The sequence below is a fragment of the Stegodyphus dumicola genome, chromosome 1, assembly GCF_044657685.1.
Source record: "Stegodyphus dumicola isolate Sdum_Otavi_A_Nest chromosome 1, ASM4465768v1".
NCBI lineage: Eukaryota > Metazoa > Arthropoda > Arachnida > Araneae > Eresidae > Stegodyphus > Stegodyphus dumicola.
In genome coordinates, this window is record NC_140768.1 from 91,394,025 (window position 1) to 91,538,203 (window position 144,179).

The 144,179-nt window shown below is 34.2% G+C and overlaps 1 long non-coding RNA gene and 1 other non-coding gene across 2 annotated transcripts; one reads left to right on the forward strand and one right to left on the reverse strand.

Moving 5' to 3' along the window:
* Positions 1–30,981: 30,981 nt before the first annotated feature.
* On the forward strand, positions 30,982–75,818 carry LOC118191446 (uncharacterized). Its single transcript, XR_004758597.2, has 3 exons — positions 30,982–31,249; positions 68,885–69,192; positions 75,640–75,818. It is a non-coding gene; the product is annotated as an uncharacterized LOC118191446 (long non-coding RNA).
* A 7,367-nt stretch (positions 75,819–83,185) lies between these two features.
* Positions 83,186–83,258, reverse strand: TRNAA-CGC (transfer RNA alanine (anticodon CGC)). Its single transcript has one exon. It is a non-coding gene; the product is annotated as a tRNA-Ala (tRNA).
* Between the last annotated feature and the right edge of the window lie 60,921 nt (positions 83,259–144,179).

Here is a 144,179-nt window from a genome sequence, read left to right on the forward strand (position 1 = left end):
TAAGAATTAATGCGGTAAATTCCAACTAATGATACAAATAATATTTTCGCATGACGAAACTGTATTGGGAAGTCAATCGGATTATTTTTCTGAAGATATTCATAACAAATCACAGAAAGGTTTCTGTCATAATACGATTGAAGTAAATCTAATTTTACGCTCTGCGGAATTTTGCGCAAGTCTCATGATTCTCATTATGGGTGTTAGTTCATTTTTCTTTCGCTCAGAAGTGTTTGTTTAAAACTTAGTAGTTATTCCATGCGATACTTTTGAAATATAATTTGGAGCGTTCTAACAGCTCTTTCTTCCACTAAGTGTTATCAAATTAATGTTTAAGTAGATTTTTATACCATCGGTCTGACAAAAGAAGTAAATATATCGTAAAAAATCTACTTATGATTGTGCTTATCTAATAAATAATATTAAAATAAATAAATGTTGAGAGTTAGAATTCCTAATACTGTTTTTCCAGAATCACTCATATTTTTAGAGCAGTGTATACATTTGCAATTCATTTTTATCAAATTAAAAGTCTGTGTTTATAAAATAAGGATATTTTTTCGATCAATTATTTACCAGTCAGTGCTTAAAACTGGAAGATTATACGAAAATAATTTATTTGTTTTGGTTTTTAGAATTTTTGTAATAACTCAAGTATTTCAATTATTGTTTGAACGGAAATATTTTTTTTTAACAATTCGTTTCAGCGAAAATCGATTAGCAGTTGTTTGTTATGTAGCGCAAAAAATATATTAAACAACTCTGTTTTCTTTTAGATTTCATGATATGGAAACACCGAAGAAAATTAGAATAAGTATGATGTTTAAATGCATATTTCTTAGCATATTTTGGCTCTTTTATACTTCCTTGTACGAAGTACTGTTCTCGCGGAAATTTTCGGGTATCGTATTTACACAAAAATATCCATTTCGACCGCTCTGGAATTAATTTGAACGATTTTATTGCGCGATATCTGTACGTACGGGCAGAATAAAGGACTGTTTTCTTCAAAAACGGACTGTAGAATAGATTCAGAAGGGAATTTTTTGTGGCATCTGTACGTACTTATGCATGCATGTATGTATAGTATGTATGTATCGTGTATGTAGGTGAAGAACAGTGAAATTTTTTATGTGGGACTACTATAACATCTAGTTGTGCTCCTTTCGTTTTTGTTGCAGTTGGCGCAACAAACACATATACATATATATCTATTAATAATTAATTGCAGTATGCTTATCTACTTCGGTGTTTAAAAAGGTAAAAGGAAAAGGTAAAAAAATATTAATGTAACGTAAAATTATTTTAAAAGAAATCATATTAGATGTGGGAGAGTTCAGTGTAATCTTTCGCTATTAAAAGATTTTGAAGTGGTGAGAGAATCAAAGGAAGATTTTTTTTTTTTATAGTCTGCGGACCAAGAAAATCTAAATTGAACGGGAGTGCTTGCAGGTGGCAAGAATTCTATACTCTCTTTAGCAAGATTATGGATATTAGAATGATAAAACTCTCAGAGTGAAAACTGATAATTTTATAATTATTTCTGACTAAACGTCAAGGAAAAGGAAATACGAGGACTGAAAGTCAAAAGTCTTCACTTAAATGGCTGCTTTCAGACTTTGAAAAGAAATGTGCCTTTTTAATAAGACAGAAGTATATTCAGTAAAATTTATAGTTTAAATACAAAACGGGCAAATCTATAATTTTAACTTGACATTATTTCTTACCTTCTTTTCCGTTTCAGATAAGCTTATCGTAACTTATTAGTTTAAAGATTAAATTTAATATTTAACACAGGCTTTTTAACAGAAAAATTAATAAATTGTGAATGAAGTTTTATTTCCTTTAAGTACTTGTGTAAACAAAATTATTTTAAGTAGCCAGTTCCTATAAAAATATTTTGATTGTATTTATTTGATTGAGTTACCTATAACCTATTTTCAAATTTAATGTAACTGTAAAACAACGTGCAATCGAGGAAAGTTTTCCATTTGTCTACTCTTGATTGAACGCATTTCTGGAAACAAATTTGGAAGAAGAAGAAAAATATTGTAAATTTATCTCAATGGAAGAGTAGTATACAAATTTTTAAAATCACGACAGTTAATAGCCTTTATTTCGAGCTTTTTACTTGAAGAAATAACTGGAAACATTCCAAAAAAAATTTATAACATTCCAACAAAAGTTATGATACTTTTAACTGAATTAAATACAAATAATTAAACTTTTGAAGTCGCAGTTCAAATAAGTAGTCAACATTTATAATTTCTGGTCCCATTAGCTTTAAATCTGAATTTAAGCGGTGTCTTATGGACTTTGAGGTGATATTTTTTTATATATATACATATACCTGACTCGGCGAGCTGTGTATTTCCATTCTTATATTTTGCTAAATTGTGCATTTTTTACTTTAAAAGCGATTGAATTATATTCTTCTTATGTTCCGGTTAAGGTTCATATGCTTCTAGTTAATCTGCATGAAATAGTTGTAGAATTCGCAACAGTGTGAGTGGAGAATAGGCCTAACGTGGCGACTTTTTGTTTATATTTGAAACTCTTAGTACTATAGTGAATTAAGTCAGTTATTGCACCAGCGTCTGTGTCTTTTGGCACAGTGGGGGCCGAAAGATAAATTAATTTTGTTTGTACTGAAAATTCTGTCTTTTTTTAACTGTCTTAACTGTATTTGATGTTTTAGGTTTTTCTGTATATTACAAATTTTAATGAAGATGTTTTGTATTTTACGTATTTTTGCCTTGCCGCACAGTGAAAAATGAATTGATTGAATGAGAAAGATATCTCTAATGCAATTCGAGGAAATACGTTTAAATGAAATACAGCACAAAATGTTTATAGGCCATACAACGAAGTCATGTGTCCACATGTTGTATTTTTACTTACTTTATTTTGAAAGAATTGAGAGGGCACCATTAGTTTGATATCCGAGGACACGGTTAAAGTAAGAGCATAACGGACGAAATGTGCTCCTGAAAAAAACTACTGTAATTGTGACAATATTATTCATTTAAATGTAACCTGCATTATAATAAGATTACAAAATAACATAAACGTTGCAATACCTATATAATATATCTTCATTTCTACTTCCTTCTATCTTGAATCGTATTGTAGTCCAGAGCCACTCTTTATCGGCTCCGATTTTTCACTGCAAGTAGAACTGTGCTATCTGCTCAAGCTTGCAAGTTGTTATCATCACCGTTATTATCCTCTTAGTAAACGTCCAGCTTGTCTTCCATCGTAAAATGATTTTCAGAATTATAAAGAACACTAGATATCCCTGTTTTCACGAAATTCTTTACTACATATGCTTCATAAACCACAGCCTATGCACCCAAAACTCTCGAGCAAATCCATTATTAACATAAAAACAATCACAAAGGTGGACGAATTCATTTAAGAATTTAAGGGAGCTTGCTTTCTGTATGTCTGTGGCTTTCTGAATGAAGGACTATTACGGGGTGTTATACATTTTCAGAATCTTGCGCCAAAAAGCCAGGGGCAAGAAATTCCATTATTTAATGGCATTCACATAGTGGCATTGTTAGGAGTGTTTGACTGCCGACTGGAAAAGAAATTAAAATGAAGCGCCCTAAATGTTTTTAGGTGTCAAGGTTCCCAAAAGGCCACGCAGACGGTATAATGGATAGAGGAACTTGACCGCGATACCGAAGGGCCTGGTTTCGAATCCCGGAGAAGGCATGGTTGTAACTGTCCGTCCCTTCATAGCAGGCAATAGTGACCCACCTATTAGATGCCTCCATAATAAAGAGACCACCACATCTGGCCTAAGTATAGATTAATGGACTCTGTTACAACGGTAGCTGTTCACAATCTGCTGTTGGAAAAAAAAAATGTTCCCAAAAGTAATCCATATATTTTTGTATGAGCTTATAATTGTTTACGATTATCATATCGTTATGATTTTTCACGTTTCCCATACAAAGGAGGTCACTTTTTTGGGGATCTAAGAATCCAGTTTGGCTCCGGCTTTGAATAAGTTCGCGCCTGTGCAATAGAGATTGTTTTATCTTTTGGAAGAAAAAGTGGAAATCTGGTCCCTAAAGGGGACGAAAATCCTGTTTTGTGGTAGTCTGTGTTTTTGTGAGAAGTGAAGGAAAATTCCAGTACGGAACACTTTGAAACACTTTCCACTTTTGCTCTGAGTTGGATGAGGTGAAGTGGTTTGTCTTCTAGCAGTAGTTACGGCGGGGAGCTGCAATTATGCTGCCCGGCGCGTGCCTCACTTAAATGAGGAGAATAGGATTTTGTGTGGTGAACTTCTGAATTAATGAAAGAATTTTGAAATATTTCAGGACATTTTGCTCGGCTCGGCTCGTCTTGATGGAGGTTGCATTTGCCGTGAGCTGCAATTATGCTCCCGGCCTGGTTTTCAACTTAAAACTCGAAAAATGGGATTTCGAGGCTACCATCGAAAAGGGTGAAGAATTCTAAAATATTCTACACTGTGGACTATACATTTTTACTTCATGCTGTATTGTCCTGTCACGAAGGGGCCTTCTTCTTTCAATCTTTAATCAGTGAGCTTTTAGGCTCTGTTCCTGTTGCGTCCATGGACAGTTCGTGAGTTGACGTCGGTTCATTCCCGTTTGAATTATGTCTGGAGGTTTTCCACTGCGGTTGGAATGGAAATAGAATCAGCATAAGCCCCAACGAACCAAAGACCGTTTTCACAAGCATGCCAGCTATGAGGAAGTAGCCGCCAGCAGCAACGTGATATCGTAGTGGACATTACTGTGTCTTTCCTGTGAATTTTACTTGATTTTGCGACCTCGTCATGACAAGAAGATTTGTATAGTTCCTGGATTGAATTACGTTGTGGAAAGCCACCTGCCTCTTAATATTAGGCCTAGCAACGAATCTCCAGTTGGCACGTAGGAATGGAAGATCTTAAGTCTTTTTGTAAAATTTCTTTGAGCGATAGAAGGACAAAAGATTTGATTGACATACTGTTATTAAAATTAGTATAAATAATAATTTAGGATAAATTATACACTCAGCAGGCTTTAATTATTACATTTTTGAAATCTCTCCTTATTCATTTATCCTTGGAAGTTACGTAAATTTTGGCTGTAAGCTACTCATAATTAATAATGCAAAATTTTATGAAATAATTATTCGTCCAACTGTTAAATTCTTATTTAACACCAGAGAGGGGATGTGTAATATTCTGCTCTCATCTACAGCAATAGCTTGCGCTGAATGGTACTGAATATGTTGTATTTGCAAACTGGCACCAAACATTTAAAGTTAAATTCCTTATGAAAGTATAATAAGAAATTTACGAGAAATAATGATGTGGAATTGAATTACAATCTTTGGAGACTTAATAAACTAAGTATTAATGGGATTTCATTACGTTTCATTTGCACCTTGCATTTTTTCTTTGTCTGATCTTTACCTGAGCACGGTCCCGAATTTAATGAAAATGGCAACGCAATGACTTTGCCTATAATTACGATCACAATAATGTTTAATTTGTTAGCACTTATATGATTACTTTAGTGTTAACTATTTGGTTAAATTTTAATTAGCTAATTGAATTTAGTCACGGATTCACCAGATAATATTGTAGGCGCCAAAACTTATAATATTACATTGGTGCCGTTAATTTTAGTTACGGTGTCACTTGTCAGTTCTGTGTCGATGTTTTATCCAGGTACCGTAGCAAAACTGAATAGGAGAATTTGAGGATACTGTCGTATCCACCGTACGTGCTCAAGTCGTGTAAGTGGTTATCATGACCAGTTGGAAAACTGGAATATTAATGATTGAGTTCTTGGAGAGAACGCAGTTAACCTTTCGTGTTTTAAAGTCCGAAGTTAAGTTCTCTACAACTCTCATTTATAGTTAGCCGAAGGGTAATATTTCAGTAAGCTGAAATTTCAGATAGAGATTTGAGCTTACGTTTATGTTAAACAATATGAGAGCTATTTGTTTAATCGATAATGACAAGTCACTTCGGTGTTTCAAAACAAGCTGGCTTATATTCACATAACGCGAGGGGAAACAGAAGTATAAAAGTAGCTTGAAACTATTGTTCTTTTTACTATATTATAAGAAAAATACACGAAAATGTTTTCTTCTACGCTTACAATATGATTAGCGTGGTATACTATGCGCACAAGTCTATAATTAAATCGCTGGTATTATGTTTCCCTTGTCAAATGCGCTCTCTTTCTGATGTGAGATCTCAGTCTGTTTTTATTTTAAAATGGAAATAATTTTTATGCTTGAGCTGGAAGACTGAAATTTCTCCGCTTTTACACTGCAGTCTAGTACGTCTTCTATTAATTGCAAAATCTCTCGTCTGAACATCAACGTATGTTTCAATCTGAGATTGGGGCGATATAACTAAAATAAAAAACATAATTAAAGCAACAATACTAATTATGCTATCTCTTTAAAAAATATTTATACTAGATTTCCTGCAATACTGAATTAACGACAGCTATTTCTGACAGGATCGAGAAACTTTACTGAAATGATTGATGACATTCTCCTTTTAACCCTAAAGATTCAGAGAAATTTCATAAAAGAAAATAATTATTTGTATTTGCTTTACAAATTCGTTTTATTAAACAATCACCAGAGGACACTTAGAGCTAATTTAATACGGAAGGAACAGTAAATAGTCTCGAGATGTTCTTTAATATTAACCAAATGCGTTATCAGATGTAACTCGTAAACAATGTGAGTTGCAAGGAAAAATTGTCAGCTGTCTCATTGAATGACAGCTGATGAGTAAAACATCAATAAAATCACAGATCATAAATCTTCAAAAATACTTTTAGAATAAGGAAGCTTGGTATTTTGCATAACCGGGATATAGAATATTAACATAGCTTGGAAACAGTCGGTGTAATGATAAATGCAATGAAACAGTTTGGTATTTTGCGTAATCGAGATACATAATATTAATATAGCTTGGAAATAGTTGGTGCAATGAAACAGTTTGATATTTTGCATAACCGAGATATAGAATATTAATATAGCTTGGAAACAGTTGGTACAATGATGAATGCAATGAAACAGTTTGTTATTTTGCATAACGGAGATACAGAACATTAATATGGCTTGGAAACAGTTGGAGCAATGATGAATGTTTTAGGGCAACTAGGAATCAGATCTGTTTTGGGAGAAATGTTGCATGTTATGCATGTTTACTAAAAGACAAAGCTTAGGTCAATAAATCATCTAAATTTCTCGAAAAAAAGTTTGTTTTTCACTACAATCTAATGTTAACTCATTCTTTTACTGCAAAGAAATCCCTCGCCTATTATACAATAAAAAGCAATATCTCTTTCTTCTTCATGATTCTAAAATTTCATCTATTGTGGATAAAAGTATCAAGCTGAGATGGCTTTAAAAATGAAGGTCCTTCAGAGGTAAGTGGAATCTTCATCCATTTAAAAGGCTCCGCCTACTTATATATCATGTCTGGGGAAGAGAATAATCTTAATTTATCGGGAATGCCCTGCGCTTTGCATGGAAAGAGGAATATTTATGATAATTCTCCAGTTCAGTTTACGCGCTATTAATAGCCGCATTATGAAAAGCGAAATTGGCGCCTCCTTTGGAGAGGGTTGTGAATCACCTCTTTCATCGTCTGTAAAGGCTGTGGATTAAATCCATTTCTTCAATTCCATTCTTTCTCAAGAATATAAACACAGAATTTGTCAAATTGATTCACAATCTTTCGACAAAACATTAAACACCAATTCTTTCCTTTAGTGGTTTCGTTATTTTGCAATTTAGTCATTAGACGGCTTCATTTTCTGCCACACATCAAACTTCATGCTGTAGTACATAAATACTGTTACGTTATAAGGTATTGCCTCCTTAATTTCAGCATGATTTCGTGGTGTAATGGTAGCACACTTGTCGCGTATTCACGAAGTCCAGGTTCGAGTCCGAGATAAAGCATTGCACAATTTTTCACGTCTTCTGCTTCAAAATAACCTAATGGTTATACACCGTTTTCATTTGTATTTATTGATTTTACTGTCCAGTGTTTAAGTAAACGACCGCAGTTTTGAGGAATGTTATGTACCTGTATAATTTATGCACATATCCGCATACGTAATGAACACACAGTGTCCAAGAAAGACGTGATGAAGATGATAATGAAGAAGTTCTTCATTCAAATTTCACGTTACATCCATTCTCACAGTGCCAGCTGCTTGGGTTTTAAAAGGCAATGTGTTACGTTTCGAATCAATCGGATTGAAAGTTTCTGTGCAATGTCTCCTTCTTTAGTCGAGCGTGCGTTACTGGTCAAATTCTTTTACCTGAACCAGTGCAATGCGTCAGCTGCTCTTCGTGCTTTTAGAACGTACAAAAAAATGCGTAAATATAACGGTCCTGTGTCAGTTAATGGGCTAAAAGCAATGATTGCGACGTTTGAGAAAACAGGTTCTCTGAAGATTCAGTCAGGCAGAGGACGAAAACCTGTACAACAGGATACAATCGAAGCAGTTCCACGGCGATTGTCGACAGAAGACCAGACAATATTGCTGCCACCTCTAGCGCTCGTGGAGTAGCTCGGAATATGGATATACCTTACAGTACGGTATGTAAAATCTTACGAAAGATTATCAACTTCTATCCGTACAAGATCAGCTGTGTATAGGAGTTACTGTACTCCGACCATGATTAGCGATTGACTTTTGCTCTCACCTTTCTTGCCAGAATGGAGGTGGATGATGCTTGGCTGTGGAAAATCTTATGGGGAGACGAGGCTCACTTTTACCTGAATGGAACTGTGAATACCTAGAACTGCCGAATTTGGGATGACAAATTACCACATGCAGTCACAGCAATTCCCTTACGTTCACGAAAGGTAACTGTTTGGTGTGGGTTAACAGCGGAATTTATCGTAGGTTCATTCTTCTGTGAGAACATTACCCCGACAGGACCGGAAACCTGATCTGTTACCGGAGAGAAATATCGCCACATGTTGAACAGCTTTGTCATTCGGGCACTTCAACAAAGACAATGCCTGGGGGAAATCATTTTCATGCAAGATGGAGCCCCTCCACACGTTGCTGTACGGGTGCAACAGATGCTACGACAGAAATTCACAACAGAAAGAGTCATTAGCCGCTACTTTCCAACTGCATGGCCACCTCGGTCACCTGATCTTACCCCATGCGACTTCTGGCTGTGGGGTTACCTTAAGTCCAAGGTCTATCAAGGAGTGGTCCAGGACCTGACTACGTTGAAGGATAACATATCACGGACTGTACGGGAGATTCCTGCAGACATGTTACTTTCTGCTGTTGGGCATACTGTGCACAGAACGCAATATATAGTCCACAACAACGGCAGCTGCATTGAACCTCATTTGAATGCAAAATAAAAGGTAATTTCCGTATTGATTTCCATTTGTTAACACTCTGTTTTCTATTACACAGCGCCAAATATTCCCCTAGCGGTGACTTTTGGAACTAATTTGTTTTTTCGGGAAATCCTTCGTTCCCCGTCTTGTATAATCTTCCTACAAAGTGTGGCGTCATTCTCGCAAATATATCGCGCACCAGAATACTGTGAGCACTGTCAGTTTAATTATGGCCACCTGATATATCTATATACCTTATTATTATTCTAAATTATATATATATTATCATCAACCTATATATCTCATGATTATTTTAAATATAACAATTTCATTTAATTGGACATTTTTGTAGTCTTTTTATAATATAAGATATACTCCCTTTGCTTACATTCGCATTTTCATGTTTTATTTACACATTTTTTTACATGTTTTCATCGCATTATTGATTTGATACTTGCGTATTGTTCTAACGGTTTTTTTTAAATAATGTTTTTTCATTTTATATGAATGTTCCAGTAATTTGTAATTGATTTACATCGTGTAGGGGAATCCTTGACATACATATGAGTTAGCTAAATTTGGGGAGTTGAATATTTAAGTATAGTAATTTTGAATTTACATATTTATTGCAAAGACGAAACACGATATCTGAGTATTTGGAAAGAGTGTGAAGTAAGCTAATACCCCCCCTGAAGAGTCAATAATATTTCTGTATCCTTTCAGTTGGTCATTATTCGTTAACTTTTTTTTATAATTTTTATTTGTCATTTCTGTATCTCAATTTATATACTTCTTCGCTATACTATTAGCTAGTACAAGACATTTTATCCATCTTTAGTTTCTCTTTTACATACTTCAAATTCTTTTCAAATAATTTTAACCTTTTGATTTTTATAAAATCAATTTTTCTTTCTCTTTCCTATTACGACTTTGTAGACTGTAATTTATTAGTGTTCGAGTTGTAATCCTTTGTTTTCTTTATTGGCATGCTTAATTTTTACTTTATTGGAATTTTAATAGGCGTATTGCCCCTTTCATTCATTGGATTATGTTTATCGACCTATCTCTCTCTCTATGTGTGTATGTGTGTGCAATAGATTGAAGAGATGAGTTGTAATTGACATCAGATGGTGCATTACGTAGATGTAACTTCGCAAGACTCTGCTGCGTAGATGAAAGCACTGCACTTACAGGAAGAACATAGCCGTCGATTCAACATAACTTTATAACTGGATAACACAATTCATTAGACGCAATATCTGATTCACATACTATCAAGTGTGCAATATGCACCCGGCATTTTTGAAAGTTTCGCTTATCTTAAGACAATGGATCATAGACAAAAGCGAGCAGCGACGCGTGTTAGAGCGAAGCAAAGAGGAAGTGAGCGCATTCAGAAGGAAGCATTTCCGAAAGAGTCAGAAAATTGCAATTTCAATTGAAATTTTTAATCTACTTGGGCGAAAGGTACCTACATTACTGAGTTACATAAGACAGTATGGTGCAGACTGATTTTGAAGTGACGCAATTTAGAAACTGTTTCTATTTTTAGGAGACAAAAAGTGAAATATTCAAATTGAAATGAAGATTATAAGGGCATTACTGCCTTTTAAATTTAGAAAATTGCTTCACATATTTTTATCTCTCTCTATACTAAATCAATGTATTTATATTAGATTGTAGTTTTGCATGGGTAGTAAGAAGAGCTCGAAAAAAATATTTTTCGGCGGGAAGACTAGAGCGGAGCGAGCTTGACCCCTTTCGATTTCTTTCTGTGGATGTTTTCGAAGAACAGTTTGGTTTGGATTTTTGGCGCAAATCTGATTTCTGGTAATACTGTACGAAATGCGTGATGCTCTCAGGTAAATGTTATAGATACAAAATTTGCATGCAAGTCTAACAAAAAAAAAAAAAAAAAAAACGGAAAAGCGCATATAGTTAATGCGATATAAAATCCATATAAGGTGAGCTATTAATGAAGTGAAAACAACGTTACCACTGGAAATAATGAAACAACAAAATAAATGAAATATTTGTAAAAGATTATGTAACTTTTGCATTTTTAAAAGTTGAAAGGGGTAATTGTGGGTCTCAAACTCAATTAAAACTCTCACAGAATTATCTGAGTTTAAACAATAGAGATGACGAAAATAAATGACGAAAAGATAATTACAATCAGGACAAACATTTAAATCCCGTTTTAAAGTCAAACCACATGTAACACAGATCATGTCATGGCATTTAGCGCAGATTAGTTTACTGTCCTCATTCATTAGATGCTGATGAATTAACCTACAATGACTGATTAACAAGCTAGTTGACATTTTTCCTGCCTCTTCCATTTGTGAAGGAAAGAGTGTATCGAATATCTGCGGCCAATGAGGGAACTAACTATCTAACTATGGCAAACTAAGCGAAAGCTGTCTGCTTGAGTGCGGAAATTATTTCGTGGAGGGTTTCATTGCATATCCATGTTACAATCGGGAAAATGGCGAAAACAACGATGTTGCCAGCTCGTTTACCACAATTCGAAAGCCAGGACGTAGGACATCTCAAATTCCGGAAGTAGAACTTTACTTGAAGCTCATCAAAATTTTTAATGAAAAACTATTTAAAAATATTATCAAAAATTTTTCAATTTTAGCTCGTTGAAAATGATAGACTTTACTTGAAGCTGAGATTTTCGTGAAAATATATCTATCTCATGATATAATCCAAAATTTCTGAAATTTTGTATTTAAACCCCGTATAGATTAAAAACGACATATTAGATTTTGACTTTATTTGATAAACCGGAAGTAATTCTTTACTTGAAACTATTAACAGATTTTTGTGAAAAAAATGTATAATCACTATTTAAAAAAAAAATGGCAGAGAAGTTTGGGACATTGTTCACCTTATTCGTTTATCTTACTTAATTTAACGAGTAATTAATATTAAGTGTTGCTTCATTAACATTAGTAACAGAAAACATTTATACAAATTAATTACATATAGAGATATGATCACACATACTTCTTTTTCGTTTCACCTGTATTTTATATGTACCTCTATTCACCTGTATGTACATCAGATCGAAATTTGCCTTGTAAAAGTTGAAGAAATGTTTCATTTCTAGACGCACATTTATCCCACTTAACTTTTGTCTTAAATGTGCAATTAACGCTATTAATTTAAGGGACGCATCTGCATCAAAATTTTGTAAGAAGCAATGATTTTTTCTTCCACTGGTGATTAAATTTTAACTCGCACTGACAAATATGGAAATATCACACCATTACTGGCTGCCAATTTATGTACTACATTTTTAGGAATAATTTATTTTATTGAATTAAATCCCATTACAATTTAAAATACGAAATTGGCGAAAGGTAATTTTTGGCCACATCATTTTTTCTTGTTGCTTTTAACTTTATTACATGAAAGATTAGAAAGAATCAGCATTCGAGAGATTAGACAGACTGAAAAGAATTCAGTATTATTTTCCACTTTAATTTACTTCGATAGCTTCTCCTCATTTCTGGGGTTTCTTTTTTTTTCTTTTTTTCTTTTATTTTCCAATTTCAAAGAATGAGCTCAGTTACCGAGAATTAGTCTTTTCATTATTAGTCTTTTCATTCAAAAATATCCGAAGCGTGGTAGATTGCGGATAATAGAGCGAATAAAAAAAAGAATGCAACTAATTACAAAGATGCGCTACCTGTATTTTAAGTCAAGAAGGTGAAGATTATTTAGACTTGAATTAAATCCAGTCGCGTAAAAAGAAATAGATATCCTTTTAAAATATTCAATGCCGGAAACATTTCGCTTTTGTTCAACAAGTAATCTCCAGTTCTGTTACATAAAAATGTTGCAATCAACTGTAACCGGTCTTTCAATATGTCACGATGAACCGGTATCTGTCGTTCGTAAAGATAGAACATTTTATTAAGTTGATTATACTGAATGCTTGGTTGGTATCATTCATTGTTAAGTTACGTATGTTGGAAAAATGGATATTCTTTCTCAATAAGAAATTTCAGGAAATTTTTATCTCAAAATGGGAAATTTTCTTTTCCTAGTTATTATTTTCATGGAAATAAATACAATCTGATTAAAATACATAATTTTTATAGTCCCTTTTCTTTAACATGGTTTCAATTATTCTTAACCTTTACTACATTTAGATTTTGATTTAGCTTCTTCAATCATATTACATGTTTCGCTCCCACTTTTATATAAATTTAAAATTTACACGACGTAGTTCAGTAGAGTGATTCCCAAAGTGGTTCCTATGGACTCCCAGCGGTCCTTATGACTACTTAGACATCTGTTCTGTGGCATTAAAATTAATTTAGAGGTTAGAGAATAATGCCGGAGAATCCACGAAAGGTTTATATAAAAAATAATAATTCTGACACTTTGACATTATTATGAAGAATAAAATAAATAGCAATGAAAAATAAAAATAAAAGCCTGAGAAAAATAAAACAAATTATAACAGTATGAGTGAGCCAAATAAAAAGCGCAGACAGTATAATGCCGAATATTTAAAATATGGTTTTACTCTATTACTGGGATATAAGTACTTTACCTACCTACGTGCCTTCTATTCAATAAAGCTTTGTTAAAAGAATCAATGAAGACAAACAAGGAACATTTAACAAAAGCTCATAGCGACAAAAAATAGAGATTTACTTTTTTAAAACTGTCAAAGAAAAATATATGACAACACCATTATTGAGACAGTATTTGTGCGATATGATGATGCACTGCGTGCATCTTAAAACATTTCTTTACTGATTGCAAAATCGGAAACCTGCTCACCATTGGCGAAGAACGTATTCTACCACATGTAAATGAAGTAATATGCACGTACGGCATAAATCAGCTTTCAGTATTATTATAAAGGTGCTATCACACATCTATTTGTTTCGGACGAACAAATCTTTTAAATAATTTTTCAACCTGCTTTACCACTGAAAGCAAAACACAGGATTTTGTTTCTTTTTTTTTTGCAAAAAAATGTTACTTGTTCTGTTACAACAACTAACCAGCTATCAGCATCGAATCTCCGATCATCAACAATCATATGTAATGGAGAACTAGTTTCTCTTTCACATAGTAACTCCTAAGTTATCCGTAGTGATTGGCTGTTTTATATCAAGCGGCAAAGCAGAAAACTTGTGCTATACAGTTGTTCTTCCGAAATATTTTGAATGTTTGACATGACCCCAAAACAAATTCCGCTGAATGTTAGTAAAAACAAAAGGATTGACGAAATGGCTCACTGCGTAAACAATTCTTAATGTGAGATTTTAAAAGCATCTTAATTCTCTATTGAGCTTGACGACTGAACTTTGCCAGGAAACAAATCTCACATAAATTTAGTTTTAGCTTATATGAGATTTGTAAAAGAAGAACAAATTTCACATGAATTGTTATTTGTCAAATGTTTGGAAACTGATACAAATGATGAAGCATTGTTTAAGAATTTCTGGACATAAAAGAAAATTTTTGGATGTAAAGCCCTTTAGAATATCCCCCTCGCTACAACTGATGGTGTTCCGGGAGTGGAAGGACGATATTGAGGCTTTTTGACATGTTTAAAGAAGATATACCAAATGCATTGTGACATTCGTCGACAACATTTAGTCACCAAAAATTTTAGTCAACGCTTGTATGGCTTAATAGATTATGTCGTTAGAGCAGCTAACAAAATCAAAAGGATTGCGGAAAAATGAGTATTTGTATTTGTTCAACTTTGTTTGGAAAATGATGAAGATTATAATCGTTTACCACTTAATATCAAAATTCGTTGTTTATCTAAAAGTGCATGCTTGGATTGATTTTATGCACTCTTGGATTCAGTATTAAAATTCCTGGAAATTAAAGACAATTAATTAATGCTCAATTTAATTAATTGAAAAACGACGTTTTTAAATGAATTTTATAATTTCAAGACTAACTTATTTGCCAAATTTAGTGAAATTTGTTAGAAGCTGTAAGTTGATCAACTGAATTTAATCAAAGCTTAAATTAAAATATCTGCGTTTGTACCAAAACGTTTTCTGTACAAAAAAAACGTGGGAAGAGGAGAATGACCTCAATTTCAATTTCTTTGACAACTCACGTACGAGAGGAAAATTTGTTTGCTTGTCCTCAACACTAAACGGCTCTTCATTCTGACCTCAGCCAAAGATTTTAAGACATTCTTCACTTACTTATTCCTGATTGGGTATTGAACCCTATTGCAAGTAGACACCAAATTCAAATGAATCCAATGTTTGAATAAGGATACCACAAATTCTGGTTACTAAAATAGATACGAATTTCATAGTCTGCATTGTGGATTACTGGCGGAGCTGTTTATGGCTTTCCCGTAACTTCCTATCTAGTAGGACGTGGATTTAATGCAGTTATGAACCTCATAACGAAAATAAAAAACCTACTGGAAATTAGTGCTCATGGAGACATACGAATGTTACAATCATAGAGCCCAACATAAACGATCTCCAATCAGGATTCACGCATCTCACTGAAAAAAAAAAACTGTTTTTGTATTTTAAAATAAATGTTTTAATTTCAGTAAATACTATTTTAAACATAAAAATATTTATTCATATTTATTTACAATTCAAGACTTCAAGTTAAATTTGTAATTTTTCTATTATGCAAAAATGTATAGTTATTCACTTGGAGGTTCACGGTCAAGTTTTTACTGTAAGAAGGGGGTTCATGGAGACAGTGGTTTATGGTCAGGTTTGTGCTGTAAAAAGGGATAAAGTAAGTTTCGAAAGTATTGGCTTAAAAATAGAAGTTTAACTTTAATTACAGCCCATCTTTCTGTCTTGCTAAGAACTTGTACTTCTTGCTGAACCTCTTGAGGGCCAAAGCCAGATAAGTAGTTATGCTTTTAGTAAGTTTGATACAACAGATGAGTTGCTGTGTACATCAACTGGATACTTAGTTTTGACTTTAATATTTGCTTTGTATGGAATTCAACTTCAGAGCTTCTGTATAGACTATATATCTCTGCTTGCAAAAAATTCAGCAACAATGTTTATTTTCTCAGAAATCTTATTTTTAGTCAACGCTTGTATGGCTTAATAGATTATGTCGTTAGAGCAGCTAACAAAATCAAAAGGATTGCGGAAAAATGAGTATTTGTATTTGTTCAACTTTGTTTGGAAAATGATGAAGATTATAATCGTTTACCACTTAATATCAAAATTCGTTGTTTATCTAAAAGTGCATGCTTGGATTGATTTTATGCACTCTTGGATTCAGTATTAAAATTCCAGGAAATTAAAGACAATTAATTGAGGCTCAATTTAATTAATTGAAAAACGACGTTTTTAAATGAATTATAAATAAAAATAATTGTAGAATTATAAATAAAAATAATTGCACAATAAAAATAATTGTAGAGGGTATTAATATTTTACTGGTGTAAGAATTTTAGATAATCAATTTTTCCTTCGCCTAGATTCGAGCCACTGATATTTACACTGTTAGGTAGATGTGATCAATTATATCTGAATGATTATAAATTCATGAAATAAGTCAAATATAAATTCCAAACAAAAACTAATTAAATTAAAATAATATAAGATTGTTAAATCTTTTCATATATCAAAAATAAACAAATAAGTATTAACTGTGTCCCGGTCGGAAACTTCCAGTTACTAGCTGGACGTACTAACAATGTAGGCTACAAGATTATGCATGGACGAGATGCGAGAATTTCTTAAGATAATCATGAATATTAAAGAAGGTGATTGAGGAAAGACACAAGATCTGGTTCATCATAATTAAGAAGTTTTCGGCGTCATCCTTTTAGTTTTATGTTCACTATCAAGAAAATTAATTTTAGGTACGTGAAATGGAAAACATAAACTGCAATCTTGCCAGCAAAGTGAAGACGTGGATCTTTACGTTGGCAATTGGATTTGATAACCATTTATATCACGAAAGTACTTATGGAAAGATTCGATAATTCTTTACAAAATAACACCTTCATCGAGATGGTTTGTCTCTTAATCGATGAGCTCATGAAATCTTAATCATCGTCATATCTTAGACGTCGTAAAAACATCCTACCGCAACCATCAGCAATCCACATATTTAAAATGTTTCCTATTATTATACACGAGTTTTAGTCCTTTACAGAATTAGAAGATTCGCTTCACATTGCTTGCAACACTTAGTTGTAGCTTCTAACCAGCGATGATTCTGAAGAAATTTTCAAGCCTTTAGTACAGTCTGCATATCCACAGGAATCAGATTTATTTTAGTATTTAATGCAGATCATCTCTAAACGACGAATACCAACTTAAAAACTACGTCAAATTTTAAAGATTCAACGGTAATTTTTCGAAATAACTTCCCCACATAACTACATTTCTTCGGATTCAAACAAGATACGATGGTTAATTACTCCATGTCTGCAAGTTTAAACAAAATGTGATGATTTAATTATCCTTTGAAAATGTGAGTAGATCAAGAATATTTCTAAAGATGTTTGAGTCTGCTCATTTCATTAATTTATTATTTCAAAGTTCAATTTAGATTGCGCAGAAGTTAATTTCTTCCCTGAAAATTTTGGGGATCCTAATTAATTGATGGCAGTTGCTCCGATAAACGTGTCGTTTAACGCTCAATAATTGAATGAATTCTGTACATATCTTAACAAACGTGCTTCAAATATATTCTTGAAACTAGTCAAATTTTAGTTTGTATAGTTAACAGGGAACCCATTTAACAAATATGGAGGCAATATTAATCAGAATTAATTCAAGGAGAGCCAGACGAATATTTCTAAACTCTTTAGCCACTTTCAATCTGTTTGAGTAAATTGGGTGATTATGTAGGATGACATTGAGTAACTTTTGCTCAATAAGCAAATTTACATTCCGTTCCGATAGATCTCATCAATCTGATATTATTAAATAATGAAGACTATGTATGTAAGGTATAAAATTTGTAACTAAAAATTTATCAACATTAATTTGGCAATAGTCCTTTTTATTTTTCATTTTAATTTAACAGTCTCCCCCTTTCTGTTTATAATAGTATATTATTTTTTATAATAACTTTTCTGGACTGCGTCTTCAAATTTGATGCTTGCTTATGTAATCCTGCTACATCGTGACAGCTTGTATTCAATGTCAGACCTCGAATTAAATCACATAAATTGTGTTTATAAATATCACCTGATGCTAATACTCACCCTTTCGCCTTCGTCGCCTTGTTTGGTGCTAGCCACGCATTTTGCCGCTCCGCTTCGCCCACTATTTGAAAGATATTGTAAGATAAACAAAATTGTCGAGTGCATCATGCGCCCGAAAATGATGTGAGATTAAGATTATATACTGCAAGAATTAAAATAGAAAATAAAATTATGTCAAAGAAAAAACATTATGCTCAAATTATGTCAAGAAATAAAATTATGTGTCTTAGTACCTGCATTAACAGCTGCAATTTTGTTTTTCTACCGCATTCCATTTATATGTCAGCCACATGTATAACCAGCTCGGCCATAATTAAAAATAATCGGTGTGTTATCTCCACAACATGCATCCTAAATTTATTACAATTAATAGAGGCAATCTACAACATTATTATAGTACGTATGCATGTGTGTTTATTCCTCGCACTGAGGAAAATGACAGTACCTAGAAAAGCCTCCAAATGTTGATCACACGTTGGTCTGCATCCGCATAGGCTCACTTTGAAGCCCGAATTTTTAATTATAAATTTCGTTTTTTAAAATTATTTTAAGATTTTGCAAACTCAATGGTATTTTGATCAACAGAATCAGCGGTTTAAATTATTGGGTTCCACTCGGCAGAACGAAAGATAGTGATGTTTCAAATTTAAATGTTCAAACTGAGGCGGTTTAAAGGAAATGTGTTGGCACTGCCGGAAATAAAATATTTTTATTTTTGACACGCCAGTGCGTTATCGTTCGGAAAAGGCTTAATATTTTTTGTTTTCAAATTTATAATGTACTACGCGAACAAAGAGCAATAAAAGCTCTTTTTCATCTATATTTCAATTACAATCATTATATTGTTGCGTCCGTGCGGGTTCGTTACGAAATGAATGCACAAGTCCGATGAAAAATGAACAAAAAAATTTATTATTATCACAAAATGCTTGAATTCCCTCAGATATTCTTTCAGTTTTACAATATCTCACAGTAGTTATCTTTTAACTACTCAAACGTTCAAGAGAACTTAGTTGAAAACAGCTAGAGAAAGCTAATCCGCGAATTCGCTACAGTCAACAAGAGCAGTTTTCTAAACAACAACAAACTAAGTAACTACCACGAACTGAGAGGTTTTCCTCCTTTTATAAGATTTTAAAATCGCGCGCGAGAATTTTCTAGTACTTTCTCGAAATCAAAAAGAGATGTTTATTAAAGGTTAAAATGCACGCGCTCTTGTATTTTCAATTTTACGGCTTAGCTTTCTTTTAATATTCGTCACGCGCTGCACTGCGTGGGAAATAAAACCATTTAATTTACAAGTCTACTAACATTAGCTGTTTAAATACCAAATTCGTAACACTATATTTTTCTTCGTTTTTCAATACGTAATAAGTATATTGTCCATTAGTTTTAAGGATACTAGTATTTCATGCACTTAACGAAACGGGTTCTCTCGTCACTTAGCAATAATGCAGAATTTTATTTTTTTTATCACAGTAATACAACTGAACCCCGCTCTAGCGAACTCGGCTTAAAACAAACCTCCCGATGAAATGATATAACGAACGAATCTTAAGCCTCGTTCAATTTTCTAAGCACTTGATATTAATTTATACTGCTATAGCGAATCTCTAAAAGTATAAAATCAGATATAACGAACTGCATTAAAACATTCTATAGAAATTTTTTGTTTTTTATATTTTTACCAAAATTCCTACAAGTTTAAATGAAAACATTTGTACCCTTCAAAATCATTCCTATTTGGGACGCTAGGATCTACACTGCTGGGCATTAAAACTGCAACACCATGAAGGAAGGAAAGCAAATTAAAAAAAAAAAAAAAAAAAAAAAAAAAAAAAAAAAAAAACCTGATGTGTACACTACGTGACTTACTTGTAGGGAATATAAAATTTCACGCATTTTTTTTTTCTTCATTTCATTTAAACGTATGGAAGTCAATTAAATCTTCTTTGTCGATAGCCCATAAACCAAAATAGAATAAATGCGCTTTTTAAAATTCACTATATTTATTTACCATAGCGATTATTCTGGCGCTAGGTACACTTAGAGTTACATCTCATTCATTTTATAACTCATAATGCAAAAAAAATGCTATCATCTGAAGAATTATCTAATTGTTGCCACATGTTCTATTCAAATACTATAATAAATCTAGAACGATGTACAAAAGAAATTAAACAAATAATAATAAACAGTTTTTAAGTACTATTCAGCGCTACTTACGTAATGCGCATGCGCTACTCGTAAACATTCTCTTCTTTCCGAAACAGACTGCCGCAGTACTTTATGCTAATATGAAATATTTATTTCCTCGAATTTCACTACATATATAGCATTTCTCATTCAATTAATTCACTTCTCACTTCGCGACAAGGCAAAAATAATAAAAACAAAAAATATCTTCGTTAAAAATTTAAATATATAGAAAAAGATAAAACACCAAATTCAAAAAATTAAAAAAGAATTTTTACAATTAAAATTACAGTTTCTACGCAAAAACAAGCAATTAGGCCAGCGTGCAATAAGACACATTTTTCAGTGCACAAAACTGAGAGTTTACTTTTGGTCTCACTCTGCAAAAAAGACACTGACGGCGAAGAAACTGAATTTGTTGTGGATAGTATGCTGAGTCAATATATGGGGTTATTTAAAAACTTAAATGATAATTCCAGAATGGATAAAGCATAATTTAATTAGCAATAATAAAAGAAGACGTATCTTTGTTATTGCGAAACTTAGTTTCTCTAGATTGGCGACAAATCCAGTATTCTGCTAAGTTTCAAATGTAAACAAACATGGCTGGTATGGCAAAAAAAATAGGCTTAGCAGCACATAAACAATTTTTAAATTGCTGATAATTCTACAGCTATAACATGCAGGTTAGCTAATGGTATAAATACCTTTACCTAAAGATAAGAACAACATAATTCAATCATTTTTAAAGGGAAAAAAAACGCAATTTAGAAACGTATAAGAAAAAAGAAACTGAGCTCACTGAGCCTAGTAACATAGTGCATATATATATATATATATATATATACTTTTGGTGCAGCCGATTGCAATCAAAAATGGAGTTGCGCATCTACATGTTATAACAGTGCTATATACATAATGTCAACCTTCGAAGGCTACTCGTTTTTGATTTATGCGAGATACGAACGTACAGACGCCACGAAAAATCTCTTTTTAATCCTTTTCAAACCAGTTTTGTAATTCGTTTGGTGAAAAAGAGTAATGTATTCTGTCCTTACGTACGGATGTCACGCAAAAACATCGTTAAATAGCCAAAATGGCTATTTTACTTGAATTATGATACCCGAAATTCTCGCGATTGCAATACTTCCTTATTGATCTGTACAAATAAGTAAAAAGATATTTATTGTACGTAAACAGAATGGCATGAAGATAAAATGATTCAACTTGTAAGCAGCTTGGAGGGTTTATAGTGATGGGAAATTAATAGAAACAGCTGGCACACCTGGTAGCTAATACGGCCCTTTCCCATGGCATGGAGTTAGGCATGGAGACGAACTGGGCTTAGATGATAGACAAAATGCTTTCTAAATGAGAAATCCACTTCAGGACTTTCCTTTTCTGCAGTGCTTCAGATGCCGTTTAGCCCTCTTGCGTCGTCTAAATGCGCTGAAATACTAATTATTTGCATATCCCCACCTCTTCTTCCTTGCATATGATTTTTGACTTTCGTCAGATCATTCCTTCTTGGTGTTGCAATTTTAATGGCCAGCAGCGTACATTCCATCTGTTAAATGAGCATGTCTTTTGCGTTACTTCTTGTGTACTTTCGCCGTCCGTTTTCTCTGTTATCTAAACAAAGTTGCTACAAGACAGATATGAACTCAGTTCTAGGACCACAATAAGCACGAACACTTATTGTATTCTAGAACAAGAACACAATAAGCATGTCCTCGGGCACAGTATGATGTTAGAAATCATTGAACCAAAGAACATGATTAAGTTAGCTAATTACATTTAAATTCCTTGACTGAATTATCAGACTAAGCTTTGCTCAAGTCTGATTTTATGATCGAAATATAATTTTTGCTCTTCGGGGGAAGAGGACGTAGGGAATCATATAAGCTTCGATCTATAAAGCTGCTTCATCGATTTGTTTTGTTCGAGTTTTTATTTGGGCTTCTCAAATCACGTCCTCCAAGTAAGAATTTTGAATTTTGTAGGTGTTTCGCAAGGCATAAAATATGCTTTGCAAAGATTTTTTGCAATCTGCATTATGTTAGAGAAGTTAAAGCTAAATTTGTCAGTACTTTTTGTGATTGAATTTTAGTTTTTTTTATATTATTATGGACAATGCATGGTTATAAATTGCCAGTTCGAGACAAGAATGATAGCACTGATATTTATACTGATTATTTACCGTGTAAAATTCTTAACGTATAGTGAAACTCGTAAAGCACAATGAGAAATTTAATAACTACGTATAATAAAAATTGCAATTAAACTTTAATATGACTTTTCTGAAAACTTAAATTTATTATTACTTTCTTTTAATAAAGGTGACAATGTTGACCATTTTTTTAATTTACTATTCAGATTTTACACGTTTTTATGAGATAATATTTTTTATGCAATCCGATAAAACCACCAATATGCAATCATGAAGTTTATTACGGCGGGATTCAACTGTATATCCTCAAGAGCTGAATTCGCGCTTCTTTGTCTACTTGAATTCCGAATTTCACAGTAGGTTTCTCTTTCAATGCCACATTACAGAATTTTAGGTATACAGTTATATTACTAGTGTGTTAAAATATCCATAGATCTCCAATTCTGATTGCATAATGCATTATCTCTTTGTGTTCTGATTATTCTGTTATGTTCTTATCTTATTTGGCACACTTTATAAAATTTTTGATACATATGTTTGTAAAACTGGAAGGAAAACATTGCAATGTAAAATTTTTAATTCAGTAAACAGCAACCTTAGTTTTGTATAGTTTGTTTTTTAAATTTTGAAATAATGCTTGTGTTTTATAGTGGTAGATCTTAATCTTCATAGTATTTAATGACGTTGGTATTGGATTCGGTTTCTGATCAAGGGAAAGGCTTTTATATTTTCAAATGTACTAGGTCTGTGTGGCATGGGGACACGTAAAATACTGAAGAGACGACAGGTGCCTCAAGAGTTTCGGTGATATTAATAAAATGTTGGGAAATCCATGGAATGCTCTTCGGCAAACCTGGGATGAAGTTGTTTAGCTGATGAAGTGAAATTTATGCCGACAAGACGAATGGTGAAATTCTTGTGTCCTGCCATCTTCTTTCTATTCTGACCCACTCTAGCAGTAATTGTATGATGCATATAACTAAACGTGATTGCATGATACATTCATTACTCCAGTTCTCATTGGCTCAGTGGGTTTTGATCTTATTTGACCATGCTCCGAAATTTTGAATGTAGGTTTTTATTTGTGTATTAATTTTTTGGAGTATTTATTGTAATAAGATATTCATAGGAAGCGACGGCATGATACATTATCTCCTTCAATCCTAATGTCCTAGTTCTACTCTATCTTAATCGGCTATGTTGCAGAATTTTGAGCATAGGATTTTAGTTGCATGTACATCATTTTTATTTTCCATTTTTGGTAAGATATCCATAATGTGATTGCATAATGAATTGTCTGCTTAAATTTCGATCGTCTGATTAAATTTCAATTTCGTCCAAATGAAACAAGTCTACTGATTTTTGTTTCATCTGGACAAGTTGTAGAATACTAAATATACGTTTTTGGTTATGCACACGTTTTTGATTATTCATTACGTTAATACATTTATAAGAACTGGCCGACTAAGAAATGTGTACATGAATTTCTATTATTAACTGAGGCTCAACCATCAAAGCGTAGAAGTACAGCAATGAACAAAAATTCTGTGTACTGTTTCCCATGCGAATGAGCTGTTGGTATTTCGAGAAAATACTCCTGCTAACCTTTTGTAGAAAAGCAAATGTTCAGGGGTTCTTAAGAAGTTTCCAAGGAATGCAGTGTATCAGAAAATGTTTATATACTGTTGTTTAGTACTTTAAGAGCGCTATGTATGAGCTATAAATTAGTGAAATACCTCATTTCTGTCATGTGTAATAAAACGAAACTGTTACGATATCCTCTTGTATCCAAGTTCTTTTTCAGCACATCACGAATAATTGAGATTTACACAAAATTTACTCTGAGTAAATGAAAAAATAATCATCAAAACTTTTCGGAAAGAAGAAGCAACAATAGGGTGAATGCTATGAACAGCCCTCCTTAATTAATGATTCTTATGACTTTTTCCTCATTTTCTTCATGACTTTTTCTGAATTTTTCGAGCTCTGAAAACGAGGCTGCTTGAAGAATGTTTTTGTTTTTTTCTGTTGACGACGTGGTGAAGTGGAAGACAGCTCCTCTGCTTAAATTCAAAGGAGTCGCTTTATTGATGGAGAGAAATTCTCTCTTTCTTTTTCTTTTCTAACTTCTATTTACAAAAAATTGTGTAATAAAACTGTCAAATCAATCGCAGTTTATGATGCTGTTAGTATAGAGGTTCAAAAAATGAAAAAAATTCATAACTGAAGTGAGGTTTAGATAAAAGCTTTTATTAAATAATAGAGTCTAAGCTTAGGAGAAGAGGGTTCAACTTCGCCTGCGTAAACTTTCCTGTTATTGCTTACATTCAGAACTGATGTTGGTTTGTATTCGAATGTATTTAAATTAATTTTCGCGGATTACCGGAGCCAGATCGTCAGGCTTCGAATTTTTTAATGTAGATATTTATCCTTCTGTATATTTAGCGCATGTAACGAAGCTTAATTTTGTTAATTATTTTATTTCTCTAGCTTCTAGCTGAAGTTCAAATAAATTCCTTCATTGCTCTACATTTTGCAATTATTTAGGGCTCCAATATTTGAAACGGTGGAACATTCAGTATCAAGACAAACTGAATTTAATTTTGAAAGCTTTTCAAGGAGGCATTACTTTAGTTTGATAGACACTTCATTGCAGTTTGCCATATACTACCAAATAAGAACAAAGACAACATTAATATTTTTTTATTAGCCCGAAGGAGCTTTAGCTCAGGAGGACTATTAGTTTCAAAACGGAATTTTGCGTTGAATTACTATAAACGGCTGAATCACTTTTCAGATTGCTGCCACCAAATGTTATCGCCCAGTATTATACTTAAAGAATTTAAATAATCAAGAATCTGCATGAACGTATGTACGTTTCAAGCATTTCGAAAAAACAACGGTATCTATAGCTATCAAATTTTGAATAAGGTGTAAACCTCCAACTCCAAATTTGAGAACATGGAAGAGTGAATTCGTAATTTCAAATTTGTTTTATTGTCTATTTCATATTTTGTAAAAATTAAAAAAAATTAATTAAAATATTTAAGGATTTCAAAGTGAGCAATGGCAACACTGTAGGGAATAAAACATTTATATCGCCAAAAAAAGCGAGAGAGACTGTCTATCGTAAATTCCAAAGTTATGCTGCTTTTAAACATTTTCAGCTCAAATTGGCATTAGCCCAAATGCTCTCGAAACGTGTATGTTTTCGTAAATGGGGAAAAAAACGCACGTTGGAGAGGGGTAATATAAAATCTGAAAACTTTCAGTTTTTTTTTTTTTTTTTAACTGCACTGCATATTTAGAGATGTCAACAATTGCTTATAAAAACAGAGATACATATCAACAGGCAACACTATAATAAAGAAAAATTAATTGTATGCAAATCGAAAAAAAAATTAACGAACTTTGTTTAAAAAGTATATATTTTTATGGCTATGATTTTTGATATAATTCTGAATTGAATGATTATGATCTGTATTAATAGAAATATATATTAATAATAAATATCATATTGTCTGTCAATATCATTTAATTTTAAACTAGGCAAAACAATAAGTTTAGTTTGGCGTAGACTTTTGAATAATGTTCTTTATATCTTTAAGGGCGGTCTGATTTTCATCCCTCTTCTTCAGGAGCAAAATTTAACCCTTCATAAAGAATAGAGATTCATATTTGATCGCTCTCGAAATTAATCAAGATTTATGTAAATGTGTGCCAGACTAAGGTTGATATTTTGCCTGGTTTTAAATTTTAACTTAAAGTATTTTTCTTACAATTCTATCATTTAGTTATTTAGATGCAGAAATTAATATAAAGCTAAAGGTCGATCATTTGTATTTCACATGCCACTATTTAATTTCATTTTAAGCATTATATCAAACAGAAAATAACAATAAGTTTTTAAAAACGATATTGTAAACTTCTGCGCTTGGTCGACACTGGGTATAAGAATGTGGCTATATAATAGATTTTCACAAATAACATTTTATTTATTTAATATATTTTTCTTTGTCACCATTTCATTAAGAAGTTACTTCATCCCAGAATTTAGGTAAATTTGAATGGCAAGCAGTGGGCTGTTAAGTCTGCACAAAGCCCGGTTCACCTCCTGAGGGTCAATGAAATTTTAAAGAATGTTAATAATGATCAAGAGATCGATAGAAAAATATGCACCGGCATGGTAATGAGGTTCTCATTGATTATCAAAAAAAACTTAATTACAAATTTGGTAATTAATTGTTTATTGACTATGTACCATGAAGTTAGGAAGAAAAGATATAAAATAAAATTAGGAAAAAAACAGACAAAAAATTTTTAAATCAATAATATTATTAAGTACATAAATTTTATGCAATAAATGCAAAAAACAGCTGCCACTTTAGTCGAGTCAATAATGTAATACGGAAACCAAGGAACATACTGGATAGGGTTGAATGAGGTGATCTAAAGCAGTTTAATGTCAACTATTAAAACTATTGCATCAATACATCAAACCTAGCTAGCACATTATTTAAAACCGAACTTTTGTAAAATAAAAATATATAATTTCCTTCTTTCCTCCGATTTTTTTAAGTATTTCTTTTAATTAAAAAGTGTTAGCCCACAAAAAGTGATAAGACATTTATCTAATAAACCATTCCTTTTCAAACATTTTGTTCATATGCTCAGTCTGATGGTTATCTTTGCGTTATTGATATGCAATTATTTGTATTACTAGAAACTTGCGCTCTCAGTGGCCTTAAATAATTATTATATGTGTAATGATTTTAATGACTCCCGCTAATGTTATTTCATGGGTCCAGCTAATAATTAGAATAATTCAAATGAATCTGTGCTTTTTGTTTTTAAATCGTTAGTTTGTTATACTACAGAACAGAAACGATTTGAAGGAAGAAAATTAAATATTGTTTTACGGTTTTTTGAATGACAACACATTGCTGCGTGGAGGATAAAAATATTTTAATTCGTAATGTTACACACATTTCTTTTAAATCACTGAGCTTCTTGATTAAATCCGAATGACGTTTTGTTGAAAGGCACCACACTTCTTTTACATCGCTGAATCTTCGGATTAAATTCGAAACATATTTTCACCTCGTGGCAATAGAAAGCTATCATATAGCTGAGGTTTTAAATCAAAAATTCCCTAAATTCCCACAAAATACAAAAGAAATTCGAAATTTGAGCTTAAATATGTACATGTTCGACTGGAACAATACGCATGTTTGAAATTTGGTGGCTCTAGGTACCGCCTTTTTCTGCAACTCAAGTAGCATACATACGTACCTACGTATACAGTTTTCATTATATAATGTTAAAGATGATTATATTTTTTGATGTATATTACAGAGAAAATTGCAAGGAGATCGATGAAGAAAGCCATTTTTTTAAAAGCGGTCAACGTGAGCAAAGGGTAAGGAAATCCTCAGTTAGAAGAGTAGCATATTGTTGCGTTATCCCACTTCTGACACTAATTGTTACGTTATTTTCTTCCTTCACGTTCGTACGGGGTTCGTAGATTTTTAGTGAATAGCGACGACACTTGGTGATATATCGAAACACACTTTATTTACCAATATTAAGCAGATAGCTCCAAAATCACTTTTACAGTTGTCGAACTGTTATAAACACGCTGACACGTTCAGCGACACAGCCTTCAGGTTATCAGGCTATCACGGTGGAGACAGCTTCAAGGCAAAGCTCTAGAGTACAGCTCCCGACTCTGCTTGGTCGTTCTCGGAACTCCACGTACTCTCGAGATTTTCCACTCTACAACTCGCGATGCACTCGTCGGCACACAGAGCATGGCTTTCGACTCTTCGGTTCAGTAGTTCCCGGAGCTCAACACGCTCTCTCGACGATGGACTAACCACGATACACTGAGACGTTTTCGGTGCACTCGATGACCTACTGGGCACTCGCTGCCCGGCTGTCAATTCGATCGACTCCGCACGGCTCGCTAGACGAGGCACACTCACGAAACTAACTAACTCGAGCTCCAGATGAGGCACTCTGACTCTCCCTCTCGATGAAGCACACCTGACTGCAGATCAGCAGGGTTGATCTAGCTTTCGGCTTGTGTTCGTGAACATTCTAGGCTAAACCGGTAAGAACTCGTTCCAGAAGGTTCTCTATCCGTCCTTGGTATGTCGACAATTTTGTCGCCAAATGGGCGATTTCTCGCCAAATATGGCAACCTTTCCTTCCTTGCCATTTTATGGCAACTCTAAAACTGCTTTGCGGGGAAGCTATCTTACCACGCTTGTACATTTCGTAAAAATATTGTCAGTGTGTGAGACTTTTACCATTAAAGGCGACACTGCCAGCCGCAGAATTTGTATCTTGGCGTGTAGCTGTTATCTCACGTTTAACTAAAACTCGTAAGATAAATTTGTTTTCCTGAGTCACTGTTAGCAGTATGGAGTAAATCTTTTAGCCTGTGTTAGAATTTGATATTGTAATTAAAACAATTCAAAAGAAATCTTGTGTTTACAGCTGAGTCCAGGATTTTTTTCTTTTGTCTTATTTTTAGTTTAACGTTCACCAAGTGGTGAGGTTCAGTAAACTGAAGTATATTTTTGATTGTATATCCGAAGATGTTTTATTATTCTTTGAAAACTCGCCGAAGAAGTCAAGGTAACATTTAGATTAACTTGTAAGTTAACTTGTTGCTGAGGTAAGTTAAGCCCCATTTAAGTGTTATAAGATATTTCTCATGAAAAGCCTTTCTTTTTATAATTAAATTAAGGCTAAACTTAAGCAGCCTCTGTTTTAATAACGTAATAAGAATTACATATATATATATATATATATATATTTAAGCAAATAGTTGAATCAATTCCACTAAATTTCCTACAGTTATTGCTTGGTCTACTTTTAATGCAAATTAGTTTTTGATTGCCCAGACTCTTCTTTGGAAACTCAGAAACCTGCAAACCGGAGCGTTTTATCATTTGTAGCAATATTTATTTGCCCCAGATTTCGTCGATTCTTGATTATATTAAATTTCTAGCACGTTTTCTAGTTTCTAGTTAAAAGTAAAATCCTCAAATTGTTAGCTTTATATTCATTTCATCATTTACCTCAGGGTACGTAAATATCAAGATAAATTGTAATTAAAAGTTTGTGTAACGCAGAAATTGCAGTCAAACGAGCACAAAAGAAAGAAAAAAATGCATCATAAAAAAAAAGTTTGAAAATTGGAACTGGGAGGGAAACAGTACAGTTTCTAGCCGAAAGTGCCTACTAGCCAGACGTGCTAAACACGTAACACTGCGAGCGAGCATACGGAGGGAATCCGTTAATCCTTTTCATATTCTCTTCTCAGTTAATGTGTGACTGGGGAAAGGCTTGAAATACAGTGTACCAAATACAAGTGGTAGCGAATTATCGTCAATTTTCATTGTTCGTATTTCACTAGACTGATTATTATGTTTTTCAGAGAATGAAGATGTGAAATGTTTTGTACCTTCGCCGGAATTCCAACCATTGATCCCCCAGCTGACAGCTGGACATGTTAACCACTTATGGCTGGAGAACACATACAGGGAAATATGATAATTTCACATAATTCTGACTACTAATTGAAGAGACATTTGAAAGCTCTCTAGGTTACTTTGCTCAAATAGAAAGACTTGTAAAGGTCAGTCGTCGCTAGCATCGAAGAAACGCTCCAATGGCAGCTAAAACCTGCTTAATTAAGTTACCCGGCATAATTCAGTATAAATTGCTGTTAAGAAACTTCAACATTAAAGGTTTTCTCACGTAACTGTGATTTGCATAAATTTCTGAAACGCTGGAATTTTTGCAACGAAAATTAAGAAAAAATTGTTGTATTTGAAAGGTTTAATTTAGCTAAAAGTTTTTTTTTCCTTAATTTTTTCTTGTGTATTCTTTTTTCTTCGGTCAACCTCAAAGACATGCAAATTAGATTGAGTTTAAACATCCTACGAATTTCTAGTTTAGAGAGCGAGTTGTGGCAAACCACGAGTAGACTATTTAACTTGGGAGTTGCCCACCTGCAGCGGTTTGCTCTCGTTTTTGTGTGTGTGATATTTATATTCGTTAGTGCGGCAGATACTTAAGAGTGTACAATAGCTTCAAACACCGAATTCCTTTAATCGTTGTTATTGTGGTTGTTGACTTAACTCTTTTGTCTGAGATCAGAGCAAGCCCACGAGTCTTGTTAATCGTTCAAAATTAAATTCTTGATGCATGAGTGTGAATATTTCAGTTATTGATTTTCCTCAGGTAGAAGTGGTTGACGGCTGTTAATTTCAGTTGCGCTGTAAGTACAGCTTTTAGTAACCTTTAGTTTAGCTTTTGATTTGAATTCCCACATTTACGTTTCCCTTACCTTTTAATTCACTACCTTTTTAGAGTATATTTTAATTAGATTTTATTTTTATAACCTAAGTTTTAATTTTGTTTTTGTCACATTGTTCTCTATCTTTGTAATAGAATTTTCAATGAAATTTTGCCACTTGTCTGTATCTTCGGCCTTTTATTTAAGTTTTCCTTATCTTTTCCTGCTTTGTAACCTACCTTAAGTTTTATGTCCTGTGTAACCTAAGTTTCAGTTAAGTGTTCATTATTCTTTTTTTTAGTTCCCTAACTTTGCTCGCCTATGTTATCTAGATTTTAATTTGGTTTTACCTCTTGCCTGCATTACTTTAATTAAATATCAAAATCAATTTCACTACGTACTCAAAAAATTGTATTAATAACAGAATTTTCTCATTATAGTGCTAGAAAGTTATATAAAATATCGGAGCCTGTATTGCTTAGAGTCCAGTACTCTCCGGCTGAAAATATAATTTCGCTCGGAAACTGAAAATTACCGGACCCGGCCTCAGTTAAATTCCGATTGAGTTTAGGTCCTGAAAGACATTACACAGATGACGTGTCTGATCACTGTAAAAATTAAATTAGCAGAATTGTTAAAAAGGGCTTTTATTGCATGTACCTCTGTAAGGATTATAAGTTTTACTATCGTTTATTTTATTTTAAAACTTTGCTGTCTTCTTTTATTTTCTACTTCCGACCAGAATAAACGTGGTTATTTTTAGTTATGCAAATTGAGCTTGCAAACTGTTAAGTTGTGGCTTTTAGCCAAGAAGGAGTTAGAGCTATTTCTCCCTACCTTATCTCAAGCGCGCTTTTCAGTCAGTTGCAGTCCGCCTTTAAGGCCAGAATTTAGTCCTCTTGATACTGAAGGCATATTGTAGTTTTCCCGTATTCTGCGTACTACATACGCAAAGATTAAAAGGCCAATCTTCGCTCTACTAGTCTTTGTAAAAATATTTGAGTTTAGCTCTTATTTAATTTAATTAGTTTGCAAGGTTTATCCTAAGTTTTAACAGTTAATTTTGAGTTAAAGTCACTTTCCTATCCTTATTAATTTCACCTTACAATTTCCTGTCAGAACGTGTTTTCAGAATCGCGGTTAAATGCAAACGAAGTAAGAGCAACTATTTAAAGTTGATGTTCTACTGACTTCCTTAGAGAACCAGATATTCTGACCAGCACGCTTTCGCCTTTTAGGCTACTGTCTCTAAACCTATTTGTATGCTCGGACGTATTTCAGGCCCTTGATAGCTTCGCCGTTTAGTTAGCATTAAGAGGCCAACTCTTGTAGAATTTTGATAGCTTCGGCTATATCCTTTTAGTTTAGTTAAATTTTATTTCTTAGTATTCCTGAGTTTAAACGCAAGTGGAGGCTTTGCCATAAATTCGAAGAAGGATTCAATTGTTAAATTTATTTTGAATAATAAAGGGCGATTAACACTTCGTACGTTTAAGTTTCTATCTTTCTGAACTAAGCGATTATTCTCTTACCAGTTCTTAAGTTTCCTCACATTAAGCTGTAAATTCTAGGGTGGAACATTACAAGTTTTCGTTATTACGTTTAGTTTTACGTTTCAGACCATAAGTTTTGGTTTAGTTTAAATATCACGCTGAATAACAATCAAAAACAATGTCCAAAATTAAGAATTCGGCGTAAATTTTTTAAAAAATTTTGCAGTACTAGTTTCGATAGTTTTTAAACTAACTTCTTCGGCTGCTAAGTACAAATGAACCAAATAAGGGATGAAGAAAGATAAGATAACGATAGAGATAAGATAAGAAAAGTTGGACAGAAGTTAAGCTACCGGCGCCATCTATTTATGAAACAAGAAAAACTGAAACAAAATTTCTTTAAAGGCCGAAGGTAAGGATGGATTGCAATCGGGGTCATTAACTAGAAAAGAAATGATTTTTTGGATCTGAAACTCTTGTAAAAAGACTAATTCAGCAATGGAGGACGTTTTCTGAGTAGTTTTGACTGCAGAAAAATGGAAAGTGTGATTTTCATTCCAACAATGCTGAGCAACAGTGGATTTCTGTGTTTCCTTTTTCCCAACATATGCCTCATGTTCTTTAACACGACATTTTAAGGCTCTTTTTGTTTGACCAATGTAAATTAAACCACATTGGCAAGGAATCCTGTAAATACCCCAGGAATTCATATCCGTAATGGAATTCTTAAGTATGGAACTAGGAATTTTATTGATAGGAGAGAAAACAACCCAAAAGTTAATTTCTGTAAAATACGTGCAATTTTATAACTAATTGAAGGAAAGAAAGGAATGACAACAGAATTACTATAATCACCCAAAAAAAGAATTGTACCTTTTGATGTGTTCCGATGAAAAGTTTTTAACTTCACGGTTAATAATGTGGGCTCAAAAGCCCCTGTCTATAGCAACTGCTTTCAAATGATTTAGTTTATTATCAAGAGCTGATTTGGAGGAGAAAACTTGAAGTGCACGGAAAACAAAGAAATAAAAGGAAGCTAACTCCTGTTTCGTCGGATGACTTGATTTGAAGTATGGTAGAAGGTAAACTGATAAAGGTTTCCGGTAAACAGTAGTACTGAAGTCAGATATGGTACATGTGTCCACAAGGTCGAGGAACGGGAGAGAATTGGATGTATCATGTTCAAAAATGAACTGAATAGCAGGACCAATGAAATTATTTACATTATTTAAATAATTTTCATTACCATCAAACAGAGTAAATGCATCGTCTACATAACGGAACTGGAAAGTTTAAGGTTTCGAATAATTTATATTCAAAATAATGCTTGTAGATATCTGCAAGGATTGGACTAAGAGGGCTTCCGTTTAATCGGTTCACAAAATTGCGCCTAAAACGACAGAAATTCATGAATCACCTTGATTTTTTACTTAAGTGTAAACTTAAATGTTCATCCCCAATTTAATTCAGATTAAATGTAATCAAAAATCTTCCTATCGTGTTTCAAAAATTCTCTTAAATTGCAAACTAGCCTTGCTTTGTTCCATTATAAGAATTACACAGCAACAGTTATCAAAATTGAACTTGAGCTATATAAGCTTCATTTGGAACTTGCTAACTCATATCCAAAATTCACTGCTATTGAACAAAAGTCCTGGTTCAGAACTGAGAATGTAGTTAACCGTCATAAGAACACACTTGCATTTAAATTCCAAAATCTTCTTTCCCAGTCTTCCAATTTAAGTAGTTCAAAAAATTTTCTCATTGTAAATATTAAGCGAATAGTTAATATTTCTAGTGTTAATTTAGCAGAAGAACATAAGAAAATTCTGAAATATAACTTTAACTTCTCACAAACTTCAAAACTTTCGATTGTGGCTCCTATCGAAAAAGCTTTCAAATTCAGTAAAGTTTCAGACACACAGAAAGAAATGATTAGACATGTTATCGCCCATGATGTGAGAAACTGAACAATAAACCTTTGAAGCCAAACCTAAATACAAGTGAAAGAAGCGCGAAATTCATTCCAACCCAGCATTTCAAAGGCTGACAAAGGTGGCCAGATAGTCGTCATGGACAGGAACACTTACATTTATAGTGTCACTAAACTCTTAAACGGAGGACCATATATTCCGATCAAGAAAGACCCTTCACCTTCGGACCTCTCAAAAATAAAAACTGCGATCAAATCTTCATAAATCCTTCCGACCCACTTAAAACGATTGCTTATCCCATCTGTTGCGAATTGTGCCAGATTATATGCTCTTCCCAAAATTCATAAAAGTGGTATTTCTTACCGCCCTATTTTATCAAATTTAGGCAGTACGTCGTATCTGTTAGCTCGTACTTATTTTCTAGATTATCAACTTTATTAAATAACACTTACACCATAAAAATTAAATAGTTTGTAAAAAAGTTAAAAGTATTTCTCCCCAAAATTTCCTCATGGTTTCTTATAATGTTAAATCATTATTTGCTAGTGTTCCAGTGGAAGGTGCATTAAGATGTCTAAAAACTATACTTCGTGAATTTCATTTCTCCTGCATAGAAATTGATGAACTAATTTCACTTACTCAACTCTGTTTGAAACAAACAGATTTTGTTTTCCAAAATACGTATTACAAGCAAACTGAGTGATTAGCCATTAGAAGCCCTCTTAGTATGATCCTTGCTGATATCTACATGCATTATTTTGAATCTAAATTATTTGAAACTTTAAACTTTCCAGTTTGGTTTCGTTACGTAGACATTACATTTACCCTGTTTGATGGTAATGAAAATGATTTAAATAATGTTTTTTCAATAATAATTTCCATTGATCCTGCTATTCAGTTCACTTTTGAACTTGAGACATCCAATTCTCTTCCGTTACTCGACATTGTGGTCACACGTAATATATCTGATTTCAGTACTACTGTTTACCGTAAACCTTCATCGGTTTGCCTTCCACCACACTTCAGATTATGTCATCCAACGAAAGAGAAGCTAGCTGTACTTTATTTCTTTGTTTTCCGTGCATTTCAAGTTTGCTCCTCCAAATCAACTCTTGTTTAAGAGCTAAATTATTTAAAAGCTGTTGCTATTGTAGGGCTTTTCACCCAGCATAATAAACCGTACAGTTAAAAAATTCTCATCGGAACACATCAAAAAACACAATACTGTTTAGGTGATTATAGGAATTCTGTTGTCATTCCTTTTTTTCTTTCAATTAGCTATAAAACTGCACGCATTATGCAGAGTTTTAACTTTCGGGTTTTTTCTCTCCTATCAAAAAGATTCCTAGTTCCATGCTTAAGGAATCCACTCCGGATATGAATTCCAGGGGTATTTATAGGATTTCTTGCGAATGTGGTTTAAATTACATTGGTCGAACAAAAAGAGCCTTAAAATTTCCTGTTAAAGAACATGAGGCATATGTTCGATCGCAGAATTTCTTTTTAATGTCCTTGATAAACTAATTCCTTTAATAATAAATGAAATATATTATATATATTTAAACTCCAGTAAGAATTCCACATTCAAAAGACGAGCTAAATAAAGCATCGATGAAGCATTCGCAATATTAAATTTCACTTTTCCCTTTCATATATGTGAATCAAATCTAAATGTCTAGTTCCGATGGAGTATTACCGAAATTTATGTGAATCATGAAATTGCAAACTCCCAAATGTCCACAGGAAATTGAACATGTCTGGCTGAGCCATCAGAAGAGGGACAAAAGTAATAAATCTGCCACATGATATATCAGTTTTAGGGCAAAAAACTATATCATATTCGCTTTCATGAAAACATATTCATACTCTGTAATACGCATTTTGAAAAATCAATCTGTCAGATAACTCAGATTGAATATGAAAATAAAACGCTAGCTTTTATTAAAGTATTCGAATGATAGAGTTTGCTTTTGTTCTTAGATTCTTTCTTTTTCACATCCAAGATTTCAGGGTAGAAATTGATTATATTTTACCGTAACAATTCATTTTCTGAATATATTTCAAGAGGAAGGTATCGTGTAGGGAAACAACTGGAGTATCGTTCTCAGAAGTACGAAGAAGAGTTTCAGGTCGAATTTTATGCAATTCGATCTAAAAAAGAGCATTCTAAAAATGAAAAGGAAGAGCTTGTCAACTCTTATCGTGGAATAAATATGAAAGGTGCATCCAAGCGGAAAAGTATTAGGTAGCATGTGACTAGATGACTTTCAACGTTTTGACTTTATATATGCTTTTTGTTATTATGTTTCCCTTTTTCTTTCTGTTTTGCGGTGAATATTGCATCTTCATGTGTAAACACCGATTTTGTACACTGAAAGATAAGGAGATACGTAGACTGTTTTTTAAATTCTTTTGTGAATATTCTTTTTTCTTTTTTAAATGACGAAGAGTGCACGTGTAGGCTTCTTGCATCTGTACGCTTCATAGAGTTAGGTTAAAGTATTTCAGAAAATCCGGTACCCCGCCGACTGCCAAATGAGGTCAGTCATCCAGTTCTTAAAAGTAAAACACATGAAACTGCGAAGATTAATCACCAGATTATCTGAAGATTACTTGCTCCAATTTTATTGCAAAATGTACCTTACTTAAAAAATAACCTTTATTTACGCATCAAGATTTTGAAAAATGCAAATATTTCAGTTCTTTGAAAACATACAAGTACGAAATAATGCTTAAAACAAAGCTAATGTTTTGAGAAAAAGAGAAAATGAAGTCAGCTGGTATAGTACGAAAGGTTCAATGAAGAAACTTTCCTAGTATTGCTTTATGACATTTATCTGGGAAAGAATCACATAACAGCTCCCTTTTTAACATTTACATGGTATATATGTAAATGACGGCTTAATTTTAAATATTTATATGGAATATACTAAAACGTTTGAATACAAATGAAACATGATTTACCTCTTGGATTACCTGTAACTTTAATTTCAGTCTTGGGAGCTTTTTCAGCTAAATGAAAAGAATAAAATGGACAGCTGTAGATTTATTGAGTTGATACCACGAGCGCATTTAATCAAACCTTACCACGACGCAGACATTGCAGAAAATATATTTTAGAGACTGCTGTCGAGAATTACTTAGGGGTAGTCGACTGTTGTATCGAAGGGCTCGGGTTCGAGTCCCGGAGACAGTGCACTCCGTCCTTCCATAGGAGGCAATGGTGGCCTCTTGTTAGGTGGCTGTAATAAATAAGTAAATAATAAAATGACCACTATTTTAAATTTTAATTAATAATGCATAAGCATGATGACAGGTATTACAATATTATAAAATCGAATTCTTGTTGTTTCAGGGTTACATCGTAAATTAAAATATAAAGGCAAGAGAACATGTCTCAAGGGTAACCTATGTTTACTTAAGTTTCAAAATAGAACTCACTTTTATGATTTAATGTTGGGATAGCTGTAAAATTCTGAATAACAGATTGGTACTGCATCTATAGAATTTCACTTCCTATGGGAACATAAACTAATATCAAATTTTTAATGAGCGTTAAGCGAAATATCGTTGTGTCTAAACTAAAAGACAAAATCTTGAAAAAGTTTAAAACAAGCCTTTTTATTAAATCAAAACTTCAAAGTAAAACTCACTTCTGATGCTTGATAAGATCAATTAATATTTGTGGCCATGTAACTTAAGGTAACAGCCCAATTCATATCAAAACTTAATCTAGTAGTCAAAGACTACACAATTTAGTTTTAAACTAAGTTGGCTTATCACTTATCACCGGCGTAACAATCTAAATGGCGGCAGCTACAACGCAAACACGAATAATTTCAATTTTATCGGAACTTGCGAAGTTTAGTGACGTGGTCTCGTCAGGCAGAAACACGCTCTATCAATCAATCCCAAAACTTCAGCTTAAATACTCTCTACATCATTTGCATTCTAGTGACGGTATTGAAAGATGAAGTGATAATAAAAGCTGAAATCATAAATAACATTTTAATGCAAAATAATAGTAACCGTACACACTGCTGGCGGTTAAACTTTGTAAATCTTCAAATGCTTTCTTGGATATTGCAAGAGGTATGTTTTAAGGTTTTTTTTTTTTCAATATTAGTCCCTGAAAGGACTGCAAACGTTTTCTCGGATGAAGGAAACCACACTGGCAGTTTTAAAATTTGTTTCTTTAAAAGAAGTCTTATATAAGAAATAATCTAGTGGTTGTTTTTTTCTACTTTTAGAACAAAACCGGTTGCTGAAGTGTACAGTGCCATTCTTGGTATTTACAATAAAATTTTAAAATGTCTGGTCTGTGAGATTCTTTACATCAGTAAAGTCATTATGTCCCATTTCCAAATGCTTAAAAGAGATGGCTTGTTTCTTTGCTGGTTTAATTGATATGGAACTCAGATGAGGCCTTAGTTTCAGTGACCTTTTCACATTCTTTCAATTACAGACAAAATCTCCTTGATTTTGCACATAATCTACTTCATTGCGCGTGTGGCTCGTATACACGTTACACATGGGGAAAATCATGAAAACGCCCATGCAGCCAGGATTTGATCCGGACCAAACTACTTGTGTTCAGCGACTTTACCACTCTTCCGCTGGTGAGCCGAAAGTCATATGGAAAGAAGACGATTGCGTCATGTTGTTTTGTACTTACTTCCGAATTAACTGCTTCTAACTGTGCTTTTGTAGTCATGCAAAGAATGAAGAGGTGCAAGAGAAATGGCTATGCAAGAGAAAGTTCATAGTTTATCCTGGTTTGTTTTGAGTGTTAAAAGTTTTTAAAAGCCTTTTTTGACATACAGAATATCGTAGTTATCGAAGTTTTAAAGCTAAACTCATGGGAACCCTGGGTTTGAGATCCTTTATTCCTGGGTTTCTGGAAACGTAATAGGAAAAAGTGTTACCAGACACCGTATATACGTTTACTCTTGAAGTGCCTACAAGAATTGTCGTTCTTGACGCTGTAAAAACTGTCAAAGGTCAAACACTTAAATAAATTTCAAGGGACCTGCAAGTAAATAATAAACTGAGAACCATAAAGCCAGAAGTAAGTGGAATATAGGAATGTTATTAGAAAACGTAAAGAAGTTCTTTTAACTCGCCCTTTAATATCAAGATACTCTTGGGTTGCATACAGTTATCTTCAAAAAGCCGAGGGTGAAGTCCTGTATTCTATGTATGTGTTCTTTGCTTACTTGTTAGTACGTCATGCTTAGAGTATCCGTATTTTAAAGGTCTTCAGTAGTAACATTTTAGTAGTTGTGAGTTAGTAGAATGTTTAGTTCAAAAACAAAAATGAATTCTTATTAATTTCAATATCAAAGAAAGAGAGGTTTTTATTATTAACTTAGTGATTTTATGCGTTCTCTGGATTTTATTACTAAGTATTTTCATGTGCTTCCTGTTTTATGATTTTACTTGTTGCTTTATGTGAATTCACGTTTATGAGCTTCATTCGTATTGTTGCTAATTTTTATGTAAATCATTTTAGTGAAATTATATGTGAAACTGTGCTATTGCTTTGGTATACTCTAACATGAAAATTTAAAGAAGCACTTTTTTACCGGAAAATTAAGAATACAGGGACAAGTCTATTTAACATTGACTAAATAGCTATTTGCTAAATTGGGGAGATATCGCCAAGCTGACGGTGGTTTTGGCTACAAAGTTTTGCAAAAAAATCTTCAAAAGTCCCAAAACATGGCGACATTTTAGTCAGTCCACGTTGGGCATTGTAATTCAATCACCATAATTGATCTAATTATACAACTTTAACCGTACTCGATCCTTGGATGTAACTTTAACACTGTATGCCTTCTGGCAATTTCGAGAAATGGAATCTACTAGAGATTTCCTTGCCGAGTGAAAACTGTATAACATCGGATAGAGCATCTACTTTAGTTCAGCGTTAGTTCGCTGTGTTGAGATACATCCGTGTGAGCTTTGCTCTTCAGATTTGCTATACATTGCAATTGTGTTTAAAGTTCATAGTAGTTTGAAGTGTAATTACTGACTGTGCTCTACATACTCTGAAGAGCTGTAGGAGTATTGTGGAAAGCTCAAGAACTGTGAACTGTTCTTTTTGTTAAAATAAATTTTATCCGGGAACATGTCGTATCCTGAATAGGAACAAGGAGCTTACTCAAGCTATGTTCAAAGATGTGTGGAATGGACGACACAAGCAGGAAGGGTTAACTTTACCCTTCATTGTCCACGATATTACAGGTGCTCCTGCACTTCGGGATACAAAGACCAACCACTTGTGGTCTGAACGTAAAAATATAAAAATTACTAATTAAAAGTAAGAGTTAACTTTGAGTGCTTTACACAATTGACTAACGCTAAGACTGGCTTTTTAAATAATTACGTATGTAGTACGCAAACTGCCGAAACTACAATACGTTTTAAAGATCGAGAGAACTAAACCTCTGGCCTTAAAGGCGGACAGCAGCTAAATGAAAAACACGTATGAAATTGCAGTGGCAAGGCGGCTCATTTTCTAACGATCTAACTCTGCTCTTGGCGAAACGCCACAACTGAAATACTTGGGCGTTAACCCAAGGTACAATTTGCATAAAACATATTCAGGCGTTTATTATGGCCGGAAGTGGGAAATAAAAAATGATAGTAAAGTTTTAAAATAAAATAAACCTTAGTAAAATTTAAGATCCTTACACTGTGGGCATCCAATCTATTGCGAACCCATACACACGCAACAGTATTCTCATCCCAACGTAAATAAAATATTATCGATACGTTATTTTACTGGCTTATCGATACGTTATTTTACTTTCTTTTATGAGATTTATGTGGTTTTACAAAAATAGAATATTTCTGATAAGCGTCTGGCGTCTTATGGCTTCCTAAGGCTATCAGCCTACAAATTTCACAACCATCACTACCATTCATCAAGATTATAGTACTTTCCTCAATGCTAGATAAGATAATCATTTGAAATTTATCTGCTGTTTATTGTAGCAACATTTGTCATATTAGCCATGGGTTCATTAAATAAAATTTCCAAGAAATTTTAATAGGTTGATTGCAAAAATTCACGGATGTTAGTATATCCACAGCAGGAATGGAAATACATGTCGTTTCTAATGAAATGATTTTGCAAAATACTAAATAGTAAGCTTCTATACACATTTCTTTGTAAATTTCATTAAAAGGATAACACAGTTTGTGTTTTGACTTTTTTTGCAGAAGTTTACATTCAAACTTAAATTTAGGAATAATCTTTGGAGGTTGTTTATGAGGTATTTCGTTACCACGTGTCTTCGTGGTGTAATTGGAAGTAAGAGCGGCTAGTGATAGGAAGGTCCGAAGTTAGAATCCGGCGAGGACATCTCTCATTTTTCATATTTCCTACTTTGACAATTCCAATGACTTTATGGTGGAGCTCGAGTTAAAGTATGGGAGACGATAATTCGTCAACAACAGAATTTGGTAATTGGAACCCCAACTTCCAGTTTGCTCATTAAGGGAGAGAAAGGATAAGATATGTTTTACCTTCTTTAATGTGTGCTTTTCTGGTGTAATTTGAAGTACCTTCGGTTAGAATTTGGGTAGTTCGGTGTTGGAATCCTAGCATAAGCTTTGCTCATTTTTCATGTTTCCTGCTCTGATAAACTTAATGACTGTATAAACTGAGTTTAAATTTTATTCCGAAACAAGATTTAATTTTATCAGTTCCAATAGTCGGTATAAGTTTTGATTAAACAAGAAAGATAAATATAAAACTTGCAGGTTCCAATTTCCCTTTTCATTTTGTCTATCTTATTTTGAAATATGCGATCGGCTTTGAAAGACCATCTGCTTTATTTTTTATCTTTAACATATGTTTCGCAACGTCATGTCGAAGTTTGATGATAAGCCCTTTTTAATGAAATTATTCACGAAACTGTGCGTGAGGGTTATTCATTCAAGTACAGTTAAGGAGAACTTGTGTCACGTGTATGAGAGCATACTCTTCTAATTGTTGGAAACGATTTATAAAAAATTCTTACAACCTCTCTTTTCATTGCAAATGGGATTCAGGTTTCTTGTACCAAGTCTTTTCTTATTAACATTGTCTCTTACTCACATAGAAGATCACACAACAATGAATAATTTGTAATACAGAATTATCTAGACACGCATACGTTATGTTCGCTACCATTTATTAGATTTTTCGGTTTAATGATGTAAGCAGAAATTTTATATGATGGTTGTTACGATGACGTGCTCGATCATTCGAGATGTTTGTATTTTGGAATATTAAAATGACTTTTTTAAATTTTAAATCGGAGATAATAATATCCAAGCTTTTATCTGAGTTTCCGACAGTGAAAGCTGTTCTGCCATTGATATATTTTACTCTTAAAATAAAGTAATAAAGATTGTAGTAAAAGCATTCAGGTATATATTTCAATTAAAACTTTTAATTCGACATATTTGTGCAAATATGGTCATATTATATATATACATATATACATATATATATACATATATACATATATATATATACATATATACATATATACATATACTATATTATATCTTCATGTACATTCACTATCTTATTTATATTATTTTCTATATTATTTTTATATTATTTTTATGTTTTCTTTGATTTGTTTTTACAAAGTTTGCATTATTTATCTTTTTTATAATCTTCTATGTTTATTTCAACTTTACTTTGAATTCGATTTCATAATGACAATTTCCAATGTTTAATTTCTACTACTAATAATAATATAGTACTCAAATACATAAAGATGATAGTGTCGGGGACGGTTACTCGAGTTTTACAGGATTTCTCTACAGTAATTGATTTTTACTCCAAATTGAATTGACTAAAATGCTTCATGAGAATAAGTTCTTTGAGTAGCAATTATTCGCGGAAATATTTGGCCTGACTAGAATTGCCGATTTGGCTTTAACTTATAACTCGAGTAAAGACGAAACACTTTCATATTTACGTATTTTTATCAATTATTGTTCATTGAACGGGAGTTGGTTTGTTCCCCTTGAAAAGTCAACTAATTTCCGATCAATGACAATAATTACATGTTTTAATTTTTCCTTTTACAATTGAAATATTATTCTTTGTGATGATTTAACTCCAGTCCCCGTTAAAACATTATTAACTTTTTGCTTTCAAATTACTTAAAACATCTTTCAAAATATAACTTGTATGAAAATATAACTTGTATGAAATTAACAGTATGGATGCACACTTTTAAAATAATTCTACTTTAATTAAACTTAGGAGATAATATAATAAATTAATCAATACTGTTTAGGAAATAAATTATTATTAACTAACTTTGCAGCAATTGCGCAAGTAATAATAACTTGTATTCGCACTAAATGGATTTAAGTTCATACAAGTATATACATATATATATGTACATATATATATATATTGTAATATTTTATTATTTAACAAATAACTACATTTATTATTGGAGTGGCAACGCCATATTTGTATCATGTAACCGTTGCTAAGCAACGTAAGAAATTTTTTTTAATTGTTATCCTGAAAGATTTACCAGATAGTAGATGTATGAAAAATTTGTAACTAAAAGATTGTATTTAAATTATCTTGCTTCGTAAACTAAAAGTAAAAATTATGTTTTACTAAGAAGATTATCTGTTATTTTGTTAAATACTGCGAAATACGTTAGTCTTATAGAATTGGAGGTTCCACCAAGATACTGAAAATTAGGAGTGCAATTATCAATTTTGATTGTGCTGGTCTAATACCAGAAAGTTGCTGAAATTTTGAGAACAAGTTTGCTTGTATCAATTGACGAGTTTGTTATTTCAAGGAGAAATGGATGTGAAAAGTCTGCTGTTTTAAAGCCAAATTTTCAGAAGAGAATCATTCAAAGGTTATCTTCACGTATGTTTCTATAGCATGTGTCCGAGCAAAGAACTGTCAGATAAGAACACTACTGATGTCCGAAGATAAAATTAACTTTTGGTTTTTTAAAGTGTGATAAACGTTTACAATTGGGGGCCCTTTGTTTTTTGGCGATTCTTTTTTTGATGCCAAGATCGGCACCAGGAAGGTACAATTTCTTGATAGTCGCTACACAAAACCAAAATAAGAGGTCAAAGAATTTCACAAACTCTGTGTCCATGTACACATCGATCTGTTTTCACTTAAAATTACATCCTAGAATTGCACAAACTAGGCATTGCGCACTGCTTTAAATTTGTCCATGTACACATCAATCTATTTTCATTTAAATAAAATCAAGAAGCTAAAACAAAGTTAAAACTATCATGGTAACAGAAGTGAGGTTTCATCGCCAAAATTAAAACAATAAATTGTCGCTAATCGATGGGTCACCCAATTCTACAGTAGAGCCAAAAGTGTTCATTGAATTTTAATATTTTATTTCAGAATTATATTTAAATAGTGTAAGTTTTTGTGTAAAATAACTTATACTAAAAATAATAGGTGTAAAGTTTCTTTGACATTTGTGGTAAAGAAGTATTTTAAAATTATGATTTAGGCTTTACTGATATTTTTATTGAATTTTTATGTTCATAATTGATAAGTGTAAGCCATCCCGGCATTTATAAAAAAAGAACTGCTAGCTGTGTTTTTGAATTTGTTGCCAAGCAGGCGCGTGAAACGTTAGTAACGTCAAACTGACGTAGTGTAGTTTTATTGTACTGCCAAAATGACAAAAGTCTTTTCTTAGTTCTCGCCATCCAGGCGTGTGGTAGGTAGTAATGTCATCCCGACGTATTACAGCTAAATTGTATTGGCAAACTGTCAAAAATTGTTTTTGTTATTGCCAACCAGGCGTTTAGATAGATAGTAAAATTGTCAAACTGACGCGTGTAAAATTCCATTGTAGTGCCTAACTGGCAAAGTTGTTTATACAGTTATTGCCAACGAGGCTTGTGAACAGCGAGTTAAAACGTCAACCTGGCGTAGTATTATTTTAGTTTGTGCTAAACTAAAAAATTCTTTCCAGTTGGTTAGAGTGAATTTCGTATTTGACAAGTTAAGTCTCGCTTAAATTATACATTTTTAATTCAAGTACGAATTTTTAGATTCAGTTTCAAAAGAAAGCCTATTAAAGGTAACATGTTCAACATGTCATTCTTAGCTAGGAGTAAAAATCAGGATTTAAAAGTACTGGCAGAAGAGTTAGTACCAGAAGTTAACCGTGAGACCTGAATTTAAGATTGCTCAGTTGCATAAGTTGATTACTAAAAGTCCCGCCTGTGATGAGGAGTTTACTCGAGAACTACTGGCTGCAATTAGAGAAGAAAGAGAAAGGAAGGATGCGAAAGAGAAGAAAGAGAAAAAGAAGGCGGAAGAGAAGAACAAATTAGAGCTTTTGAGCTACAGAAACTTCAATTGGAAGCAATGGCTGCAACAGCACAGCCGGTAGAAACTACGCAGCTAAAAGATGAAATAAGTTCATTTCTGGTGTTATTTGAGTGTCAAGCTAAAATTATGAATATACCTGCTGAAATTCAAGTTACTCAATTTATTTCATTGCTGACTCCTGATATTGTTCAGCTTATTGCTAGACAGCCAGAAGAGGACTTGAAAAAATACGAATATGTAAAAGCTCTACTTTTACAGCGATTTAAATTGAGTGCGGAAAAATTTCGAGAACTATTTAATAAACACCAAACATCTACTGAAATTACTTGGTATGATTTCTACTACTGAAATTACTTGGATTAAAGAATTATTCATAAGAATGGCTTAACGGATTATTTAACATTAAAGCGTTTGAATAGTTAAAAGATCTCATGCTGGTTGATCAAATTAAAAAGCGTACTTCTCCTGCTTTCAAAGAACATAAGATTATGAAGCCATGTAGATATCAATTTCCACCCTCCTAAAACGAGACATAAATAAGGATAATTAGTTGAGGACATCATTCCACTGAAAGAACCCACTCATTCTTCATACCTAAAGATAGTTCTTAATAATTTAGGAGCACGCTGTAAGTAAGATATTAGCACGTAGCAGAGTCAAAAATGGCAAAACGTGGTGGTCTTTGATTTAACAAATGAGTTATAAAGTTGGAAGTATTTAAACACTATACGATCATAAGTAAATTTTAGGACAAGTTAATAATTTTTTAGTTATTCTAAGATATACGAACCAATTTCAAGAGAATTTTGTTTTATGTTATTTTATGAAATTAAATTATTTTTAATCCAAAAAGGGCACACACAAATTCTTGTTGTTTAATAAATACTGTACCTGCACACTAATATTTTTCACTTTTCGCCGATTACTCTGAGAACGGGCTTTTGATGGATAAATATGGATAAATTTTACAAAAATATTGTCCTCTTTAAAGGTACACATTGGTGTAATGATTTGGAATGCCTGTGGCCTCCATAGCATAGTGATCGAATTGCAAAACTTCTTTAGTGAACATGACGTAGATATAGGGATCATAACTGAAACTCAAGCCTTCCCTAGACATAGGCTTTGCATACCTAATTATCATTCGTATCGGTGTGATAGATTCTACTGTGGTGATTGTCCGTTACACTACGTCCGTTACACCACGACATACACTACGATAATAATAACATGTCTTTGATGTACAGTACCTTTGGCTACTATACACCAAAATAAATTACCACTCGTCCTTTATTAATGAAAATGGACAACATGTATTTGAAATTATACCTACCTACCTACCGTAACGTCTAATTTCGTACCATATACATACCACAAACAATCGTCTAACTGACGAATTACTAAAAGCGATAAAACCCTAGACCTTCCAGCTGCTGCAGCTATGTCATAGCTGCAGGCTATGTCAACGCGAAACACAAGAGCTGGATTTCTAGAAAAAGCAACCTTATTGGACATGTGCGGCATAATTATATTTTGAATAGTCCAATAACAATTTATGCGTCGCATGAATTTACTTATAGATCCAGCAATTCCCAACACTCGGATATACTGGACATCTTCTTTACAACAGTTTCCATTCCAGTTGTCTTGGGTGTTAACTATGAGTTGAGCTCCCACCATCTAGCAATATTAGCTGCACTGGGTATCCCAAGATACAATCCCTGTGACACAAAAATTATTGCCGATTAGAAACTCTTCCAAAATCTCATTTGAAACTTCCTTCTCAATTTTAAGAACTTGAAAGTTAAAACGGAAATGAAAGAGCAAAAACAAACAAACAGCAATCATGGTATGCTAAATGTATACGGTATTTCTCTTGCCTTCTTAGCATGCCTTCGTGGTGTAGTGGTCAGCACGCACGACCCGTATTCGAGAGGTCCATGGTTCGAGTCCCGGAAAAGGCATTGCTCATTTTTCATTTCTTCTGCTTCCAAAGATATCCTAATGACTGTACAAATGAAGCATTTGAAAATTCAATACTTCATATGGAATTTATAAGCTTCTTACCCATGTTAGAAGTGCATTGCGTGAACGTAATAGACTTCGCAAGAAATTCCATCTAACCAAGATTCCAGCAGTCAAAAGAGTCATTACTAAACTGAATAGATTAATTAAAAACTTCAATCAAGGCAGATAAACAGGACTTAATGAACGATAGAATAGAATCTTGATGCTATAGAAATTCATTCTGTAAAACAATCAAGAACTCTAAAACTGCTTTCTCCTCTAATAGCCCTCTCATTACCGGTAATCAAATCTGCGCCTCGAACCAACAAAAGACGATTGTGCATAATTACCGAAGGGTTAATTCAGTACTAATTGTTGGCTAGTGAGCAAGACTTAATAGTGAATTGATATTTCGGTTAACCCCTAAATCTTGAGCTTAATGTTCGTGATTGGCTGAACTCGCCGACATTTCATAACATCCTTACGTTAGCCATGCAAACTGAAATTATTGAATTAATCCAGAAGTTAAAAATCATCAGAGCCCCTTGAATCGATGGTATTTCAAATGTTGTCATCAAGAATTTTCCCGAGAACGTCATCTGCAAATTCCCCTCATTTATCAACACATACCTCTAGAACTCTTACTTTCCATCTCAATAAAAGAAGCAAACAATACAATGATTCTGAAACCGAATAAAGACCACACCAAACCTGAAAATTACAGACCAATAAGACTCTTGCCAGAACTTGGAAAAACGTTCGAGAGAGAGCCATCCTTCGAAGAATGAAATCTTATTTACACTTTCTTCCACCGGAGCAGTTTGGATTTCGGCAGCACCTGTCGACGATCAAGCAGCTCGTGAGAACCACTAAGTTTTCATGGGCTGTCCTGCATTGTAAGTTAAATGTTATTCTCTTCATATTAGACATGGCGAAAGTTTTCAACAGCATATGGTATGGGGAACTTATCTGCAAACTATTGAACTAAACTTCGACATAAAAATAACCCTTCTTCTTTATTCTTTTCTATTTTTTGGAGCTCCCAATTATCGGTTGGTACCTCACTCTCTGACGAAAACCCCACCAGCGAGGCTTTTCCCCATGGATAAAAAATTTGACCGATTTTATACTTTATTTTGTTTCAGATTTGCAAAAACAGATCTTCAACACGAGTTCAATGCATTTTATGCAGATGATACTGCTTTAGCGGTAAAATCCGTAAATATTAGTCATGCTATTCCTAAGTTACAGAACAACATTCCATTTAGCAAAGATTGGTGAAGGCAGTGGAAAGTCTGCATAAATAAATGCACAAATCTCTCATTTGCTGATTATCAGAAGAACGAATCAGAAACGAATACTCAAGAAATGCCTATTTATATTCGATGAACCAGTGCCGATAGTAAAACATGCAAAATACATTTGTGTTTACTTTAATGAATACCTCACTTGGACCGATCACATAAAATATGTGAGAAATAAGGCCTTGTATATCATGCATTAACTGCCTTCCATTATAGGGAAATAATCAAGGCTCGTTCTTAACAAAAAGCGCCGTATTTGCCTTTCAACGTTCAGACCCATCCTCATTTACGCCTTCCCACCCAATATATCACCGGACTTGCAATTAGATGCAATTTGTTCTTATGTGCACTAAATTTGTAATTAATGATTCAACTTTCCTTATTGGACGATTTAATATTTCGTCAACGTCGCTGAACACTGGGAGTTCGGTCCGAGGTTCGAATCCCGCAAACAGGCTGGCTGCATGGGCGTTTTCGTGGTTTTCCCCATGCGTAACGTGAATACGAGCCAGTTTCCCTTAGAATGTCCTCCACGAAGGCATCCCTTCCTTAAGGCAGATAGCCATAGAGTGCTTTGCCATAATCTAATAAAACGAAAAAAAAAATATTCTGTCAATATTCTGCAGAACAAAATTATAAAACTCAGGACTGTACATACATAGTAACCTTTTGAGCCAATCAGGTGGATGGCAGACACTCACATAATAACGGTCATTCCTCTTTCAGAAATTACTCATTAGCCCTTACGAGACAATAGATATAGGGTTTTTATCATCATGAGTCCATAAAGACACTAACTGAGAGATCCGGAACACGTCGTGTTGTTCACAAGATAATCGATGCTAACAGAGGAACTTGGAATTTGGATCAAATTTTTCGATCTAAATTCCAAGTTCGTTGTTGATTGCTTCGAATCGTTCCTATCATGTAGCCCACATTTGTTTGTCGCATTTGCACTGTCGCAGGTAAGGTAAAAAGTTCTCATTCATCTTCGATACTCTGATCTCGATCGTAACTCTGATTCCTATTACTTTATAATTCAGAATACGCAATCCCTTTGAATAAAACGTACGAACACAATATTAAAGTAGAAGGCACGGAATTTCGTGGTGTAAGGATTCAGTAATATTAGTGTAAACATTTTGTTAAGGTTTTTTGGGTCTTTTTCTTTTCTCTACTTTCTTTTTCAAATATTTAACTTCAAGTATTCTTCAACGTTTCGGTCTAACGTTATGAAAACAAACTAGGCATGATATACTATGAATATATTGCTTTAGTTTCATTTAAATGCTTCTTTTTTTTTCCTATCATAAAGCATTTTTTTCTATTTCGTTTCATTCACCAAATCAAATTAAATATACTGTATCAATTAACCCATGTGTCTAAATGCAAGCTGTCACTTCCTCCATATAGAAAATTCTTACAATGATAAAATAACACATACTAAAATATTACTTTTAACATTAAAATCCAAGACACTGCTTGGAGGGAAGGACGCAGAAAACTATCCCACAATTCTGCCTTCTTCTGTATTTCATTTCTCGATCGTTCCTGAGACGGATGCTTAGAGCATGATTTACCGTTTGATATCATTCGCTGGGAAGACTGTAAATCAAATGTTCTTCTAGCGATACCATCTCACTTTATGCCTCCCTATCTATCATAAGTATTGGACTGTAGCCAGGGTTGGGGAAGGAGCTATTTGGAATTGTTTTAAAATCTCAGTATCAGGAGATGCATGCTGGTATGATAACATTGTTTCATTAATTATGTTTGTAGTTTTAAACAAATCTGCTGAAGCCAAAGCTTCGAGTAGTTGCAGTTATTTCTGCCAAACATATTGTAATTTCATTTCATACAGAGATTGATGTAATAATAGTTGATGAGAGAAGTAATGGAGGAATCAAAATACTAAAAGATATCATGGGCAAACTGTAATCAATCTCCAATGGTTCCCATTTTATTGAAAACGTGAGAAAACGGAAGTATGAATGTTAGCTCGGTGAATGAGTATTGTGGAAAGGAAAACAATATTCTTACGAATATTTCGCTATATAATGCGTCTTTTAGATTAATGAATTAATAGTTTTATATTATAGTTTTACCATGCTATGAACTTGGCGTAAGCAAGATTCTATCATATTGCTGAAATTGAGGCAACAACGATTTTGTTAGAGCCTTTTATATTTTTAAAGGCGAGAAATACAAGAAATAGTATTGCTTCGCCGAAACTAGAACGACAAAACTTCCAGTTGCTAGCTTGATGTGCTAGCCATTTGGTTCATGACAGGAGGAATGCAAAAATTCCTAACATTCTTCCCATTCAAACGGCTATTGAAGAAAAGCTCGAAACCAACCTAGTAAACTAGATCAAAGCAGTGGAGGATTAAACTCAAACACATTTTTATTTCGGAGACCAGTGCAAGGGATATTAAGTGTCCCAAAGAAAGAAATATGAAAAATCAGTTTTGTCTTCAACGGGATTCGAGCCACGGAATTTAGAAATATTTCTTTAGTTATAAGGAATTTCCGCATTCCTTACCGCGTGTTTTCAAGGTATAATTGGAAGCACATCCGACTGGCAACGGGAAGTACATAATTTATTTATCACATTCTGTTACTCCAATAAGTTCTAGTGACTCTGCAATGGCGTCCGATTAAAATGCTACCCCAAATCTTCCGTCATCACCTGAATCTATCGACTGTCTTTATCTCCCCAACTGCCATTTAAGTACAAGAGAATATGAGGAATTTTGGCTTTCCTCACCACTTTCGTTCGAAGCGCAACTAGCAGACCAACCGGTTAGCAATCAAAGAACCTGGAAAAGGCGTATATGATTTTTCTCTATTCCTGCTTCAAAATGCCTAATAGACTACTTAGTTAAAAAGCAGGAAATCATTGCTCGTCAAAGCACAGTTCCTAGAAACGGGTATTCCTGAACAGATATTTGTATGCTTTGGCAATGGATATCAAATTTAACCGCTGATAATTAAATTCGTGCAGCGAATTGGTGATCAAACGTGTGCAACTCTATCATGCTCCGTGGACCGGTGGAGGCTTATGGAAAAATCCCAAGACTTAGTTTTGCAAATCTTAAATTCTCTTTGGAAGATTCGAAGTTAGATGTAAATTTTTTTATATAATGAAAGTATTATTTACGATTGTATTCAGCTGTCACCCAGTTAAAGCTATTATGTCTCTAATATGGCTATCGTCTAGATAAGTAATGAAAAAATGTCCTTGTTATTGTATGGTATACAAAGTATGCAACATTTCTAATTCGTGGATCTTAAGTATCCGCTCGCTTTGCTGCTAACAGGAAATGAAGAGAATCATGCAAGAAAAATATCAAAACGCATTTTTATCAGAAGTGGTATAAAAGTATTTCGGGATAATAAGATATTTTTAATTTATAAGTTTTTCGCTTATTAGACCTAGAGAGGTGTAGTTACCGAAACAAAATCCTAAGAGTTAACGAAATCAACTTTAAAATGCGCAGTTTATTTTTATTTGTAATTATATAAGTAGTAATTTTAATTGCGATAATATAGTATTACGGCGTTTAAGATATAAAACGGAATTTTTGAGGTCATTTGCCTCACTGTGGGATGTAATTTGCTGATCAAGATTTCGTCATGGTATATAATCGAACTTTTTTTATTATTTCACTACAAATAACGCTGAATCACAGACCAACACTACATTAACAGCAAAAAAGAAAATCCGCACCAATAATCAAGATTTATACGGGATTTGACCACGTGTTCAACCGCTTCGATGTTATAAACAGCAAAAACTGTCCTGGTTCAAGTTACGAGTTCGTTTCTGCTTCCTTAAACAATTATTCCAGATTAAATGGAAGAAACTGATCATTTTTTATAAATGATAGATATAATAATATATAAAAATAATTAATTGTAAGCAGTTCAAGAAGAACTCGTATATCAAGAAAAATGCACTTCTTCCGTATCGTACGAGAATATCGTAAATTCCCCAATTACCCATACAGTAAAATATAAAACGAAATTTAGCTATTTCTCCTTGAAACGCAAAGTCTGCGTTTGACAACTGACTCATATTAGCTCTGGAAGCAGTACCTACAGGGATGTTGCAGGGGTTTCTGCAAGTTCCTAAAAAAAGAAAAAAAAAAATGTCACTGCGAAAATGCGTTTTCCGTAATATCCCAAAACGTCGCCCTAGCGGACTAAAAATTATTAATTTTTGCAATATCTTCCAGAAAAGTTATCGCCAAGAATTGTCAAGAGTGATTTCACCCATATATAGAGTTCTAACGGAGCTGTTTTTTACAATTTGAAACGTTCCTTGAGAATTGAAAGCTCACCAGTTCTATGTAAGAAATAAGAACTAACTTACATTCAAAATACGTGGCTAAAGCTATTTCCCTAAAAACTACTAATAACTAAGTAATAATTAAAAAAAACATCGTAACAACAAAGAAAGAAGGAGGATTTAAATATTTGTAAAAATTTACAGAAATTTTTCTCTTAAATTACTCGAAGGTTGTCTTGAAACAGTAACATCTTTTGAGTGGGATACATTTGTCAAATAAAGTAATCTGTACATTTATGCTCCAACGGTAAATAATCACAACATTTCCTTTAATGGTAAAAACTCCATTTATTCATGATTTTATTAACTAGAACAATCTTGCAATACAGAAAGCGAAATTATAATCCCTGGCTAAAAAACCTGCCGCAGTTAAATAAACTTTGCACGCATTTCTAAGATGCTTCTGTGTTATGACATAGAGTTCCACGAATTCCTCATGCCTGGGGGAATTCGATGCCAAGCATTTTTACTGGTATTGTTTAGCATATTATGACGAAGATTAGGTTAACTTAGGTCATGTTATTTATTATGAAAATTACATTACACCTGGGTAGAAAATGGAACGGGAAACATTCTGAGGAAAAAACCTTTACATTTAGAATTAAAAACTTTGAACAGCCAATTTGCTAATTTCTTTGTAGCTGAAAATGAAACAAATTCTTGTTGTAAAGGAAATTCTTTGAACAAGTTACCAGAACGCATAGCCAAATTGCCATATGTTATCAAATCAAATGATAACCTTTATGCGCCTGTCCAAACATGTTCACTGGAGTAAAAAGCAGAAACAGAAATATTAAATCCTTATTCTTATAGCTGCGTTTCAGAGACTCGTTAATGAGAAAAATATTGTTTAAAATTGTTGGGGATAATTTGATCATATTAATGTGCAACATGGTCAGAAGGCTGTCTTTTGTTATCTCAGATTTCTTTGATGCCTATTTTCCTTCGTAATATCTCAAAGACGCCTTATCGTTTTTTATTTACAGGCACGGTTATAACTACAAGCAGAGAGATAGTTTCGCTTACATATAATATTCTGCTGCACATAAATGTCATTTCTTGGGTTTGTGATAATATTACATTCCGTCTTAAATTTCAAATTTATTCAGAAGGAATTTGTATTACAGCGGATCTCAGAGCATTATGTTTTATTGGATACTATAAAGGATAGTTTCCTATAAAGTCACTACATTAATTCAAGGAATGCACGAAGAAACTGATCTAGGCAAGACTAGGGAAAGTAAGTCCAAGAAACCGTTGGTGGTAAACTCCAGAAATACACCAATTGAAAAAAATGTTAGAGCCTATAAAAAGCGATTGCAAAAACAGCAGGTCTTGAAAGAAAAAAAAACAGTGCTAATTACAAAACTGAAGCATCTAAATATATGAGTTTAATTTTCAAAGACAAGAGAAACACTTAGGATGCTTTTTAGAATCAGATTTTACTATCATTATGCTTTTTACACTTAGGATGCTTTTTAGAATCAGATTTTACTATCATTATGCTTTTTACACTTAGGATGCTTTTTAGAATCAGATTTTACTATCATTATGCTTTTGAATCTATTTTGACGTAGTTATAGGGAAGAGTATAGGACAGCTTATGCTCAGTTACATCGTAAAAGAAGATGGCACGAAAACTATTACAGCATAAGACACGATAGCAGAGATCATAGACTACTACTTTCTTCAGGATGAAAATACCGCAGAACAAGTAGACATTTGCAGTTATTCAAATAGTCCATCCAGTGCCACAGAAGATCTTATTTTCTTCAAAACAGAGTTGAGAAAACACCGTAGAAAAGAGAGGAGGCCCCCCACAGCTAAACAACCTATCAATCGACGCAGCTGAACAGTCAGACTGCAAGAATCTTAAGATTGACTAACGTTTATTTTATTTTAAATCTTTACTATTCTTCCTTATTTTTCACTTCCAGCCAGAATAAACGCGTGCATATGTTTATGCAAATTGTACTTTATGCAAAAGTATTTAAGTTGTGGCTTTTTCCCAAGAGCAGAGTTAGATGGGGAGAGAGTGAGCCTTCTTGCGACTATACTTCACGCGAGCTTCGATCAGTTGCTGTCTGGCTTTTAAGTCCATAGGTTTTAGTCCGCTTGAAAGCTAAAGACGTATTTAGTTTTCCGTAGTTTGCGTATAACATACGTAGTAATTTAAACGGCCAGCCTTAGTGTTAGTTATCTGTGTAAAATATTAAATGTTAGCTGTTACTTAAATTTTAGTTAGTTAGTAGTCTTGCATCTTTACGTTCAGACCACAAGTGGCTGGTCTTTGTATCCCGAAGTGCAGAGCACCTGTAATATCGTGGGAAATAAAGGGTAATTTAAATCTTCTCATCTTGTCTTCTTTGCTACACCCCCATAGGACATAGTTTGTAGTCAAACTCAATGTCTAGTCAGGACATGTCATGTTCGCCAAACAGATTAGAAGGAATAGGAGTTCTAATAAGACTAGCTAATGAACATCTTTTCATCGACACGCTAAACCAATGCCTCGATCATGGCTGATTTCCAGAAACTGCGAAAAAAATGTTACTTATTATACTAGCATACCAGCGGCTGAGCGGTGGAGTACTGGTAGTTCGGTCCGAGGTTCTCTGAATACTGGTAGTTCGGTCCGAGGTTCGAATCCAGCGAACGGGCTGGCTGCATGGGTGGTTTCGTGGTTTCCCCATGTGTAACGAGTATACGAGCCAGTTTCCCTTAGAACGTCCTCCACGAAGGCATCCCTGCCCTTAAGGAGATAGCCCTCGAGGCTTTGCCGTAATTAAATAACATAATCTAACCTTATTATATTAATCCACGAAGAAACTATTATACTAATCCACAAAAAATTATTGTACTAATCTACAAAGAAAGAAAAATATTTCAGCCTATTATAAACTCCTATGCCTAATGTCGGTTGGAGCAAAGTAATAGGCAAGCTAATCATCCAGGGGAAGTTACTAATTAGTAGAAAATTAATTACTGAACACAGCTCTATTCAATTTTATAAAATGGCAAGGTACAACGGGCGCTTAAATCATTTACAAGAAATGGTCTTAGTAGACAGACACAAGAACTTGCGCATGTGTGTAATTCCGCCCTTGACGAGGACCATTTAAGGACTCACTTGTTATCAGGAGGACGCAATCTATAGGGAGCGCATAATCATAAACAGCGCAAGCCTAAAACGTAATATGAGGAACCAAAGGTGGAGCCCGGGATAAGAACGAAAGCAAGTTGAATTAAAAATCAGCCCCAAGAAAACACTTGGAGAAATATACACTCATGTCCATAAATTAAGGATAATTCGGAGTCACGCGGAAATCGAGCTCTAATATAAATATATCACCTGTAAAATCACAACACACATCTTCAAGAATCATATGCAAATTTCAGGAAGTAGCCAGATGACACTGATGGTACGTCACAATGACGAGAGTGTAAGAGAGTGATATATAAGAAATACAGACAAAGAAGTAAAATTGTTCGCAGACGCTTTATAAGTTTTTCAGTGCAATAACCGAATAGTTATGACACAAAGGACGCATTTGGATGATTTTTTACGTAGTAGAATTATCGGCCGTCTGAAATGTGGGCCTACCCAACTGGAACTATTAGACGAACTTGGAATTGCCCAGAGTGTCATCTCCAGGCTTTGGCAACGATTCCAAGATAATGGTAATGTGAGTAGACGTTACAGAACAGGTCGCCCCAGAGTTACAACGCCGAATGAGGACCGGTATTTGGCAGTTACTGCCAAAAGAAACAGACGGAGCACAGCCTCAGACCTGTCTCGTCAGCTCTCTTCAGCCACTGGTACGACAATTTCAAGGCAGACCGTGTACAGACGCTTAGGGCAGATTGGTCTATATGCTCGTAGACCTGTCAGATGCGTTCCACTTACTGCAACTCACTGTCGCCTGCGGTTAGCCTGGAGTAGAGAGCATGCATTATGGACACCGCAACAGTGGGCTTGTGTGATGTTTTCCGACGAGTCCAGGTTTAGCTTGCAGTTTGATTCTCGCCGGACGTTCCTATGGAGAGCTCCAGGTACCCGTTACCAACAAGAAAACATCATTGAACGACACCTTTACGGTGGTGCAGGAGTGCTCGTTTGGGGTGGAATTATTCTGGGTTCCAGAACTGACCTGCATGTTCAAATTAGAACCGTGACAAGCCAAATCTATCGGGACGTCATTCTGGAACAACATGTACGTTTGTTTCGGGGCGCCATGGGCGCGCAATTTGTGTTTATGGATGACAACGCCCGTCCTCACCGTGCATACATAGTAAGCGAATGCCTTCAATAGGAGGATATCACCCGTATGGACTGGCCAGCATTCTCACCGGACTTGAATCCAGTAGAGCACGTGTGGGACATGCTTATCCGACGAGTTGCAGCCCGTCAACCTCCTCCTACATGTCTACAGGAACTTCGGAGGGCATTGCTTTTTAAGTGGAGTAATATCCCCCAAGATCAGATCGATAATTTGATACTCAGCATGCCTAGGCGTTGTACGGACTGTATTGCATCGTCTGGGAGACATACGATGTATTAACAATCATACCAACCATGTAATATTGTTTTTTTGTAAATAGGTTTGTTTTTGTAATTTTCTCCTGGGAGAAAAAATGGCTAATTTGTTTTAATAATATCAAACATATAGCATCTTTTTTTGCTCTTTACCTTTTGTTTAATAAATAAGCTTTACAAATAAGTCAAATTTCATTTGCTTCTAACTTTTCCTTTGCCTGATTTTGCATTATCCTTAATTTATGGACATGAGTGTATTTACCGACTGTTCGAAGACAGACAACTTAGTGAGAAGAGCATTCGTTGCTTAACAGCATTCGTTACAGCATTCGTTATAAGAACAAAAGTATAACAGGAGCATTATAGAATAAGTGCATGCAAAATTATTCCAGTAAGAGTCTTTTGCATTGGACAAGGCAGTTCAGTCGGCAGAAGCTCTTCAGCTCCCTTCTGCAGACACTTTCTTTGTTTTTTATGTTTTAAATTTTATTAAGAAATACCACTTTGTTCACACTTATACAATGGAACTCAACAGCAAAAACACGAATTCGTAAAAACAACATATCTTTAAAATTTGCGATTCCGTGTTAAATGTTGCTATACCATTTTTAGCCCAGAAGGCTTATTATTCTGGAACCTCATTTTTGCGTCGAATCAGTTTGTTTTTTCACATTCCAAATAGTTATACTTTTGCGAAGCTAGCCGCTTAAAATTGTTTCTAACAAGGAATTTTAAATAAATCAAGCTAGTTTAATTTCACGGGTCCAACTGGTACATACGGGTATTTAACGAAACATACGGGTATTTAACGAAAGAAGTAAAGAATAATATTGCTTTCACATCGCTTAGTTTGTTAATCAAGAAGAGGTAGATTGAATTCAAAAGAAACACTGAATATCTTACACTACACCAACAAACTGGTGCCATCTTTATAGAAAATATTTTTGCACGTCGACCTGGAATGGTGAAGTCACCAGCGTGCCTGTGCGCTAAGCACTGTCTCTAGCGAAGAATTTTTTTTTTTTTTCGAATCGTGTCGGTTCAAAAACTTCGACTATTTTAAATCCTTGTGTCCAAAAAATTAGAAATTTCACGAGCTTACGTTTTCATATCAGACTAAGAACCGAAATCAAGCAAGACAACCAACAATTGTTGCCCTTAAGTCATATTTACATTAAAGATTGCTCTGGGTTGTTTTACATTACGAGCATTACCTATTTCACAATCATAATTGCTAATACATTATTAATAGAGAAAAATATTTCAAGGTATTCCTTGATTAATATGTAGTACATATTTATCAGCTGAGCAAAATTTAATTTATCATAAATTTTATTGTTATTAGTATACAGAGGTCCATTATCGAAAAAAAAATTATAGATTCTGTAATTGTTTTCAATTAGTTCGGCTTGAGCACGCGCAGGCATAGCAGGCATAGCACAGCAACTTGGAACGTCAGTAGGCTTTGTGCTGTTTCAACAATTAGGGGAAGAGTCTAAGTTTACGCAATGGAAACTTCTGAGTAAGAGATATAATGAGTGCGGTCGATGTGAAAGTATTAGCGAGGAACCCACCGAGAACTGACTTGTTTAGCCCAGAAGAGCGTATTCGCATAAAGCTGCAGGTTCCAGTTTATCTTTGTTCTTGTGAATAGGATTGTCACTATTCAATATTTATTTGTATCATCCACTGGATTCGTCAGGCCTCAAGTGCGTATACGCGATTTTGTAAATATTGTATCATTGGCCTCAAAAATGCATTTTATGCAAAGATCGCTTTATCATTGGTACACATTGTAAGTTTAATGCTTGATATGTGTGGAATATTATTCACGTAAATTTTAAATAGCGTGGACCCGAAGAGAGATCCTTATGGAACATCGGCTGGAATGGCAATGAATATTTTATATCGGATATCTTTTTCAGAATTAAAGTGTTAAATGTGACCATACATATTTTATTTATTCGTTATATTATTTCTTTAAAGTTAATGTAAGGCGATAATATTAAATGAAAATATCCTTTTATTACCACCAAGTGTCATCGCCATACAACATTTGAATTGCCATAAATCTGTTTTATTTTCGTTACAATATTTATTTAAAAATAAAACATAAAGATAACACTCCGTGCAAACATCTTATTACTCTCTTGCCACGTACTTTTTTATAATCGCTGTATTATTTCTTTAAAAAGGACATATGACAATAATATTTGGTGGCAACATTTGACAGCGATATGAACATAAAACTGATAGGGAAAAAAGGGAGGTTTGAGATTAATAGCGCCTTTGTGGCTAAAAAATGCATGCAATACAAATAAAAGAGTTCTGTCACCAAATTATTTTAAAATTATTATTTCTGTATTTTTTTAAAGAAATAATGTAGAGAATATAAAAAGAATGTATGATAACATTTAATACTCTATCCGGAATTATAAAGATATGATGTTTTTAAATGCTCTGTGATTTTGTCTCCAATGAAACAGTGTAGGATCTGATTTTTCAAATCGCACGTTTTCAAGAACTGGCGCTTTTTTCGGGGGCGGAGGAAGATTAATTAGGAATTCCAAATTTATTTCTCGCATTCTGCTTGACGTTCAGCCTCAAAAAAAAAAAAAAAAAAAAAAAAAAAAAAAAAATTCTTCGGGAGATTTCTTATGTTTTACTGGAAAGTCAAAGCCGCGACTTAACAACTTCATCTAACGTGATTATTCTGAAGGTCATCTCGAAGACGTAGTATTGAGAAAGGAAGACACTTCTCACCTAATTGTATTTTGTTTCATTTATTGCTGTGTATTATAAATATGTTGCCCTACTTTGAAATATGAGTAGCATTAAATGCTTCACCCTTTATGAAATCATATTTTGAACAGAAAGCAGCCAATCTATGTAATATTTAATATTCTTCATTATGTAGCATTCCGTGCTAGGTATTATATAATATATATCATATAATAATGTATATAAAATTATCATATAATAATGTATATAAAATTATCATATAATAATGTATTAATAATTACCAGTTAATATTGAATTGAAACTTACGAGAGCCTTGAAATTCATGATGTTAAAATTTCATTCTTTCATGCAGTTATATTTTATTTTACATCCACTTCATTTAATAGCTGAGGAATTAATACTGAGCTCTGACAGCATTTCATTTCAAGTACATTACTACTATATAATTTTTAGTGCATAGCATAAATTATATGCGAAGAATTTCAGGATATTTTCGATCCGATTTTCTGCCTTAAACCGCTTTTTCTTTCTGTTTCCATCAGTTTTGAAGCCAAGAAAAGAGAACATCCGTTAAGACGGTCATTTACGTCAAACTGTCTTTGCTCGAATAAGCACGGGACCGACTGTTTCGAGATCGTTTGCGTTTCACGTGTTTGATCTTCTGAACGACACTATTGCGCAGGCCATTATTACGCTCCATCCATCCGCTTCGGAGATAAGAAGTAACGGTAGCAATCATATTTCTTTTTGGAAAGTTTTTAGTGGAATCCTATTGTCTTTTAAAATTCTTGAAATAAAGCTTCGGAAGCTAGAATTTCAAGGATCAAAATACTTCAGAGTCACTGCTAATCGGGGTGTTTATTATTATTTTATGGCCAAGTAAGCAGCATTTTTGGTAAAGTATTTAACAATGACGACTGCTATATCTTTCTTCCAGAGTTCGAATACCGGAGAAGGGAAGGAATGGTCGAGCAAAAGTCGCCTAGAAACATTATGGTAGGAGAAAAGGATAGATGAATGTTGGATTCTCCAACAAAATTTTTAAGAAGATGCGCAAAATCATATTGCTACCTTTAAGAGTGCTACTTCAAAGTGCTACCTCATATTGCTACCTCAAAGTGTGACCAGTGAACAATTCATTGTCTTGATTATTATGAATTTTGTCTGTCTGGAATATCTTCTATTCTATCTTGACGATGTTCAGATCACACAGTCACAACACAGCGTATTAAAACGCATGAGAAATAACATAAGAAATGCCTTTTATAAATTCCTTTAATAAACTTGTAAGGTTATAAGGTATTTCTCCCGCCTTCTTAGCATGCCTTCGTAGTGTAGTGGTCAGCACTCTCGGTGCGTATTCGAGAAGACCGTGGTTCGAGTCCCGGCGAGGGCATTGCTCATTTTTCATTTCTCCTTCTACCAAAAATATACATAATGTCTATACAAGGTGTATGTTAATTTTATAACATTAATTTTAATTTGAAACTCTTTCCTTTCAGTTCTTGTTTCCCACTTACAACTCCTACCAGAATGAGTTTTTAGAATCGCGTTGAATGCAAATGAGTTAGAAGTAGTGTTAAAAGGAACTTCTGTTTACTTCGAAAGAGAGAGTGTTTAGGATTCCTTAGTGGCACATGTCCTTAGTGGCACATGTCTGCCTTACGGCTAATTCATTCTTGAATCTATTATGCTCGGCCGCATTAAACATGCCTGTTGCTATCGCCGGCTAGTTAAAATTAAGGTCCAACTACGTTAGATATTTATTTCTAGTTTCGGCTAAGTCTATTTTAGTTAGTATTAGTTTAGTTTCTTGTTTTCTTAAAAGTCCGAGTGGAGGCTTTACTGTAAGCTCGAGAAGGGGCCAACTATTACCATTTCTTTGAGTGAATGAAAGAGTATTTTAACCCTTCTCGAGTCTACGTTGTAAGTACTTGAACTCAGCGATACACTAGGTTGCTCGACATTTTGTCATAGACAAAGTAATGAGGGACATTGCAAATCAAAATCCTTTAAAAGAAGTAGATTTATATTAGACAATATAAATATAGAAATGAAAAAGCTTATATCCTCGTAAGAAAGAAAAATTAAAAACCACTGTTCTCAAACTCACACTACATGCAAGCCAAATGCTCGATCTGGAAGCAATGAAAGACCTAATTATTTTTAATAATTTTTTTATGGAAACTCAAAGTTTTTAACAAAACGAACTTTATTTAGCAAAATTAAATTTTAAATTTTATTTACTAAATATTTATTAATTCACACATTAGCAGTAATAATGATGACACAATGGAAAAGAATTCCAATCTATATTTATTTTCTGTCTAACATCTAAAGATTGTATCTGCAAGAAATTTCTGATAGTTACACTTGCATAATTCATTGGCAGCTAAATATTAAATTGACTTGCAAGTTTGAAGTTTAACTCTTTCGCATCGATAGAGACCAGACCCTGTTACTCTAAACGTCTGAAACGCCCTTGTATACGAATTTCAGTTAAAATTGATTCCCTCTCCATCTCAAGTATAATGATACAGCGTTACCAATAACCTACTTAAGTGATTACTTCTCTCTTGGAGACCTTTATGTGGTTTCCGCAGTGTCTGCACTTTCCCTTAGGACAGGATTGCAAATGCGAGCATTAATAGTTAAACGTTGACGCAAAAGAAATTGCATTGAAATAACAGATCTGCTTTCATCACTTCAAAATAAAGATTGACACATCATTTAACAGCACCTTAAACCAATGGGGAATGTTCTAGCGTTATGAGGAAAACACTAGGTAAAAAATGGACGTAAGTTTTTGGCAGCGATGTCTGATTTTATGGGTGATATGTGTGACTTCGCTGTAAAAGAGTTAATCTCGATCATTAACAGGATATTATTTAATTTGAAAAGCCATTAGAATATTCTTTCCTCTATGCATGCTTACATTAGGTAGTTCAACACAGTTTACAACATATAAGTCTTAGGAAAAAGGTTGTCCTCTCAACAACGATTGAATTTGAGACATTCCAGATTCCAGATACCAAAGATTATGATAAAATTAAGCAGTTCTCTTTCCAAAATTCCAGATACCAGTCTTAACCACCAAGTGCCAAGGACACACAGAAGGGTTTCTTCCAATTCCTTGAAAATACCTGCTGTTATCGGTACAATGGTTAGTGGTACAGGCTGCCGCAACGGCGAGCCCAATTTTAAATCTTGTAAATTGGCTTGGGGTTTGGAGTGTCTGTGCAGTACAGAAGTGCTTAAAATACTGGCAAACCAAAGGTCTTCTCGTAAAACTATGTGTTTGGAGAAGAGGATTCGGAGACCCTGGGATTCGTCTATCGGGGTATTCTTCATCAATGGAGCTTCAGTTTTCTCAGGAATGTAATTCGGTCACCCTTTGTGGTATATTTGGGCAACTCTGTCAGTAATCAGACAGCTGAATGACCGATTGTTTAGTCCATTATATATGGTTATTTCTGTACAATGCATTAAGTTGTATCTGTGAGACCATTTGCAACAAAACAACATTCCAATCACTTACTGTTTTCCCTAAGCCAATGACATCATATCTACTGTTACCTCTCGATTAAGAACATAATAATGTAAACAACATCCGCCGTCAATCCAAAATCAGGATTAATTTAAGGTACGTTAAAAATTCATGAAATAAGAAGAAAACTTATTATAATTTGTGCAGATATTAGTTTGTTATTTAGAGATGGAAACAGAAAATATCAGCTATGTCCTGCCAGAATTCAAACTTCGGATTCCAAGCGGACGTGCTAGCATTTACACCACGCTAATAAGCAGAAGGAAGAGCAAGTATTACTTATATTTTCCCCTATTTAAAGTGTGACTGAGAAGAGAGAAGGTGCAGTTGCTATATCTAGCTGGATAGGAATATCCATCCACCACATTTTATAGGGGCGCACCTGTGGGAATATTAGGATTATTAGAAGCTTGGAAAACCTAACACTAAGCAGTGCTCTTTCCCAATTTCGAATTCCATAACTTCCGATTGCCAGATGGACATGTTATCATTTACGATAAGAGGGCATGCAGAGGAGAGAACGAAAAATCCTCATACATTAGCAAAACAATATTATTGATTAGGGTGTCTGAGAAAGAAGTGACGAAAAAGAGAGACGCACGTAATTGAAATCAATGCACTTATTACACAGTTGTTTCCTTACCCTGAAATAAGGAATTCAAGAAGTCTGCTCTCTAGAAATACCTAGCGGACTTGACTACTTTCGAATTTCTTTCTATGGCTTCTTTCTCCCTTCCGATTTCTTTCTGTTTGGAGTTTGTTAGGGAAAGAGTGAATCGAAATTCGTGACCGATGTTGTAGATCTGTATGTCCGAAATTGGGGGCGCTAGCATGACAGAAATGCTCCCGATAGTGATGTTTCGGACGTGTGGAATGGCATAGATTATTAACTAGACACAACCTGAACCACAAATGGCGCTCACATTAATATGCATTATGCATTAAAACTTTTTGAGTAATTCTTTCCATCTTTCCATCTATACGAACTACAACACATTGCAGTAGGCGGGCGCATTGATTTCGGATATTTGTATCAATCTTTTTACTTCACTTTCTCTCCGAATACCCTGCATTTTGAAGCGATTTGCTATGTTTAAAATATTAAATGAGTATTCAAAACGAAAAGAACAGATTATTGTGAATATTTATATATATATATATATATATATCATTAGACAGGAAGAACTAAATTATAAATGGCATTAAAGCAATATTAACAACAGAAAATTAAACAGTTACATCGAATCCAAACTCGCTTAAAAAGTATGGTAAAACTTTCTGCTTTTTTAGTCAAGTTTATTTAGCACACATCACTTGCGAATAGTCCTACTATTCCCCACACTATCGTTTCGCCTTTCTTCAATAAACAATCTTGAAAATTCTTTTAGACAAGTCTTGGTTAATTAGCGAGTTAATTCACTCAGGTTAATCGCTAGTTGACTGTAATTTCTCTATAATTGTTAATGCATCGTTAGGAGTTTTCTCATATCAGACATCGTCTAGGTATTACCGTTTATGCACATATTCTCAATGATGTCAACATTAATTTATATTTTCTCATGAAGCTACAGCTTTGCTGGGACGCTCAGATTTGCTACTAATTAGGTTTGAGTTTATTCGAATTACTTTTAATTACTTGACATTTCACACTACAGAGTATTCATACTAGCTTGAGTGGAACCTTATGTAGGTGATTTCATCTCGCCTGGTATTCAGAGACGATAATATGAATTTTACATATAAGAAAGCAAATTGCTTGGGTAATCAGATCAAAAATTGAATATTACATCTTCTATTATTTTATATTATAAATTTATACAATCGAATTGATGTAACATTGTCTTGGTTTCACGTATAGGTAATTTCAGAATGGAAACAAAAAAATTAAAAGCAAATTAAAATTCGATTTCAATCTTAACATCGCATTATAAAGTTTTTATATTCTTACTGAACTCGATATTTACCAATCTACTCTTGGGTTCACTCCTATTAAAACACCATTTTTTGCCTTTTTAAGGTTTTGTTTTTTTCTTCTTGCTTACTTCACGTAAAATTCAACAGTAAAATCAGAACAATTTTAAAAACAGCAGATTTTTAAAATTCCTGCTAAAGTGATTAGTATTACCATACATTTTTCCATTTTAGCAAGCTTTCCTCAGTTCATCTCATCAATGTTCAGGTTTTTCAGCCAGATGACCTATAAAGCTTTTCTTTCTCTCTTAAGCCTCATTAAATTCAACAGCAAAATCAGAAAAAAATTAAAAGCAGCACATACATAGAATTTTCCATACAGTATTAAGTGTTACAAAGATGACTTACACAGCCTTTTAGTTTTTTTAAACTTCTTGATTTTTTAACTTCATTTATTAAGCCTCACTTTTTTCCGCACCTACGCCACATAAAATTCAACAGCGAAATCATAAAATATTTAAAAACAGAATAATTCAAGAGCAAAATCATAAAAATTTAAAAAAGTGATTGCCTTTAAAATTTCCAATAGAGTATTAACACGTTCCCTGCCGCCTGGGGCGTATGCGCCCCACGTTAAATTTTCCGTTCAAGCCATTTGGTATTATCATTGTAAAATGAAGAATTTTTTAAAAATTCATTATGCAGTCAATTATGGGCATCTTAATACTACTGCTGATGCCTTCATTTAATCGTCGGGCGTATACGCCCACGCGGGCAATTTTTTTTATCGCCAGAAACAAAATAATACAAATGCTAAGAGTGGGGCGCATACGCCCCACGCGGCCTGAACGGAAAGTCTTCAAAAAATGGCCTGGCAGGGAACGTGTTAAGTTTTGCCATACATTCTTTTATATTCGCTATATTATTTCTTTAAAAGTAATATATTGCATAACATTTAGTGGCAGCAATTCTTTTATCTGAAAAGTGATGCGGACATGAAAGTGAGGATATAGACTAATGGCTCCTCTTCGTGCAAAACAAATATCTATTTCTATGTAATTCAGGTAGACTGAGGACTCTTGCACAGTTTCACCTAGAACAGTCTATGGATTCATCAGCTGATCCTCAATCCATCCTAGACATTTTTTCTGGTGGAACATTTGGACACCGAAACGACAGTATCGAAAGTAGAGGTGCCACATTCCAAAGGGCTATACTTTTGAAAATTAAGAAATCTGAGAAGTTGAGATGGTTCCAATGAGAAGATAAAAATAATGAGAAGTTAAATGCCTGAAAATAATATTGAAAATCCATTGAGTGATTGGAGGAAAATATAACATTTTACTAAATGAAGTTTTCCTAATATCCATATGGGAAAAAATTCGGAAAATGTAGCAATTGGTTCTATATGTGATTAAAAAAACTCATAGGGGAACTCATGAGTATGTACTAGGTTTGGTGCTGATAGACACTTCATAATATGCATATAGAACTTACTTCATAGCACATGCTGGGAACATTTCGAAACGTATCTATGTTGTATGTTGAAATGTCCGCCTTAAGAATGTAGTTGCAACACGCACAACTTTAACATGTCATACAGACCACGATGGGAGATTTGTAGCACATGTTGGGAACTTTTCGAAAAGTACGTTTACTGTACGTTACCAATACTGCACAATTTAGAGCACATTCTGAATACTTTTGTCGCACACAATCCAACGCATATTTAAAGCGTTCTAAATGCAAAACTAACTGTTTTGGAACAAACGAGACGCTCTCTGAACGCTCCGATGTTCTTTGCGGTTGGTATGGCCTCAGCCAACGTAAGCAATTCGATTTTTGTGTTATTCCTACGTTCTCGGTTACTTAGACTTGCACATGTACTGCAACAGAGCTCTCTGCTTCTGCTAAAGAAGAGCTGGATCTTACCCCTTCAAAACATAAGATACTCTTGCAGAACATCCTAGTTCTTCCGAGATACAGCAATATCTCTCATAGTCAAGGTAATCGGTTTTGCCAACATCCCGGATTGTTTGAAACCAGACTGACGGACAAAGTAAACGCATACAAAAATAGTAATTTGTTCCCAAATTTTGTTTCTTTCTGTTTATGAGTAAAGTAAGCGCAATTAATAAATTCAAGAGCCTTTGATCGATTTTAATTTTGGGTGATGTTGAGAGTTGCATTGTGTAAAACTCGAATGAGCATGTTTGCTGTACGTTAAACTTAATGGGTGCTGTCCTTGAGTTAGTATGTGAGGAAAAACCATAATATGAGAAGATAGAGATGGATAGCAAGTGATTAACACACATGACTGATATATCGACAGGTACTTCGTTTCAAAAATTCCATATGACTTCTGTATAACAGCAATTCCATATAAATAATTTCATGGATATTATACTAGTTCCTTATTCCCATTCTAGTCTTTGAGAGCTATTTTTCATGTCAGAATTCCATACACCACCCTGGAGAGAATCATGGCTACTGGCCAAGTACCACACCCACTTCGGATAGACACATCCGGAAGATACACAGTCTTCACCCACATTTCTTGGCTTCTACTTCAGGATTATATAGCGCTCTTGCTTCTTCAGCACTGGGCTACCGCAACATCATACTGAATTAAAATTCAACAGGTTATGAGCCTAGTTAACCAATGCTCCCAAGAAGTCCATTAGAGATGTACTTCTGAGCAGTAAGTCAAACGGCTGTGTTATTGGTGTAAGACAAGGTAAGTAAAATTTATATTTTTTTCTCTGGTATTATTGAAATTGTATGTAAGTAGTGAAAACAGTGAAACCGAATATTCAAACTGAAAAAACTTGCAGGTAACAGTAATATTAAAATATGGATTTTGCAAGTGAAAAATGGCTTTAGTGTAGTCAGATTTTGAGAAACCGCGAATGGGTACGTAATGAAGCCTGGAACTTCCGAAACTAACCAAGCCAAACTTAATAAGTGGGGAACAAAAGCTCAAAAATATTTAGCACTTATTGCTCTGAGCGTGGAATCATCTGAGGCAATGGACATTTAAGAAAGTCAAAGTTCGTACGAAGCGTGGGTGACACTGCACAAAATTCATCAGCCAAATGTTCCTATTAAAAATTAGACTTATGAAGCAACTCATCTTTAAAATGACGAACTCGAATAAAAAAATGCAAGATTACTTAACTTCTTTTTTGCAAGTTGTAGATAAACTTGCAGAAATAGAAATTGAAATTCCATACGAATTCCTAATTGTTACTGTGTAGAATAACCCAAGAATCTAAATATCCAAGAATATGCTCTTGGTCGCCAGATTAAGATTCGTTTACTGCCCTCATTGCATTTGATATACATTCAGAAACGCTTCTAATGCTGAATATGTAGACTGGTGTATTTTCCTTCAGAAATATAGTGATTTAGACTCAAAGTATTGGAGAGCTAGGTAAATAATGACGTAATAGCCAAGAGTTCGGTGTTTGTATGCAACTTATTATATGAGGAAAATATAACTTTAGAGCTACAAAAATTTAAAATAATGGTCCATCTGGGATGATGTTTTATAAATGCCACACACGTTCCCACAAATATCTTTCCATGCCCTCTTTTCACGAAAATGAGATTTCGATTTTAGATTATTCATTTCATTCAGCCCCATCTCATTATCATTTTTAATGAATGCTCAAAATTTCGACATCATCAGTATTTAACCATTTGCATAATGCAACGTACTGAGATACCTCAATAATATTTACATAGGTAATGAACCGTTGACGTAGCTTTGCATGGTATAACAGACATTTACTCCTCAAAACTAGATGGCCCATCAACTACCGAGATGTCAAACCACCGAAGACTGGCAAATCGAACCCTGTTCAAATCCCAGCAAAGAAGTTGTCTGCATGGGATGTAATGTTTGAATTACGGCAAAGCAATGTGAAGGTCATCTTCCTAAAGAAAGGAATTCTTCCTAGATAGTTTCCTAAAGATAATTGACTCGTATTCACTTTACACATCGAGAGAACGGTGAAACTTCCATCGCAGACAGACCATTAACGAGATATGAACTTAATTACCAGCTGCCAGAAATTTTGCCATTCAACCTCTTGTGAACTCATGAAGAATCGAAGTGACTAAAACATTGTGCTCAGAAATTTCGAAAAGAATACGATGCTTAAAAAAACTGCTTCTTGGAACTTTTAGTCACACAAGTTCTATGGTTAATTATCACTAGATTGTTATCTTTTTCTTATTCACATAAAGAAACATATTGTAGTTGATTAATTATTTGGAAAGAAAAGCACCCGAGGAGTATTTTCCTAAGGGAAGGATTGCCCTTTCGTGGATGATATTTCACGAGAAGTTGGCTCATATTTACTTATGGGTAAAACGACGAAATCCCACACATCCAGCCTGTCTGCCGAGAATTTAATTTGAGTAGAATTATCGCTCGACGGCTTATGGGCTTAGCTGCATCGGAATTTTTTATGTTTCCTATAAGTGTGATGTAAATACGAGCTAATGCGCCAGTTGCATTATCAGTGTATCATTTCTTTTAATGTTATTTCTTTTAAAGTGTTTATTGTTTGCCTATCTCATTAACCAATTAGGCCAATATATATATGTATCCAATGTCCCTGTATGAAATTTTTATTAATTGTATACTGAAGCATATATGCATACGCCCTTGTTTGGCCACGTCAAAATCTCATATTCTTCATTAATAATTTCCTGAAATCTTCGCGGCCCTCGCGGAAAGCCGCGAAGATTGTGTTGTACTAGATAGGTGTGGGTACCAGACGAAACCCGATTTGTAACGTACAGCCGTCCGGGTGTCCGGTCCCTGCATTCAACTGTCACCTGTAAATACAAGCCAACGTTCCCTAAAAACGAAGGCGTCGTTCATTTCATGCCAGATAGCCTTCGAGGGCTTATTCATAATCTAAGACATCTTAAATTGGTGACCCTCCGAAGCAATTTTATCGACTCTGAGAACACATTCCCCGTTAATTAATTAGCATTACTATAACGTTAGTTATTATGTAAAGAATTTAAGTAAATGTTTCAGATTTAGAAGGTTTTTGAATCCATTCTTACATAATTTTCAAAAATATTAAAGAAGAATAGGAATAACGTCTCAAAACATCTAGAAATGGAGCTAATAAATTTGTCGTGTGATATAAATCTTATTGAAAGATCTGAAGACACAGATTTGATTAACATTTATTCGTAATTATCAAAATATAAATATTTTCAGCTGCGAATTTAATGTAAGTATGCAAGAATGATCGCGTTGTTTGTTAACGCATTTACATGTCAACAGTTTTCTTTCCGCAACTGAAAATTAATAAGATTAAAAAAAGCAACTAGGTTGGCCCCTGAGCATCTACAATTCGTAATAAAGGTATTTTCTAATAATCTTTTTCCAAAGTTACAAACTTTATCAGTATCTGACGCCATTATGTGTTGTAGCTTTATATTTATTTACCTACAAATATATGTATTCTTCTGACGCTATTAAAGAAATTATTTCTGACGCTATTAAAGAAAAATTTAATAAATAAAGGTAAAAAATAAATTTTCATTATTTTTTTGGTTCCAAAAGGAAAGTTTCCGGAATTTGTTTGTTTCAACATAAGTTTTTCTCTGGATAGTTTAACATTTAGAATTATTTTAAATAAATGTTAGTCTGAAAATTTAATACTAAACTATATTTGAGTTACAGAGCGGAACCAATAGAAATTTTGCAGATACCAGCCTTTGGATTTCAGACAGAAAATAAACACAATTTAGGATTTTACCTTTGCTTTATTATTATTACCATGCCTATGTACATTTTGATAAATATTTAGTACATAAAATTTCGTTAAAAATATGTGTTTTGTTAAAAATAAAACTTTTAATTTCAGGGGAAAAATTTGGCCTGCCAGCTGTTTTACGTAGTGCTTTTGCCCCACATACAATTTAAGTTTGAGAACACAGATCCAAATCTATTCAAAATTTAGACTCTATTACAAACGTTTGTAACGTTTATTCTGTTTTCTGTGAAAAAAACGCTACTTAGAATTACTACATAGACTCAGTCTTCTAGCACAAATCTTCTTTCTTTTCTAGCTTATTTATTTTATGAATTCTTCTTGATTTGAATTTTCATCTATGTCACCAATGAAAATACATTCTTTCCTTTGTCTTGGATTGTTCGTCGCTGAGAATTTTAACGTGATTCCTGGCAACTGTTCCTAGTTGGAAATGTTTTTCCATGAAGCAAGACTAAGTGCGGGACCCAAAAGAGTAAACAAACACCATACCGCGAGATTAAAATTCTCCATAATCAAGGAACTGCGTGACAGAGACAGGAAATGAAACGTCTTGCGGATTCGTCTATAATCTAAATATTTTCTCTTCCTTGCGCGTCTGCGGAATCGAAAGATTCTTTAGAAACAAACTTCGGTATTGAAGATTTGTTCAGTTCTCCTCGTTGGTTTGTGGATTTCGTTTCAATATTCTATCTTGTAATGTGTATAACATTTACAGTTTGATCAAGTTACGCATACGAGTTTGCAAAATGATCTTATACACATGCTTCTTAACTTTTGTAGAGGTAATACTTGGTATTTGTAATTTTCGAGTACACACAAGTTTATTCACCATGATTTTGGTTTATTAAGTATTTATATTAATTAAGTTTAATAGTAAAATCGTAAATCTTTCTTATATCTGATTTGATAATTGTGTAATTTTTGCACACATTCTACAGTAGTACTTTCGACTATGAGTAAAACAGCGGATGTTTGAATAATATCCGCTGTAAAACGTTCATCAGAGGAGGAATGGATAAAATCACTGTTATTGATTTGTCGCTGGTTCAACAGCCTAAGCGTTTTCAACATTTACAGAGTGTATATGGTCTAGGTTTTCTTAGGAAATCCTCCATGTCAACATTCCTTCTGTTAGGCATATAAGCTTCGCTTCTTTGAAATTCCATTAAATCAACATTCACTAAATATCCATTATCCATATATGACCAAAAGTAATATAATAAAAACCAAATATCATAATTCATTAAACAAACTCATTAAAGCAATTCATTAGACAAATATCTACACAAATAAGTTACTTAAACATGTTTTTAAATGAAAGCAAATATGAAAGTATAAACGAACAGCAACAGCTAAAGGAATAAATATTTCCCAGAAATCTGGGAATTCTATGAAGCAGGAAATTGACCGTGTGACACATACGAATACGGAAATGTATCAGAAATCAAAACATTAATGAAAGAGCGATAGCAATTCTGAAACGACTAATAGATCTGAATTTCAGCTGTGACGTCTGTCTTTCAAAGAATGTTTTAGAAGATTTCTTATGCTTGAAGGGCTGGAACAAATGATAATTATATCGAATAGAATGAATAAGAGGCTGCTTTATATAGAGTCTTTTACCACCGGTTGATTGACCTGGTGGCGCTGCCAAGGGAAGGGGTGCATTTGTGAGGCATTTTTAAAGGGAGAAAGGGTTTTATCCCTTTATATATGAGGAAAACATTGGTGCATCCAGCTGTTTCGCCTGGAATCAAACCCAGGTTGAACTAGCAGTGTTCAGCTCCTTTACCGCTTGGCCTTTAGCTTATTGGGTAAAACCAATTAAATAATAGAAGGAACCTGCCTTTAAACCCTAATGCATGGGCTAGTCGCATGAAGGCTTGCGGTTTCTCCGCATGTCTGTCGTAAATATGAAACCATTTCTCTTAGTATATGTCTCACAATGGCATCCCTCTTCATAGGGAAACAGTCCCCTCGCATGCTTTGCCATGAATTCTGCATACGGCAAAGCACATAAATTATCTACACATATATTTGTAAATAAAACAAAACAAAAGTACAAAAGCAGTTTAGTAAACAAAATAAGCAGAAATAAATTTTTTAAACAAAGTCCTTTTGTAGATAAAACAAAACATAAGCGCATGCACTTATCAGCAAAACAAATGTCAATTAACATCCAATCAGCATCCCCGATAAAGTCACAGATAATACCTACATACGGAATTTGGAAGTCTTGCATTATACAGAATCCCTGAATCAATACTTGAAGGGATACCTGAGCAATACATAAAGAAACCTTCATAAGTAAATATAACGCCTTTATTTCGAAAGAGGTTTCATAAGGCAAAATACATTTTTATGCAAGATGGTGCATATAAGGATAGAAGGATTATACGATTTCTCAGGGGAACTAATGAACTTCTTCATTAAGGCAATAAACTAGACATTGATGCTCTTGGTTAAATTCTTTTTGAAGAATTAACTGACGATCCTGAGTCAGTATATAGTTTGATTAAATTATTCGAATGGTAGAAATGTAATGTAAAATGCGAATACGTGTTTCACAAATTGCATAAAACGAAATAAAATTTGCACAGTGTTAAAGAATGTAAAGTAAAAGGCCATTTCTTGCTTTACAGGATGCAATCTCGTCGAGATGAGAAAGAAAAAAATTATTGAAAACTATTAATGTGAGTATAGAAGAGAAATTTAAAAATATTTATTCTTCTCTGTATATAAACAACATACAAATAGGAATAAATAGTTTTAAATATCGCGTTACATTTAGTAAATTGAAAAGCTCTGCTTCTTTCATATCACTTGGAAAGGCATTAAATTAATAATTAATGAGTATAAAATTCAATGAATAAAATAATTGCTTGAGAAAATTTCCTCCTTGGTTTCATCTGTCACAATACGTAACTTGCAATGATTGCCGATTATTAAAAAAAGTTACCATTACAAAGCCTTTTCTCCACTATCATAAATCTAAAATAATTGATCGTTTAGGAACTATTTGGACCTTACCTTAAGGTGGAGAAAGGTTTACGCACTAGCAAAAGAATTTATTTTTAAAAATCCTCCTTTTCATCAGTGCTGAAAGAAAGAAAGAGTGTAAAAATACTTTCGTATCAGCTCCTGAAGCATCTGATACATTATATGATCATTAAATCGGCAGAATAAATAGAAAATAAAATTGTTTAATTAGTCTATAAACTTCAGTTCGAATTATTTCATTTAATGTGAAATCAAAACGTGTGTAACATTTCATACATAATATAAATATTAAGTTGAAAAGATGGTAAGTATGTCCCATTTTATTTTTTACCACACTTTGCTATTGGGATCTAACACTGTAACTTCTGCATTATTAGGACCCACCACTGGCCAAACGTATAAAAAACTGGACTCTGGGATTTCTTTCTAGCTTCTACTCTCAGCAATAGAAAGGACTGCCTTTCACGAGGATATTTCAGCTTAGTTTGTTCGTCTTGCTATTCTTTCACTACTTAGATAAGTAACCATTCAATAATTTGCTATAATAAAAACCTGAATGAAGTCAATGCTTGTAGTTGTTTTGCAATAATTCCTTTCATTGGATAGAGAGGATTCTTAATCATTCTCTCTCACATGAAAAACTATCGGAGTTCTTGATGTCAATCTCTACAAAACTTTCAGGGTGATCAAATATGCAAACAAAACGAAGTAAGGCATTTAGTATTTACCTACAACCAAAAGAACAGGACACGGTCAGAATATTTAAAGTCTTGTACTGGCAACATAATGTATCTGTGAGTCACTGTTACTATACTACAAGGTTTGCTCTTGTGCGATGTCACTGACTCTTATTCTCAAAAGCACCTAATTCTCTTCCCGTCTTCGTTTCTGTCACTTTTGTAAGTGACGTCAGGGCTGGGAAGAGCCTAGTTTTGTTTATCTACTAACATTGCTGTCTTTTACAAAATCGCTCTGTGGTAAGGAGGATGGTGGCAAATAGTACGCGAGTTGTACCGTAGTGACTATTGCTTGAGTATTGTTATGTATATACTGGTCATGTCCAACTACAGGTAGTTCTTAAGTGTAGGAGGTGGAATCTATATCTTTCTATTTGTTAAATTAATTGTAATTTTCATGTTGTGGTACGGATATTAATTACAAATGTCATAGTACAAGCGGTACTAATGCTACCGAGACTTTTACCATGTCAGCGGTAGAAAACTTTTCAGCTATATTGCAAGAAAACATAGGACAACATTGAATAACCGAAAATATATTTCACATTAACATTTTTGAGAATTCTATAGATATGTTGGTTTCCAAAATTTTGTAATTTTGTTGTTGAATTTTATGCTGCGTAAATGCAAATATGAAGAAAGTGATGCTTACTAAAGTTAAAATGGCAAATAAAAAAGTTGGACATCTTATAAACAAAACTGAACACTGTTATCACAGACTGAAAAAGACTTAAAATGAAATGCATGGCAACACTTAACACTTTTTGGGAAATTCTAAAGAAATACTGCTTTTAAAAATTCTGTGATTGTTAGCTCATTTATTTCCGAAAATCGTAAATACTTTACTACCGGAAGATACGTTACGATCGACACTATATTTTCAAATCAAAGCATGAAAACGGATGTGTGCATGAACACATGTTGCTACTGTTGTCTAGTATTTGGAAGAATATACTAATAAAAAACTCGTAGTTTTCATAGTTTACATTGGACCATAAATTCTATAAACAAATTTGATTTTACTTAAAAAACGATCAAACGGAAAAAATATTTTAACTAAAGTTGAATGCTATTCCACAATTCCATATTTTAATATGGAATTAGTGAGAGGTTATTTGTTGACCACATATAAGATGGTTTTTAAATTAAAGTAATACACGCTGTTGTTATATGGAGAAAAAATATTCAGTTAAATTTAAAATTCAAATCAAAAAGCAAAGCACAGTTTTAAAAAAGCTTGAATACGTCTCCGGTGTATTTTTCCTAAAAGCATACAATATTAAAGTATATTATAGAAAAGAACCTTAACATTTAAATAAAATAAAAAAAAGATAAAAGTAGGCCATCATAAACGGCACGAGCTATTTGTAACAGTAGTAGAGCTATTTGTAACATTTGTTTTCTTTGCGTCTAAAAAGTGGGTAGAAGAAATTATTGTATTTCACAAATTCACTTTTATTTAATTAGCTAGATGGAATACTATTATGGAAAGAATGTCTAATTCTGAATAAAAAATAAAACCAAGTAGCATTAAGTTAGATAGGAACAAATATAGCATAAATAAATTTACTGATTTATAGTAACCATAATTGGCCAATTTTATAACAATGTACGTGAAAGCTATCTCAAAGGAAAATGTGTGTTCCTGGAATACTTTCTAAAGAAAATCGAATCCTATTTACGTTACACATGAGAAAATCCATGAAACCACTCGTAGTGACAGCCGCACAGGGTACTAAACGTTTTCCAACTGCTAGTTTTAAGTGGTTTTATTTGCTCGATCACTGGTGAGCACTCATGAACATGAATCGAATAGCAAAATTAAATTTTAACATTTGGAAAGCAACATTTCAAAGCAACATTTTTTGTGAAAAAGGAAAAGAAAATCATTATTCGATTATATTATAAAATCTCTTTAATTTATATCATATTATTAAACAATAAAAAAAATGAAATAAAATTGTAAAAAATGAAAATTTTGGCTTCTCTAATTATTTTAAATGTTAAGTTTAATGTTCCACGGAGTATCGTAAAATCCTTTTGAATTTTTATTTTGAGCTGCAATATCGCCAAAAGAACTGTATGGAAACCCAAGGCTTTGTACAAGTATTTGAATAATACTAGTTTACCAGAAACCTCACTGAAGCCATTTCGAAAGACTTTTCACCCTACTATAAACAGAGTTTGTGAGCGTCAGGTGAATATCTTCAGACACATTTGGAAGGCAATATGTGAACAGCAAATATCCAAAGTATGTTTGTAGCAAACGCGAACGTACTTGAAAAAGAAAAAAAAGAAAGTAAATAAGGAATTCTAAAAAAAAAAAAAAAAAAAGAAAAAAAAAAAAAAAAAAGTGAAACTGAAAAGCGTTTTTCAGGACCAGCATAGCCTTGCGCATGCATGAAACGAAACCATTTGACTTCCATTTAAATATAAAAAAATAAAAATATTTCTGAAACGACCAGTCGTAAGGATTTCTTCGCTCGTATTCGATATGCAGACGTATTGCTTTGATTTACCAGCCACGACATCAAAACCCAAGAGAAAAATCCAGCGTATCATCGAAATGAAACTTTTTTCAGAAACACTGTATTTCAAGTGACTCAAGAAAAGGTGTTGTAAGAAACAGACCAATCCAATGTTAAAAAGACATAGATTGCATTAAGTAGTAGAACATTATTTAGTGGCAGTATATATAATAAAATCTTTTCAGCTATAATAAATGAAGAAATTCTTACTGGGCGCCTTAGAAACGGTCGCTCTCGTGTTATTCATTTATACTTACTGGAAGTCGAGCATGAACACCATCGCAATGATGTCCTGTTAGGGAATAACAAATATATAACATTAAGTCGTTAATGCATTGCTTTGTACGTAAGTAATGGAAGTAATGGGGTAGAGCTCTTTTCTCTTCGATTATAAGGATTATAAGTATTGGGACAACTCTTACAGCGCGCCTCAGAATTATTCATCAGTAAGAAGTAGTACGGGGCCCCACTGCTCTGGGGTTGAAATGCGATATTCACGTGCCCAATTCTCTGACATGCGATAGAGGCATAAGAACACAAACTACGGGTCATCGGGCATACAGTCCACTTTCATGTAGTCGACGCGACACAGTACGGCACTATATGGGCCGCCCTGAGGCAGCAGAGAGATGTAACGCGAGCTGTCTATTTTTCGCTATCTACGGCATCCATAGCACCAAAAAGAATCATCTTCCGTTGTGGTAATCATGTGGCGTCAAGACCCAAATTTTTAACAGGTGTTTTGATCCCTTTAGTAAAGATTCCATAGCCTATTGATGACACTTCGATGCACATTTAGCTCTCTAGCAAAAGCGAATTGTCTTGCATCAGCTTGCAATTTCCTGACAGTTCTCCAATGCATTTCGTCGTGCAGACAGTGTTTTCGGCTTATGCTTTATGCTTTAACTATCTCGTATCTCTAATTAAACGGAACTGTCGCTGCTTGCGAATTGACGTATAAGTAACCACTTTATAAGGCATTGTGGTGTGATTGTGGGACTGTGTTTTACGCTAATTACCTACTGCATTCTGGGATGCAACCTCTACCTCACGTATAAATTTTATGCTCTAATTCTCCTTTTACATTCACAACTTTTCTTTTAACGCTTGCTGCTTACTTTTTGAGCACGAGCGTGTATATTACTGTGGATTTAAATTTATAACATTATGATAAAGCAAACTATAATTATCTATCTGTGATATTACGGAACTTGATTTTCTTTGGAGTGTAAACTAAAATAAAACTCCTAACATATATTAAGCGAATCATGCCTATAATTATTTTCAGGCAGAGCTATTACCAATTAACGAAGCTATGAAATATATAAAGGTATTTTCAGATAAATAGTATAATAATATCAAACAGTGCTTCTAGTATTCATGCTATAATTACCAAAGTCGTTTCCTCTTGATGAGAGAAATTCAATAACTTTAAATACATTTTTGCGCAACTTTAACTCAAAATTATGCTCGAGACGAGCTCACGTGGACAAATTGAGCAACAAGATAACGTATTAAAATGCTACAGAGGCGGCTAATGACTTTTAGATGAAGGCAATTTTCTTACCATATCCAAATTCACATTTAAAATGAAGACTAAAACAAGAACTAAATCAAAACTAGAACAGACGCTAGAATTCCTACTGGGCCCAGAAGGAAACCGCGTGGACGAACATTCCCGTTTGTGCTGTGAACTTCGAGGAATTTAATTTCTATAAATAGAGCTCTCACATATTTCCTAGCCGATCACGGCCTTACAGCGCCCTACGTGCATTGATTTGATCTACGTCATACGAAGGATTGAATTTGGGGCTCTAAGGTCGATTCATTGATTATTGTTGATATTTGATATGTTCGATTGATGACTGTTCATTATTTGATATGTTCGACTGTGAAATTATAGGGGACACGATACTTTACACATTGGAAAATGCACAAGGATCATTTAATCAATTATACAGGACTAAAACCCTATTACACAAACTAAATACACTAACTGCTTATCTTACGTTAAACTGCGATATTCTAAAGGCAGTGTAGCTTACGTCTCGTGGAAGTCTTTATCGAAAAAATTGATTTCCATGCATATTACACATTGCAAAAAACCAGAAAAACATAGATCGTTCTTTTAGATTTAACACATAGTTCAATATCAGTACTTAGTGGTCTCTTTGTGATAGAATTTGAGGGATATTACCAAAGTTGACATTTTGAAAAATTAATTTCTTCTTACTTACAGAAAATTAAAAGACTATACAAAAGAAATTAGTATCACTGCTCTTTAACCACAATGATACTAAATTTGTAGATAGAAATAAACAATAAATATAATCAATTTTTATTCTCGAGGATGTCTCTTACATGTTTAACAGTAATCAAGTCTGATTACTTGCAATGGCCATTCTTGACAGAAAGAGTGAGAGAAATACTTTCATGTTCCTGGGATGAAGACCAAACGCACGAATCAAGGCTTGCAAAATATTGCCATCCTGGAAAATGGCTTCACGTTTTGGGAACTATATCTTACGCATCAGGTGGAATTGTTCTTTTAGGATTTGTTCTTTAACTGGCAAAAGCCATTAGTATCTTTATTTCCTATACAAAAACTTTATTTCATAATTTAATTTTCAAACAAAATTTTCAAATTGATAATAACAACATTCCTCCGAGCTGTTAATTAGGCGACTCATTAAGTTTATCAATCTAGGAAACATAAAATATGTACAGTTCCCTCGCGGCAATTCGATCTTCTGACCTTACGAATTGTAATCGGAAGATTTTCTACAATTACATCGGCAAGGCAGCCATAGGAGGGGAAAAATACCTTATAATCCAGCTCATTTAAATTCTGATTGGGAAGGCGAGGACCAGTCGCCAAATCATGGTGGTGAAAAATTATCGTCAAACACGTTTTGTTTCGGGCGCCTCTGTAGAATCATTTGATTTTTTCTAAGAATGGAAGCATAAAGAATGAGCGATGCCCTCGTTTGCATTTGAACTGTGAACCTGTTTAATACTAATTGGGCGTGTTTTCCAGATGTACCATGAAGGCATGTGGTAAGGAACGAGAAAATAACTTACAAATTAAATACTGCCACAAATTTAACTATAAAACTTAAATTTATCCCTAAGATCGGCAAACCTTCTTTTTGTGTAGCATGGAACAAAAGAATGATAGTTAAAATATCATAGCAAAATCACAAAATCACTTTGAGCCCTTCTTTTATCTTACGCTATTAAGAAAGATTGCGTAACTCAGAATGCTTCGAATAGTGACAAGATGTATTGTCACTACCGGCAAAGGAAGGCGATTGTTAGATTTCCTTAAGCCTGAATAATGCCATCGAAAATCCAAAAAGCGCTCATAGTTCTGGGAAGACATTTGTAGAAAGAATGGCAACAGGCTCATCATTGTTCGTTGTTGGAATTAGAAGAACTAAAATGTCAAAAAGAAGTTTGAGTTTTATGCATTACATTGAAATTTTGCGGATACTGGAAAGAGCAATAAATAAAATGGTAGATATAATTACCATATCAGGATCATTTCTCACAACCATACAATTGTGCACTGAATCTTCGTATGCAGCAAATTAGGCACAATTCGTCAGCAGATAATGTTTTTCAAATATTCGGTCTGTCTTAGTGAAAGTCGACTCATTTAATCAGAAGTAAATATTCTGCATTTTAATTACTTAAAATATAAACAGAAATGTCGCACTACCTAATGAGCAATATTTGAAGCGGGATGAATGTTTCTTCTATGAAAGCTTTTCAGCTGATAAATAAATTTCTTTTTCACATATGAGAAATTTATTAACTTTTGAAAATTGTAATTTTAATCCTCTCCTAACAAACCTCGCAAACTTTCTCTTTTTTCATTTGTGCTTTGAGATTTACCTTAGCAGGTAGTTAGTGAGTGAGTGGCGGTAGAACGTAGTCACCAACACTCGATCATATGGTTATTTGGTGTAACGCAGAATTTATCTTTATTAAATATATATATATATATGTGTGTACATAAGGCGATTTAAATATGCTAGCAGTTGACACTGATGTGAAATATGTACCTACACGTACATTTGGCTGCTGTACAATGAAATATGTACATACGCTGCTTTAAAAAGATATATAGGATAGTTAAACAGACTGGTAATTAGTCTAATAATCATTTGTAAAATAACTTATATTAAATCTGGAGACAATGGAATTCGTATGATATAAATTCGATGCAATACATTTGGTAAATACAATTTGAATGCAATGTTTGCAATTTTGGTACAATTGTCGGTACAATAGTTTATAGCACTCTAATATTTTTGTCTAATATTTTTTATACGTTTAGTAAGGACATACGGTTATATATAAATAACAGAAAATATGTATAGTCTGTCTCAATATTGATAGAGCAGAGTTGGTATAATACATTTTATATGCATATACAACAAAGTTATTTGATATAATATAGTTAAGATAAAAAAATACAGTATTTATTACAGTACAATATTGGTACTATATATTTAGTACAATACAGATTTGATAATGTGACACTATAAGAATACGAACCATGTACAACAAAAAATAATATTCATATTAAAATTTTCTTTATAAGCTGTAGAGTTATTAGGTTTTTTGAAGCAGGAGAGGTGACAAATATGCAGTGCCCTCGCCGGGACTCGAACCCTGCACCTCTTGAATGCGTATCAAGTATGCTTCCAATTACACCACGAAGGCATACGCAAAGGAGGGAGAAAATACCATATATAATTCCCCTGGTGTTTAAGGTTTGCGAACAACTGTAGAACCAATCCACCAATAAGAAAAGAATCCTACCTTTTTGCAGGCTTCGCACACTTCACACCGTGCTAATCCATACTTACGAATCCATATTTTTGAATAATATCCGGCTTACCGGCACTTCGCACCAAAAATGTTTATGTACGCCGCACTAATGTACACTAATCAAATCAACGAATGGCGCTGTCTACGCATCCCCTTTTAAAGGAGAGTGAGGATTAGGGGACCCAATCGCCAAATTCGGGTGGTGACGAATCTTTTAGTTCGGGTGACAATTGTAGAGTCGTTAATTTATGTTGATGCTGAAACATGAAACATGTGCAGTGTCCTCGTCAAGACTAATATTGATATTAATAATGTTTAAACTAATAATACCAGTAATCATTTGCTAAAGCTACATACTAAATATGTAATAATTAGAACTAAATATTTATAATAGTTTAATCACATATTAGTAATAATTAGATTTTGGTTGTATATAATGTATGTTAATATTTATTGTATTGTAAGGTCTATTTTAATTTGATAACGGTTATTTTAACTTGGAAAGCCTTTCCTATCAATTCTTATTCCTACTCACAACTAACCCCCTACCAGAATAAGTTTAGAATTGCTTTGAATGCAAATGAGTTAGAAGAAGTATTTAAGGAAGGTTCAGCTTACTTCGCGGGAGAGAGTTTATTTCGTCCTCTGAGTTTAAGTCCGAGAAAAGGGGCGACTGTTAATCTTATTCTGAGGGAAATAAAGCGTAGTTTAACTCTTCTTAAATCTACATTTTTAGTTACTTGAACTCAACGATACGTCACTGCACAGTTCACTATGCTCCTCAACGTTTATCTTAGACAAAAAGAGGGAGGAACTCTTCAGTACATACGAGAATAAAGTGTCGCATAGTCACGCAACAGTCTCGTGAATAAGTCATTTAACAGTGACGTACTTATGTTCTTCATATATTTTATAGATAATTACATAATAGTTTCATCAGCAGGTAATATGGATACGTATAGATAGAGATATGGTGAAGTATGATGGACACCCGTTGTTTAGTCAAGTAATGTAGGTACATCCGTTCTAATTATCCAGATGACTTTCCAGATCCATTACCCTTCACAGGGCCCACAAGAGGCCAAGCCAGGCGTTGCTATGTTTTATACTGCGTTGCATAGCTCCATGCAATTGTGGACAAAAAGTTCATAATGTTTATGATTTCCTTTCTGAGATGTATGTTCTTAATAGCATACCTTATAAAAGGATTTATTTCACTTCCTGAGTTCGGAAGTTGCAGAAGATGTTAAGCCATGAGGGAGCATTTAAATAAATAGTGTTCAGGACTGCCTCTTTCTCCGTGTACACTAATCTGATGTAGGTAAGTTCCTTGCATAAAAGTTCGTGGGAAAAGGGCAATGCCCCGATGTGAACGATGTTATTCCTCTTGTTACTGAACTGGGTGCAGTTCCTGCTTTTGAGAACAGTTATATCAACTGTTCCCAAAAAGGTCCATCGCTCTTATTCGTCGTTGTCCCACCAGTTCTGCCATTCGTCTTTAGTCATTGGTTATGGATTTTTTTTAAGGGGCAACCTAGGCCATGGCACTGATAAATTATCTATATTTTGACACCAGCTACATTTTTGGTAAAGATCTCAATCTCCTTGTTGTCTTTTGTTCCTGCCTGTTCATTCAGCAAGGTGATGTTGATTTTGTGATGTCAAAATTCTTTCTTTAGTCTCTTGGATTATTTTTGATCCATGATGCGGGTTCGCGATGGCAGGCATCGCTGAATGTCTGTCTGTGAATATATATGACTTTTTTTCTTTTTTTGCTTTCCAGATTGTGTTTCAGGTGCAATACCCGGAATGCATCAACGAAATGAATGCTCTATATTACTATTCTGACTCGGTGGCCTTCGAAAAAATTTTACGTAGCCTACGAATACACCTTCCCATATAATAACTAATTCTATTTTTTCATGAATTATTTTTTATTTATCTAAGAAGAATTTGTAGGGAAAAAATTAATATTTTAATGCGTTAGAGGTCACTGTTTATTATTTTTAATAGTGTTAAAGCAAATGTGAATAAAGCCCCAGAAAATGCGCAAAAATGAAACTAATTCATTTAGTGTGAAAAAAATTGTATTCAAATTTAAAAATGCGTATTTGATTACCTTCATCTTTTTTCTTCGTTCTTTTCTTTGTTTAAGAGTACATTTATTTGCGGACAGACGTTTTCTCCGTAGGTAAAAATTAATAAGAACAGAATCAGAATAACCGGTGATCATCTAAAATTTACGATGAAGATAGCTTCTAGAAATTTTCCTCTAATGTTGTAAAATTTGTGAATATCGAAACTTTATGAGATGTTTTAGTTAAAATTTCTAGTAAGATATAAAGAAGTTTATAACTATATAAATACCGGTATAAGCATTGTTTTATATTTATCAAAGAAAAATTTAATTAATAATGGAAAGAAAATAGGATTGTTATTATTTATTTTCAAGTTTTATTCCACTTGAGATGTTTTCATAATTTGTTTCAGTTGAAAGTAAGTTATTTACAGGCTAATTTAACATAATAGTATAATTTTAGTAAATTCGAGTCTGAAAATGTAATATTTAATTCTCAATGCGTTTGAACTGCAAAGTATAATCGACAAAAGTTTGTCACACATAAGAACTTTAAGATTTCAGACAGAAAATAAATAAAAATTGGAATCGTTTCTTTTGCGTCATTATAATTACTGTTTTTGAATATTTTTATAAATATTTAGTAAACTTCAAATTTAGCGAAAATAGTTTTACTTTATTAAAACAGAAAGTTTTTAATTTGACAAAAATATATTTCTCCCCTGCCGCTGCTTTAAGATTGTGCGTTCAAACATCGTTCAATTTGAATTTGAGACTATTCTAGTTAACAGCAGTGTAATAACTAGTCAAATTACTTCATAATCATAAAGTACTTTGGTTAGTCATATGCAAAACCTACAAATACATTATGTTTATTATTATGTTTTCGAATCTTCCGTTGATATATATGCAATAACAATTTATGCCGTTTTCGCTCCAAAAAATGAGTTAGACATAGGTAGACAATAATTACATACTTTATGCAGCATGTATTATGACCATTACTAATGCAATACGATTTCATTACTAAGCATAGCCACGATATTTCAAAATTAATAATTCAATTGGATTAAAACATTAATAATAAAATTTATGCTTGTTATGACCTCTAAGAAACACATTAATTTGTTAATTTTCTGACATGATATTTGTTCTACACCATTTTCATAAAATATGCATTTATTTCATGTTATTAGCAAATGCATTGAAGGAATAAAATACGAGTAATTCTCAATGACTTTAAGCAGATCATATACCAGGAAAGAATGAAACGTTATGAGCCTTACACTAAAGATGATGTTTATGCTACATTTTCCCATCATGATTTCTGTTCACAATCAGCCTCCCATATCACTGCATTTTTGCATTCTGTGGTGTATCAATAATTTACTTACGTTCATCTTACAGAATAATTTCATCTAAGTATCACTATAATAAAGCCACCGTACAAAATATCAACATCAGTATTGTAGGTGGGCCACCATCGCCTTTCCTATGAAGGGACGGAGCGCCTTACAACCCTGCCTTCTCCGGGATTCGAACCCAGGCCCTTCGGCATCGCAGTCAGCTTCCCTGGCCACTATACCGACTGGGAGGCTCAGTATTGAAGTGACGTCGTAGAAATAGAATTTTCTTAGCAGGGAACTAATGAAAATGTGATGGGCTTCATAATGGAGAACTGATGAAATCATGAGAGGGGAATAAAGTGGATAGAGATATACGTTGAAGCCAAAATCGACCAAAACAGCTTGAGCATTGTGTAGGATGACTCCTTTCTCAATTTTCCCATATATCTTCTCTTCTATTCTAGATCTCAGTATGTATGTCAGATTGACATCATATTTTTCATTGATTGTGGAGTCTTTTGTCGCATAATTAGTTCATTTCCACTAGTGTTTTCTCCCAGGGACTAGTTGAGCCGACATACTACTCATAGGCAGTTCTTAATGATTGATATTCCACACTCGTTTGGTAGAGATCTTCGAAGGTTCAGACGTTGTTTCCATGTCATTCCATGATCATTCATAATCACTTCATTTCCGATGTTGATGCTGTCAATGGAAGTCTTTTTCGTGGGGCATTAAATGGCTTTCGCGTCTACGTTTGGACACCATTTAAGTGGTGCCAGTGATGAGGCTGCATTTCTTAACATATACTACAGCATAGTTTCGTCGAATGTTTCAGTGAGGTTCTCCCTGGCCAGTCCCAGGAGGATACAATACTAAGCTCTTTAATTATATTTATTCATGCATTTTTTTTTTAATTCCATCGACGGGATCCAACAGGCTGAAAAGCACCTAACCCAGTGGGCCAGCTGTTCTGTCGATGGTGAAAAGAAAAAGAAAGTGAGACTCTCCCTATAGAGGTATCGGATCACGGATCAATCAGCCACACTCTTCTTTGGAATTCCATTCATATTTCCTCTTGAAGAAAGAAAGAAAATAACATGTTAACATGTTCTAATGCCCAGCGGGTCATAAAGCTTCAGCGTAACTTTATGCAAAAGTCTAACTACCTATCGTCATTATTCCTCCGTGAGGCTAAAATGTTTTCTCCCTTTCTATGTGGTTGTGCTACCTGTGCATCTGACTGCCTGCATCCGCCAGTATGTATATAATATGGTAAACATCTGTTGAAGATTCTATAGAGTTACTATCGCAGTTTGAATAGAAGTTTTCATTCAGTGTGCATTTAGTTTGGTGCAATAGATGGGAGATGGGCATTAACATTTCGGAGATAAAGGATAGGCCAAAGTTTTAACACATTACTATTCTGAGAAATTACCGCGACTGCAGTAATTTTTGAAAAAAAAAAAAAAACATTAAAATAATCTTAAGGAACATAACCAGCATCATCAGGCCAGAATCATTTCACGAAATAGAAGTATAGAATGACCTCATACAACATCAGTATCTTGGGTAAACTACCAGTGTTCTGTGATAATATCCCCTCCACACTGGGAATTAAGAATTAACCATTGATGCAAGGCTGCTTTTAGAAGTCTGCTTACTTAATGTTATATAAGTTATAGAACATAAATTACCATAGTCATTTTTGTCGAACATCGAAGCTAATAATGAGGACCCACTACTTTAACTTCAGTCCATTTAATTCGAGTAAATTAGCAGGTCATTTTTTCTTGTTGGTATGATTGTTTTGTAATTAATAAATTGTGAGACAAATTCCATGTTTGTCAGTCATCTATTTAATATTCGAGGACAAAAAGAAAAATTCAATTCAATTATGCATCATGTTTGTATTCTGCTTTTAAATAAACAGCGCTTATATATTAATATGCGCATTTTCTTAATTAATACTTTTCAAAGGGGAAAAACGGAATGAAAATTTCGAATGTCGAAAGCTTTAACAGGAAATCCTAGAAGTTCCGACGCTACCTCTATCACCTCACCCACTAGTGAGCTAAATTTTAATCAAAACATTAACATCCTTTCCCTTCCCAGGACCATTCCCAGGCGTCGGTTAATGAGTAGAAAAATGTCAGAGAGAGGAAATCTTTTCCGTTCAAACTTCAGTAACTTTCTTAACTTTCTTTTCGACTGACAATGGAGAATGACTCATTTGCATTCCGTTGCCATGGCAGCTTTGCGTTGTCTTGATGCGCAGTTTTCTTCGCCGGGTCACGGACTTGTTGTTGCGTCTGAATAATTTTCCAAATCAGAATTTGCCAAAAACGAAGGAAGTTGTTGAAGGTCATGTATTAGAATATGCATTCATTTCAAACAGCGTTTATGATTTCAATAACATATTATATCTAACATGGGTTTAGATTCAAATAGTTGATTACTTAAAAGATTATAGCTGTATTTGCTGCCCGACTGGGAAAGTGATGTACCGAAGTGCCCGGTTTAGAATCCCGGAGAAAGCATAGATGTCTGTAAATGTATAGTGTCTGTGCGGCATGTGTCCACTGAGCCGAGAAGATTGTGATAGGGGAAGAGCATGGAAGACTCTCAGATCCGTTGCCTTGGGGTGCTCTCTCTCAAAACTGGGGGCGAAAATGAGTTAATGTCGGGCTGCCACCTATATGGCGCTCAAGGCTCTTACCAACGACAGTAGCATTAGATTCCTAGCCACAATGAATATCGTGGGCTCGTGCTGACCAATGTCAGACAATTAAAACTAGTAACAACATAACCCTGTTTACAGCTATACAATAAATAAAACCAGAAAGACCCATATAAATTGTGCAGAATATTAAGACACTTGAAAGCGAAAGTGTATTGAATTAACCACAGTTAAATTTCTTTAGGCACTGGACCAGCGATAGTTTGATAAATCTCTTAACGGGAGGTGGAAACTAAACTCCCAAAGGAGATACAGTCCAATTTCTTTAGCCATTGTAGCAACAATGAAATGATAACTCTCTTAACGGGAACAGAATACTAAGCACTCGAAGGAGATCGCAAATTTTAACAATTAAAAAATTATTCTCATATATAGGTGTACGGGGAAGGACGATTATTTTTATGTGAAATTCCAAGAAATAATTAATTTATGCTTAAGGAACAAAACTATTAAAATATGAATTTTTTTTTATAAAACTTTTTTAATTCCTGATGAAGCAGTTAAAACAGAACATAAAATAAAGTATAGAAAAATCAGTAAAAGTTTCTTAAAATTAACCAATACAACCAAATATAAAATAAATATAAAATATTTTGATACTGAAAATATTGAAATATTTTTTTAAATCAGTAAACTAATGTTTAATACTAACTGGTTGAAGTAAGATTGTTTTAAACAAACTCTTGTCAGAAGGGCAAATTGAAAAAGTTCAAAAATATGGTTGTTTGACTGTAAAGTCAATGGGTTATTTTGAAATAGGAGACGTGAAAAATGTGCAATGCCTTCCCCGGGACTCAAAACCCCGGACCTTTCGAATACGAGTCAAGTACGCTTCCAATTACACCATCAAGGCGTGCGGAAAGAAATAAGAAAATATACAATATCCCTTTAAAAGAGGGCCAGTGAAGGCATGGATGCAAAATTGTCTGTCCCTTCATAGGAGGTAACGGTGGTCGCCTATTATGCGCCTCCACAACAAAGTAGCCATTACCTCTGGCATTAGAAGTGGATAATGCCGTTATAAACAAGTGCTCGCCATTGGATAAAACGTTTCTGGAAATCAAATGGTGTTCAAAGTTGAAAAATGTTTTGTGCTAGGATTGATACATTTAGCAGCGAAATTGATTAACTAGATGCACAATCAGTCAAACTTAAAAGTCGCGAACATTTTTCATTCCCGAACAAAATTTCTAATGCTGTTGTAATACTGTACTACGTGGTCTGATTCCAAACATCTGATAACGCTAAAAATTTTCTATATCTCTACCTTGTTTCACTCTGTATCAACACATAAAATAAATTAGAAATTATATACTTTTGTCAATTTTCTCCTTATTTGCCTTTTTAATTCCACCTGTCGACATGTTAACGGCACTGTTATGAGAAACCATATGTTAATACTTTTTTTAACACTTACCTGAATTAAAGAAGTGCGTTTTTATGCATTTTTACAGTTTTATTCCTGTAACAAACACCAGCGTCGTTTTCCATGAACCATCAGCTTGTAAATACGTTTATCATTACCACTGAATCATAAATATTTGGATGATTTATTTCTTTTCAGGTTTTCATTTCGGAAACTCACATCGCTTACGGTATTCTCGGAAACAAATCTCGGAATCAACTGATTTTTTTAGACTGTGACTTCTAAGACTCTCCTTTTAGAAGCACTCTCTAGACAAGAATGATGTATGAACGCAATAAACCACACGCGGCTTTCATGTCCAGCTGCAATAACAGAATCTTCAGCTACGCCCTGCTGAAAGTTCTTTTAACTTCGATTCTGTCAAAAGCAGTTTGAAACGCCTTTGGTCATTTATCGTCAATTTCCATTACATCGTAACATGGCGCTCTTCCAGAAGCCTATCGTCCGAACTTTTAGAACGTTGATCACTGTTTCCTCTCCATCTCTCTTGACAAGACAGTCGTTGGCAATAGATATCGCCCAAGTATTTGAAGACGGGTGAGAGGTACACAACTGACATGTTTCCCTTTTCTTAAGCATTCTCATTACGAAGAATGACGGTTATAAAAAACTTACTTCCAAACACTCCTTAAATAGATATAATTGCATTGGATTTATAAGATTATTTTTTGTGGATGAAGTTCTGAGACAAACTGACTCATATTCACGTTATTTTGTAATAATTAAATTTCAGTTTTTCAACACTGATTTCTTAAAATAATTACAAGGTACTTTCTCCCTTCTTTCGGCATGCCTTTGTGGTGTAAAGGTAGCACGCTCGGTGCGTATTCGAGAAGTGCGCGTTCAAGTTCTGGAGAAGACATTGCTCATTTTTCCATTTTTCACGTCTCTAGCTCCAAAACAACCTAATGATTCTACATAGTTTTAATTTTGTTACATTCAATAATATATAAAATACGAATAATACAGACGTTGCTCAGGTATGTCCTTATTAATTCGAGTAATTTTGTACCATTGAAGTACAAGTATATAAATTAAAAGAACTTCAATCAGGCGTTACCAACTAGTAGAGTCTCACAAAGAGAAGAATTTCACGGTTTTAGGCGATATTGCTGACCTTTAATGAACACATTCAATAGCTAACAAGAAGCAGTCAATAAAAAACAGTTAAAAAGTGATTGAAATAATTCTACCAAAATACGATGGAAAATATTAAAATTAGCCATCACTAAAGTGCAATGCAAGTAATAGGAACGTTTCGTATTTAATAATATTTTATATATTAATAAGCATGTAAATTATAAATATTTATAAAACATAATTCTGTTTAATTTATATATCTCTTTATAAATGTTTCTCAACCAAAGATCCGCTTAAAGATTTTAGTTAAATTTTAGTTATTGTAGCTAAAAATTTACATTTTTTTAAATGGTGGTTATATATTTCTTATAATATTTTTTTTTATCTTTAGCTTAGTTCTAAAGCTTTCTTCTGCTGTTTGGCTGTTTAATCGTAGGAAATGAACTGATAAAAAACTGAGCAACAAGCAAAAGTTCTTATTCCATAATATCACTGATCTCACAGTAGCCTTAAGCATATACGCTAAGTAGACATTATTACAGCTGGTATCATTTACTAAATCTTCCTTAAACAAGACAAAATTATGAATACGCAGTATTATCATGCCACACTGTGAAAAATGATCGAGAAGTTTCGAATGAAACAGCCAGCACTTCTAAATAGATATGGTGCTCTTGCTTTGTATGACAGTTCTTGTCCTCATGTGTTAAAAAATGCCAGTTAACGTTCTATGAGTTGGGTTATGAAAATATTTCTCACTTAACGTATTCGTGTGACCTTGTTCTTAGTGTATTATCACTTTTCCACCTTCTGAAATTCTTCCTTTTTGGTCGCAGGTATCAAATTCGCAGTGATGTCTACTAGACGATAGCTGAGTTCCTGAGAACAAAGCCCCGACAGTTCACATTGACTGTTTGGCTCAGCCTTGACTTAAGGCTGACTCGGTTATTCCTTATTTTGCTAAGATTTTATGTCTGGGAAAATTTTATTTCAAATGCATAAACAACAACAGTTATCAACAACAGTTTTTGCACTTTAATGTTCTTTTCAGATTTTCAACAGAATAGTTAACTACCTGAGGAGAAAAATAAATTTTGATTCAAAATATGTTAACCAAAAATACGGGATCATCCCCAACAGTCCAAAATTTGTAATTCTGTGCAAGGCTGCGCCCAGGATCTTAAATGAAGTTAATTTTCGTCAAGACATTCGATTCCGATGCTAAATGATTCATCAACAGTATAAATGGATTTTTAAACTATGAACGAGGTTTGGTTTTCAAAAAGAATTGATTACAGATGCCAACAGTAAAAGAAACTTTGAATTATCATGAATTCCAAATATTCGTATAGTTATTTTTATAAACACATAAAATGTAACAGATTTTTCTAAGTGAAATATCTAATATATGCAGAAGAAAAATATGCAGAATTAGAAGAGAAGAGAGAACCTTAATCATCCGCACTATCTTTAAAGTAGGAAAGTTGCAAAATGTTATACAATATACTTTTAAATATCTTGAACATTTCATTGTCATTTTATGTGATTTCATTTTATTCTTTCATGCCACCTTATACGGACTTTTATAACGAAACGTATTATAGGTTTTTCTAATTTCTGAAATTATTTTTTTATGAAACGTCCTGGGCATGACATCTACAGAAAAAAAATTCAAAGAGAGAACGAAACTGGAGTTACTCCAATAAATCCAAATTTGTAATTATTTTTATGGGGTGACGCGTTGTAGAGCCATTAGATATTTTTTTAATCCAGGAGATGTGAAAAATGGGCAATGCCCTCGCCAGGACTCGACCTCTCGAATACGTGCCAAGCGTGCTACCGTTACACCGCGAAACCATGCTGGAAGGAGGGAGAAAATTATTTATATACTCTCATTTTTTAAAGGCGACTGGGGATTAGGGAACCCAGTTGCCAAATCCTGGTGGTGACGAATTATCGTTTACATTAGTTTGAGCGCCACTGTAGAGTCATTTTAATTCAGGCTAGGTGAAAAATGTGCAATGCCCTGGCCGAGACGTGAATCTTTACCTCTCGAATACGCTTCGATTGTGCTACCGTTGCACCACGAAAGCATGCTGGAAATAGGGGATGAATAACTTATAATGTAGTTTATAGAAAGTAGTGACGCTTTGATACGAAAGTACCTGTACAATACATATACCTTACATGCATCAATACGTGACATGCATCAGTACAAGAACACAATTTTTACCCAGTTCCACTGGTTTCATGTCTTCGCCTTACGCGAAACCCTGTGATTCTGGTATCATGTATTATTATATATCATGCATTATGAATGCCGATTTGGTCGTTATGCAACGTAAAGTTGCTTGATACTTCGCATATTTTTGTGACAATTCTGTTTAAATGTTTTTGATAATTTCTAAAATCCGACTTAGCCGACAATGAATGCTAAACTCTCATTTTGAGAGTAATTTAAAATAGCTTCTGTTTGTAAATAAATATCTGAATAGTTATATATTGTCTTGGTATTCACTTACTGAACTGGTTTCTCTAAACATGAAAAACACTTTCTCTAAACGTGTTTTGTGATTCTGATTTAGTTTGCGGTTCTGCGAAAACTATTATTATGCTTCTAAAATCTCAGACCCTAACTATAAATGAATCAGAGGAAGTCTTATTTTGAAGCACTTTCTATTAGTCGTGCCATAATGTTTAATATTTAAGCGAACATCAATATAAAATCACTGTTCCGCAATCAGAAAAATATCCTACAATAAATCTAGTTTCGTGTGCACAATTATATCATAACAAATGTCCCAATAGATAAAGAAGTATCGCAAACAATAAAGTCCGTCTCAGCGTCAGCATTCTTTGTATTGGGAAAAAAATATTGAATACCGGAAAGTAGTTGACGAGGCCGAAACAAAAAATATTGGGCTTTGATTCTCCTACCCAGATTTTTTTTAATGATTCAAACAGAAAACGTCAACGCAGCAGAAAGGATGCTTCAAATAGTCTTGAAGTACGCGTTACGATGAGCAACGAGGTCATTTCTATTATTATTATTATACGTTAGTTGGTATTACTGGGAGAAAGGTAGCTTTTTAGGTAAGAAAACGGAAAAGATCAGCAAATAGGAATATTAATAAAAGGTAACGCCACTTTGATTCTCAAAGCTGCGTTTTTTCACTTTTTACGGTTTTAGTAGTTCGTTCTCCCCCCCCCCCCTGCGTCATATCGCCTTACGTTACATTGCACTACTACCGCTTTCAGAAAAATGTGTTTTAAGAACAGGTGGGAATGAAAGGCTTATATTTCAGCCGTGAGTTGTTAATCAGTGTAATAATTAAGCGATTAAAAGCTAATATATGAGTTTTTAATAATTTACACAACTAACAAATTGCATATAAAAATTATTGAAAATATTTTAACTCACAAATAAACCTTCTCTTCTTTGATACCGATTTCCTGGAAACCCATATATTTTCTGAAAGCTTCTGTCACAAGTAGAAACATTGTGAAATCTTAAGGGCAAAGGGACAAGTGTTTAGGAGCTGGAGGGCCCCCAAAGTATTAGAAAAGTGTTGGAAATATCACACGAAAAGCCGCTTCACGTATTTATATGAACTAATAATGTGGTAAGAAGGCGAGGATCTCAATATAAAGGAAGAAACAACTCGTTGAAAAGAAATATTATACGTTGCGTTGTTGAAAATGTGACTTGTTATTGACTTCAAACAAAATCTATTACAAGAAACAATCAATGCGCAGTTCATCAAATAAACAGTGAGACGGCCAGAAAGACAGTTCACAATGGGCACATTTTAAAAAAGCGATGACCTCACACTTTGCGCACTCATAACTTGTCATTGAATCGAAGCAGTAATCCATTGGTGCAATACATATTCCAGGTTCGTCGTCCAAGTATCTGCCGTTATAAAAAGCATACTTTATCAAGTTCTTAAAACGAGGAATTGATATAGTGAAAAGAAATGCAGGGCCAGAAAACTATCGCGATATCAAATGTGCTTCTGTTGTCTCGATTCTGTCCGTTATGTAACGGAGAAAAGATTTGTAGCTTCCGAAAAAGTGAATATCCAGAGGCTGGATGTTTCCCGTAAATCTTTTAGATACCAGTTTTATATACCATCAGGTACTTCGAAAGCAGACAATGTAAGAACTTGCAAGTAACAGAGACGCCATTACGGAAATATGTCGATCGATACACATTTCAATGATACTTTGTCGGTTCTGTAACTCTTAAACGCTTGTCTCTCTGCCCCTAAGACTTCACAATTTTTCTAATTGTGATATAAGCTTTCAGAAAATACTATATGAGTTTCCGGAAAACCGGTATCAAAGGAGAGAAGAGTTGACTTGTCAGTTTGATTATACATTTTTTTATTTTTCTATATTGCTGAAGTGCTTTACTAATTATATATTTGTTTCTTTCTTTTAGGACGCTAATATTACTTTCATTTAGTTTTTAACAAAATTTGTGGCCAAATTCTTTGTATTTGCGTTCGAAAATTACAGTCTTTTAGTTCTGACTGCAATAATATTTGACTTTTGAAAGTAGGTCAAATAGAATTAGAGGTATGGGGAAATTCTATCCTAACGGGTGTTGATGACAATATTTGTCACCTTAAATATTTCTCCCGCCTTCTTGGCATGCCTTCATGGTGTGGTGGTCTGCACGCTGGGCCTTACCGCAGAGGTCCGCGGTTCGATTCCCGGCGAAGGCGTAGCTAATTTTTCAATTCTCCTGCTTCCAAAAATGTACTTAATGTCTCTACAGTGGCGCCCGAACTGAAAGGGTGGTGGATGATGAAACTCCGTACCCAGGATTTGGCGAATGGGTCCCCTAAAAACGCAGTCGCCCTTTAAAAGGGGGAGTATATGAGGTATATCTGCCGCCTTCTTGGCATGCGTTCGTAGTGTGTTGGACTGCACGCTGGGTGCGTATTTCAGAGATCCGCGGTTCGATTCCCGGCGAAGGCGTTGCATATTTTTCATCTTGCCTGCTTCCTAAAAATAACTTAATATCTCTACAACCTAGCTGGAGGCATTTGTCAATTTTTCGTCAACCTGGCGATTTTATGGAAAATTTACTAATGCGCATTTTTTGAAGCCCTACTACCGATACTTCCAGAAGTTTCTAGAGCCCGTGCTTGTGATAATTTTCGTGAGCCAAGCAGACATTTCTTAATATCCGCTTTTTCCTTCAGCGTTCTACAGGTATTTATTATGCTTTGTGTGCTATTTATTATACGTCGTAAAATTTTCATTGTAAATTATTCATTGTCTTCAATGATACTCATTTATAATTTTTATAAACATTTATATCATCAGTGAGATTAATTCACTATCTTCCAGTTAACTGGTGAAGGCTTAAGCAGACCGCAGGTTAACCAGATCCTATGTAAAAATAAATTAGGTTTTTTTATTATGCAATAATGCAACACTTGCTATCACAAATAATCAGAATAGAGCCCATTTCCGCAGGAAATGTAAGAAAAATAAATAAGCAAAACATATTTACAAAAAAGACTTTTATTTAAAACTCATAATTAATGAACTAAAAGTATAAAGTAATTTGTTATATAATTTAACAAGAAAAAGGGACTAAATTATTCTTTTTAGAAGTTCATCTAAAATTTGTATCACGAATTATAAAAGCTTGGAGAGCCCTTGATAAATATATTAAATTTAATTACTTTCACGCTTCAAAATGCAATTAAAATATTAAATTTCTTTATTTTGGCCCCCACGCTTTTATTATTCGTGATACAAATCTGTGGATGTATTTTTTCAGGAGAATTGCTTGATCACTCATAATTTATATGATAATTTTTTTCTACTTTTAGTCTGTTAATCCTCTTATGAGTTTTAAATAAAAAGCTTATTTTTAAAAAGTCTATTTTTTCTATTCTCATCTTTTTGGTCTGAGTGGCAAGTTATCAATTAAATTATACACGTGACAAATCCTTTTTCAATAGCGAGTAATCAATCTTTTACTTCGAACATTCTGTTACGTCAAATGGTCAAAAATGCCCAGCGATTTTGCTGAGAAATCAGGAATTAGGTTAAACTTTCATATTAATTTCATTTAAAGATTTCTTTCCGCTCTACCCTATGAGTCAAGCATTAAAATTCCGACATTTGTAGTCTGTTCGTTAAACTAAGATATGAACGAAAAATCGTTTGAACATAAAATTAAAATAGTATAAATAAAATTTTAAAAATATTGCTTCACCATATTGTATTGTCACTACAAAAGATTATCATCATATAGTCATCTAAACTGATAAGAGGAAACAAAATTGTAAAATCGAAGAATGCATCGATAGTAACCTTAATTTTTTTTGCAAGTAATTCCTTCTAGCAAGTGTAAAATTAGCAATGGAGATAAAAATACAAAAGCAAGAAAGAGGCTAATATACAGTGACATAATTCCAACTCATGCAACGGCAAAGAAGAACTATTGAGTCCTCTTGTGCTTAAAGCATCTGCAGTATATTAAAGAAAAAGTGAAGAAAGTCGCTTAATTAATTATACTCTTATGATTCTTATTTTAAAAGAAAGTGATGATTTGGATTTGTAATCTGTGAAAATGTCAAAACTTCACAGCTGATGCAATTTTTTATGCTGAATTTTAAAACCTCATAGACGTCAAACAGGAAAATTTCAAGCGATTTTTGAAAATTAGCCCCAAAACCAGAAATTAATTTAAACTTTCATAAAGATTTCATTTAAAAGATTTTCTTTTCGTCTTTATAGGGTGCAAAATGAAAAACACTAAGATTTTTACTTTGTTAGATAACTGCAAAAAATAGTTTCAGCATTCAATTTAAAGAAAATTCTAAATCAAATTTTGAAAAAGGCCGCTTCATTTTATTTTCATCCAAAAAGTGTCAGTGTTCAAGATTTGAGCTCGATAGTTTAGCAGGAAATAGTTGAAAAATCGATGACAAACTTTTGATCTCAGCGATAAACACCGTAATTGAGGTAAATAAAAGTGTATGTCACTTGACTGACAGTAACATCAAACGAGCCCAAACAAGGCAAGGAGAGCGAAACTGCGCCTGCCGTTGGCTAGAGCCTTGAGTACTATACAGATGATAGTACAACCACCGAAAGTCGTGGCTCATTTGCACCCCAATTTTGATGGAAAACACTCCGGAGGGGACGGCCCCATCGGACCCCCACCCGTCTTTCCCTATCACGAACTTCTCGATAGGACTTTCGACTGGACGTATATTTAGAGTGCGCACATGCCGCAAAGACATTATGCATTTACAAACATCCATGCCTTCTCTAGTATTCGAACCCAGGCCCTCTGGCATCGCAGGGGGCTCCCCTAATCACTGAATTTAAGGGGCCATGAGCGTATCCCCACAGCAACTCATCCAGACGATTGACGTAGCTTGTCGTACAGCTTACAAAACCAAAGCGCATAAGAGCAACCCTAGAACGCACTGATGAACCCAAGACCTACAAAAAGAAAGAAGCCGTCTAGTAGCTCTGCCAAGGCTTGCGCAGGGACGCCCAGGAACAAGTTCTTAGAAACTTATGTATGCATGGACTTTAGAAGGGCGCGTGCCATCTATAAAAAACACATATACCAAGCGAAGCTCTCTTCATGGAGAACTTTCTGTACCGAAACTACGCATTCTTATGGACAAGCTTACGTAATATCGATGAATAAAGTGTTCAGGCCTACCTCACGTCCACGGAATATCCGTCTTAAACTCTTGGGGTCCTCCATTAAATGTGTTAAACAATATAAGTGCCTAGGGGTAGTAATAGATAATAGACTTTCCTGGCTATCACACATCTGTTCTTTAAAATTAAGAATCAATAGACTGACTACTTCCATGCGATCAACAACGTCGCTAAGATGGGGTCACTTGCTTAGAATATGGTACAAGACAGTGGTGGAAAGAATTATTCTGTATGCCGTTTCTATTTGGGGAACTAACAGCTCTTCCCAAATGAGATGTTCACTTCCCTCTATACAGCGACACCAGCTTCTTCTCATTTACTAGGCTTATCGTACCACGACGGCAGCCTTACAAATTATCGCAAGCACACCGCCTTTGGACTTGTTAGTTCAACGAGAGGCTGCAGTGGTTAACGTAAACAACCTACGACGCATCATGAGTTTCTGGGGACAAATCCATATCCATACAGATTATGAGTATCCTATACCGCACGCTCCCTGCCACCCTGCTAAAAATAACCTTGTGGACACTAGCTACTTTAACAGAGCACAGGATGCGGGATTTGTAAATGGTGTTTTCACTGATGGCTACAGGGGGCACGGGAAGCGGATTCTGTATACTTTCTGGAGGAGCTGTAACATATGAGTGGAAAAGAAAGCTCGCTTCTGAAAACTCTGTCTTTCAGGCGGAGCTCATAGCTATCATTTATAAAAAGGCGAAGAAAAAGCATGAAATAACAACGGTGATACCAGATGATGTCACAGTATTTAGGAATTGCTTGTATCCACAACAGTACGTAATTTAACTGTACATGATTTAGGATATATCGGCCATTGTTAAATAGGTCATTGAAAATTAATTGATAAATCGCAAAAATAAATTATGCGCATATCTACAAACCTTCTGTTGCTCTCTGACTTTTGTGGAAACATAAGATTAATATTAATAAAATTATTATTTTATTATTCTATTTTGAAGTGAGTTCCTCCTATTTTGAATGACGATTTAATTTACATAAATTAATGAAATTATGGTCAAAATTTAATTGCATGAAATAACAGATAAATTTTTAATGATATTTTTTATTAATTATAATAATTAATTAATTAATTATTATAATACAGGTTATACCTTTTTGCTGTGCTTATTTATATTTTGAGGACTGAACATGATTTCAGGTTAACCGGTCATAATGGATATTACCTCAGTTAATTTGAAGTCTACTGTACTTGTAAGAGCAGTTTCTATTACTGTATATTAAGTACTTCACATACAGAATTTTTTATTTAAATATTATAAATAAGATTTTATCTGTAATGAGTGATTAAGCGGAAGATAAATTTAAACTGAATCTTTGACTTCGAAAAGATAGAAATCAAATCGTTTTTATTCATCAAAAATAATTAATCATAAGAGGAAATATGAGGTTAATCTATGTATTTTAAACTAATAGTTCATTTTAAGTTGAAAAGCCTTTCCTATCACTCTCTTTTCACTCACTGTTTTCATGCTAGAATGTAAATGAGATAGAGAGAATTTATTCAGATTAAGGTAGAATGAAGTGCTATTTAAGCACTTCTTAGCATGCCTTCGTAGTGTAATAGTCAGCACACTCGGCGCATATTCGAGAGGTCCGAGTTTCCAGTTCCGGCCAGGGTATTTTTCATTTCTCATGTCTCCTGCTTCGAAATAGCCTAATGTCCCTACAGAAGAAACGAACAGACATAGATTATTACATTGCTGAACACTGTATTGAAAATTTTGTTATCACTTTACTCACTTGAGGAGACTTTTATACACATGCAGGACAGTGAAAAAAAGAATTAAAAAACAATGGTTGAATTTTAATATGGTTTTGTAAAGAAATCATCTGTCAGATGTACCGGAAGAACTTTTTATTGAAACTAGTCTCTTTTGGGACAGCCGCTTAAAATTATTATAAGTAAAAAGTGTAAAAAGATTTTAATCAACTCAGCTAGTGTAATTTCACGGGTCTAGTGAGTAATTAGTAATAATTAAAAATAAAGAACATTGTTCATTGTTTTCCATATCTTACGCTTAGCCTAGTGACAACACATTGCTTCTGTATCGTTGAGTTTCAAATGAAGTGTTAATTGAACTAACTGGTCCTTGATTAAAATTAGCCGTATATCTGGAGTTGCCTAGTACTTCTGGAGATTTTTAGAAAACTCGACCTCAGTGCCTTTAATTTAGGATTGTATTTTTCGAAAATACAATTTCCTAAATTTTTCAGAATATTACCAGATCGGTTCAATTCGCAAAATGCCCAAAATGCGAAGATAAATTTATCATTAAGCATCGTTAGGATATATTCTGTCCACATCTCGGATTATATATGCTGTATCATTATAATTGAAAAGTCGATTATTTATGACAGCGCTTCAAAGTACATTGTCACGCAGAATTAAAAGATATACAATGTAATACACAATATAAAACTTACACACACAATAAGTAGCCTCAAACGTGACTACATTAAAATACGTAATAAAATCATTATATTGTTGCGTGCGTACGGGTTCGTTATGAAATGAATGCACAAGTCCGATGAAAAATGAACAAAAATTTATTATTATCACAACAAAAATGCTTAAATTTTCTCAAATTATCATGCAGTATTACAATATCTCACAGTAGTTATCTTTGAACTACTCAAATATACAATAGAACGTAATTCAAAACAGCTAAAGAACGCTAATCCGCGAATTCGCTACAATCAACAAGAGCAGTTTTCTAAACAACAACAAACTAAGCAACTACTACGAACTGAGATGTTTTCCTCCTTTTATAAGATTTTAAAATCACGCGCTAGAATTTTCCAGTACTTTCTCGAAATCAAAAAGAGATATTTATTTATTTAACGCACGCGCTCTTGTATTTTTAATTTTTCCGGCTTAGCTTTCTTTTAATATTCGTCACGCGCTGCACTGCGCGAGAAATAAAACCATTTAATCTATAATTGAACTAACATTAGCTTTTTAAATACTAAATTCGTAACACTGCCCCCTTCCCAAGGACTGCACGTCCCGGGCAGTACAATCCCTGGACAGGAAGCTAAACTTACAACTGTGGCATAAATGCAACTGAGGCATAAACATTACATTACAATATCAAACAATATAAACAATAAATGCAATAACTAACTTAAACAAATCAAATGCTATCAAATACTAAATACAAAACAAATACTAAATACAAATCAAATACTAAATGCAAATTAAATACTAAATACAAATCAAATACTAAATACACATTTATAAACAAAAAGGACCATGGTCTGATACTATTTACAATTATTTACATTACGTACTATGGCCATAGTAATGAGCTAACCTGTCGTAATGAACGACTTTAGGTTTAGAGTTCGAAGACTTACGAATCATGACGTCATTCAGTCTCTTCAGGACTGTATATGGACCATCCGAAGGTGACTGTAATTCAGGCCTGACTCCTTTTCGCCCAATCGGGTTCCACAACCACACCTTGTCTCTTTTGTTGAATCTATGTCCAGTAGCTCTCGCGTTGTATCTGGTCTTCACTTTCTCCGTCGCCAAGTTCACTCGCTTTCGTGCGGAACGGTGCATTACTTCAAAATGGGCCTTGACATCTTGGATGTGTTCCTCAGGCGATGAAGGCGCATCCGTACGGCGATGAAACAGGCGGTCACAAGGCAGACGAAGGTCTCGACCGAAGAGCATCTGAGATGGAGAATAGCTGGTAGTCTGGTGTTTCTTTTCGACCCTAGCATGATTTCGGCTGTTTCTCGAGCTGGTTCTTTCGGACAAAGCGTCGGCATTTCCAGGTGAGGATCCCTTCTTAGGATGGATAGTCATGTCTTCAGATCCTGAAAGCAGTTTGTTGTTTTTCAAGTCTAAGGAAAAATTGTATTTCCTTAAAAAGTCCAATCCGAGTATGCATGGATCTGTAATATCCGCCACATATGCCGTGTGATGGTAGGCGGCACTTCCAAATGTGATTTTCACGTTTAACTTTCCAGCTATGTCGATCTTATCACCAGACGCAGTCTGAAGGGTAACACAGGATGGCGTCCAAATAAGTTTATCTTTAAACTGTTCAGCTAAGTCTTTCCTAATGATGGTAACATTAGCTCCTGTGTCAATGATCATATCGCAAGGAACTCCATCGATATTCCCATTAATGGACATTCCGTTACTGTTGCCACTCACTGTATAAATTTTAAGCGCTTTAAAACAAGGTTTTTCATTATCTGGCAACCTCCGTTCCTCGATATGGTCACTGATTTGTTTACTGCGTCGTTGCTGGGAAATGGTCTTATTTTCCGTACCTCGGGGTGTTTTGCAGTTTCTTCGTACGTGGCCTTCAACTCCGCAGTTCCAGCACTTTAGAACTAGTTTCTTTTCAGTTCTGTTCCGTCTCAAGCCACTGACCTGTCTGGTAAAATCATCTGCTTTATATTCCGTACCCTGGGGCGTTCTGCAATTCCGTCTTAGGTGACCTTCACTACCACACCTCCAACACCTTGGAGCCACTTTCTTCTCGCTCCTACTTCGTATCAAAGCTTCGACTTGTCTGGCTAAATCATCTAAACGAGCCATCAGTTGATCCACTGGCTCATGGACTCGCACAGCTCTAACTGGGTAGCGATCTCTATTAGTTGCTTCCTGGGCTGCCTCGAACTTCATGGCGTACAACAGAGCGCTTTTCAAATCTTTAACATCCGCCATTCGCAGTGCGTTCTGTATTTCAGGGTCCCGGATGCCATCGATGAAATATTGCAGGGACAGGATTTCCCTTGTTTCTGTCGGGCACTCCGAAAAGGCGTGATGTGACAGCCTTTCAACATCCGTGGCGAGCTCCTGAAGCGTTTCGGTGAGCTTCTGTTGACGAGATTTTAATTGGAGCCTGCTGTAGTCTTTTAAACATTTCTCGCCGAAGCGCAGCTCCAAAGCGCCGGATAGAGCTTCGAAATCTAGCCTTTGATTTTCGGGAAGCGTCTGCAGGATATCCGCTGCGTCTGCTCTCAGAGAAGCGGCGAGATGACAGGCCTTAGCTTGGGAATCCCATCCATTCGCATCCGCAACGATAGAAAATTGTGTCCTATACACCTGTCAGGAGGTCTTCCCATCATATGTAGATAGTTTCAGAACGGAACGAGCAGGCATCGATAAAAATTTGAAACCTTCAGAATTGTTTCCTACCGTTGCTATGCACTTCTTTAGGCTGTCAACTTCTTTGGCGACGGCAGCAGAAACCCTATCATCAATTTGTTGTTCGATTTGGTGTTGGACGGCACAAACTCTTCCTTCAATTCGTTCCTCCACAGCAGAAACTCTCCCTTCTATATGTTCTTTTACAGAAGAAACTTTTTCTTCTATTTCTTCTTTCACCGAAGAAACTCTTTCTTCAATTTGATCTCTTACGGAAGAAACTTTTTTTTCAATTTGTCCAACTTTATTTTCAACTGTGTCAATTCTGCCTTCTATAGCTTCAAATTTATTTTCTATTATGCAGGTAATTTCTCTTTTCATTTCTTTTTGACCAGCTTGAACGGCTTTGATTTCGTCCTCAACGGATTCCTGGCCCAATTTCATTTCTTCCTTAACGGATTCCTGGCCCAATTTCATTTCTTCTTTAACGGACCTTTGGCCAGCATCCATTTTCTTTTTAATTTCTTCTTTAAAAGATGTTTGGCCAGCTTCCATCTTTTCTTGGAAAGCAGCAAAAGCAGTAATGAGCTGTCTCAATTGTTCTTCCATCCCTCTTGTTATTGGCATTCAAATCCCACTTCTGACACCAAAAATTGTTGCGTGCGTACGGGTTCGTTATGAAATGAATGCACAAGTTCGATGAAAAATGAACAAAAATTTATTATTATCACAACAAAAATGCTTAAATGTTCTCAAATTATCATGCAGTATTACAATATCTCACAGTAGTTATCTTTTAACTACTCAAATATACAATAGAACGTAATTCAAAACAGCTAAAGAACGCTAATCTGCGAATTCGCTACAATCAACAAGAGCAGTTTTCTAAACAACAACAAACTAAGCAACTACTACGAACTGAGATGTTTTCCTCCTTTTATAAGATTTTAAAATCACGCGCTAGAATTTTCCAGTACTTTCTCGAAATCAAAAAGAGATATTTATTTATTTAACGCACGCGCTCTTGTATTTTTAATTTTTCCGGCTTAGCTTTCTTTTAATATTCGTCACGCGCTGCACTGCGCGAGAAATAAAACCATTTAATCTATAATTGAACTAACATTAGCTTTTTAAATACCAAATTCGTAACAATATTAATGTAACTGTTCTAGCCATGAGAAAATTATATCAAGTCTTCTTTCCATATGTATATGTTGTATATGTGTTCCTTCCTTTCTCTATTATTTTATTACTTTGTATATTTAACAAAAGACCAGCGAGTCCCGCTGACGGCAATAATCAAATTTCCAGTCGAGCCCGATTAATCAATGTTTATACTCTCAACCTTATGGTTACATATGCTGAGCGGATGGCTGATCAGTTGTTTCAGCTATTTTGGGGCAGGGTTTAAAATTATTTCTCCGCAGTGTTCTTCATTCGAAAGGGCGGAAGTTCATAATATAGATCTTGTTTTGGTTCAAGGAAAATTGTGCAAAATTTTAGCAAGTTTGAATAAACTTTAGAATAGTGTAAAACTAACTAGACGCTATGTAATAGATTTAGTAAAAACTGGTTCTTCCTTTGCCATCAGATATATCTCTTTCGGCAAGGTGTGTGTGAAAAATCACCATACAATCTGGCCGAATGTTTTCGCCGATTTTTGTAATATTCGCGAAAAACTGATACAGAACGCACTTAAATTCTGCTGTAAAGCTTCTACACTATTCGAAATTGTAAAAGAACACGGCGCAATCTAATGGATTTAGTAAGAAACAATAGTGGGAATGCAACAACGGCGATGTAAACCTAAAACAGGTGACATGATTTCAAAACTGAAACTCTGTAGAAATACTGATATTTATTATTTCTAAAAAAAGTGTAAATCCTTGATTAGAATCTATGACGTCTACTGATAGCGGAGACACAGCAATGGCGACGTGAAACTAAAATGGGTGATGTAAGCGTAAAGTTCTAATAGAAACCTTTAAGTATGGACTGCGTGGACTTGGTTTTGGAAATCTTATGTAGAGAGTGACTTTCCCTTTCGATTTGAAGATTAAATGCACAAATTTCATCAAGATTAGTAGGAAACGGTATGTTTGTATGAATTACACGTATACAAACAAAAAAAAAAGTACACTGTTCACAAAATGTATGGCCACTTTAAATGAATCCAGCTAGTATAATATCACGAGTCCAGTTAGTTATTAATAGTAACTGAAATGAAATTTGGTTTGATTTATTTAATTATGGCAATGCATCCGAGGGCTATCTGCATGAAGGGAAGGGGTGTCTTCATCGAGGACTTTCTGTGGGAAAAAGTAGTTCGGATACTCTTTACACATGAGGAAAACAACGAAATCATCCCTTCAGCCAGCCCGTTCGTCGGGATTCGAATCCTGGACCGAATAACCACTGTTCACCGACTTTACAGCTCAACCGGTGGTGGGCTAACTGAAATGAATCTTCCTTTATTGCTTCTAAATCGCTTAGTTTGTTAACTCATAATAGAATAAATTTGGAAGAAAAATTAAATACCTTGTAGGGTTTATATTTATTTTAACTAACATTTATTTTAAGTTTAAACTATCTTTCCTGTCAAGCCTTACTTTCCCCTGGAACTGCCAATGCCAGAATATGTAAATTTTAGTAGAACGCGCAAGGATTCAAATTAGCAGCGGAAGTATTTTGATTTAAATAGAAGGAATGATATTCTTACTTAGCGAGCGCGGAGGTAGTTAGCGAGAATTGAAGAACCCCGCGTTGCGGCCTATGTGCTTGGCGGGAAGTAGTGGTAATCGTTCCAGTGAGCTTCAAGTCTGCTGAATTAGCAGCGGTATTGTAAAACGCGGTGAGTTAGTTATTTTAGAGAGCCTCGTAGTTAGAATCTTGTCTTTACTTTCTTTTCAGGTCATTATTTAAGGATGTGGGAATGCAAAAACTAGAAAGAGAGAAAACAATTTTAACAAGTAACCAAACCAATACAATTTTTGAGAAAAATGAATCATATTCTGTAGCAGGTTGTTACAGTTTATAAAGTTCACAAGTGGAATCCCTTTGAACATATGACAGGACATAAAAGAATTAATTATATTTATGCAGCATAACTTAAGTTGACAAAGATCTAGGCCGTGGGAAGAGACGTTACATAATGTTTTGAAATTTAACAATAATTGGATTTTAATGAAAAAGAAGTGAAACTTCTCTTGGCGAAAACTAAATCGCACTGTCACCTGAATGATGCTCAAGATTGTTGCCAACGACAGGCGCAATCTTGCGGTCCTTGCCACGTAGTTTGGGCTGACTACGTCAAACAACTGAACATAAGTCAAAACAACATTTATGAGAACATAGATGCAGAATTGCTTTATTTTCCTACCGATAGACGGCATTGTAGTCTAAAATCCGTACAATATTTGGGAATGCTTCCTATCTGAAAGGAAATAGAAGGAAATTTCCAAGGAAATACGACCCACGTGAAGGGGCTTTCCTTTTAACTTTTAATCTACTAGCAGAAACAAAGAAGCTAACTAGTAGTTTGCAAACTAGCAGCTTACTTAACTAGAATAACAACCTGTTAGTTACAGGCTAGCAACTACTTACTCATTACTAAGTCCCTGTTGAGGCTAATTTAATAAATATAGTTTAATAACCGCCATTCACTAGTTACTAGAATCAGTTCTTTTTTACTTACAGTTTAGGCAATGACCTAGCATTTAATAAAAATAATTGTTGTCTTCAAGCCTTGCTGTCCATATTTTTAAACAAGGAGCTCCACTGAAATTGCATACTTTGTGGTTTTAAAAAATCTGAAAATGGACAGCTGCATCCTATTAACATAATGGACAAGATGACAACCTCCCTGCCAACAAGAATACAGATAGAACTTTATTGTAGTGAATGTGCTGAAAAGATTCAGGATCTAATGATGAGTTGTTAAAATCCTTAGTTGAACAAGAACTCAAGCAATACTGCTTAGTGAAAAACGACATACTATACAAATACGAAAATTCCTGCTAACTGCTCATAGTATCTGAGAGCATGGAAATAGAAATTATCTATAACATCCATATCAAAGAACACTTTGCTTTCGACAAAAGGCAAAGTCTGCTGAAGAAAGACTTTTTGATTTCTAACTTCAAAAGTGAATACAGCAAGTCATCGCGAATTGTGTAGATTGCATTTATGTGAGAGAAAGCGAGGGAAAGGTAAGAGCATGCTGAAACCCAAATTCAAAGAGATATAACAATGTCAATTCATATAATGCAAACTTAATTTAGTTAAGAACAGTGGCGTAGCTAGACGGCGCAAAGGTTGCAGTCCGCCCCTTGCGTCACATTTTTAAGTGTGGCATTTTTCGAGGGAAATATTATTTTACAGTTGTTACTTATGTGGATATTTGAGGTAGATGAAGAATAATTCGATTCTAAATTGCCATGCCGAATTAAATTGAGAAGCAAAAGAGAAAGTATTCAAAGAAATCACATGCAATTTCCAATGTTACATACTTTTGCTACTCCGTTGGAATTTTCGACTGCGTTGGAATTTTCTACTTTTCTACTCCGTTGGAATTTTCGACTGCATATTACGAATATAAACTAAATAATAATTCCAGTGATATTAACAAGGAAGAATTCCTTATTAAGATAAATGTATTTCAGCGTTTTATTTCTGTTATTACTAGGGAAAACAAAACATGGAAGAGCAGTCCTTTTGAACTTCTGTAGTTAATTCTAAATTGCAATATCCTGTACAAATTTTCAAAATATTGCAGCACTATTATTAACTTTCCTCACGACTTATTAGTTTAGCTAACAATTTTGCATTAAGAAATCTTTCTCTGCTGTTTACATAACAATAAGCGCAATCAAATAATCATCTAAAATGTCACTGGTTGGTTCTACTAATAACAAAATGCTTTAAAAAAGTTTTTCTAATGTAAAATAATATTATAATTTTAAAGTCTTAGTTTTCAAATTCGTCTTCAAAAATAAACTTAGTTTTCATTTATTTCTTTACATGTTACTTTGACATATTTTAGTCCTTTTCTCTATGGTACTTTGATATATTATATAGCAAAAGTACGTCTCTTTGTATATCAAGAGGGATCCCTAGACGGTAAATTTCAGGGTATGGCCCCAGGGGGAAAAGTTTTCGCTGCTCCACTGATATAAAATTATTACGTAAATAAATGCTAATATTAACATCACCGTTAGTCTTTCAAGTGATCTCTTAAGGTCGAAATGATTTGAAGTCATGTGCTTTGTTTAGGTACGTTTCGCTGTCAAGTGTAAAGAACTGAAAGTATTTGACTAAACATATTAATTCATTGAAATAATAAAATATTATGCTTGAAACAAAATTTTCTTGAAATTAATTTATTTATTTATCTTTCGCGAAACTGCTTTGCCTCAAATTGGTTGCGGAAAAATCGAAGACTGAAACAATAATTATCTGTTACGGGAAAGTTTTATTTTATCATCTAATTTTTCATGTAGCTAACATCTGCAAAAAGAGTGCTCCAAAGCAAACTATACATGTGGAATAAAGAATATGTAAAATAAAATCTTATGTTATTAAAACAGTTTTAATTAAAAAAAGTTCCAAATTAATTTGGTTATTTGTTCTTTCCGTCTATGCTTATTATAAATCTGTCTGTGAGGCCCAGCCGGTGTAGTGGTTATTGACCCTGACTGCTGTAGCGATGGTCATAGTGGTTAGTGACTCTGAATATTGTAGCGATGGGTATAGTAGTTAGTGACCCTGCCTGCTGTAGCGATGGGTATAGTGGTTAGTGACCCTGACTTTTGTAGCGAAGGGTATAGTGGTTAGCGATCTCTTAAGGTCGAAATGATTTGAAGTCATGTGCTTTGTTTAGGTACGTTTCGCTGTCAAGTGTAAAGAACTGAAAGTATTTGACTAAACATATAATTCATTGAAATAATAAAATATTATGCTTGAAACAAAATTTTCTTAAAATTAATTTATTTATTTATCTTTCGCGAAACTGCTTTGCCTCAAATTGGTTGCGGAAAAATCGAAGACTCAAACAATAATTATCTGTCACGGGAAAGTTTCATTTTATCATCTAAATTTTATGTAGCTAACATCTGCAAAAAGTGTGCTCCAAAGAAAACTATACATGTGGAATAAAGAATATGTAAAATAAAATCTTATGTTATTAAAATAGTTTTAATTAAAAAAAGTTCCTAATTAATTTGGTTATTTGTTCTTTCCGTCTATGCTTATTATAAATCTGTCTATGAGGTCCAGCCGGTGTAGTGGTTAGTGACCCTGACTGCTGTAGCGATGGTCATAGTGGTTAGTGACCCTGCCTGCTGTAGCGATGGGTATAGTGGTTAGTGACCCTGACTGCTGTAGCGATAGGCATAGTGGTCAGTGACCCTGACTGCTGTAGTGATGGATATAGTGGTTAGTGATCCTGACTGTTGTTCTCTGGGATTCGAACCTGAGAGTTCGAATCCCGGAGAAGGCATGGATTAAACTGTCGGTTCCTTCACAGAAGGCAACAGTGGCCACATATTATGTGCTTCCAGAATGAAATGACCACCACTTCCGTCCCATCCAGTGTCGCAAGGCTAAAGGTTATTAAATAAAGCGTCCGGCCATTAAGAAAAAAACGCTTTCTGAACTGCGTTATTTCAAAACTAATCCTTGTCATGTAAATTATGTATAAAATCAAAACATTTTTCAATTAATATTAATATTAACGTTTTCAAACTAAATCTTTAAGTAGCCAAAAGGAATAAAGTAATAACATAACTGTATTATTCTTAACCTACATTCATACTCTGACCACGCGCTGTTCTTTTGACTGCGGCTGGGTCTTCGCTTTTCTCTCGTACATCAAACGTATTGTCACAAAGATGCTAAAAAGCAAAAACATAATAATTGCAAAATGGGCCCAAATATTGCTCCACTTAAGTTGTATTTAGATTCTGCGTTCAAAATATTTTGTCGACAAAATAAGAATTAGTCATCAGGCTACGATTACTGCTAAATCCTTATGCACAAATTTCGTTCATTTTCAAATAATTTTAATGCATGCTTATGCAGAAACCATAATGTCATAGATGAAGCATTTAACACAATCTTTATTGTTAAATAATAAAAAAAAAATATGTGTGCGTGCATATATGTAGGTATGTATGTAAATTAGTCACACTGTAGAAAAGTGGAGGCACCTAGAGACACGAAATTTGTAACAAGCATAGTCTTTCTCCCAAACTATATGCATTTAGAAGCCTGTATTTTGATTTTTGGATTTGCTTTTTTTATTTCATATTTTTGCGAAATTATAAATTTTTTAATACAAACTAAGCTAGTCGATAAAAATCTCTTGCTGTAAAGTATTTTTAGCCTACAGTATTGCTCTAAATCATTTTTAGCCTTAGAATTGCCATTTGTAAAAGTGCAAAATATTTATCTTTCAACTTAAATCAAGAAATACGGTTACTTAAAAGTCATGTGTTGCCACTGAGGGAAAAAGTACACCAGCTTCTAAAGGTTAAACACGTGTCAGTTAAATTAACAGAAATAAAAAATTAAGGCTTTGATTAACAATAAATGGCATTTCAAGATAGTAAATATATAAATGCACGAAAACAACAAGTATTAAAGGTGCAAACAATATTTAATTTTCGTAAATAATAGAATTATGTCAAATCTGGGTATTTAACAAATTGCTGTTTAAAATTGAAAGCAAGCAAACAAAATTTAATACGCTATGTGGCCATCCCTGACTTTCACATAAAACTCATGCCTTTAATAATGCGATTATCCATTGCAAACGCTGTAGTCTGTTATTTTAAAACAAGTACTTCAAGGCCCTTGCCAGCTTTTCCCATTTGCGATCGTAATGTGAATCGTTAACATCTTACAGCACTTATTTTCTCCACCTACTTTCAGAGAGTATTTCAGTTTAACGTTATTTCGCCTACTCTATTGAAGGAAAACGCTCGAAAGAAAAATGAAAAGAAGTAAATAGTTACGCGACTCAAATCCTCAGCTGCAGCTGTCGAGGCAAGTTGTACGGCGGAATAAAATAATCTAAGTTCCTGTTATAAGTCTTAAGGCTGTAGTGATGGCTTTCCTTCATAAATGCAGTGATGGCTATTCCTCCATCAATTCCTCCTTTAGCCACTCTCAGAGAGAATGCAAATGGAAATGTGGATAAATAGCAAATCGACAGACACCCTTTCGCATCCTAAAGATTTTCGATGGTAGTTTTGGAGGAATAAGGTAGCCATTAGTTACGCGAAATACCCTCATATGCTAGGTACTTGTTAACAACGATGGCTCGAAAGAGAGCGAGCATTATCGCTAGTAAGGAAAAAATCATGTCCCACTGCCGCAGCGTAATCTTCACAATGGGATGTACGATTCCATCCAAAACCGCGCAGCCGTCCCAAAAGAGTTTTTAGAGATGCGCAGGCGGGTGCGATATCCCATTGAAATTTTAGCTTTTACCATGATGCTGTCCCTCTGACTGCGTAATGTTCGATGATGTTCCGAGCATAATTCCACGCACCTCTTTTTCTGTAGACCCTTACACGCGTATCGTCGGATTCCAGGGCAAATATTGACTCATCCACGGACAAGACGATGAGCCAATATGAGACAGTCTAACTGAAATGTTGACGACATACTTTTAATCTTGATCTTGTGGGTTGGGCAGTTATTGGTATACAAGCTCTTGCTTCTCAGGAGTTCAGTCTCTCCATGTAGGCCCTTTGAAGCACATTACTGGCAGATACTTTCTTAGCAAATGATTCTGCAGCCACGAATGTAACTGCTGTGGAGGTCGCTCGTCTGTTCTATTTAACTACTTCAACAGTATAACGATCTTCAGAAGTCAACACTTGATTGACGTGGCACAAGTCTACCGCAACTGTTTGACTTTTCTGGAATCGTTAAAATGCGACATCTTTGCTTAACTGTCCTGTATCAGTGTATCCGACAGTACTTACTAACTGACATTCCTCTTTATTCAGTCACAGAAACGAAATATCATCAAAAATTAACCTACGAAACTTATAAGCACATCATATCAGTAAAATCTTCTTAGAATGTTGGCATCTTCTGCAGCTGCCTAATTAACATATATTTGGGCAATCAATCTGATTTATTGTAATATACGATATTTATACAGAGCCATCTGCATCCGCAGCGATTTTCATTCACTCAAAATTCAGCAACGTTTTTAGAAATTGTTAATTTGAATTTCCGTGCGTAATTTTCGTACTTTCACATACTCCCTATATTCCAAACTCCAGTCTGTTGTTATTCCGCAAAGAGCAAAATATTTTACTTTCAAATTTAGCTTGTACCGATTGAAGAATTAAACGATTTAAAAGCAATAAACGCTGTTCTTAAAAAAGTTTTATACTTTTAATCTGACTAATTTTCATAAAATTACATTTAATTCATGATATGTCTATTTAATGATTTTCTAGATTTTTTTATAATTTATCAAGGATGTTTCTATTACATCACTGATACAGAATCCTTTTTTATTTTTATAAGGCTTTAAATTTATTTAAATACAAATTCTTCTTCTAGGTCTTATATTGTTATTTGAGGAGATAAGATGCATTTGCTTCGCCTGTCTTGACTAATGCTAATAATTCTCATAGAAATCCTTCAGTGTTTAATATGTTTAGTTCATCCAGTGTATCCTAGCTATTATGATATTATCGTTACGCTTGAGAAATATTCGCCACGTTTCCATGCATAGGTAAAAGGAAAAAAGGACATATGTTATATAAATATGTACAATGACTGATATAGGATGACTTTTGTATCTCCTGTCGTTGAATTCTTCAATTAAAAAAGAAACAAGAGATATTTGAACTTATTTGTAGATACTGACAATATCTCCCGAAAATACAAGTAGAATAAATACCATAGCAAAAAATTATACACAAATATTTCAGAAGGTCTTAAGAAATAAGCTGATCCATGTTTTATATCCCGTGTTTAATTACTAAATAATAAGATGCTTTCTTTCACTAAAAAGTGCTTTGAAATACTTTTCTTTATTGCAAGACTTTTCGGAGAATAATTAAAAATTGTTGTTCTGTAAAAGAAATTATGCAATCAGCTGTAGTATATACAACAGCTCACATTATAATTTCTGTTTCATTTAATATCTAGAATTGTGGGTCTAGAATAATTGACGAAATATGTGTACTTAAAAAAGCAAAATTTTGATTTGTTATTAAAATTATTAAACATATTTTATGAAACTATATTGGCCTCATTAAAATAAGTGCACATTATTATTTTATTCTTATAGTAGCATTTTTATTCAGCTGGCCGTACAAGTTGTTAAACTAAATAGAACATCGAAAAAATTATCTTTCTTCAAATGATGTTTTTACGATTCATTTCTTTTTATTCATTTCATAAAAGAGGGAACAATTTTTTATCTGATTTTTTTAAAGATTATGAAGTTTTCTGCGGTTAAATACGTTTAAAGAAGATCCATTTCCGAGTCACTTAAAGAAAGATTAAAATAATTTCATGACTTCTAATAAAAGTAATGCATCTTTGTAATTAGAGTATTCTCTGTCTCACTCGGTCCATTACCCACAATCCATCACGCTTGCACATTTTTACATAATGAAAGAACCATTCTTCCGTTATTGACCGGATTCTTGTAAATTAACAAAGACTTCAGAGGAGGGTAAAAAAGGGAAGAAAAAGAAGGAAGCTTCAGAAAGAAATCGGAACATTAAAAAAAAAAAAAAAAAAAAAAAAAAAAAAAAAAAAAAAGAGTCCTTCGTGGTCTTCATCCCATCTTCATTACACCTGAATTGAATGGTGGGTATTTGAATAATCCTTCTCGAGTTTTCTCGAAATGGGGTCACGTTCATTCAGGATGGCTGCATTTAATTAAAAACACATTCCATCCGAAATTTAGTTTTCGAAGTTAAATGAAATTACTTCTGCACTCCTTCAATTCAATGACCAAAAATTACCCTCTGCATAATTAGCATGGTGCTTTTGTACAATTTCTTTCCATGTACTGGAAAAGAACTTTTTTGTACTAATATGTACAAGTACAGCTACAATTGGGTGGGATACTAGAATTTTAGGAGCCAGGACAGTTCTGAGTATAAAATGGAGTCTGGAATTGAAAAATATCTGATAATTTTAAAAGACGTTGCTTGTGTTTCTAGGTCATCAGTTTTGCCACTAAATGCATCAGGTTCTGTATAAAGGATTTTTCCAATACGAACACTATTTGGTCCTCCTAAATATCGATTATAGGTGTCAATGAAAAGAATATTTAAACACGAAATAATAATGTAGAGATTTTTAATGAGTATATGAAATCCAGCAAAGTGATTTAGGAAATCGTTTAGAGAGAAAACTTTGCAAGAACGCAGAAAGAGCAAGTAAAGAGCAAGAACGCAGCCATCCGCATCACCTACAGAGTAGAAATGCTTCAAACATCATGCAGTCTATTTTCAACAAATTGAATAATTTGTTTTCATTGCAGTGTTATAAGGTATTTTCTCTCTCCATTCTGAGACCTCCAGCGGACGAGTTGTAAAGTCGCGTCAGAGGTTCGAATCAGGCGAACGGGCTGTTTGCATGGGCGTTTTCGCGGTTTTTCCCATGTGTATTCGAGGCAGGTTTCCTTAGAAAGTGCGCCACGAAAGCATTCCTCCTCTTAGGCAGATAGCTCTCGAGGCTTTTGCCGTAATCTTATCAGGTTCAATGTTTTTTCTAACCTTCTTCGGAAACATACAATGACCTGACTAGGAACAGAGAGCTTACTAAAGCTATGTTCACTAATTGTAGTAAGTAGACAGGATACAGACGAAGGGTATACAAAACCCTTTATTTTTCTTTATATACAATGACTTCCGTACTTCGGAATACAATGACCCTCCACTCGGGGTCTAACGTAAAAGATATCAAAATAAAACTAAACTCTAATTTAACTTTAGAATAATATACGTGGAAGATTGGCCTTATAATAACAGGAAGCGTATGTAGCACAGAGACTGTGAACACTACAATACGTTTAATTTATCAAGAGGATTAAAACCTCTGGCCTGGAAGGCAAATAGCAACTGCGTAACTTCTAAGGTAAGCGGCCTGCTTCGAACTCACTGCTTCCTCTCTCTTTCGCTTGGCAAAAAGGCCACACTTAAATACTTGGCGTTCGCCAGACAAACTTTGCATAAAATCCTTCACGCTTATAATTCTGGCCGGAAGTAGAAAATAAGAAGTGATAGTAAAGATTTAAAATAAAATAAACGTTAGTAAAACTTAAGATCCTTACAATCTCATAAAATCAAAAAAAAAAAAAAAAACTCTCTCCTCTTCCTCTCCTTTCATGGTGAATTTGGAATGCCACAAAGGTACGCGACAGAAGAGGAGAAAATACCTTACAGTCTCACCTCTCTTAAAGAATGACTGAGGAGGAAGGATCAGTTGCCCAAATCATAGTGGGCACGAATTATCGTCCATCTCTCCTTTCTTTGAGCGTCATAAGTAGAATCTAGTAGGGTTTTTCAAAGAACGAAACATGAAAAATCAGTAATACCTTTGCAGGGATTCAAGTTCATTATCTCACAGTTTCCAGTTACACTATGACGTACTTCTGATTACACTACGAAGACATGATGTGAGGAAGGATAAAATCTCTTAACATTTTCCTCACTTAAAGGGTGACTGGATAGGAGTGAAATCCAATTCCGGAATCCAAGAGGTGACGAAATTTCGTCCAGCACATTTTCGTTCAGTGCGAATTGTATATCCCAGTTTTGGAGGGCTTTCGTTTTCAACACGAAGGAAAAAATTCGTTACACGATGAATGGATAAACAGATTTTGAAACAAGAATAGCTGCTGAAATAAATTAGAAATATGGTGTGTGTATGTGTGTATTTAATTATGGCAAAGCACACTAGGGCTATCTGCCTAAGGGGAGGGATGCCTACGTGGAGGGTTTCCTAAGGAAAACTGGCTCGTATACACGTTACACATGGGGAAAACCACGAAAACACCCATGCAGCCAGCCCGTTCGCGTGATTCGAACCTCGGACCGAACTACTAGTGTTCAGCAATTTTACCGCTCGGCCGCTGGTGGGCCCTTAGAAATATGAATAGATTTCCAAGTTATTTCGATTACTAAAGGAATATATGGCCAAATTTGACGTTTGATGAAAAAAAATTACCAGATCCGAGATTTCTTTTCTTATTCTTATACTCTATATTTTGTAAATTTACACATATTACTTTAAGAAATCTAATTTTCAGTGGAGGTCTCTCATTACTGAAGCTTCCTGCTATTCTTCTTACACTAAAAATAGCTTTTTATTAGTAGTATTGTTGTATAGGTTTTCAGAATGCTTAAACACATTTCCCAGATTATCTGGCAACTAGATCATACATGTAGCGAGTTTGTTTGAGCTTCATTAAAAATCAATTTAATTTCCAACCTAATCCTATAGTCTTCACAAAAAGAGGAGTTTTTTTAATTATCTCTTCCAAAAACGTTCTTTAATTACTTTTTGCCGTTGAAAATACCATTGAAGTGAAAAATAAAATGCTTGGAAAGTTTCCGAGAAAGTAAAAACATTTCTCCGTAGAAAGGAATAAAAATATTTGTAAAAACTATTGGTTTTTCAATGTATGGAATTCTTTTTAATGTTTTAATGAATTTCTAAAGCCTACGTAAAAATAATGCATGCTCTGAGCGAAAAATTAATTTACTGGAATACTTTGAATTAAAAAATAGTAATATTAAAAACAGCAGTTGTATACATATATATCGCTAAAAATGTCAAGTTCTGTTTAAGTATACTACAAATTAGAGCTCAGATGATTCTAAATTTTCTCGAATCTGAGTGCGAATTCTAAACGTTTTCTTAAACTGTCGAATCTTTCGAAACTCGAATCACAGGAATCCTTCGTATAAAATGGCGCATATTGTATGTACCAACTTTAAACAACAACAACAACAACAACAAAAAAAAAAAAAAACAGTGAATGCTTGCAGTAACTCCGTATTATTATAAAATAAAATCATACACATACCATCAATACTATCATCAGTAAATCTTGAAAATAATGATCTCAACGTCTTCTTCTTTCGCTTGGATGCACTTTTAGAGGCGATGAGGAAAGCTTTTAAGTCGCTTCTCTTTCATGTTGCAGAATAGTGTCGGAACACAGAGATGCTTGTGCTTACAGCTGCGCTGGTGGAACAGTAAATGAATTGAACGGAGTTGGAACAGCAAGTGAATTGAACGGAGTTGGAACAGTATGCACACCTGCTGGAACAGAACTGCATCTTCCAAGAGTCTCTGCAACAATTCTGCCGATTTTTATTCTACAGTGATAATACAAACGCATTTTAAATCTTTGAGACCTATTCCCCTTTTAAGAGAAAGCCTGTTCTAATGATGGGTTCTTATGTCGAGATCACGAACTATACTAGTAAGAAATCTGTGGTTAAAGTCACCAGCCTTTCGTAAAACTTAAAATTATCTTTTAAAAGGTGTTATATTGGTTACGCGGTCAGAGCGGACAGTGGCTACAGCAGACCCGTGAGGGTAGCTGGATGGGCTGAGCACCTATTGTGTTGTTTTCCTAATCAGTTACATGTCACCTATTGAGAAGTTTTGAGCTTTGCACCTGCTGTAGAGATAAGACTATACTTATAAGAGAAAAGGTTTTTCTCATTTTAAAGCCTCGAAAAAAATCTGTGATGGAACTTATAACCATTTCAACAAAGCTACTCTCTCTCTACAAAAAAAAGGAAAAGAATGTTTAGTTATAGATGATAACCCACACCGTTTACATCGAAAAAATAAATTAGAAATGAGTTGAATATGTAAGACAGATCGTTATAAAGGAAATGTAAAAACAAATTTTGAATACGAAGTACTGAAGAAAACTGAACATTCCTGCGTGCCCAACATTGCTGAGATGGAAGTTAAAAGGAAGTTAGAGACTTGCAGAAAAAGAGTCCGAGAAGAAACATTAGTTTCCGTTCCCCAGATATTTCAAGAAGAACTTTCAGAATTATATCAAAAAGGTTATTATTTCGTTACTAGCCTTGTAATTCGATCATCGAGTGCAAAAACAGAAAACTTCGGTAAAAAAAAAAATTATCCCACTCGAATAGGGTTTTGCCACTTAAAATACTGTTTTAAATAATATTTGTGATTTTTAAAAGCATTTATTTACTTATTTATCTGCACCCTTTATCTGTTCTAAGATGGGGAAAAATCACGATGAGTTTTGAAGTGTCCGCTCTGACCACGAAATCGTGTGTCCGTTCTGACCACGTCCGCTGCAGCCACACCACCATTGTATTAGCACTGCAGCGTCTGACTTCCTTCCCCTTTCCTCTGATGTTTCAAGGCTCGCTTGAAACTGACGTCGACACTCATATTCTCAACCGGTATTTTTCATAAAAGTATATGAACTTTTATGAAGTCCAGTTTCCTTTCAGTTACTGATTAATTAATTATACAGGGATGAAATGAAACTTCGGCAATGAAAACGGGGACTTCGTATAAAGATGCTCACAAACTTATGAAAAACGCTGAATTCTTAAAAAGCTGCTTGCAGTTTTAATGGAAAAAAATCAATACTTTCGTCAATCAGAGCAGGTTGTGCTTCTCGGATTCTCGAAAGATGACTCGCGTTTCCCAATTAATTAAGCTTCATTTTCACCAAAATGATGATTGTTAAAAGGCATATATATATATATATGATATTTTAACTTCTAGTATTCATCATGGATGAGGATGAAGACATGATGATGCAGCTTAAATATCACAAACTTTATTTTAACGCATATCAAATGATTTTGGTAGACAAGGTATTTATATCCAATAATAGTTAAATAAGATAAGTTTTATGTACACGGGTTTTAAGGTGAAGAACATTACAGCATAGCAACGCAGCGTTTTGGCATAGCAAGAGAAGATGAGAAGAAGAGGTGACGTAATTGCTCGCGAAGCAATATTTATACTACGTGGGTGCATATGTACAGCTAAGCTGCGATTGTTTAATTTTAGGTTTTAGTTCACTTTCTTAAGCAGCGTTATGTAACACGGAAAGATCTCGAATTTGGGAGAAAAGATGAACTTAAGGGTAGAACATAAAATTTAGAATAGTCAGTTTTAAGGTCATCTGTCATTTATTAGGGTAGCCATCGTATTTTATTATATCTTACATATATATATGTATAGTTTTTTTTAAATCTTCAATAAATATAGACCGTAAATTTAATAAACATGTATTAGACTAAATCTTCAATATTCCTTAAAATATTCAATTTTTCATTGATATTCGTTGATATAGTAAAAAATAAAATATCAAATATTATTAAAACAGATGTAATTTGACGAATTGTCTTAAGAATTTTTTATTTCTAAATATCAAATTTTATTTTGTTGTTTAAATATATAATAAAGTAGTCTCTCTATATTTTTTGTATCTTTTGAAGCAATTTTCTTTTGCAAATTCACTGTCTTCCTCTGATATTTGTCTAAATTTATTAAATGATGAATATTACCCTTTTGGTACTCTCTCAATTCTCTTCTGCATTCTGAAATTAAATTACTTATTTTTATGACAGCAGAATGCATAAATTAAGGAAAACGAAGTATTATAAGAATTGAATTTCAAAAACGAATACGTTTTCACAAAATTAGCTCATAGTCAATAAATTTCCAAATGTGTATGTACAAAACACTTTATTCAAAATCGTTCGGAATGTTTTTATAATATTTTCATACAATTTTCTCATATAATTCTAAATTCTACTCATCCAAAATTATACGATTAGATCATTTATCCAACTTTCGCTCAAATACTTACAATTTTCACTTTAATCAAGAATATGTTTCAGTTCTTTTACACTAATCAATATGAATCGCGATGTATTCATTCATAATCATAAATCATTCTGAAAGTTTTTGACTATCAGACATATGCACCCAATTTAAATATTTTAGTAGTCTAACTATTTTTATTTAATTTCTGCATCTATTCTTTAAATTATTCTATTAATTATTTTTTAATTATTCTATTAATTATTTTTAATTATTCTATTAAATATCTCTAAGATTCTATTATTGTTTTCAAGATTAATTTGTTGATACAGACATAAATTTAACGAAAGCCATGCATCTCTGTATAACGTTTTAAACTTTTTATATGTTTTCACATGATTTAGTGGCCCAGACGATTTAGTGTTAATCATTTTATTCTTCATATGGGATGAAATGTTACTTGAATTTTAGGTTTTTTAGTCTTAAGGCTTTCTATTGTTAAACGTTTCCATTAGACAAACAATTTTTCTCCTTATTTTTCTGAATTTTAGCATTTCAGATATTTAGCATGCGAAAATTTATTTTAGCAGTTTTAGCGGGCGAAAACTTCCTTCATGTAATATTAAAGACAACTTGACGTATGTATTAGCCACTAAAATAACATCATGAATGTAAGAGGCTCTGCTGACGTATGAGTTTTTTAGCCATCGGTATAAGGCAGTACAGTGTTGCTGTGTTTATTTGGCATATGAAATAGGTGATATAATGCTATCGTGACATAATATAGAATTCTAAAAGTTTGAAAAAGTACATTTAAGGATATTTCTATTAAAACCTTGCCGAAGTTTGTTTGCAATGCATAGCATATGTTCAGGTATGAGTAATCAGCAAATAAGTGTCAGGCTAAGAAGAAAATTGTATGGTCCATGCCCTGTTCACAGAAGATACATTCTTATACCAGGCAAACATGCTTAAGTAACTTGCATGTACAGGTGGAAAATATAATAAAAATTTGAGCAATGTGTTCTAATTTGGTTTCTGATGATAGAAAGAGCTCGACCTACTGCAATTCATTAGCAAATGCACATAGGTGTATGAAGCATACGCCTTAGGCTTTAGCTAGATGAAAGGAGACAACAGTCGGGGAGGAATTAATAATAAGGGGGAACAGTGACAGTTCATTTGACGATGGACGAGAACAAGAATGAAGAATAGTTGGGGACATCCACAAAACGAAAGCACAACAATGAATGTGGAAATGGTGGAAGACCTCGTTTTGGCTCACAGGTGAATAACTGATCTCAATCATTGAAACGACGGAGCAGCAGTAACGTGAACATAGATGTGAAAAAAAACTTTTGATTAAAGCGTACGGACAGTGAAGGGAAAGCTGTTGTTTACGAATGGCCTTTCCAGAGCCCCATCTTTAAATGAGATACAGTCACAGTGGAAAACGTGTCTGAAAAATTCAAATACATATTTAAAATTAAATTATTGAATATACAATCTGATTCATTTTAATGACGCAGCCTTTTTACATTTCCTCTATTGATATAAAGGATACTTATTTATTTATTCTAGAAAATTTGATTATATTATTCCGGTGTTAATTTAGGTTTTATGTGTTATTTAAAGGGAAGAAACACGTTAGGCAAAATTTTAGACTTACGGAAGCTTGAAGATTTATCCCCATATTCATTAACAATTAGATTGTTTTGTTATGTCAAAGCACATTAGATAAATCATTTTATTAGGAAAAATTTCTAAAACACTGGTATAAGTACTCATTACACACAAAATAGACCGCCGAAAACTTCATGCAGTCAACCTTAAAATTTCATGAAGTTCCATACAAAGCCCATTTAACCACTTCATGAAGTTCCATATAAAGCCCATTTTTCCATACAAAGCCCATTTAATCCATACAAAGCTCATTTATTTAAGCCAATTTAGCCCTGGAAAATATTCACATTGTTCGTTTATCTAACATGCTCGTTACATGCTGAGTTAAGGGAAATGCGGAGTCTCCGAATAAGTCTATCAAAGAGAAACTTAAATTCACGCAGCAATACAGAAAACCTTGCAACTTCAATCAGGCATTTCTTTGGCTGGGAATCAAATATGTGTCGATATATCATGCTTTGCGTTTAACAAACATTAATCATAATTTCTGTACTTATTTTGCGTATGAAAATGTTCATAGTAATACTGTACTTTCTCTAAGCGCGAGAAAACTGCAGTGTATTTCACGTTTCGCAGAACTGCAGCTCTGAAAAGAAAAGCAAATGTTATTAATAAAAAATTTCAACGAACCCTTTACAACTGCTTGCGAACCAAGATTTGTACACCAGTGGCTTAATAATAAGAGTGGTTACTTGTTGTATTCTATTTTTCTCCAGAATCTTTATTGCCTATCAAAAAATATCGAAAAAGTATTTCACAAAGCATTATACTTTTATATATTCTCCTACTTCTACAGAAACTGGAGAATAAATGTAGGCAGAGGAGTTATGGAATTATTACATCAATAACTAGCAAACTGACCATTCTGCATGAGACAGCTACTTGCCTCTTGTAAAATTAATTTTGCGATTTGCAGAGATGGCAGATATTGATTTTTGAGTTGACAGTCTTTGTTGATAGTCAGGAACTTTTTTTTTCTTTCATTTTCTCCTACGGCGGTTAAAAAAATACTTGGAGCTCAGATCTCTAGCCTTAGGAATGACAATAATGAAGAAATATCCGTTTAACTTCCGTGACCGTAACAAAAGCTGAGGTGATCCACATGTATGGCTTTTTAAAGGAAATTGATTAATTCTGATATCCTTCACTAGTCTGCTTAGAAAAATAATCAAAGGGTGTCACACAAACATCCTATATCATGGATTATTCAACTTCTTTCAAACATTAAACTAGATAAGACTTAACAGGATCACGCGTTTGTTTGAATTCGTACTTTGACTTCATGCACAAGGTATATAAGTTAATATTTTAAAAAACATTGTCTGAAAACGTAATCTGAAAGTACTGAAATTGAGTTGGTAAGGCTTATTTTAACTAACTCGTTATTTCTATGTTAACTCTTTTGCATAGAATCTGCTTTTTCCGTCAGGTTTTATTAGGATGCAAATTAAGTGGGTTTTAAATTTTTAACCAATTCACAGTTAACAGCAGAGATTCTCATTCATTTTTACTCATGCAGACCTTTCGCCATTCATAGAAGATCCCCCCCCCTCAATTCCCAAACTTGGAAAATACATATATACGTTTATTTAGATTTAGATTATTTTCTAACGTGTTTTATAAATTAAACAAAAAATGTATATAGAAAATTTGGTAAACACCAAAACTTGCATAAAAGTAGTTTTTGTCTTCATCAACTAAAAATAAATACTTAACAGCTAATTAAAAATAACCCTCCGAAACTGTGAAATTCCTCCCTAGTTCAGCAGCCCTGGTTTCTAAAGAATACTGTGATAACCAGCCATTATAAATGTTTATCCTCATACATTCATTTAGTAGACTTTTGTATATCCGGTGAGTGATTTCTCTTGCTTGTTAGCATTTAGTGTTACAATTCCTTTTATTTTGGGTTTTACTCTTTTAAATACTCCAGTTCTCGCAGGTAGTGAAGACTAATAGTTATTAATTCTTAATGTTAAAGACAGTAGCAGCAACAATTTATGAATTTATGGCCTATAATTTCGAAGGCTAAATAGAAATTTCTCCTAAGCTGCAGGAGCTAAAATCACAAAGAAAAAACGAGATCATGAGATGACAATAAATAAAACATTCAATAACAGTCCACCTAAGGAAGTAGGAAAGTGTCACCAGTGCAATCTGTTTGACAAAATCGAAAGAAACTATGGAATAATTTCTTTAACAGCTGAAAGTAAAGACAGATTAGACATGGGATCATTTACCATAATTGAAAGAATTTTACAAATGTGAATCATTTGAAGGAAATTTTCCGAAGGAAAACTTTTTTGGAGAAAGGATTTTGGCTGCAGAGATACGGCAAATGTGATGCTTTGACCTGTCAGGCACTGTCAGGCAATAGGCGATTTGGCGATTTAGTGTCCTGTTACCTAACATATATGTCCGGCTCTTTAGGACAAAATTTCAAGTTTCTCTTAATTTGGGCAATGAATTAGTAAGAAATACTACAGATATTCTAGGAGTTGATATCCGTAACAAACACCGTACAGCGAATTTTACTGGTGGGGAAAATATGATTCGAAATTTAAATTTCTGTCAGATACGCGATTTTCTGAAAATAATTGGTGAAAAGAAAGCAATGACTGCTATATTTTTTATAATCACTAAGACAAGAGAATGCGTTTTATTAAGATGAAAGAAAATTTCGTAACTGCTTGTTTAGTAATACGAGGTCAATAATACGATTTAATAATATTTTAAATTATACTACAAATCCTAATTTTAATAATCTTTCTACTGAAGTTTTTTCTTTTCTCCGTGGTATAGTTAGAATTTTGTTTATTGCCTACACGAAAATATATCAGAGCAAAGTAATGTGAAGTAGACATATTGAGAGAATTTAAAGAAAGCAATTCCAACATTGTAATAAAAGGAATTTTCAAACATAAAACATAATTTTTATGTAACTCTTGTAGAAGAAAATGCCCATTTAAGAAATTATTCACCATATTTTACAATGATAAGTGAAAAAACGTCTGTACATTTATCAGGTTCAATGTTCCGCCTTACTTTCTTTGGGAACATGCACAGACCTGACTCGGAACAGGGAGCTTACTAAAGCTATGTTCAATAAATGTGGGAAGTAGACAAGATACCCAGGAAGGGTATACGAAACCCTTTATTTTTCACTCTTTACAATAATTTCCGTACTTCGAAATACAGAGACCAACTACTTGTGGTCTGAACGTAAGAATATAAAAATATAACTAAACTCTAACTTAAATTTGGAATAATAAACGCGGAAGATTGGCCTTATATTAACAGGAAGCCGTATGTAGTACAGAGAACTGTTAACATTACAATACGTTTAAAATTATCACGAGGATTAAACCTCTGGCCTGGAAGGCAAACAGCAACTGAGTAAAACTAAGGTAAGCGGCCTGCTTCGACTAACTCCTTCCTCTCTCTCGCTTGGCAAAAAGCCACAACTTAAGTACTTGGCGTTCGCCAGACAATTTGCATAAATAAGTTAAAGCTTTTAATTCTGGCCGGAAGTAGAAAATAAGAAGTGATAGTAAAGCTTTAAAATAAAAATAAACGCTAGTAAAACTTAAGATCCTTACATACTTCCCGCCAGAGTTAATTAGTTTGAAACTGAGGTCTAAAACGACCTTGTTGAAAACTTTAGCTCTAGAATCTAACGCGAGGCCAATCTTTTACAAACATTTCTCACTAGAAACTAGAAATTTAAAAAAAATTGTTTTTACAATATCAGCTCCATGGACAACCAATTTTTCATCTGTACTGCATCTAAACAGGAGCTTTTATTCAAATCTGGTTCCTTCCAGAGATCTGGAAGGAAAACTAGTTTAATGAAATGTTACACAATGAAATGGCAAATAACATGAATATTTATATTTCTCTTAACATTCTTATTTCATTCATGACTTTATTTTAATTATCTCTCCCCGTGCTCTCTGACATGTGTTGTAAAAGAAAACACCAAACACGAATGTGTTTATGTATACGTGTTCAACACTGCCGCCTACAATCAAAACACTAACGTGTTAAAATTCAAAATAACAAGACCTCGTAACACACCCTATCTTCAACTCTAAACCCTGAGGTACTATTCTGAAAGTGGCTAACTCTGAAGTGTAGCGTCAGAGAGCCAAACTACATTCATTCAACCTTTAACACATATTCACCATAACTTGGTCTTTTTACAGTCACACGAATAAGTTTAAATTTTTTTTTTTTGCATTACTTTCACTTTTACCATATCACAGTATTTCTTAACATTTAAAATAACAGTTCACATTGTATATAAGAACATATTAACATGCCGTTAATTTTACGCATTTTAAAACATACATTAGTAGTACATTGTTAACTTCTATTCTTTTCCAAGCAAGTGCCAATTCTTCTACATTGAAATACTACCTTTCAAAAGTCTTTCAGACTAAAACTTCTTTCTTGCCAGAATGTTTTAAATAAAATTTATACAATAACTTTTATAATATTCAAGTATTTACACATTCCTATTATACATCAACTTTAGTTTTACTCGCGAGTAATTGAAAAACATAATACCAAAATCGGTAACAACTCATTTCTCGCCTTTTTGGCGATAAAGGTAGACCTCACATGAGGTAAAATTTCTTAAAATCTGCCACTTGCAGTAAGAATGAAAGATTAACTTAAGTTTGCAAAGTAACATAAAATTTTACTTATCTTTGTGATATTCGGACATTCTTTTCTCAGCCCAGTCCTGGAAGGTAGCGAAGATTCTAGTTTGATTTATCCTCCTTCTTGTGCGGCCTCGCCCTTTAGTGCCTTCCTCTAGAAGCTTTCTTTTTCTTCCAGTTCGGTCACCCTTGAATACCTTCTTTTTCGCTTCTGCCTGTGGTCTTGGCTGTTTGATGGCAGCTGGTCTTGGTGGAACCGGGACACTTCTCTCTCTTTCCTGCTTGGACCTCGTTTCTGGGCGTTCAAATGTTCCTTGTATCTTTTCCTCCGCCGCTGGTGGCTCTTCCGCAGTTCGGCGACATTTGCTGCGGAGAGTCCTGTCCGATTAGTAGATCTTCCGTTTGGGAGCCGGGTTATAGTTGCCGTTATTTCTCCTGGCTCTCTTTGCATTCGTCGTACTTCTCTATTCGTCATTCTGGGGGTGGTCGTGAGCTCTCTTTTCTGGACGGTGGAACGGCTTCTTTTTCTTGTTACCTTCATATTTCCAACGGGGAAACTTTCTTTTCAATTGCTCCTGCCACCTAATGGCTTGCCCTTGTACCTGTCGTTGTTCCACCTCTGGAGCTTGTGCCTGCCGTGTCTGCCGTGCCGGATCCTGCAAACGATCTTTGAAAATTTGCATTTTATTACGATCATAGTAGGGTTTTATTTAATCAATGTTTGCGGAGCACGTTTCACCATTTCTGGCTTTTAACACCACTACAGCGTGAGTTATTTTTTCTATGACATATGGTCCTTCAAATCGTGGAAAAAATTTGGCAGTTTTATCTTCTGGTGCTGAAGAAAGTGAATGCTTAATTTTTAACACTTCATCCCCTACTTTATAAGTTACTCCCCGTCGTTTCAAATCATAATAAAGCTTCTGTTTTCTCTGTGCTACTTCAGTATTCTTTTTTGCTTCTTTAATTAATTTTCCTATATCACCCATTTTAAATTCTGGGGCTCTTTGTTGCACATAAAATAATTTATCTAACGGCGTTATAATCTTTCTGCCTAAAAATAACTCAGCAGGAGTTTTACCCGTTGTATCATGTTTTGCGGTCCTAAGGGCGAAAGCAAATTCATTGACATAGTTATCCCAGCTTTTATGAAAATTTTTAACATAACTACGGATAATTTTCACTATATTTCTATTGACCCGTTCAGCTATATTTGTTTGCGGCCGATACGGGACCATTTTTAAATGACGTATGCCCAGTTTTTGGCACATGTCTTCAAATATATTACTTACAAATTGAGGACCATTATCCGATATAACTTTTAGGAGCGCCCCGTATTTTAAAATATATTCATTTAAAATAGAATCAGTAACTAATTTCGCGGAGGCTCGTTTTAAGGGAACAATTTCGGTCCACTTACTAAAATGATCAACCATAACAAGGAGATAGCAACTTTTATTTAACTGACTTTTTAGGAAAGGGCCCAATAAATCGATGCCAATTATTTCATTTGGAAATTCGGATTTAATACTATTTAGAAACCCGGCCTGGCGGAAATTAATATAATTAACTGCTTGACATGTTGGGCAGGACTGGACATACGCCCTTGTTAACTTTTGCAGTTCAGGAAAGTAGACTGCCTCGCGTACGCGTTGGATAGTTTTTCGAATACCAGCATGAGAAGCTAAAGGGCTGTCATGTAACTCCTGCAGGATTTTTAATCTAAGACTAGCTGGGATAACAGGTCGAAGTTCGTTGTTGGAATTTGTAGTTTTTGTATAAAGTAATAGACCATCTATTAGTTCGTAATGGGCCGCCCTATTTCTTATCGCCACAATATCTTGGTGGCTAAAATTTTCAGGATCCTTTAAATACTCATAAATGCTTCCAAACTCAGGATCCTTACCCAGTTCGGTTATTACAGTTTCTCGGGAATTTATTGTACATGCTGTGAGCATTGCCACCTTTACAGTATTACCTTCTTCATCTATTTTAATTCTGGATAGGGCATCTGCTACGATATTTTCCTTTCCAGGGGTATGCTTGATTACCAGATTATATTCTTGTAGCTTGAGTGCCCATCTTATTAACCTTGGGGATAAGTTTTCCCCTGAGTACAATCTAGTTACCGCCGCATGATCAGAATGCACTGTTATTGGCGCCTTTCCAAAATAGACTCAGAAATTTTGCAATGCTAACAGAACTGCAAGTGCCTCTCTCTCAGTCGCGGAATAATTTCTTTGTGTTTGATTTAAAGTTCGGCTAAAAAATGCCACAGGTTGCTGATTTTGCGAAAGTACCGCTCCTACCGCATAATCCGATACATCCGCTGAAATTTCTAAATTCTCCTCCTTTTTAGGAAATTTCAACACAGGGGCTTACGTTAATGCTTGCTTTAATTTTTCGAAAGCACTATTGGCTTCGGCCGTCCACGAGAATCTTGCCTTTTTCCTTTTTAATTTTAACAATGGTTCAGCAATAGCTGCAAAATCTTTTATAAAGGACCTATAATATGAACAAAGTCCTAGAAAAGAAGAGAGCTTCTTAGCCGTATTTGGTGGCGGATACTTTTGCACAGCGATTATTTTTGATTCGTCTGTCTCGATTCCTTTCTGAGATATTTTGTAACCTAAATATTTTAATTCAGGGGCTGCAAATTTGCACTTTTCGACATTAACTTTTAGACCGGCCTCATTTAATAAAGAAAACACCTGTCTTAAATCCTGTACATGTTGTTCCAGATTATCACTAGTAATAATGATATCGTCTAAATAGATAAATGTGGACTTTCCAAGAACAGGTCTTAACACAATGTCCATGCATCGCTGAAATGTTGCTGGGGCCCCTGAAAGGCCAAACGGCATACGCAAAAATGCATAAGTGCCAGACTTGGTTATAAAAGCAATCTTAGGCACGTCCTGAGGCCTCACCCCTATTTGAAAATAACCAGTCGTTAAGTCTAAAGTCGTCATAAATTTGGTTGATTTTATGTTCCTTAAAATTTCTTCTATGATCGGTAACGGATATACCGGATATTTCGTTATGGAATTTAATTTACGGTAATCAATAGCGAATCTCCACCTTTTTGGATGCTCCAAAGGATAGTCATTATTTTTCTTACATAAAACCACCGGGCTAGCATAACTACTTGAGATGGGCGTTATGATCTTTTTACGTAGCATATCACTGATGTACCATTCTATAATTTTTTCTTTATTCTTATCATACCGGTATGCTTTGTGGCGAACTGGCATTGAATCTCCGGTGTCAATACTATGGTTAGTAACTTTAGTAAATCCTGGAATATCACTAAATAACGAAGCAAATTCACTTACCACTTGTTGGATTCTTTGTCGCTCTTCATTAGCCAGGTGGTCAAGGTTTAACATCGGCGGCTCCGATTTTTCTTCTCGAACTGGTTTCATCGTCAGCTTAAGGGACGCTTCATTAAAATCCAGCATTGCTTGTGCCTCTGAAAGAAAATCTATTCCTAAGATAATATGTGCTTGCAGATTCTTTACTATAAAAAACATAACCTTTACTTGTTCGTCCTTGATACGGACGTATAGCGGGAATTTACCTATGCACTTACATCTTTCTCCTTGCGCAGCTAACACTGTCGTATTATCTGAATTATATATGCGATATTTACGAAAATACTTCCTAAAAAAATCTTCTGCCACACAGGAACACTGCGCGCCTGTGTCCAGGAGTGCGGTGGCTGGGATATTATTCACCAACACTTCAATCTTCGGAAGAGTCAAATTTTTCACCATTACTGTATTTAACTTGAAGGAAGAGGGGTTTTCTTGGCCTTCGGATTTCCGCACCCTCCCGTCAGCAGAAATCCGTTTTAGTTTAAATCATTTTTCATTTCCATGCTTTCCTTCTTTTTCCACTGGCCTTGAGACTTTTTTCCTGGATTGCTATCGAACTGTCGACGTTCGTCGGCTGTTTTTGGATGCTCGGGTTTCCTTGCCTACTGATTAGATTTGCTTCCGTAGCCGTGTGCTTGATTTTGCTGTGTTCTTGGCGCACCAAATTGGTTTCGTTGTTGATATTGGCGTCTTCTTTCAATGTCCGCCGTTCTTCTACTTTCAAACTGGATTGCTAGCTCGAATAACTTTTCCAGTGTAGTCGGAGTCCTTAATTCAATAAAGTCTTGCACTTGGGGAAGTAACCTCGGCAAAATCACTTGAATTATCTCAGGATCCGGACGGTTTCCATACAAGAGTTTGAAGACGTGAATTTTTCTTAAAATAAAGGTGGAAAGATTTTCGATTCTTTGCTGATATATGCTGAAAAGTTCCGTTTCTAATTTCGCACGATCCCTTACGATAGGGAAGGCTTTCAAAAGGGCAGTCTTGAAATTTTCGTAAGTATAGGTGGGACTTCCTGCTTGACCCAAGAGACTTCTGCCTATGCATTTGAACCAAACCATTGCGCTTGGCCCCTCAAAGCGCTGGTAGCTAAGGTCACTTTTTGGAACTCGTGCACGGGATACATCATGAAGTGGTCCTCCAATTTTTCCCAAAAACTGGTAACCGGTGAGTTTCCATTAAATGTTGCTTCTGGTTTCATCGCTGCGCGCATGGTCTGGACGATGTAAACAAATCCTTCCAGGGCGGCAGCTGGCATTTCTGGATTCTGAGCCGCTTCTGCAGGCAGCACAGGTTCTTCTTGAAACTCGGCCATAGTTATTCTTCTTAGTTGTGCGCCACTATCAGGTTCAGTGTTCCGCCTTACTTTCTTTGGGAACATGCACAGACCTGACTCGGAACAGGGAGCTTACTAAAGCTATGTTCAATAAATGTGGGAAGTAGACAAGATACACAGGAAGGGTATACGAAACCCTTTATTTTTCACTCTTTACAATAATTTCCGGACTTCGGAATACAGAGACCAACTACTTGTGGTCTGAACGTAAGAATATAAAAATATTTAACTAAACTCTAACTTGACTTTGGAATAATAAACAAGGGCCTACGTGGAAGATTGGCCGTATATTAACAAGAAGCCGTATGTAGTACAGAGAACTGTTAACACTACAATACGTTTAAAATTATTACAAGGATTAAACCTCTGGCCTGGAAGGCAACCAGCAACCGACTAAAACTGCTATGGTAAGCGGCCTGCTTCGACTAACTCCTTCCTCTCTCTCGCTTGGCAAAAAGCCACAACTTAAGTACTTGGCGTTCGCCAGACAATTTGCATAAATAAGTTAAAGCTTTTCATTCTGGCCGGAAGTAGAAAATAAGAAGTGATAGTAAAGATTTAAAATAAAAATAAATGTTAGTTAAACTTAAGATCCTTACACATTTACAAGCAAAATTCACACTGTAATTAAAATTAGTTTCGATAATTAAATCAAATAGTTCGTCTTAATTAATAATTCGTCTTAATTCATTTCTGACAAAATAGTGTACAAATGTCGTGTGCTGAAGCAATTTGATATTAATATACATTTTGAAGTTTCCACAAATTTTAGATTTTAAGGTGAACCTTTGGATCAGCCAGTGTTATCGAAATGCGTAAATCTCACTGGTACCGCAATTATTCAAACAGCTTTTGTTAAAAAGGGAAAAAAGCAACTTAAGTTTGGCATAGCTTTTGAATAAAACTCTGTCCATTTTGCGCGAGTTCTAACATGAATCCCTCTTCTTCAGCAGAAAAAAAAATTCTCTAGAAGAAAAGAGACCTAGTCAAATCATCCCCAAATCGATGCATTTTCAATCAAAACTTTCGCTAGTGTAAGTTTGTTTCTTTGAATCTTTACACTGGCATGCTTTTCTTTCTTTTAAGACTATTTCGGTGTTACTTGTAAGCCTTGCTGTTGTATTAAATTATTTTCCTAGAAAGGTGTGAATGAAAATTTTGAAAAAAGGAATTATGGTTCTGCTGATGACAAAACCATTCTAAGTTAGGAGGAAGGCACCATCTTCAGAATGTAGCAACTGACACTTTTCATCAAGAGCAGTAATTTGTAACACAAACAGTATGCAGTGTAAAGGCAATAGGGTAAGAGTTACATTTTGCTGCAATGTATATTGTTGCGATATAATGTATGTTGTTGTCGGAATATATTGTTGCGAGCCACGAATTGATTGATGTCTCTTTAAATTTCTCTTCCAAAGAAATTCGCAAATTTCGTAAATAATGATTACACCCAAAAAAATAAATACTGTATTCAGAAAATTAATTGGGACAAAGCACAGAAGACACAGCCTTTTAAATTAGTTGCCAGCTGGCGCTATCAGGCCCTTCAAAGCAGTTTATCTGCGTTAATGTCCTCTGAGTGTTTGCTTTCTACTACTTAAAACTGCTTTAAACAATAAATTAGAATTATTGTAACTTAATTAAGCTTGTTTATGTGAGAAGAGAAAATTTTATTTTCATACATTTTAAACACGTTTGGATTCTTTCATTTTAGTGTGCTACAATGGATATAACGCCTAAAATGACAGCAAAGATTATCGCATTTAACAGTTACACATCCATGACTGTAAAATATATTGCTTCCGCAATTATTATATTATTATATTAAATATATGGTTGAAGTAGGAAAATCGAACGTTAATTGAATTCTAAGGAGAAAAAATAAAACTAGATCATTTTCTCCAGAAAGGAAAGGCAAATGTGAACGGAAGAGGAAACCGACACAAAAATCTGTTCTATTCCTACTCCGAAATAGCATTTTTAACTCAACGAAAATACTAGCGGAAACTTTAAAAGAGATCTACTGTCTGCTGATACTGAGCCTTCAATTGTACTGAGCATACTGAGCCTTCAATTGTATTGCGTATATTTTTCACTACTGTTCAGAAGCTATGAAAGTCATATAAAAAACAATTTTTAACATGTTAAATGAAGTACAAACGATTGTCATGCACAAAACAATACAGACTACAAATAAGTAAGAAAAGGTCTCTTTCAAGAATAAGACTCTTTTATCTGTTCATTGTTAACACATTTATCCTTGTTAGATGAAGCAGGATGGAATTAATGAAACCCCAACATATCCAACAAACCTTGAAATACCCCCCAAACAAATGTTTTGGTTTTTCTTTCACTGCAGATGAAACTGGAAGTCTAATTCCTACTGATGGCATGAGGAATTCATCAAAGTATACAGAAAGGTAGTAAAAATATATCTAAAATGAAGCATTAACTGGTATTTAAAACGTTGGATTGAGCCATTCTTGAAACCCTTTGCAGGTACGTATCAACTTGATTTCGTTCCATGTCAGAATCTGAAATCTGTCAGCAGGTTCATGTCGGAAAACATTATTTGGCTAGATTAGTCTGCAAATTCACCAGACTTGAAATCGATTAAAAACTTGTGACACAATCCCAAGGAACATCTTAGCAAAAGTGATTGTACTATAAAAGAAGGCATGATTAAGAACGCTATTAAAGTGTGTTTCCATGATAAAGAAGTTAAACGTACATGCGCAAGACTAGTAAAGTCAATGCCTAAGCGCATTCTAGAAGTCATTTCGGATAAAGGATATTTCCTGTTAATGTTATTATCATCACTGTATATCAACGAATGTACATAAATTAATAAATAACAGTCATTTTGTCCATTTTGTCCGAAATAATTTGCTATAAATAACTTAAGAAAACATGAATAATCGACAAATTAATTTTTTAAGAGCAAGCTGCATTGCAAATTCACTTGATATTGCCCTAGACTTTAAAGCGCTTAGGAAAGAAAGAGCTCAAAAATGTGTTTTTTCTGAGTCTTTTTGAAGTCAGCAATTCGGTGAGATATCGACATGTCCTGTCCCAATGGTTTTTGCCTATATCTCGTGTGTTAAGATATGTTTACAATTTAAACGTTAATAAGCATAGAATTTAAAACTCTAATATGCTACTGAAGAAACAAACAGTTATACACACAACTTGCGACAGCAAATACAATTACATACAAAATGAGACCTGGAATTATTATCCTAAATGCAAAAATTAAACAAATACTTAAGAAAAAGAATACACAGCATTCCACATCAGTACACGAAAGCACCAATCCAATTAAAAAAATATTTAAATACTTTCAGAAGTTTACAAAAATGTTACGTTAATTTATTAAACAGCGCATGTTTCAAAACATTTTGATATGTACAACTCATTCTAGAATTGTGGTAATCAGTTCAGTGCTATAGTTTGGTTAGGTTACTTTACTTCATAACAGCAAAACACACATTAGCTATCAGCCTAGAGGGAAGACTTCGTGGAGGATTAAGTGAGAGTAGCTTGCATTCACGTTACACATGAACATGGATCGAACCCGGGTCTGCCTTCTAATCTTCAATGCTCTTAACCACTGGACATCTCTTTGCGGATTGACATTTTGGAAGATAAATGAAAATCGTATGAAACCTAAACTGACTACAACTTCCTTTGGCCGTATGACGCATTTTTTAGAAGGATATAATGACATCTATAAAAATGTTAAGATTGATTCCCAACCACGAAACTGCTAGAAAGCAGTTTTCAAAGTATAGCAAAAAGATATCTCTCTGATGTACTATGAAAAGCTGTCTCTTTGAACTATCTTGTTTAAGCTTGTTTTGAGATGAATGGGGAGGGAGAGAAAACCATTTATTTTTTTTTTATCTTCTTTACTTCGAAGAAAGATATTCTCTGAAGTTTAGAGAACCTTCCACGTAGACGCTTAGATAAAATATGGATTGCCTTGTCAGTAGAAGTAGGACTTGCCTATTTCTCAGCGAAGATTTTGTGAAGAAAGGAAAGTATACTATCAGAAATATTTATAAAAAAGGGTTATATAGTAGTAGTCTCTTAGGCTTCTTTTCCGAGGAGGTTAGGAGCGCAGTTAACCTGCGATCTGAAATGAGGTTATAATTTTTTTTTTTTGCTTTAGTTTCGTAAAATAATCTCTTGCTGCAATTCTGTCATCGGTTGGAAAACTATTTACACACAAAATATAAAATTCTGTATACCTCATATGACTGCAGAATTTTCAGCAAACACTTTTATATTGAAATTCAGCAATTGACGATTTCGAAATGATTTACAAATAAATCTAGTGAAGTAATGATGTTATATCTAATATCTTGTCCAACTTAGTTTTCCAGATATACTCCAAAGACTTTGAAGGCTAAAGGCAGGTACCCATGAATGTCACCGACTAATGATACCACCATTGGCATCATCATCATCCCCGTTGCAGATATGATATCATCGCCAGTTCCGTTCGCAGTATTGCTAACTTGCAAGACTGAACGCTCGAAGGATCTCTTTGATTGATGTATTTCCTTTCTGTGAACCAAAAATGGAAGCGTAGATATCGAATTAGTAAAATGTTCATCAAAATTAGTTCCTTCTTTTTTTCCCCGGGGTTTTTTCTACTATATATAAGAAATTCGAGGTGCAGAAAAATTCTGACGTGATTGCTTGAGAATGACTATCATAACTAAGAACTAAAGTAAAACTCACATCGCATTACCACCAGGACGCAAAATGATGCGCATGTCCAAAATGTTCAAGAACTGAGAGAAGCAAAAAGTGACTTTTTATTGTATAATACTTTAATTTTTTGTATTCTGAAATGGATGAGGATTCAGCATTTACCATGATCTAATCTTCAGAGACTTTGCGTAGTTTCAAAGAACACAATTAAGAATGAAAAAAAATATAATCCGTTCTAAAGGCGCCCGTGCACGGACGGTGTTAGTGGTCATCTTAGAGAGATACAATTCAGTATTACAAAGGCTGTTCGCACATTTTTAGACGATTTTGCTTTGCTATAAAAATTATTTGCTTGGAATACTTTTTAACTTCGACTATATTTTTGAAAGTACAAATCGTCGTCTGCTACATGAGAATTTTATTTTCATGAAAAATGACAGTTTGAAACAAGCGATAGATGGTAAGCTACATTTGCGTTCTTCCTGAAGATGATTATTCATAACTAATTATTAAAATACGCTGTGAAAGCCATGGTATTTCGGTATGATATCTAAAGCTACGATAGGTAATATTGTCGACAGAAAGGCAGAAACAAATCAAAGTTTGGCTTCGAATGGAAATATTGTTACAAATACATATCCAAACAAAAAAACGAAATTTTCGAATGCTGCAAAAGTAAGATCTTTAATGTTAAAGGAAAATCCGCGAAGTTAAATGAGAGTTATAAAATCATTAAAATGCTCAGTTTCAACTATAAACAAAGCTATTAACGCTCATTTGAATCTCAAAAAGACCTAATAAGGATAATGCGCATCGTCTTTCTCCATGACATATCACCGAACGCGAAATACGCTACAGAATTCTTTATGAAAATCATCCATAAAGGCGAACATCGAAAGGTGCTATTACAGTGGATGAATCTTAGGTGTATTTAAATGACTGCAACAAAAAGAGATCTATTTATTATCATCAAAGAGAAGAAAACAAAATCTTAAAACATTGTTCAAAGAATCTAAAGAAAATTTTTCAAAGATATTTATGATTGGTGCTTTTTTTCCCATAGAATGGCAAATAAAAAATAAAGAGAGTGGAAGGAAATTTTCATATCAACTCAACATATTATGAAGAACATATTTTATACCCAGGTTTCAAAAGAAATACCTTCGCTTTAACCATAGTGTCATCAATCAATAGAACTGTATCAAGACAAAGAAAGCAACCACACCACAAAATCCACTATTAATTTCCTGGAAAAAAAATTAACAAAGAAATGGGTATCAAGGCCCGACCCTTCGAAAATTACTTCACGGTAATTTTCGAACCAATAAAGCGTTTAGCAAAAACCCACGGATTTTTGCTAAACGCTTTATTGGTTCGAAAATTACCGTGAAGAATAAGGATTAGCTTTTTGCAATGCTTCCCTCTTACTAGTTTAAACTTGAAATTACTGCATCAATATATGCATTACTTAGAATTCTTTCACGTACCACGAGAAGGCTTTCATGAAAGCGAACTAAAATTTAGCGCTCAAAGCTGTATTAATTTCGCTCTTAAGAATGAAGAGAAAATCTTTAAAGCTAGTTCTTCTTGGCATAGAGCCAATACCATTCGAGCTCCTGCGCGGGCAAAAGCCAAACTACACGGGAATAGCGAGCTGTTTCAAAACAGGCAGAATGACGTTCTTTACAGTGCTCGTATGGTGTATGGTGTATTTAATTACGGCAAAGCACACTTGGGCTATCTGCCTAAGGGGAGGGATGCCTTCGTGGAGGACTTTCTAAGGGAAACTGGCTCGTATACACGTTAAACATGGGGAAAACCACGAAAACACCCATGCAGCCAGCCCGTTCGCGAGATTCGAACCTCGGACCGAACTATTACAGTGCTCGTAAATGTTAGGTAAAAATATGACGTGTTAACGTTGAAAATGTTACTAGGCGGCCAGCCTAATCCCTCTAGTCCTGGTATTAGCCAAACTGAAGATAAACTACTTAGTTATTCATATTTTTGCTGCATAATATTTGGCTTTATAGGACAAATTTAAATTTTCTTTTATACATACACTACTAAGAATGAAGGATACGATTGTTTTCAATTTTTGTTGAATTTGTGCAACAAAATCATACTTCTCAAATTATGTTTAGATCAGCTTACGAAGAAATTTCAAGTAGACTCTAAGAACAGGAAGTGAATGAATTTGATATGTCGATAATCATTATGCGAAATTAGTGTTCCAACCAAAATTCCCTAACGGGATAAAATGATGTTCACTTTTCCCGCGGCGGATGGAAAATACAGTTAGAACATACAGGAACGAAGATATGGTAAGATGTGTAGATCCGGCACTGTGCCACGTATGACATTTCATAATTTTTATTCAATCATGTTGGTGTGAAATGCAGTCCTTTTATTTTGACAGCAACTACACGACTTCATTTAAAGAAATATGAAAATTCACACAGTAAGGGTTGTTCTATTTTGAAAAAACTTTATGTTGACGACTTAATAAGTGGGGAATCAACTGTTGAAGAAGCAGTATCTCTTGCAAGAGACTCTAAATTTATACTGAGTGAAGCAAACATGAACTTACGGCAGTGGTCTTCGAATTCAGCTATCCTTAATCAGAGATGGAAGGGAACCCAAATTAATGTCGGACGCCATCGAATCAAACAGATATACCGTTAAAGGTATTAGGATTAATTTGGGACAATGATAAGGACACCTTGAAGATAGATCTGAATCAATTTACAAAATTTAAATATGTGACACTAACAAAACGTACAGTTCTAAGTGCATGGTGCATGTTGTTTGATCCATTACGTTTAATTATACCATTCAGTGTTAGAATTAAATTGATAGTGCAGACTGTTTGGGAAAAAGGCTTAAAATGGGACAAAACTATTCCAGCAAAATTAGAATCTATGTTCCAGGAGTGGTGGAATGAAGTATCGAAGCTTGAGAGGCTTGTCATACCTCGACAATATTTTGACGAGCTGGAGATTCAGCAGCTGGAAGTACTGGAAGTACATATATTCTCTGATGCAAGCCCAAAGGCATATGGTGCGGTCGTATATTTGAAGATTAGATGCAATGACAAATGTGCGACAAATTTTATAATTTCAAAATGTCGTCTAGCTCCACTGAATAAAATGACTTTGCCGCGATTATAGAACTACTAGGAAACTTGATTTCCGCACGATTGTCTGATTACATACGATCTACGTTTTCTTCTCTGAAAGAAAGTGACATTTTCCATGTGGACAGATTCCACAATACGTCTACATTGGAATATAGGTGTTGCAAGTGATTGGAAGCAATTTGTCTGAAATAGAGTGTTAGAAATCAAAGAAAAGACAAGTCCATCGAATTGGAATTTTTGCAACGGAAGGCTGAATCCTGCAAATAAACTTACTAAGGGAGTAAGTGTACGATCTTTAATTAATGATGAAACATGGTGGAGAGGCCCCTTGTGGCTAATATAAAGTGGTGTTCTAAACAGTAAAGAAATACCGAATGCTGATATTGAGACATTTGAAGTGGAAAAGGAGAGAAAAAAGAACTGCATTGCCTTACCAACATACGTTGAACGTACCGATAGATTGTTAAATTTGCACAGATACAGTGACTTATCTAAGGTTCTTCGAATCACTGCATACGTCCTACGGTTTATTAATAACTGTAAGAAAAATTCTGAAAGGTGTAAAGAAGCGCTAACTGCTGAAGAACTCGCAAGTGCTGAACGCTATTGGATTCGATTTATACAGCGAAGGGAGTTTGAAAATGATATTATTAAACTGACCCGAAAGGAATCACTTAGTTCCGATTCCAATATGGTCTAAACCCGATCCTGACGGCAGAAGGACTCATATGTCTTGGTGGTAGATTACAACATTCTGACTTTCAGTTTTAAGAAAAGCATCCATACCGAAAAAATGTAAATTCACTGAATTGCTAATCAGAAGAGAACATGAGAACTTGCTTCATTCTGGTTTATCAGATACACTAGCTCAAACTCGAGAAAATTAATGGATCATCCGAGGCAAATAAGCTGTAAAATCGTGCTTGAATAACTGTTTCGTTTGCAGGAAATTTAAGGCTAAAAAAGGCATTAGCCTTTAATTTCCTGCACTCAAGTGCCTTTTTTAGCCTTAAATTTCCTGCAAACGCCATTTTCCGCAAAGCCATTACCAGCGGACAGAATTCATGAAGCGAATCCATTTGAAATCACAGGTGTTGATTTTGCTGGACCTTTGTTCACAAAAAAATGGAGACAAGGTTTATATTTGTTTGTTTACTTGTGCAGTCACACGTGCAGTTCATCTTGAAATTGTTTCTAGCCTAAGCACCGAACATTTCCTTCTAGCATTGTGTCAAGAAGAGGTGTTTGCCGAATTAATTTAAATAAAATTTTAAATGATGTTTTAAATGATAAAATTTTAAATGATGTTTGGAGACGATGTAAAAGAGAGTATCTTCTCCAATTAAAAGGTGCAAAGCGTTTCAAACCTGTTAATGTAACCACTAATTTTAATATAAATGATGTAGTTTTGATAGGGGATGACAAGCTACCTCGGCAGCTGTGGAAGCTGGGAAAGGTGATGGAGTTGCATAGAGGCGTTAAAACAAGGTAAGAAGTATCACAGTGAAAACTTCTTCTTCAGGTTTAAAAGGCCTATCCAAATGCTATATCATTTGGAATGATTGTTTTCAGAATTTTCAGGTATCTATTTAGTTTTCTTTAGTAAATGAAATTTGTTACATGTGTTAGTTATTGTTTGATGATAATTGTCTTCTTTTCTATTTGCATTTAGCTTGAGGTTGTTAGTAAGATAAAATGCATAGTAGTAGCTAGTATGATGATAATGTCCTTTATATGGAAAGTACTCCTGCTATGTTGTATGCTATAAGTTTTGTAAAAATATAAGACGTACTATTTTATTGTAAGATTTTGAATTTATGATAAATGCCTTTGTTGCGGACAGGAGGATGTTCCAACTAAAATTCCCTAACGGGATAAAATGATGTTCACTTTTCTCGCGGCGGGAGGAAAATACAGTTAGAACATACAGGAACGAGGATATGGTAAGATGTGTAGATCCAGCACTGTGCCGAGTATGATATTTCATAATTTTTAAATCATGTTGTTATTGTTTATCAATAAATAATCAAAAGACAACTACTGTGAATTAAATGACTCAACACTTCAGAACGAAGACATCGCAACAATTAGACTCAAAATATCAAAAGAGCAGTAATTAATTCACCATAATGTAGGTTTGAAAAAAAAGTAATTTAGACTATTGTAATTAGGTTCAAAGTTTTGCCAGTAAGAGAAAAGTTACCCTAGTATGTATTTAATGTAAAATGCTTTTCTCTTGTGTGCCATAAATGTAATAAATTTGGAACACTTATTATAGAATTTAAGCAAAGGAGAATATCGTTGAGTATTCAAGTAACGCCTCATCAATGATCAACTGTTTTCCGCAGGTGTGATGTTAATGTAATACGTTTAGTTTGGAAAATCCTCCTCGATTGCAGACCTTTCCTTAAACAGCTAGATTTCATGCACTTTTGATTAATCATTAAATCAGCCATCGCCACTAATCAAACTTTTGGGGTCTTAATTTTTCTTTCCTTGTAAGCATTTCTGAAATAATTTAAAACTTGAATTATTTGGGGAAATATATTTGGTAACATCCTGTGCTTTACTTTAATTGCGAATGAAATATATATGCATTTTAAAAATACTTTATACATTTGATGTGCAACTGCGGAATAATTTTAATTAATCAGTTTGAGAAATAGTTTTAAATAATCAGTTAAATAAGCTTTAATTTTTTTTGTTTATAATGAACTCATAATTATTTCATAATAAATTAAGATAGTTTTATTGTTATTTATACTTATTGGAATAATTTAGTAATTTCAATACATAAAACGCAAGTTAAACTTCTTATAAGTGCAGTGATAACTATACTAACAGTTATGCAACAATGTTTAATAATATTAAAATATTTTCGTATTTAAAAATAATTCAAAAACTACTTTACAATATTTAAAAAAAATAAGAATCGTAACATTTTTCTAACGGATTTAAGTCGAAGATGTTGTAAATTGAATTTCTTCCATTGCACTGTGCGAATTACGTTTCTTTAATATCCTTTTAATTTTCTTGACTGATATTTAGCTTCAAATCCAAATTTAATTTTGGTAACGGATTCATGAAAGGAGATCTCTACATTCACGCCCTAAATTGCGAGTATTCACGATTTAGATAAGGATCTGAGAATAAATTTGCCCTAGCTAACAGAATCTGGATAGTCTAATTTCTCCGAATCTAATAAAGTGCATCGTTACGTAAGCAGTTAATTAGAATAGAGCGCAAGGTATTCAAAATGGTTTCGTTAGACATTCGGAGATATAGGCTGCACTGCCATAGGTGTAAGTTTTGAATTAACAAATTTATGCGGCTGGACCGTATGAGTTCTTAATTGAGTTTCTATGACTGAAGGAAAACCTTGCGAATAATATAAATATAGAGAAAGGGTAATATCCCAATATAAACAATAAAATAAATAATCATTTATTGTTTTACTGTTTACATTACACAAGTACAAAGTGATAATTTTCAAAACTTCAGATAACGATATAATATTTCAGAAAGGTATTAAGT